This window comes from Crocuta crocuta, unplaced genomic scaffold, assembly GCF_008692635.1.
Source record: "Crocuta crocuta isolate KB4526 unplaced genomic scaffold, BGI_CrCroc_1.0 scaffold562, whole genome shotgun sequence".
In the NCBI taxonomy this organism is placed as follows: domain Eukaryota; kingdom Metazoa; phylum Chordata; class Mammalia; order Carnivora; family Hyaenidae; genus Crocuta; species Crocuta crocuta.
The window spans coordinates 1,005,013-1,149,191 of NW_027531012.1; the positions used below are offsets into that span (position 1 = coordinate 1,005,013).

Below are 144,179 nucleotides of genomic sequence, written 5' to 3' on the forward strand. Positions count from 1 at the left end.
CACGGGGAGAAAAGGAATGTTTCTCTAGAGATATCTATCACCACTGGACCCAAAGCTACGAAAGTTATGGACACTTGGAAAAAAAAAATTCAGAAAGGCAGCAGTGGTGTAGCAGGAGCAGACCACAAGGGATGAGAAATTTTCTTCCAATACAAGGATCAGGTCCCTTTATATCCTTGTTTAAATTTTCAGCTTAAGAAACAAATTATGTTATTTTTTAGGAAAGATGAAAGAGTGATGAACAAGTTGAAATAAAGGCAAGTGAGGCAGCCAGTAATCCCAAGCTGGCCACCAACACAGAGAGATGTATTATATGATTACCAGTGTGTCTGCAGAATCTGATGGTGGCAGCGTCCCCCAGACTGACAGCACTGCTTCCACTCAGCCAGCCTTACTACCAGAAACCCAGATGATGCATGAGCAGGCAAAAATCCATGAGCAAAAGAGAGGAGTTAGAATATGTAACTCAAGACTATTCTCCTCCTTATAGCTGTCGATACCAAATACACGTGCTTAGATAAAACTTCACAGGAAATGAGCAAGGCTTGCATAAAGACCATGTATCTTTATGAAACGACCCAAGGGAAAACACAAAGCAATAGTAAGTGTACAGTATCTCTAAATAGAAAGACTCGATTAGAGGTGATGTCAGTTTTTAAATGACTCTAAGTGGGGCTCCTGAGTGGCTCAGTCTGTTAAGCGTACAGCTTGGCTCAGGTCATGGCTTCACAGTTTGTGAACTGGAGCCCCGCATCAGACTCTCTGCTACCAGCACAGACCCAGCATCCTCTCCTCTGTCTGCCTCTCTGCCTCTCTCTCTCTGCCCCTCCTCCTGCTTGCTTCTCTCTTGCTCCCATAAATAAATAAATAAATATTAATAAATAAACCAATGACTCTTTAAAAGTAAAGTCAAACTTAGCAGAAATCCAACACAATTCAAGACAGTTTATTAACTTACATAAGCTATTATGGCATGGATATGGTTATGAAAAAGAAAAGTTTATGAACAGAAAAATGTCTTTTACATAAGTCAATTATATGCACATATGTACATATATTTATTTGAAACAAGATAATGTCTATTTTAATCTGTAGGAAAATTGATGGCTATTTAATAAAGGATCTTGGGCCAATTGGATATCTGTTAGAAAAAAAATAGGTCTCACACAGCATATGATGGACATTCAGATTAAATAAAGATAGGAGTTAGGAATACATGAAAATACTTGTGATAGCAACACTCTAAGTTCGGTGCAAGACTTATAAGCCATGAAGTGAAAAGTTGACTCATTTGATTACCTTCAGTATGATGAAAGACTACATGTAGTTTTTTATGTATGACTAGGCTTCTGTTTTAAGAGGCCAAATTGATCACATGTTAAGACCTCTTTTGTTGCTCAAGAACTTTGGATTTTATGAATGTAAAATAACATCTATTTCATAATTCTATGCTGAAACAAAGAGCAGAATGATCTCCTAATCAGAAACTGAGGAATGCCAGCAAATGGAAAACAGGCCTTAGACCACAAATGATGTACAGGCACATATTCATATTTATTAATCACTGAGGTTTTTCAATAATGAGCCAATGACAGTCAAAAATGAATGTGTACAATTCAAAGTATTTCCTTCTGAAAGTTCTTTCTTAAAGTAGTTGTGCGTTGCTTAGAATTCTATTCATCATTCATATCCCAGATGAACTTCAAGGGGAAATCTTTCATCTCCCTTTGGAAAATCTTGTCAAACCTTTCATTCTGCTCAACAGTCATGTGATTTTTCCAGTCTCCAATGGTACCTGGGAAGAAAAGCAACAAAATTGCCTCAAAATTGCTGGGATGAGGGGGCACGATGCCTTGGTGTTGGGAGAAACACTGTTGTTTGCATTTCCACCATCCTCCCCACTCAGGCCCCAGTTACTCCTGCACATGACCATGTCCTTGCTCTCCCACCTTATGGCAAGGGGATATACAAACTCATCATGGCAATTATGTTGTAGTTCAAGAAGAGTAGCCCAACTCCTGCACCATCAGCCACCTGGAAAAAGAGAAATTCCTCCAACTTGTTTCCTATTTTGTTCCAAGCTCGCAGGGCTCTTTTAGTTTACAGAAGTCCTTCAAAAATCCAAAAATCACAGGCGCCCAGGTGGCTCAGTCATTTAAACGGCCTACTTGGGCTCAGGTCACGGTCTTTTGGTTTGTGAGTTGGAGCCATGTGCTATGTGAGTTTGGCTATGTGCTGACAGCTCAGAGCCTGAAGCCTGCTTTGCATTTTGTATCTCACTCTCTTGCCCCACCCTTGCTCATACTCTGTCTCACTCTCTTTCAAATAAGTAAATAATCGTTGAAAATTTTTTAACTAAAAAAATCATATTTCCTTGTGCAAATATCTACTGATGAGGATATAGATGATCAGAGAGGTTTTTAAAATATAACCCAAGCTTCTGCAGTTTGGAATGGCTCACCTGTAATCCATTTTTACTCAGTGTAGGATTACAGCAGTTTTACATTAAACTTATTATAGACACAGAGTTGTGTCTATAAATAGTGGTGATTGAAGGAGAGGGAAGAGAAGAAACAGTGATTGTAAAAACACTCTAAACTATAAACAACTGAAAAAAAAAAAAAGAAACACTAACACAACTGAACCACAAACAAAACACTGCAGGAGTGATNTATTCCATTTGTTCTCAGTGTAGGATTACAGCAGTTTTACATTAAACTTATTATAGACACAGAGTTGTGTCTATAAATAGTGGTGATTGAAGGAGAGGGAAGAGAAGAAACAGTGATTGTAAAAACACTCTAAACTATAAACAACTGAAAAAAAAAAAAAGAAACACTAACACAACTGAACCACAAACAAAACACTGCAGGAGTGATAAAGCCAGCATCAATGATGTTCCTTTAATTAGCATAAGAAACAAATATGTGTCTGTGCATAAGAAACACATGGAGTCTCCTTCGTATCCAAAGGAAATACGTCCCCTCCTACTTGTTTTCTTAGCCATTTCTGTCTCTCATTTTCAGGTAGGTTAAAGATGTACAACACAGAAAATTTTCTTTTTTCAAGAGAAGACAAATTTCAAGCGCAATGATAATTATGGTGGTGGACAAGGACTGTGGCTTCTACTGCATCACAGAGTGTGTTGAACATAATGGAAAGGAAATTCTCCACTTCTGGTTGGCTCTGAGTTACCAGTGTTTCACATTGTTTTTTAACTGACTAGGTAAAGACAAATGAAGAGATCAAGTGAAGGAAATACTAAGAGAAATCAAGCCAATATTTATTACTACTTGACCAAAATGCATAGAACCTGATGATTAACTACAAAATTCTGTATTATATACCTCTGTTTTATTGATATTACTGTACTACGGTAGGAAATCAAAAATATAATTAGAATTATTTTTTATAGTAATAAAAATATTTCACATGTTGATATTTATCAGTTATATGAAGGAGTCATCCACTCACCAGAGGTAAGAGATACTTTAATTAATGAGAGAAAACTAAACATAATTATGAGGTTTATTAGTGGACATGTGATAGTCCTGCACAATAACTATAGTTCAGTGTATGTGTGTTGTTCATTAAGCCCTGGGGGTGTTCAGACATAAATCACAGAGATGGAAGAGCAGCCAGTGATTTTCCAGAGCCCCACCCTTGCCTTATCACGTGCTGAGCCAATGCTAATGGGGTGAAACAGTCTAACAGGACATGAACAACCATTTTGTGGCAGACATGGTACTGGCACTGGTAGATTTCCTGAGGCCATGGTGAAGGCCTCCTGGTTTTACAGTATTCCTCAGATACATTCAGACACAAAATTATATAGTCTTGAAAAACACCAAGAAGAAATCATGGGAAATGATCTGTCTAGAGAAGGGAAGTAGGCTGTAAGGGCCTCTGTTAGGAAAGTCAGTCAGGAAGCTTAGAAGCTACAATTCGGTTCATTTGAACCATTGTGCAAGACAGACATTCACTTTTCAACCTCACCTTTGCGAAGGAAATGACCTTTTTTTGGTACCCCATCACTCTGCATTATAATGTCATAATTTGCTCGTGGGTCAGACTTCATGTTCTCAAACATGGCCTGTGCAACCACAGAATCTATGTCCTCGTCACTTAATTCCTTCCCCAGAAATTTGCACACTTTTAGTATAGAACCTCTGAGATCCTGAAATAAATCACAGTATGATAATTTACGCAGGTTATCACTGAGAAGACTTATACAAGTGTCGCAGATTAAATATCATCATGGGAGAGAAAATTGTAGATGCTCAGGTTGCTGAGAAAGTGATGTTGTTCCTTGAGATGTAACTTCCTTATTCTTTTTTGATAAGTTAATCCATCACTTGTGCAATGTTGTGGAGTATATCTGGGTTCATTTTGGAAACAATCATATTTCATTCTATCTGTGTTATCTCAGCAGGTATTTGGGAAGTAGCTACTATACGTCAGACACTGCCCTGTATGATGGTACAAGTGATCAGAGGCACAACTGGGAGTCAGGGCTGGGAATTCAGGACAAGGACCTTTGAGAGAGAGTAATTCTGTAACAGAATCCAAAGACTGTTTCAACGAAGATGAGAAATTTGTTCTAGGAATTAATGCAAAACATGAATTTTCTAGATAGACAAACTATAGATATGGAGTCTAGGGAAATGAAAGAACCTCTGCAATAGTGTGGTTGCAAAGAAGGTGTGAGATATCAGGTCAAAGGACAGAAGTTCAGTTTCCCTAGGGCCAGTGGAACAGGCTTTGGATGAGACTATGGGAGATGAAGGTGGAGACAACAGTGGGGCCATACTGTGAGGAAGGTTTCAAGGCCAGCCGGAGATTGAATCTCTCCTTGTATGTGAAAATGTACTCAACAAGAGAGTCTAGGCTTGGTATCATGGCTTGGGGCAAGTGTAACAGATTAGTGACAGATCCTCAGGATGGAGAAGCCCTTAGGACAGCTGCCTCTCAGCTCTTTCTCATCTTTCCTGCTAAGAGCTCACTTGGTGGTGTTCTGGAGGTGTGTCCACCCCTATTCCAGACATCATCCTGATTGATCCAACATCCCCCAGGCAATTCTACTTTCTCTCTAAGAGATTATCTTACGCTGGTCACATGACCCAACTTTGGCATGGAAACAGAAAGAGGAAGTCAAGGGGCTTCTGGTTGGTTCACCTAGTTAAGTGCCTGACTCTTGATTTCAGCTCAGTCAGGATCTAATGGGTCATGGGCTGTGCAGTGACTGCGTTGAGCCTGCCAGGGATTCTCTCTCTTCCTCTCTCTGTGTCCCTCTCCAGTTTATGTGCTCTGTCTCACTCTCTTTCTCAAATAAATAAATAAATGAAATAACTTTAACCAAAAAGAATGAGAAAGTCAAACAGAAGTTTCTAAGAGTGACTTTCCCCCTCGAGAATATGCAGAAAGAAAGCAAGGCAAGAAGGACACTTTATCCTAGTTCCATGTCTTTCTGCCTAACATGCTATCATCAGAGGACACAACTTTGGAGCTACAAGTGTCTTCTTACCTGGTGGGGAGACATCTTTGCCACACAAATGTGATACAAAACAAAGACAGAAAACGCTGGGACATGCTTGACTGCTTAGCAGTACACTCAGCATAAGGATAGCCTGCTTCCGGTATTCAGTCTTAAGTAATAGAAGTTTCTTCATTTTATACCAATTGGAGTTGACTGTACAGAGCCCTGTATTATCCCTAATCATACAGAGGCATTTTGATTTAATTTTTCTTGCAATGCTTAATCATCCAGAATGCAGATAAGATTAAACTTTCCCAAGAGGTACAACCAAGAGGGATGCACATAACATTTCCAATGTGATTAGAATGAATAGTACAGATAGTAGATTTGAAAATCCATGAAATGAGACCAACAGCCTGACTCAAAGTAACGAAACACATTAATACTAACACACATAAACACATATTTCTTCACACACACACAAATTCTAAAAAAAAATCTCCAGGAATAGTTTTAAATGAAAACCTGGCAAAGAAGCATAGAAATGATACAGAGAAATGATACAGGAATAATGTCTCCTGGTACACAATCTGGGTTCTCAAACTTGATATCATTCTTTGGGTGTTCTAGGCATGAACAATCAATTCATTCGGCCAGGTTGGCTTACACCTTCAGCGTAGTTACTCATGTCATGTTCCTCACCTTCTTTATCTCCTCATACATCATGAACTGAATGTTGAAGTGGCTTTTTTGCTCATACCAACCTTTGATGTGGTCAAACCAAAGGCTTCCTACCACTGTGGGAAGAACAGAACATCATTTGGTAAATATGTTGAACACATTGAAAAGAAGCTACAGTCTTAGTAGATGCAGGAACCTTTAGTAACAAAGAAGAAAAGGGAGTGTGCTGCTAGATTCCAGATTTCTCCTAGCACCTGGTTATGGGAGAATTCATCCAGGACACAATTACCTGAATACAAGGAGGAATTAGTCTCTTAAAATGCGTGTCAAATAGACACAGAATCAATTTACCGTGTGCTTTGGAAAACCAAAAGGAAAATGGAGGAAAGAATCATGTTCTTCTGGCTTCTCCTGGTCTTCCCAAGCACATAGAGCTATTTCCTGGCTGCATGGAACATGCGGGTTCCCTGAAGACTCACTTCAGCTCAGCACAATGCATTTGGTGCTAAACTTAGCTCTCTTATTCCACATCATCATCTCTGTTTCAGTAGGCCTGGTTCTTGCTCTAACCAGCTACAGTGGTTCCTTAGGTGAGAATGTGGTTTTGGCTGGCTTGCTCAGTTCATAGAATATACAACCCTAATCTCAGGGTTGTGAAATGGGGCCCCATGCTGGGTGTATAGATTACTTTGAAAAATAAAACTCAGGAAAAAAAAGAAGGAAAGAAGAAAGAAAGAGAGAGAGAGAGAAGAAAGAAAGAAAGAAAGAAAGAAAGAAAGAAAGAAAGAAAGAAAGAAAGAAAGAAAGGATAAAACGAATGTGGACTAGAACTTTATCAGATAGAAGCTCCTGGGAGGAGCCACTTGTAACGTGCAGGGCAAAGCTACAAACCTGTGATCTGAACTGAGATGCTTTCACTGAGGTAGAACAAAAACCCCATTTTTAATGAAATATTCTTTTCATGGCTAAATGTAAATATTCCTTGGTGATATAACTTTGTAACCTTGACAGTCTCCTGAGAGGAAGCCCATGGAAAGATAATCTGTAACAATGGCAGTCCATGGCCATCTAGGACAACCCTACCAATGGCTTAATATATTCACTACTCACCTGCATTCAACTCTACTTCAGCTTCTTTTTTCCCGCTCCCAAACTCACTAAGTTTAAACCCCACCACACCAAAGCTATTACTTATTTTATAAAACTGTAGTTACCTTTTCCTTCTAGAAATTGTTCAAAAAATTCCTCAAAGGAACCTGTAATTTTTAAGATCACATTCTTGAAAAAGTAATAATATGAGCACACAACATCCTTAGGGTTTCTGTATACATAAATAATCTGCAAAGAAAGGAAGTATTCATTATTTGTGTTGCTTTCATTGTGTCATATTTTAACCTAATACCTTCTACTTGGATGAAGCCTATTTTTTTAACTTTTTAGTTTCCTAACCATGTCATGTATACATTCAGCCTTCTTTGTATTTGGGGTTTCCCCTTCTCTGCAGTGCCTCTTCCTCTATGATTGGCCTAGTAACTATCAATGACTCCTCAAGACACACCCCTATGCAGGTACCCAACCAAAATAAGTGGGAGTATGAAAAGGAAGCCATGAGGACTCTCAGAGAAATGAAGGTATAGCTAGGATTATAAATATACCCACAAATGTAGCTAATTTTATAAAATGAAAGGATATATAAAATAAATTGTGTATTATAATTCACATTAGAAAGTGAATTAAATATACACATATATACCCTTTTGTTTGTAATGGCTATATTCCATATGTGATCAGAAAAAAAAGGTACAAGATAAAAATCCAATACTCTGAGGATACAATGGCTATTGAAATTAAAGTATGTCAGATGCCACATTTGCTAACAGTTGGATGACTGCAGAGTGAACATAATGAAAAGAAATGACATAATGAAAAAGAGCAGTTATCTTTCAAGAGCCATAGTCCATTTCCTACTTTTGGTTTTTTGTTCTTCGCCCCACTTGGAAACAAGTAATATGGGAGGTGGGTACTAAAGAGACGAGGAGATGGTCTTTCAGCAAAATCTATTTTTTTACTGTAGTACTCCAAGAAGGGGACTTGATCAACTGTGTTCAGATTCGCAGTCCTTTTGCGATGTTCTTCAAAATAAATCAAGCTTAATATCTGCTGAAACCAGATGGTCCCTGTAAAATAAATAATTCTGTTTTCAATGGTCCACAAATTTGTCCCAAATGCAGAAGATGTGCCATCAGTGTTTTAATCAGAGTTTGTTCTTCTAACGTGTATAATGGTACTTTAATCAGAATGGAACTTTCAATATATCACAAATGCTGTATGGTAAAACAAACAAACATTTCTTTTATTCTTATTTTTTTTTAAATATTTTATTTATTTCTGAGAGAGAGAGAGAGAAGGAGAGAGAGAGCGCATGAGCAGGGAAGGGTCAGAGAGAGAGAGTGAGATACAGAATCTGACATAGGCTCCTGGCTCTGAACTGTCAATACAGAGCACGATGCGGGGCTCGAACCTATGAACCGTGAGATCATGAGCTGAGCCGAAGTCGGACTCTCAACCGACAGAGCCACCCAGGTTCCCCTCCTTTATTCTTACTTTTAAGGAGATGCTCCATTTGAAACTCTGTGGGCATTTGTCCTGCTGATTGATTCTATGACTCTTCTGTTCTTTCTTCTGCTTCATATATAGGACTTTTAAATGATCTTCAATGCTATTTCTAGATTTCCTTCCCACACCACACTCATATGACTTCAGATAATATAAGACAAGAAATAGGAATTCCACTGACAGAGTCCCTTTCCATCTTTCTCTCCTACCTTCTGAGCTGTCAGCACAGAGCCCAATGCAGGGCTCAAACTCATGAGTGTGGGATCATGACCAGAGCTGAAGTCAGACACTCAACTGACTGAGCCTCCTGGGGCCCCTAATTTGTTGTATACTTTTATCTTTAATCTTACTCTCTTAGTACACTTGGGGTTCATTCTTTTACGTGGTGTTAGGGATCCAGCTATATTTTCTGCATATAGTGATCTAGATTTCCCAACATTATATATAATATTCTTTCCCCAGTAATAGATGGACCATGCTTAAGTACATATTGAATCCTCCTATACACATGGAATTGCATTGAGGCCTTTCCTTTAGCCTACTTTACATTTTCTTATGCAAATAATGAAATATTTTTCCTAACTATGGCCTTGTAATAAAGAAGCAAGGTAATGAGCAGATATGTGGCATATTTTAATGTGGTAAGTATCATATTGTGATGAGAAATTAGAGTAGCAAAGAAGATTGTTGAGGTTTCAGTGGGACTGAATATTTATATACAATCATCCAAAATTATATCAAGATTATAATTTTTAACAAGGACCCAATGAAGGAAGAAAGTAATCCATCCACCTTATCTGGGGGAAGAACATTGCAGGATAGGGAGCAGGGAGCTTAAGGCACGAACAAGTCTTTTATATGGATGTTGAGCAAGAAAACCACTCTTACTTTGATAAAAATAAGAAAACTATTTTTTTCTAGGGGCGCCTGGGTGGCTCAGTTGGTTATGTTGTGAATCTTGATTTCTGATCAGGTCATGATCTCAGATTCAGGAGTCTAGGCCCCTCCTCAGGCTCTGCAATGATGGCATGGAGCCTGCTTAGTTTTATCTCTTTCTGCCTCTTGACCCACTTCTGTTACTCTCAAAATAAAGAAATAAATTTAACAAAAACTAGTTTTTCTAAGAAACTTAGAAAGACTTCATATAAATCCTTCACTATCTCTTCCGAAAATAGACAAGAAGAAAGACTTTTAAATTCATTTTATAAGGTCCAGAATACTTGATAAAAACTAGACAAGGACACTACAATAAAAGAAAATTAAGGGCCATTATCTTCATGAACATAGGTGCAACAATCCCCCTCAACTTATTAGCCCAAGGTTGAATTCAATAATACTTTCATAGGATCATCCACCATCATCAAGTACAATTTAGTCAGGGATACTAGTAGGCTTCAAAATCTCCAAATCAGAGTGATAACTGCAATAACAAAATGAACTATAAAACCCATATTCTCATCGCAGTCGATGCAGAAAAAGCATTTGACAAAACTGAACATCCATTCATGGTAACAAGTCTCAACAAAATGACTATTGGGGGAACATATCTCAACTTACAGAATGCAATCCATGATAACCTCACAGCCACCATCATACCCAACGGTAAACAACTGAAATGTTTTCATCCAAGATCACAACCAGGATAAGGGTGTCCATTCTCACTCATTTTTTGGGAAATCCTAGACAGAGTGATTAGGCAAGAAAAAGCAAAGTCCTCTGAGCAGGAAAGGAAGAATAAAACTATCTCTATTGTCAGATGATAATGAAAGTATACACTGAAAGTCCCAAAGACTGTACCAAAAATAATGGTAGAAGTAATAAGTGAGGTCAGTTAAGTCGTTAAGTTGTAGAATGTGAAATCAGTATACAAACGAAATTGCATTTCTATACACTAACAAAAAACCCTCAGAAAGAAATTAAGAAACATCCCATTTGTAATAGCATCAAAAATAATAAAGATATATAGGAATATATTTATCCAAGGAAGTAAAAGACTTATACATTGAAAACTGAGGGAAACTAAAAAAAAATAAATAAATAAAATTAAAAAAAAAAAAGAAAACTGAGAGAAACTGCTAGAAGAAATTGAAGAAACCACAAATAAATGAAGAGACATTCAATGATCATGGATCAGAAGAAACAACATTTTTAAAATGCCTATGCTACACAAAGGAATCTGCAGTTTCAATGCAATTCTTATCAACATTACAATAGCACTGGTCATGGAAATAGAACATAATAATCCTTGAATGTAAGCCCACAAGACCCAAAATGGCTAAACAATTTGGAGACAATAGAACAAAACCTGAGGCATCAGACTTCTTGGTTCCAGATAATATTACCAAGTTATACAAATCACAACGGTATGCTATTGGAATAAAAAAAGACATTGATGATAGGAAGAAAATACAGAGCCCAAAAGTAAGACAACACAGGTAGGCTCAATTAAATTACACAAAGGAGCCAAATACATACAATGAGGGCAGGAAAGACTCTTCAGTAAATGGTGTTGGGAAAATGGATAGCCACATACAAAGGAATGAAACTGTATCACTCTGTCACAAGATATACAAAAGTTACTCAAAACAGATTAAGAATGTGAATATAAGACCTGAAGGCATTGAACTCCTAAAAGAAAACATTGGCTGCAAACATTGGTCTTAGCAATGGTTTTGATGGAGTAGGGATGTCCCTCCATCAACAAATGCAACAAGAGCAAAATAAGCAAGTAAGAGAACATTGCACTCAAAGCCTTCTGTAACCCCAAAAAAACTAATGACAAAATGAAAAGACAACCCATTAAATGGGGAACTATTTGTAAATTATTTATCAAATGAGGAATTAATGTCCAAAATATATCAAGAACTCATAAAACACAACGAAAAAAATAACAAAAATCTGACTAAAACGTGAGCAAATGATTTGAATAGACGTACATGTATATATGTTTTAGTCTGAAATGACTGCGAAAGTAAAGTGTGACCCAAATAATTTGTGACTATTACACATTATGGTACTTAATATAAGTTAATTTCCATCCTTTTCATGCAATTAATTATTAAATACACCTTCAACAATATGCCTGAAATAGCTGCCTAAATGGTAAATAGTCCTGCATCCTTTCCCAGATCATTTCAGCAATTTAGTGTTTGATAGGCCATCTTCAATCTACCTACTTCAATATTTTCTCCATTTCCTTGACCAAATCAAAAATAACTTATAGGTACAGTGAGGAAGACATTATCTAATAGGATATTAAATTCCGTTAACTCTATAATATCCCATGGATAATTTGCATATGCTAAATAAAATACTGGTAAAAAGACTGAGTTACGTGTTATAAAAGTTTATCATCTTATTTATTAAGTTAGTTACTAGAATACAGAACTAGGGACTCCTGCATTGCTCCTTTGTTTAATCATAGAAATTCAGCTGAGGTCATGATCTCAGAGCTCATGGGTGGCCCCCGGGTTGGGCTCCAAGCTGACAGCTTGATTCCTGAAGCCTTATTTGAATTCTGTCTCCCTCTCTCTTTGCATTTCCCCTACTTGCACTCTGACTGTCTCTCTCTCTTAAAAATAAATAAACAATTGAACAATTAAAAAAAAGAAACAAATACAGAACTCACCAGATTTGGGGTATGTGATTATGAAGACATCATCTTCTCTGATTTCAAAATCTTCTAAATTTTCTAAGAAGTCAATATTAAGTCTTAGCTTATAAAAATAATATCCCTTAAATTTGAATAAAATTGACTCTGGGTCTTCCATATTTCAGTTACCTGCTAAAGACAGAAAAAATTATTTGAAAAAATTTAGTAAAATTATCTGAAGTCTTCCTTTCTGTATCTTCAGTTGTTGGTCACATACTGAGAGAAGAAATTGATTTTTTGTTTTTTCCACAAACCCAGATAATCAGCAGACTCTGATAGTTACTATTGTGGAATTGAGACATGTGAAGTTTGGTCCAACGCCCAGGAGCCCTTTGTTCATGGCTGGGTCTTAGTTTTGTGTGTGTGTGTGCTCTATTTAGGTAGCTATAGGGAAAATAGCGTAAAAAATATGTAAGTTTAAAAAATACTTTTAATCAGAAATCATACTTTATATATATGCATACGTATATCTCTATAAACAGTAAATATGAATATATAAATTTGAATTGAATGAGCATTAGAAACATTTATCTCCTGTCATAACTTCAGTAGCTGAGCTTTTTGTCCCTTGTAACAGCTAAGCTTTTTTTCCCATAACGTTTAGTATATTTGTATGTTTTATGTAGATACTTTCTGGATGTGAGATATCTATTTATAAGGTTTCTGGGGACTTGTGATTTGAATTTTGTTTTATTTCCTACCTTTTAACTTGTTTACAGTAATTGGGAAGGTACGACCATGAACTAACAGACATGAATGTGTTCCAGGATACCTGAGAAATTGCATGTGAGCAATTAAATCATCCATAATGACCAAATCTTTTCGTAAAGTAAACATAATTCTATCTTATATTCTATTTGCATTAGATCTTAGTATAATTAGTGCTCTCATGGTGATGACATCTTTCTTTTAGTATGTGTTCCTAAATCTCTAAATAGACATTTAAAGTAATATAATGGTTCACTTATTGAAAATCGAGCAAAGAGTTACAGTATACATTTTTTGATACATAAGAGCTGATAGCTTACATATTTTTAGCCTAGAGTTTAGAATGTCACCATAACATCTGAAACTGCATAACTCGTAAAGTTCACACAAGAGAAAGGAAGCAGACTACAAGTCATCCTTAAAACTACCAATTTTGCATGTGGATTTTTTTTTAGGTGAAAACAAGTAAGAATGAACCAACACAGAAACCTTTTTATTTTTTCCTTAAGTTCCTAAAAGCATCTAGACAGATGCCTGTACCATGAAGAGAGCTACTCCCACATATAACTTTTTATTTCACAAAGACTCCAACCACATGGCAGCACACACATCTGTCAGCAAAAAGTAAGCTCTTCTCAACTTCCTGTGATTTGTCTTCCTCCTTTTGGAATTCCCTCCCCTTTGACCCTTTTGTTAGCCTAGGGTGGTAGATAAGCCTCAATTGTCACATTGTTTTGAATTCTTTATACCTTTGAGGAGCTCCTACACATATGTAATTAAATTTTCTCATGTTAATCAGCATTATGCTAATTTAATTATCATACTACCCAAAGAATTTAGAATGGAGAAGGGAAAAGATTTTCATCCCCAATAAAAAATGAATAAACTCACTCTACTAGTTTTTTGAAATGAAGAGTTAACTTTGAAATAAATATCAGTAAGAAGAATAATTGTGTTGCCGGCGATGGAGAAAGACACAGATAAAGATTAAATTTTCCACAAGGAGATTAATGATTCACCAATTAGCAGAGCTCCCAGAATCAAAAACTAAGGAGGAGGGATTAGACTGATGCTGACCTGCAAACATCCAAGAATCTAGTGAAAAGCCTCTACACATTTATCACTAATAAAGGATGGTAATGGTTCAAGCAGCTTGGTGCTACTCAGAGCTGCTGGGCAGGGATCAAAGTTTCTGCTTTTGAAATATACCAGGAAAAAATGATGTATTTGCTTGCTGTTCCACTTATGATTCTCTAATGTCCACAGGTCAAGAATGCAATTATTGAGTTGCTTCTACTTTAAAAGTACTAGTATTGGTGTCTTCATATCTTTGTGTTGTTTCTTGTGAAAAAGAATTGAGAATGCATGGCATGTGAACAACTGAGAAGTTGAGAGAAAGAAATCCATATGCAAGAAGTAAATACAATGCTTTGACAGATTAGGCATTTTCCCAAGTTCCACAATGTGCTTGACACATGTGTAATCCACAACTAACTACCAATCACCATTTACTTTCCACTATGCACCTCAGTTCCATCACTGTTGGCAAGGTTTTATCACAGACAGAATGATAGGTGCCAGGGTTCACTCTTTGAGTATAGTGTTGCGTCCTGTTTTTCATGGGTTCCACATTCTATCCAGTCACTTTGTGGTCTAAACAGAATGGCCAGAAAGGATAAACATCTAAAGTTTATTCAAATTCCCTCTATGTGCACTTGGATTATTAACCTTACTTGCTGCTTCTCTTCTATCATTAGTGTTTCTTCAACAACAAATATTTCTCCCACATAGTAAGATAAATCACCACTGCTTGGCCTCTGTGATGTCATAGTGGGCACACTATCTTATTGGGACCTGGACTCAAGTCCTTCCTAACACATCTCCTCTCACCCCTATTCAGTGAACTTGTCACCAGGCAAAGGCAGCTTGTGTTTCTTATTTAAAACTACTCTCAATAGCTTTGAAGTTCCTGCTTTCATCTTTTCTGTTGTTTGTTTTCATAAATAAAATTTCCATCCAAAGTAAGGCTTTAATCCCTTTAACTGAAGAAGTCTTTATGTTAAGGAAATAAACATGTACTAGGACAGAAAGTGGACTTTACAGTTATTCACAAAACCTCTTCTGAGAAGGTTTCCTAAATTAAAACATAACACATTTCATGAAGCAAGAGTTGTTTGTTGCAATAAAGAAATAATTCTTATTCTTTAAAGAAAAGAACTTGAGACATCTAAACTGAAACTGTTTGTTATTACAAATTTTCATTATTTTCTAAATTCATAAGGGCAAAAAGAGGAAAATTTACGTACTTCAGGGGTTTAAACACAATCTGAGACCTATTATTGAAAGACCACTAAGCACTAGTGGCCTCATCTTAAATATAAGGAAGGAATTTTTTTTTTAAAAATCTGAGGAGTGACATCAAAGTGTGCATAATTCTGGGAATAGACTCCACAGAATTTGCTCTAGTAACACGCTATGCAAAACCAATAAATGAATGAATGTATGAATGAATAGATAAATAAACAAATAAATAAATAAATACAAAGCAATGTAAAAAGCAGAACAAACACTCCTTGGAGAAGATCAGAATCCAAAGAAAGTATTACCAAAATATTTCCATTTTTGCACTAAAAGTACAGATTCCCAGGAACAAAAAAATTGTAACACATGCTTATGGGGGGGGGGGAAGGATCAGTCAATAAAAACTGTCTCTTAATGGCCCCACAGTGCTGGATTAGCAAACAAAACAGCTATAAAATAATATGTGCATTTGTTGAGTCCCAAATCAACAGCTTGATCTAGATTAAAAGTTTGATATGACAGAAGAAAGTATACTGGGACATGAAGACAGATCAATAGAGAAAAGAATTACAAGGAATGAAAATAAAAGAAAAAGAAAGAATGAAGAAAACTGAACATAGCCTCAGGGACTGTGGAACATGTGAAGCATACCAACGTATGTGCAAGGAGAGGAAAGAGCAGAAAAAAATCTATGGAGAAATATGGCCAAAGACTCACCAAATTTGATGAAAAATATTAACTTACACATCCATGAAGCTCAACTAATAGGTAGGAGTAACATGAATAGGTCAAATGCTACCCAGATCACAGTTCAACATTAAAACATAAATTTTGGGATTATTTGTTTTCTTTCTGTGAGCATACTTTTGGTATTTTGAAAACTTTTGCACTGAAACTGTAAATGACTTTGGGTAATATGGTCATTTAATGAAATTAATTTTAATCCCCAACCTGAGATGTCTTTCCATTTGCTTGTGTCTTTGATTTTTTTTTCAGCAACGTCTTGTACTTTTCATTCACTTCCCTGGTTAAATTTCATAAGATTTTATTGTTTTTGATGACAGTGTGAATGACATACTTCTCTTTATTTCTTTTTCAGATGCTGTATTATTATTGTAAAGGAATGAACCTGATTTCTGTATATCGATTTTGTATCTTGCAACTTTACTCTGATTGTTGATTCATCTCAACAGTTTCATGAGTGACTCTCTGGCATGTTCTCTATATAAAATCATATCTTCTCAAAGAGTGACTATGCTGCTTCTTCCTTTCTGATTTGGATGGCTGTATTTCTGTCTTACCTAATGACTCTAGTTAAGACTTCTAGTATCACAGAACAGGTGAGAGTGGGTATCCACTTCTTGCTTTTGATCTTAGAGGAAACAGACTGCGATTTGCAAGCAGACTGGGAAATACCCACAGGAAAAACACCTGTGATGGAGTGAAATCAGGTTCTCTGGTCAGAGAGAGAAGTTGAACGGCCTTGCAATAGCTTTGAGTAGTATGGACATGTAATGAAATTAATTCTAATCCACAAACACGAGATGTCTTTCCATTTGCTTATGCCTTCTTTGATTTATTTCAGCAAAGTCTGATACACAATAAGAGAAAGGAAGCTAAAAATATATAAAAAACAGAGAGGGAAACAAACCATAAGTGACTCTTAAATACAGAGAACGAACAGCTTTGCTGGCAGAGAGTTAGGTAGGCACATGAGCTAAATGTGCAAGGGGCATAAAGGAGGACACTTTATTTGTTGGGATGAACATTGGATTATCTTTAAGTAATGAGACCCTAAATTCTATTCCTGAAATCGTTATTACAATATATGTTAACTAACTTGGATTTAAATTTAAAAAAATAAACAAATGTTTGTTGGGACACACACACAACTAGTAAATAGAAGTACAAAATAACGTCCTTTAAAGTGGACGAAAACTAAACCATGCTTCCCATATTTCAGTTACCCACAAAATACAGATAAATTGTTTGAGGGAAATTTAGTACAACGGTATGTAATCTTCCCTTCTATATCTTTGCTGGTTAGCACATACAACCACTGATCACCTGATGGCTCTGAAAACTACTATCAGGATTCTGGTCATGTTGAGTTTGGACCAATATGGGAGCCTCTGTTTATCAGCTAGGTCTTGCTTTTATGTTTAAATGTTTATGTTTTTACAACATAGTTAATTGCTTTATCTTTAAATTTTATGTTTTTACAACAGCAACAAAAAGAAATAAATTGGCTTTATGTGGGCTTCAAAAACACTTGAATATCAGACCAGCCATTCAGTGTTTCCTCAGGTGAGTTTTTTCCCCCTGTAAATAAACTACAGTGGCTTAAGTTTTAGTAGGTTATCTGAGTAGGAGTTATCTGTTTATAATAATTTTGGTAATGTTTAATTTAAAATTTTTAACTTGTGACATCATTAGAGTAATTGGAGTTACATAAGCATGAGGTAACGAACATGAATCTATTCCAGGATGCCCGAGAAATTGCATATGAGCAATAAATTGATCATATGACAATAAGGATATGGTACAAAATAAGAGTATGAAGGAAAACAGATAAAGAATGGGTCATATATAGAAAGTCCAAACCAAGGCTTGTGAGTCATCATTTATGTATATACTTAGTGTTTCTTCAATATCTGTCACAAGACATATGGAAAAGTGCAGTTTGGTGCTGAGAACTCAGGGCTTTAGTGACTTGGGGGTTCTTCCACAACTTTCAAGTGAGCTTTTTCTATTTTGCAAAGAGTTGGTCATAGCAAAAGTTGACAAAATAAGAGCTTCAGAATTGCACAATTTTAAAAACAATTCCAGGAAGCTGGGGCCTAGGGTCATTATTGAAAAAGGGATGAGGCACCAGGTTGGTTCAGTCAATTAGTGTCCCATTATAAAGTTGGCTCAGGTGATGATCACCCAGTTCCTAAGACAGCCTGGATAGGACTCTGAGCTCACAGCATGGTTCCTACTCTCTCTCTCTCTGTCTCACTGCCCCTACTCTGCTCATCCTCTCTATCTCAAATTAATTAATTAATTATTAAACATATATAATTAATTAAATTATATATGTAAAAGTAAAACTAGCCAAAAAAAGAGAAAGGGAAATAATTACTATTTAAAATATATTTCAACAGTCACACCGTTACTGGAAAATCTAGGACTGTTAGCCTCTCTTTACAAGGTGATTTATGAAAGTTACAAACTAGTTGGAATCATCAACATGAATTCACAGGCACAGAAGGAAGTTGGGGACCACACAGTGAAGGGTGGAGGAACAGAGATGAGTTATGCTGTCATTAGAGTTATTTAAGGAGCCTCCTCTGTGCCATCCTCAGTGTTTATGAGAGACAACCTAATTTACCCCTTGGTACCCATATTGGGCTGTAATGTTAACTTGCATATAAAGAAGCTGGCTTCTTAGTGCAACCAATTCCATGTTTTGGATTAAAAAGGCAACAACAAGCCTGTAACATTCTGATCTTTTCATAAAGTAAACAAGATTATCTCGTTATCAGAGGAGGTACTCATGGGTCAAAAAGATCAAAATGAGGACGGCTAGTGACCATGGAGTGTTGTCTGCAATAGCAGAGGGCAAAGAGTGATTACAGTCAGTTAGAACAAGTAAACATGTTTTTGCAAGCATGACTTCATCATGGTGCTATGAAAATGTAACCACAGACATGATGTGATGTGCAACAAATGTTTTAAATGCGTAAGTGAATTTATATGATTACCATATGGAAATATAATCAACAGCCAGGTGACCAGTTATCAACAGTAGGTAAAGGTAGGGCACATTTTAGAATTTAGAATACATTTTAAAAATACATTAACCTGGGGTTGTCAGGGTGGCTCAGCCGGTTAAGCACGGGACTCTAGGTTTCAGCTCAGATCATGGTCTCACTGTTCGTGAGATCCAGCGTCAAGTTGGGCTGTACACTGACAGTGCTGAGTCAGTTTGGGATTCTCTCTCCCTCTCTCCATCTGCCCCTCCACTGCCTGCACTCCCTCTGTAAATATAAATAACATTTAAAAATTAAAACAAATTAGGGGCGCCTGGGTGGCTTAGTCGGTTAAGCGTCCGACTTTCGCTTGGGTCATGATCCCGCGGTTCGTGGGTTCGAGCCCCGCATCGGGCTCTGTGCTCACTGCCAGCTCAGAGCCTGGAGCCTGTTTCAGAGTCTGTGAATCCCTCTCTCTGACCCTCCCCTGCTCGCGCTGTCTCTCTCTCTCTCTCCTAGAAATAAATAAAACATTAAAAATTTTAAAAAAAAATTAAAACAAATTAAAAATACATGTTTGGATCTAAAGTTTAGATGGAGGAAAGATAATTACTAATAAAATATGGAAAATACAGAATGACTTCTAAAATGTGATCAAAAGTTAATAAAGACCTATGTGAAGGATACATAAGTGAATGTTGGTCCCTTGTCATATTTTCACAAAGGTAGACAAACAGTATCTTCTATTTTGTGTTCCTGGAGAGAAATATTGTGAAAACTATATCTGGGTCAGAGATTCATCATGGTCTGTCTGTCCAGCGGGTCCCTTGAATAAAATGGCATACATGTTCCTTGGTGTAGACAAATGGGTAGAGAAGGCTTCAGGGGGATGCATATGCTCTGATCTGAGCCATATCTCATTGCAAATAGTATGGGAAGGAACTGTGGCATGTGACATATGTCACATTACCCAGTGTTGAATGTTGAAGCTATTGCAGAAGAGATGGGGAATTAGAATGAAGGTGACATGCACTGAGCTGAAGTTGATTCAGCTCAATTCTTGATATTCAAGAATATCAGAAAATGCACTGAAAACAAAGGAATTGGCCTTTACTACCACGTGGCCAAGGAACAAGGATTCTCATGTCTACAGGGAGTGACATTGCAGTTTACAATCCTTTGGGAAATGGGAGGGAGGATGTGAATATACTTTAAAGTGGGGAAAATACATCAAAATAATTTTGTGGCCAAAAGATTTTGCTTATGAGGGAGACGAGGGAAGGAGGAGATGTGATGAAGAAGAGATTCAGGCTGCTGGACCTTGGGAGAGATGTGTGAACATAATAATAATAGGACACATGCTTTTTCCTCTCATTTGTTGTGTTAAATAGAAAAAAGTAACAAAACAAGAAGAAACAAGGGAAATGTCACCAATGATATCTTTTTGGGCATATCAAGTGTTTAGCACTTATGGAAACACTCAGTGTGATCTGAAAAGTTTGTAAAAGGGAAGACAAACTGAAGTAATCTGTCATTCAGATAGTATAATACTATAAATTCTAAGTTCTTACATTCTCCTTATATTAGAACCTAGTGTAATCACTAGAGTCAGGGTCCATTACATGTCATATGTTCTTAAATCTCTAAATTAATATTTTGGAACCATATAATGGTTAAGGTGATTGACAATCATATCAAAAAGAGATACAGATGATTTTTGCTTCATGTATATGAACTGATGTCTTTGTATATGTAGCCTAGTGTATAGAAAAATCACCAAACAGCTGAGACTGCATAACGAATACAGTTCAGACAAGTGAGGGGGAACAGAGGACATACCCCTAAATGTATTGCTCTAGCAGGTAGATGTTTTGAGCTGGAAGCAATACAGACATAGGAGACTCAGAAAGCTTTTTACCTTTTCCTTAACAGCTAACAACAATTTTCATAGGGGGTCTGTACCAGGAAAATGTTATTACCAGAGATGCATTTTTATGTTGGTAAAGCTCAAGTGGATGGCAGAGACACATCTTTTTACCTGGTATGTGATCCTCACGTGTTCCTGTGAATTATCTTCCTCCTCTTTGAATTCTTAACTCTTTTGTCCGTTCTCTTTAGGGGTAGACAAGCCTCATTGTATACCCCTTGTTTGACTGTCTCTGACTTTACCTGTCTTGTGGTGCTGTCATACACAGGTAATTAAACTTGTTTCCACCTATTAATCTGCTTTTTGCCAATTTAATTACTATATCAGCCAAGGAGCCTAGAAAGAGAATCCAAAAGACTTCACCCCAAATCAAGATTAAAACTACTCACAAGGGGCACCTGGGTGGCTCAGTCCGTTAAGCGGCTTAGGTTATGATCTTGCAGTCTGTGAGTTGGAGCCCCACATCCGGCTCTGTGCTGACAGCTCAGAGGCTGGAGCCTGCTTCAGATTCTCTGTCTCTCTCACTCTCTGCCCCTCCCATTCTCAGGCTCTGTCTCTCTCTCTCTTTCTCTCAAAATTAATTAAGCATTAAAAAAATTAAAACTACTCACCAATAAGAGTTTGTTAAAAAGAAGAGTTAACTTCTGATATCAATGCTAGTGAGAACAATTGTTGCTGCTGATGGAGAGAGAAACAGTTCGAGACTAAGTTTCCATGAAGAGATCTAATGTTTTACCAATTAGCAGAGTTGCCATCATTAATCATTCACTCAGAATCAATAACTGACCAGTATATCATATGGCAAACTGGTGATAAGCAGTGAGGCTTTTATCACAAAAATTGCATTCAATAACATTTAAAAATTAAAACAAATTAAAAATACATATGTTTGGTTCTAAAGTTTAGATGAAGGAAAGAATTACTAATAAAATACGGAAAATACAGAATGACTTCTAAAATGTGATCAAAAGTTAAGAAAGACCTATGTGAAGGATACATAAGTGAATGCTGTTCCCTTGTCATATTTTCACAAAGGTAGACAAATAGTATCTTCTATTTTGTGTTTAACCAGCTCAGTGCTACTCAATGCTGCTGAGTAGAGTTCAGTCTCTACTTTAGAGTAACATCAGAAAAGAAGGATGGATTTGATTGCTGTCCAATCATGATACTCTTGGGGCCATATATCACTAGCACAATGGCTTCAGCTGCTTCTACTTCACCAGTACTACTCTCGGGGGTCTTAAAATATTTGTGCTGTGTTATGAAATGCCATTGAGTATACCATTTAGTGTGAACCACTGAGAAGTGGAGGAAAGAAACCCACATCTGTAAGTAGTACATAGATTTATTTTGAAGCATTAGGCACTCTCCCAAATTCTACTATCACAGGCTTGACATAAATCTGAGACACAACCAAATATCATTCAACAATTCCTGTCATTATTCCCTTCAATTGCACCACCATTTGCAAACTAAATCACATACCACTAAATCACAGAGGGAGAGAGAAGTCGTGGGGTTGGCTTTTCAGATACTGCTTTGTGTTCTCTTTTTCAGGGGTCCACACTCTATCCAGTCAGTTTGTGGTTAAATAGAATGGCTATGAAGGATAAGTGTCTAAGTTCTACTCAAATTCCCTCTATATACACTTGAGTTATTGGACCTAAATATTGTTATTCTTCCACTGTTAATGCTTCCTCAATAACAGGCATGGTTGCTGAAAGTCCATAGTATCCTAGAGTCTAAACACTCATGTGTCACCAGATGATGTATGGAAGTATCAAATTATTGTATTGTATACCTGAAACTAATATAGCATTGTATGCTGTCTAACTGGAATTAAAATAAAAACTTAAAAAATAAGTAAAAATGGAAAAGATAGAAAACTAAACTCTCATTAAGTTCTGGTTCCAGTTTGGTGGCATTAAACACTTTCAATCTATATTGCAAGCATCTAAAACACACTGGACAAAAAACCAAACACATCACAACTAGCTGAAGATACCAAGGAGTAAGAGGAGTCAGGCATTCTGGGGAGGGAAGACAAAAGTGGAAGAAAGGGTCGGGAAGAGGGGGAATAAATTTTGGGGGGTTGTTTCTTTTTTGTGTTCACCTCGTTTGTCCCTAGAGGAGGCCACAATTGCATAATAGTAATGGTGGCTAAAAATGAAGTAGATTTTTCATTTCCAAAAGGAACTGGTAAGCACAGAATTTTCAGCATATATTACTCAATTTGGCTGAAAGAGGACCATAGTATTCTTTCATGAGCAAAAGAAATATTTAAATTTAACATGATACATAGTCACTAGAACAGGCAGTGTGAGGAATACACCGTGTGCTTAGTTAAAGGGACTCATTAAAAAAATGGTTATAATATATTTGTATCATATGATAATTCAGAATGATACTCGTATCAATGTCACTCTCCCTTTCACAACCCTTTCAGATAAGTCTAGAAAGGTGTGTCTCTTCCTTTTTTTTTTCATCATAAAATATATGGACCAATTTAAAGAAAAGAAATTCCCCTCAATGTGGGGAAGCTGAAGGGATTCCATAAAGAAAGGTGCAATCTTGAAGAAGGATGCAAACGTGTTTCCAGCATGGTAGCCCATCACTGCAGCTGGATCCCTGGGGTTAGCCTAACAGCTAGGTTAGGTCCCTTTATAAAGACATGCAGGGGAACAATTTGCATCCATTAGAATGAGGTTATACTTGACACCAAGCCTTCAAAGACATCAGAGAAAAATTCGGTAGAGCTCTTGTTGTAGAACTTTGTTTTTTCCAAGGTTTATATAAATTCCAGTTGTTTTGTGTACAGTATACATGAGTTTTGGATGTAGACTTTAGTGTTTTAGCACTTAGGTACAAAACCCTGTGCTCTCATTACGAGTGCACTACTTAATACCCATCACCCATTTAACACACTCCCCTGCACACCTCTCCCCCAGAAATCCTCAGCTTGTTCTCTGTAGTTAAGGACCTGTCCTAGCTGCCCTCTCTCTTTCTATCCCTCTCTTTTTACCTACTTTGTTTCTTAAATTCCACATATACAGGGTGCCTGGTGGCTCAGTCAGGTGTCCAACTCTTGCTTTCAGCTCAGGTCATGATCTCACTATTTGTGAGTTCAAGCCCCATGTCTGGCTCTCCATTGAGAGTGCAGAAAAATAACTAAACAAAAAATTAAGCTCTACATCTGTGTGAAAGCCTATGTTATTTGTCTTTCTCTAATTGACTTAGGTGACTAGCATTAGGCTCTCTAGCTCTATTTACATGGTTGCAAATGGCAAAATTTCTTCCTTTTTGTGCTTGAGTAGTATTCTATTCTATGTTTATTCCACATCTTCATTAACCTTTCATCAGTCAATCTCACTGACTCCAGCACACACACCGCTGTCCTTTGGATATCGCTAACACTGGACATTTCTAAAGTTTGATTGTAGGACAAGTCATTAATCACATTATCTGATTTTGTTCTCCTTCCACTCAGTAAAAGGTTTCCACTCCATGACCAGGCAGTTTGTGCCAAAAGAAAAAAAGGTTATTTTCTGTTTTCTACAACCAATCTCTTCTTATCCTCCAAGCCTCTTTTTCACGATCAGAATACATAAATAAATAAACATATGGATTAAAATTCTCTTGTCTCCTCTTGTGTGAAATCACTAACTTGAGTGAAAATAATTTAAACTCCCTGTTGGAGCTATTACTTTCCTCCCACAGATCTTCCCTCTTATTCCTCCTTCTCAAAGGGCATGTGACACAGAAGCAGCCAAGTGCCCACGTGCTGGTGGAGAGCAGTTGTAGTCTGGCCTATGATGGACTTTTTGGGCCTTACAGGCCTCCACTAACATGTCTCTCATAACATGATGGTGTCCAGCACAGGTGTCTGTTGTAAGACACTGGCCACTCCTCCTTGTGACCCCGGATCTCCCTCTGCCTCAGGTCTCAGGTTTGTTAACCAGGGGCCTCCCTATTGTTACCCCAGGTCTCTTCTTGTCAGTAGATTCTGTTAGTGCTTCTTCATCCCTTACAGGATGTCATGGAGTTTCTTTTGTCCTAGGAAAACAGTTCCCGGGTCCATAACATCCTACACCTGTTTGGGTGTTTATTTCTCCTCTTTTTTCACAGTACTCCGTCTTTAAATTGGGGAGTATTTTGCATACTAAACATCCATGCATGGTAAGTATACAGGTGATCAATTATTTTTGGTGATATATATTTTCCTCAATCCAAAATGTTTACAAGTTACCTTTCAAGTAAATCGATCTGTGGGAGGCAAGCATTGCTTTGATTTTCTTACTCAGTATAAATGCGATTCTCTGTTATAAAGCGACATACTGGTACATAAGTGCATTATCTATAGTTAAACATAGTAGGTTGAGATTCCTTCATGTTTCTGTGTACCAATAGTTCATTCTTCTTTATTACTGAGTAGTACTTTTTTCTCTAAGTAGAATACAATTTGTCCACTTACCAGTTGATGGACATTTAGGTGGTTTCCAAATTGGGAAAATTACAAATAAAGATACTATGAATATTCTTGTACAAGCTTTTTTTGGATATACTTTTTTTAAATCTCTTGCATAAAACCTAGGAATTAAAGAACTAGGTTTAGAGTAAATGTATCATTCACTCTATTGTTTACATTTCTTGAATCTTACTTTATAAGAAATTTGAGTTCTGCAGAGTGCTCATACTCTTTACACTCCCAGAAGCAGTGTGAAGGATTCCCATTGCTCCACATGCTTACTAACATTGAGACATGTTATGCATATTAAAAAAATTTTAGACAGTCTAGCTTCTGTACAGCCAAGGAAACAACCCAGAAAATTAATAGGCAACNTAGACATTCTAATGCATTTAATTTAGTGACTTGTAATTTCTTTTTTACTTAAGATAATTGTAATACTTTACATTTCTAAGATAAAATTCTCAGACATCATGAAAACACTACATCGATTAAAAATCTAATATATTGTCCTAATGATAAAGAATTACATGTAACAAAATAAAATAATATATATGTAAATATGAAACAAACAAGTATTATACTACTACAACGCATAATAAAGTAGTCAAATCTTGCTTCTATGAGCCAAATAATCACAAATGCAACTACTATCTATGCATACAGGAGACACATTGCTCTTGTAATTCATGTATACGAAGTATTGTTTTCAGCAATAGTATTTTTTTAAATTGAAAGCGTCTTGATAAATTTTGGAGCACAACATATAGGATAGAATTATTTTTCAAGTACATGGCAAATGCACGTAAGCAGTTATTAAAATGATGCTAACAATTGTTGAGTTGTTACAAGACATGCAAACAAGGAAGCAGTAAGATAGTTGTACCAAATTTGGAGTTTGTGGCAGTACAATCGGTGAACTCATCCTTTGCATCCATAAGAAATGTTACTAGTCATTCTTCCTGGTTTCACCTTGACTACCAAATATTCATATAATCTTTTAGTTGAATTTGCCTTTGGTCAGTTTTATCCACTTTTTTCCTAAGACATCCCTGCTGGAACAAAAATCGGAAGTAATGCAGAATGGAGAGGTATCATTCCAAGCTGTAGATGGCAAATCTATAATGCTACCACAAGCATAAATGTCCAGAGGAGACAAATGAATGGAAACAGAACATAGCTTATTGTGTGCCTGGGTCTGGAGCACAGAAACAGAAATTAACTGCTCAAGGGCACAAAGGATTTTGGGAAGTTGACAGCCTTGTCCTAAAAGTGAATTGTGGTGATGCCTGCACAAGACTAAATTACTAAGCATTATTACATCTTACACTTAAAATGGGTAATTATATGGTATATAAATAGACCCTCCTCAAAGCTGTTAGAAAAGGAATGTAGACTTATCTGATATACAACTCAGAACATAAAACTGTTGGTTACTGTTCCTATGGTCCTTATATCAAGTCAAGGTTTGGAAGTAAATTACTTCCCCTCTTGACTTTTACCCCCAAATGCAGGTAGAGAGCCTACTTCAGCTCCGGATTCTCACTAACGGAAAAATGTGCATGATAGCCTGCAGTTCTCTTCCAAACCTTTGACTTCTTGATAGACTTTCCTTTCCTTATATTTCCCCACCAAAGGCTTCAAAAGAAGTTAGAAAGAATTTAACTGGCTACAGTGCTGAAGAATAAGTATCAATCTCCTAAAAAGAAGAAGGAACTTTAATTGGCTCTATTCTCAAGGGTGATGGGCACTTCCATCTGAAAGTCATCACCAAATGTCAATAAAGAGATCAAAGCATTGGATTCTTAAACACAAAGACATTAAAACTGTTCTATTTACTAGAAGAGTTTAATTTCCATCATGAAAATACCTCTGAATCAACTTTTCATTACACAGTCTACTGGATTCAGTTGATGACAATCTACTGAAGAATGCTTTACAAAATTTCAGACTTTACAATTCATGGGAAAACTTAATGTAAAAGATGAGAATCTTCTTGACCATATCACAGTGGAGTGATGAATTTAGAGACAAGAAGAAGTATAGACCATGTAGGAAGAAGTACTATTTGAGTCTGGCACATAATGAATATGTAGATGGAAACAGCTAGCTCATATATAACTAATATGTTTATAGAAGTAAATATTAGGGAGCCTGGGTAGCTTAGTCGGTTAAGTGTATGACTGTTGATTTCGGTTTAGGTCATGGTAATTTTTGCAGTTTGTGAGTTTCTAGGAATTTGACCATTTCCTCCAGATTGCCCAGTTTACTGGCATATAATATTTCATAGTATTCTTTTATAATTGTTTGTATTTCAGTGGTGTTGGTTGTGATCTCTCCCCTTTCATTCATGATTTTATTTATTTGGGTCCTTTTGGTTTTCTTTTTGATGACCCCAGCTGGGAGGTTTATTACTTTGTTTAATATTTCAAAGAACTAGCTCTTAGTTTTGTTGATCTGTTATGCCAGTTTTCTTTTGTTGTTGTTGTTGTTCATATCTATATCATTTATTTGTGTTCTAATCTTTGTGATTTCCTTTCTTCTGCTGGCTTTGGACTTTATTTACTGTTCCTTTACACTTTTAGATGTGTATTAGATTGTGTATTTGGGACCTTTTGTGCTTCTTGATATAGGCCTGAATTACAATATACTTACCTCTTTAGACTGCCTTTGCTGCATCCCAAAGGGTTTGGACTGTGGTGTTTTCATTTTCATTGGCTTCCATATATATATATATTTTTAAATTTCTTCTTTAATTTCATGTATAACCTAATCATTATGTAGTGGGATGCTTTTAACCTCCATGTATTTCAGGGCTCCAAAATTTTTTCTTGTGATATCATAGCATTATGATGCTAATCTTTTCGTACATGTTAAAGGCTGATTTGTGACCCAGTATGTGATCTATTCTGGAGAATGTTCCATATGCACTTGAGGACAATGTGTATTCACGGCTTTAGAATGAGACATTCTGAATATATCTGTTAAGTCCATCCAATCCATGTGTCACTCAAAGCTGTTGTTTCCTTGTTGATTTTCTGTTTAAATGATCTGTCCATTTTTAAAGTCCCCTACTATTATTGTATTATTATCAATGAATCTCTTTATGTTTGTGATTAATTTTTTTAAATATTTGGGTGTTTACAAGTTGGAGGCATAATATGGATGGATCACTTAATTATGATATAATGCCCTTCTTCATCTCTTATTACAATCTTTGTTTTAAATTTTAATATATCTGATATAAGTATGCTACTCTGACTTTCTTATGACATCCATTAGCATGATGGATAGTTCTCCATTCCCTCACTTTCAATCTGGAGGTGTCTTTAGGTCTAAAATGAGTCTCTTATAGAGAGCATATAGATGGCTCTTGTTGTTTATTTTTTTTAATTCATTCGGATACCATATGTCCTTTGATAGGAGAATTTATTCCATTTACTTTCAGAATGATTATTGAAGATATGAATTCAGTGCTATTGTGTTACCTGAATAGTTGGGCTTTCTGGTGACATTCTCTGTTCCTTTGTAGGCTTTATTACGTTGGTCTCGTGTGTGTGTGTGTGTGTGTGTGTGTGTGTGCGCGTGTGTGTGTATTCAAAGAGTTCCCTTTAAAATTTCTTGCAGGGCTACTTTAGTAGTCCTGAACTCCCTTAGTTTTTATTTGTCTGAAAAACTCTTTATGTCTCCTTCTTTTCTGAATGACATCCTTGCTGAATAAAGAATTCTTGTCTGTATATTTTTCCTATTAAGCACTTTGAATATTTCCTGCCAGTCCTTTCTGTCCTGCCAAGCTTCAGTGACAGGTCTGATGCTAACCTTATGTGTTTACCCTCCTAGGTTAGAACGTTTAGTCCCTAGCTGCTTTCAGAATTCTCTATTTATCTTTGTGTTTTGCAAGTTTCACTATGATATGTTGTGGCATTGACTTATTTTTGTCATTTTGGAGTGGAGATCTTGGTTGAGAAAGAAGATATAGAACTTCAAATATTAAGAGAGTTAATCAATTCTTGGTAAATAGTGAATAAAATTTGTGCAGAACACAAATATGGGAGCAATCAGTCATTGGCCAGTCACCACAATATCCTCTGATGATCTGATCTTTTTGGAAGGTGACAACTGAATCTTTTGTTTATTTATTATTCCCAACAGGTAGGAACAATCTAGGTAGTGGTACATTCTCTGGTGGATCTTAAGTAAACCACTGTGGACCTAAGTGATGCTTGTCTCACTTAGAGTCATTAGTGGAGACAGTGGAGAATGCACTTGCAAGGTTTCCTGAAAGATAGGCAGGAAACCCTGGTGCATATGCCACAGACCCTGGCACCATACATGCATAGAATATCTTCAGGATCTTATAGCTGAATTTCATATATATGAATAAATAGGCCTTTTTCGCTTCTCATGTTCTAAAATTAATTTGTTTATCATCAAGTAAAATAAATTGGCAGTGTTCACAAACTATATATGTACATCACAACGAATCTATAAAGTGAACACCAATGCAACCATCAATCAAAGAAAACAAATAACAATAATCTTGGCATTCTGGGTCCACAATGTTGATTTATTTCACCGAGATAGTCACACCAAAGTCAGATTTATCTTTTCAAATTGAATGCATCTAGCTGCTGGTTGGATACTATTTCATCACAAATATTTTTTGTGGTCAGAAATGTAATCATATTCAGGAAATCAGTATCAATATATAGAACACATATGCCATAAGACAACTTATTCTCCTTTTTTAAATGTTTTTATTTATTTTTTAGAGAGAGAGAGACAGTATGAGCAGGGAAGGGACAGAGAAAGAGAGAGACACAGAATCTGAAGCAGGCTCCAGGCTCTGAGCTGTCAGCACAGAACCCAACACGGGGCTTGAACTCGCGAACCATGAGATCATGACCTGAGCCAAAGTCAGATGCTTAACTGACTGAGCCACCCATGTGCCCCCAACCTATTCTTAAACTAAACCTAATAACTGTCCTCCATTGTCTGGGGGTATCAAAACATATTGCAGAGTATCCAAAAAAAGATGAGAAAAATATAAGGAAATTAATTTAAGAAGATGTCACCATATCACTGGTTAAATTTTAAATAATTAACTGCGTGTAATAATTTCATAGAAAGATAGGACATAGTGGCACAAACACACACACACACGCGCACGCACACACACACACACACACCAGATTTCCATGCAGATAAATACATGCAAACTATAGATATATAAGTGTCACTTGAAATGTGCTTCTAGGTTACCAACAAAGCTAAAACTTTTGGGCCTTTCTGAAACCTTGCTAAGTCTGAAGCTCTATGGGGTAAGTCCTTGAAATCTATATTTTCACACACAAACCAGGCATTTCCATATGCTGACTGTCCAAAAAATGGCAATATAGTGTTGCATATCTGATTTGAAATAAAACTTTTGCCTGAACTCAGGGATGATCATTCAGGAAAAGTAAATTTGCAGATGGATATGAGAAAGGCAGTAGAAATATGTTCTTCATGTAGACAGATCAAGAATCATCTGAAGAAGCATCAGTGAAATAACTGAGACCATTGATCAACTGAGCTCAAATGAAAATTGTCCAGTGATTACCTAGAGAAACCTCAGTTTGCCCACTGATGAATTGAAGTTGGTAAGTTTATCTCTTTTCCCATGAACCCATGAGAGTTCAAAAATATAATGTTTGAAAGAGCTTTTATGGTAATAAGAGAGATGGAGCACAGCAGGATGAAGTGGTTCAGCATAATGGTTTATAACACACAGTATGTCCTGGAATCATGAATCATCAGTACAAAACCTGTGGCATCAACAATGTCTTGTACCAAGACTGCTTAGTATTCTTCAGACCCATCTTGCTCTGTGGATGTATTTGAGAGTGAAAGTGCCAAGTGTAAGTTGACATTTGTGCTACAACTGAAAGACTAAACTACAACTTGTCGGTATTGGGCAAGACACAACCAAAACTGGTCAAATCATTGTGAAGACCCTGGATGAGACATTCTCTCCTGAGTAAGTAGGATGGAGTAGATCATAAAGGTCAAAGCTCCTCTGGCTAAAAATAGCTTATAAACAACTAAAGTACAAGAATTATATATATATTTTTATTTTTATTTATTTCTAGGAGAGAGAGGGAGAGACAGCGTAAGCAGGGGAGGGTCAGAGAGAGAGGGAGATACAGNCATGAACCCATGAGAGTTCAAAAATATAATGTTTGAAAGAGCTTTTATGGTAATAAGAGAGATGGAGCACAGCAGGATGAAGTGGTTCAGCATAATGGTTTATAACACACAGTATGTCCTGGAATCATGAATCATCAGTACAAAACCTGTGGCATCAACAATGTCTTGTACCAAGACTGCTTAGTATTCTTCAGACCCATCTTGCTCTGTGGATGTATTTGAGAGTGAAAGTGCCAAGTGTAAGTTGACATTTGTGCTACAACTGAAAGACTAAACTACAACTTGTCGGTATTGGGCAAGACACAACCAAAACTGGTCAAATCATTGTGAAGACCCTGGATGAGACATTCTCTCCTGAGTAAGTAGGATGGAGTAGATCATAAAGGTCAAAGCTCCTCTGGCTAAAAATAGCTTATAAACAACTAAAGTACAAGAATTATATATATATTTTTATTTTTATTTATTTCTAGGAGAGAGAGGGAGAGACAGCGTAAGCAGGGGAGGGTCAGAGAGAGAGGGAGATACAGACTCTGAAACAGGTTCCAGGCTCTGAGCTGGCAGTCAGCACAGAGCCCCACGCGGGGCTTGAACCCACGAACCGGGAGATCATGACCTAAGGGAAAGTCGGACGCTTAACCAACTAAGCCACCCAGGTGCCCCCCCCCCTTTTTTTTTTATTTCTGGGAGAGAGAGAGAGACAGTGTGAGCAGGGGAGGGTCAGAGAGAGAGGGAGATACAGACTCTGAAAAAGAATTATATTTTAAACACTTTAGATCTCTGGAAACAGTAAGAACCAGGGCAACTATAATTCCAGACTTGGAAGAGCCCTTTTTTGGTGAATATCCAGGTTTCCTTCTCTGGGCACATTTGCTACTTAAGGGCTTTGTAACTTTAGGGCAGGAGAATAAAGAACTAAAATCCACACCACTGAAGAGAAGGGCTAAATACTTCCATTTCCAAGGACTAAGGAGAAACACAATTCCCAGTCTCTCACTGGAAGACAAACGAGACAAACTGGAGTCATGTTAAATTGAAAACTCAGTTTCAATCAAATTCAATCCCTAATTGGAAACTAAGACCTAAGAGGAAGGAATTAAAGCTCTTTCATTCCTAGAGTCAGATAGAGCAGGTTTGAATAAGAGTGGTAACACTACCTGTTTGCCCAAGGGAAATTTCATTTACTCTCAACATCTCATTTTCTCAGTTATGAAACACTACCAACCTTATAAGGATTTTGTTAATAATAAGTGAGATAATGCGTATGTAATTCTAAAGTCAATATCTTGTATGAAGAAGGTGTCATATAAATATAAATTTTTAAGCACACCATTTCCTTCCCTCTATCACACACAATCCCTTGTTTGAGGATTCATAAGGAGCAAGGCGGACAAAAGGAAATTTTCTCTAAAGATATACATTACACCTAGTCCCACGGCTATGGAATTATGAAGCCTTGGAAGAAAGGAGTTCATAAAGGCAAGGGTGGCGGAGCAGGAACAGGTCATGGGGGTGGAAAACCCTCTCTCAATGCAAGAATCAGGGCTTTTTATATTTTTGTTTAAAGCAGTATGTAGGGAAGAAACTGTGTACATTTCTTAGGAACGAAGATAAGAGCAATGAGCATTTGAAACAAAGGCATTGAGGTAGCCAGCAACCCCAAGCATCCAAAACCTACAGGCTCAGACTGAATGCACTGCTTTCACTCAGTCAGACTTATAAGCCAAAACCCAGATGATGTTTAAGCAGTCAAAAATCATGAGCAGCAGTCAGCAGTTAGAAAATGTAACTAAAAAATATCTTCTCAGAGCTACAGATACCATCTATGTCTGCATCGGATAAAGTTCACAGGAAATGAGCAAAGCTTATAAAAGGACCATATAGCTTTTCCAAAGACCTGAAAGAAAACACAAATAAATGGTGAATGTACAATATATCTGAATGGGAAGACTCAGTTAGTGGTGATGTCAGTTTTTAAATGATGTTTTAAGAGTAAATAATTCTTATTAAAAGTCCAACACAACTCCTCATGACAGTTTATTAATTTATATTAGAAATTATGATATGGTAATGAAAAAGAAAAATATACCAACAGAAAAATATGTCATTTATAGAAGTCCACTCGTGTATACAGCTGTTTAGAACAAGATAATTTTTTAAGCTATTCTTCTTTTTTTTTTTTTTACAAATAGTTTATTGTCAAATTAGTTTCCACATAACACTCAGTGCTCATCCCCACAAGTGCCCCCCTCCATGCCCATCCTCCCCCCCCCACATCCATCAGTCCTCAGTTTTTGTCAGCATTCAAGAGTCTCTCATGGTTTGCCTCTCTCCCTTTCCCCCACCATTTCCCCCCTTAGAACAAGATAATTTTAATCAGAAGGAAAATGATGGCTATTCAAGAAAAACTCTTGGCCTATTTGTTTGTTACGTATAAAAAAATATCAGTAGTTGTTTTACAGAATAAGACAAACATTTAGATTAAATACAGATATGGTTAATGAATACATGAAAATACTTGTGATAACAACACTCTCACTGAAGTTAGACACAAATCCTAAAAGCCACAAAATGAAAGTTTGACTAATTAGATACCTAAAATTTAAAATCTAAAGTATGTAGAAAGAAGTAGTTTTTTTTTTATAAATGAAAAAGATTCTATTTTAAGAATCCAAATCAATAAAATGTTAGGATTTTTGTTGCTCAACTGTTTCGGTAAAGCCAGTACAAATAATATTCCATTACATGCAAGAGAAAAGTACATGTCTGTGCAGAAGAAACATGGGGATATGCATCACTTCCACAAGGAAATTTGGCTTCTCCATTTGTCTTCTTAGACATTTGTGTCTCAATTTCAGGTAGCTGAAAGATGTAGAAGCACAGAACATTTTCTTTTTTCAAAGAAAACAAATTGCTTGTGCAATAAAAGTGGCACTGGACAAGGGTCATAGCATCTACAACATGATAGGATGTGCTGAGTGTAAGGGAAGGGCATATCCCCACTTCAGTTTGGCTCCAACTTACCAGCGATTCGTATTGTTGAATCGAATGGGTAAAGACATGTGAAGAGAGTAAGTGAAGGAAATACTAATGTAGAGAAATCAAAACCAATATTATTGCTACTTGACATAGAGGCATAGAACCCTGTGATTAAAAACAAAATTTATGACTATAATTCTATATAATAGAATTTCCAGCTACTAAGTTAGAATATCATAAAATACAATTTAGAAAGATTGCATAAAAATAAAAATATTCTAGCATGCTCAAATTTGTCAGTAATATGGAGGATTTGTTCAAAGACTCACTCACCAGAGGTATGACATATTGAGAGAAATATGATATTCCTATACATTTTGTGATGTAGGATTCTGGTTTACTAGTGGACACATGACATTCCTGCCCAATCATGACCGAATAGTGAGTATGAGTTGTTAAATCACCCCTGGGGGATGTTTAGGATAAATCACTGAGATGGAAGAGCAGGCAGTGATGGCCAACAGCCCCAACATTACCTCATCATCCCGTGCTGAGCCCACGCTAAGGGGGGAAAACAGTCTTAACAGTAAATAGATACCTATTTGTAGAAAACATTTTACTAAGCACTGTAAAATTTCCAGGAGCCATGGAGAAGGCCTTGTTATTTTAGGTTATTCATCAAATTCATTCAGGGACCAAACATTATAGTCTCTTGAATAGCACCACGATGAAATCATGGAAAATCATCTGTCTAGAGAATGGCACTAGGCCATGAGGGCTCCATGTTAGGAACATCAGCCAGGAAACTTAGAAGCTACCCTTTGGGTCATTTGTACCACATTGCAGGACAGCCATTTACTGTTCAACCTCCTTTGAGAAAGAAATGGCCTTTACTTTATCCTAAATTTAGTGTTTAGTATCATGTCATAATTTCCTGGGGGTCATACTTCATGTTCTCACATGTGGCCTGTCTCACTACAGTATCCATGTCTCTTCATTCAGTTCTTACACCAGAAATTTGGCAGACTTTTAACATAAAACTATGAGATCCTGTAATAAATCAGGGTGTGATAAATTATATGTGTTATAAGATGGAAGATTCACACAGAAGGTGCAGCTAAATATTATTATGGGAGTGAAAATTGTAAGTGCTTAGGCTACTTAGAAAATGGAGTTGGGCCATGAGAAGTGATTTATTGATTCCATCTTGGTAAATTAATCCTTCACTTGTCCGCTATTTTAGAGGACATTTGGGTTTATTTTAGGAACACCATATATCATTTTATCTTTCCTAACAGCAAGTATTTGGGGAGTAGCTACTGTATGTCAGACATTGCCCTGTGTGATGGTGCAAGTGAACTGAGGCACGATAGAGGATCACTGGTGGGAATTCAGTGCAAGGATCCATTATGGGCCGAGAGTGATTGTGTAACAGAATTGAGAGAAAATTTCAACAAAGATGATAAATTATTTTGGGAATTAAAGCAAAAACAAGAATTTTCTAGAAAGACAAACTGAACATATAGGGTGTAGACAGAAGAACAAGTATGGTGGTTCCATGGAAGGTGTGAGATATCAGGTCACAGGAGTATTAGAAGTTGAGTTTCCCCAGAGCTATTTGGGAACAGGTCTCTGATGAGAAAGATGGAAAATGAGGCTGGAGGCTTGGAGGGACCACACTGTGAAGAAGGTGCAAGCGTAGCTAGATACTTGACTCTCTCATTGGTAAGTGATGTGGACTCAGCAAGAGAGTTAGGCTTTTATTGTGGCCTTGAGCAGATGTAACAGAAACGACTGACAAAACCTCAGTAGGTGGCAGCCCTTAGTCTTGCCTTTCTTACAGCTCTTTCTCTTCTTTTGCACTAAGAGATTCCGGGGGTGTTCTAACAAGAGTGCCCAGCCCCTTTTTGGTAATGATTCTGATTGATTCAAGATCTTGATGGCAATTCCATTGCCCACTACTAGGGATTATTCTGGGGTTGTCATGTGACCCAATTTTGGCTCTGAAACACAAAGAGGAATTCAAACTGACACTTCCAAGAGAATTTTTCTTGGAGAAAATTGTGGGAGCAAGGTAGTAAAACATAATAAGACAAAACTTTTGTTTCACTTCTTGCTCTTTCTGATATATATATGCTATCATCTGAGGACATGACTTTGAAGCTACAACGATCATCCTACTACTATCAGGGGAGATGCCGTTGGCTCACCAAATGTGATACAAAGGAAAGACAAAATTCTAAGACATTCTGGACATGCTTGACTGCCACACCCAACATCAGGATAGCCTGCCTCTGGGATTCAGTCAATCAGCAATAGAAGTTCTTTTGTTTTAAGCAAAAACAAAAGTGTTACTTTCCTGTTACTGGGAACTGAATTCTTTCTAATCATACACAGTCATTTTCTTTTAATTTTCTTGCAATGCTTAACTGTACACAGTGTAGACAAGATTAAAGTGTCTTAAGAGATGTATCTCTGTTGGGAGCCATTGTGAGCCCACTCGTCCAGAAAGCTCCTAGTGAGGTTAAAGCAAGTTTGCACAGTCTCTAGCCAATCAGATGACGACCGATATCCACCCCACTCAATTATTTCTGCTTGAGCACTGACCCCCAAGCAACCTTGTTGATCCACATCGGGAGTGACTTGTGCTCTTGTTTCTGACCCTGGTATGATGATTGCAACTTGTAAAGGAATTAATTGTGGGAACTTCTTCTTTTCATTATGAAAACAGACATCGTGTCTCCAGCAGGTCCTGTTTTCCTCCACACTTTCCCTTGAGCTATGAACAGGTTATCATCTTTACTCATAAAAGACTGACCTTTACGTGTACAATTCTGTTTCTACCGTTGCATTAGTCCAAGAGGTTCATACAGCTCAACATGTAAATCAGCTAACCAAAAGTGTCTCTCATGCCTTAGCTATTCAAGAAATCATAAAACTAGACACAAAGGTAAATACAGTCAAATAGGCTATTCTATATATTGGAAATGAGCTAAACTCTTTAAAGGTATCGTTGGCTCTCTGGTGCCATAAACAATATAACCGGACAATTAAGTCTTGCCACACAAAGAGCCTAACTTAGAGAGGAGGAACAGAAAAGGGCAGAACATAAGTTACCACGTATACTTTTGCTAACTGATGATGTATAGCAGTCCCTTCCCTAAGGCCTACATTCCACAAACACCTTCCCTTACACTGGCAGCTGTGATGAGGATGGATAAGAGTATCTAGAAACCTATGACTTGATCTTAGCGTTATTAAAATTTGTATGTTATCCTGTTTTTCACGATGAACACCCTGTTATTTTCTTAGTTACTCAACTTCACTATAATTGGAGTAGTTCTGCAAGAATACTTCTGTAAAACTTGTTTCTGTACATTTTCCAAAACATCTTATCATAGAGAACTATCCATTGTAAAAATTCCATTTTCTGATGCCATGTTAATGTTTGATCTATAAATAAAGACACAAAAACCGACTGGGCAGACTGCTTGCACACTCTCTCGCTCTCACAAATAAATAAATAAATATTAATAAATAAATCATGAGTCTTTAAGAGTACAATCAAACTTACCAGAAATCCAACACAATTCAAGACATTTTATTAAGTTACATAAGATATTATGGCATGGATATGGTTATGAAAAAGAAAAGTTTATGAACAGAAAAATGTGTCTTTTACATAAGTCTATTACATGCAAATATGTACATATATTTTTTGAAACACGATAATGTCTATTTTAATCTGTAGGAAAATGATGGCTATTTAATAAAAGATCTTGGGCCAATTGGATATCTGTCACAAAAAAATAGTTCTCACACAGCAAATGATGGATATTCAGATTAAATAAAGATAGGATTTAGTAACACTTGAAAATACTTGTGATAGCAACACTCTAAGTTTGGTGCAAGACCTAGAAGCCATAAAGTGAAAGGTTGATTCATTTGATTACTTAAGAAGTAAGACCTTCAATATGATGAAAGACTACATGTAGCTTTTTATATATGAGAAGGCTTCTATTTAAGAGGTCAAATTGATCACATGTTATGACTTCTTTTGTTCCTCAAGAACTTTGTGCTTTCTGAACGTAAAATGCTATCTATTTCATAATTCTATGCCAAAACAAAGAGCAGAATGATCTCCTGATCAGAAACTGAGGAATCCCAGCAAATGGGAAATAGCCCTTAGATCTCAAATGATGTACAGGCACATATTTATATTTATTAATCACTGAGGTTTTTTAATAATTAGCCAATGACTGTCAAAAATGAAAATGTTCGATTCAGTGTATTTCCTTCTGAAAGTGCTTTCTTAAAATAGTTAGGCGTTGCTTAGAATTCTATTCTTCATTCATATCCCAGATGAACTTCAAAGGAACATCTTTCATCTCTCTTTGGAAAATCTTGTCAAACCTTTCATTCTGCTCAACAGTCATGTGATTTTTCCAGTCTCCAATGGCACCTGGAAGGAAAAGCAACGAAATTGCCTCAACGGAGATTCTGGGATGAGGGGACACGATGCCTTAGTGTTGGGAGAAACACTGTGGTTTGCACTTCCACCATCCTCCCCACTCAGGCCCCAGTTACTCCTGCACATGACCATGTCCTTGCTCTCCCACCTTATGGCAAGGGGATATACAAACTCATCATGGCAATTATGTTGTAGTTCAAGAAGAGTAGCCCAACTCCTGCACTATCAGCCACCTGGAAAAGGAGAACTTCCTACAATTGTTTACTATTTTGTTCCAAGCTCACAAGGGCTCTTTTAGTTTACAGAAGTCCTTCAAAAATTCCAAAAATCACAGGCACTCAGGTGGCTCAGTCATTTAAGCAGCCAACTTGGGCTCTGGTCATGGTCTTTTCATTTGTGAGTCGAGCCCTGCATTGGGCTCTTTGCTGATAGCTCAGAGCCTGAAGCCTGCTCTGCATTTTGTGTCTCACTCTCTTGCCCCACCCCTGCTCATACTCTGTCTCTCTCTCTCTCTCTTTTTCATATAAGTAAATAACCATTACAATTTTAGTTCAAAAATCATATTTCCTTGTGCAAATATCTACTGAAGAGGATGTAGATGGTCAAAGAGGTTTTTAAAATATAAACCAACTTCTGCAGTTGGAATGGATCCCCTGTAATTATTCCATTTGTATTCAGTGTAGGATTACAGCAGTTTTACATTAAACTTACTATAGACACAGAGTCGTGTCTATAAATAGTGGTGATAGGAGAGGGAAGAAAAGAAACAGTGATTGTAAAAACACTCTAAACTATAAACAACTGGAAAAAAAATGAACATGAACAATACAGAACCACAAACAAAACAGTGCAGGAGTGATAAAACCAGTATCAATGATGTTCCTTTAGCTAGCATAAGAAACAAATATGTGTCTGTGCAGAAGAAACACATGGGAGTGTGGCTTCACATCCAAAGGAAATATGTCCTCTCCTACTTGTCTTCTTAGCCATTTCTATCTCTCATTTGCAGGTAGGTTAATGACGTACAACACAAAAAATTTTCTTTTTTCAAGGGAAGACAAATTTCAAGTGAAATGATAATAATGGCAGTCGACAAGGGTTGTGGCATCAACTACATCACAGGGTGTGTTGAACATAATGGGAAGGAAATGTCTCCACTTCAGGTTGGCTCTGAATTACCAGTGTTTCACATTGTTTTTTAACTGACTAGGTAAAGACAAATGAAGAGATCAAGTGAAGGAAATACTAAGAGAAATCAAGCCAATATTTATTACTACTTGACCAAAATGCATACAACCTGATGATTAATTACAAAATTCTGTATTATATACCTCTGTTTTATCGATATTCCATGTACTAAGATAGGAGATAAAAATATAATTAGAATTATTTTTTACAGCAATAAAAATATTTCACATGTTGACATTTATGAGTTATATGAAGGAGTCATCCACTCACCAGAGGTAAGAGATACTTTAGTAAATGAGAGAAAACCAAACATGATTATGAGGTTTATTAGTGGACATGTGATAGTCCTGCACAATAACTATAGTTCAGTGTATGTGTGTTGTTCATTAAGCCCTGGGGGTGTTCAGACATAAATCACAGAGATGGAAGAGCAGCCAGTGATTTTCCAGAGCCCCACCCTTGCCTCATCATCACGTGCTGAGCCAATGCTAATGGGGTGAAACAGTCTAACAGGACATGAACAACCATTTTGTGGCAGACATGGTACTGGCACTGGTAGATTTCCTGGGTACATGGTGAAGGCCTTCTGATTTTACAGTATTCCTCAGATACATTCAGACACAAAATTATATAGTCTTGAAGAACACCAAGAAGAAATCATGGGAAATGATCTGTCTAGAGAAGGGAAGTAGGCTGTAAGGGCCTCTGTTAGGAAAGTCAGTCAGGAAGCTTAGAAGCTACAATTCGGTTCATTTGAACCATTGTGCAAGACAGACATTCACTTTTCAACCTCACCTTTGCGAAGGAAATGACCTTTTGGTACACCATAACTCTTTATTATAATGTCATAATTTGCTCGTGGGTCAGACTTCATGTTCTCAAACATGGCCTGTGTCACCACAGAATCCATGTCCTCGTCACTTAATTCCTTCCCCAGAAATTTGCACACTTTTAGTATAGAACCTCTGAGATCCTGAAATAAATCACAGTATGATACATTATGCAGGTTATCACAGAGAAGACTTATACAAGTGTCACAGATTAAATGTCATCATGGGAGAGAAAATTGTAGCTGCACAGGTTGCCGAGAAACTGGAGTTGTTCCTTGAGATGTAACTTGCTTATTGTTTTTTGATAAGTTAATCTACCACTTGAGCACTGTTGTGGAGCACATTTCTGTTCATCTTGGGAACAATCATATCTCATTCTATCTGTGTTGACTCAGCAGGTATTTGGGAAGTAGCTACTATATGTCAGACACTGCCCTGCATGATGATACAAGTGACCAGAGGCACAACTGGGAGTCAATGCTGGGAATTCAGGACAAGGACCTTTGAGAGAGAGAGTAATTCTGTAACAGAATCCAAAGACTGTTTCAACGAAGATGAGAAATTTGTTCTAGGAATTAATGCAAAACATGAATTTTCTAGATAGACAAACTATAGATATGGAGTCTAGGGAAATGAAAGAACCTCTGTAACAGTGTGGTTGCAAAGAAGGTGTGAGATATCAGGTCACAGGACAGAAGTTCAGTTTCCCTAGGGCCAGTGGAACAGGCTTTGGATGAGACTATGGGAGATGAAGGTGGAGACAACAGTGGGGCCATACTGTGAGGAAGGTTTCAAGGCCAGCCGGAGATTGAATCTCTCCTTGTATGTGATATGGACACAGCAAGAGAGAGTTTAGGCTTGGTGTCATGGTTTCGGGCAAGTGAAACAGACTAGTGACAAATCCTCAGGATGGGGAAGCCTTTAGGACAGCCTGCCTCTCAGCTCTGTCTCATCTTTCCTGCTAAGAGCTCACTTGGTATTGTTTTGGCAGGTGTGCCCAGCCCTATTCAGGCATGATCCTGATTTATCCAAGGTCCTCAAGGCAATTCTACTTCCTCTCTCGAGAATATGCAGAAAGAAAGCAAGGCAAGAAGGCCACTTTATCCTAGTTCTATGTCTTTCTGCCTAGCATGCTATCATCAGAGGACACAACTTTGGAGCTACAAGTGTCTTCTTACCATGAGGGGAGACATCCTAGCCACACCAAATGTGATACAAAACAAAGACAAACAATGCTGGGACATGCCTGACTGCTTAGCAACAACACTCAGCATAAGGATAGCCTGTTTCTGGTATTCAGTCTTAAGTATTAGAAGTTCCTCCATTTTACATCAGTTTGAGTTGACCATACTGGGCCCTAAATTATCCCTAATCATACAGAGGTATTTTCACTTAATTTTTCTTGCAATGCTTAATCATCCAGAATGCAGATAAGATTAAACTTTCCCAAGAGGTACAACCAAGAGTGATGAACATAACATTTCCAATGTGATTAGAATGAATAGTGCAGATAATAGATTTAAAAATCCATGAAATGAGGCCAACAACCTGACTCAAAGTAATGAAACACATTCACACTAACACACATAAGCAGATATTTCATCACACACACACAAATTCTGACAAGAAATCTCCAGGAATAGTTTTAAATGAAAACCTGGTAAAGAAAGTACAGAAATGATACAGGAAAAATGTCTCCTGGTACACAATCTGAGCTCTCAAATTTGATATCATCCTTGGGTGTCCTAGGCATGAACAATCAATTCACTCGGCAAGGCTGGCTTACACCTTCAGCACAGTCACTCATGTCATGTTCCTCACCTTCCTCATCTCCTCGTACATCACGAAATGAATGTTGAAGAGGCTTTTGTGCTCATACCAACCTTTGATGTGGTCAAACCAAAGGCTTCCTATTACTGTGGGAAGAACAGACACATCATTTGGTAAAATTGTTAAACACATTGAAAAGAAGCTACAGTCTTAGGAGATACAGGAACCTTTAGTAACAAAGGAATAGGAAGTGAGCTGCTAGATTCCAGATTTCTCCTACCACCTGATATGGGAGAATCATCCAGATTCCACCAGGAAACAATTACATGAATGCAAGGAGATATTAGTGTCTTAAAATGTGTCTCAAATAGACACAGAATCAAATTACCGTGTGCTTTGGAAAACCAAAAGGAAAATGGAGGCAAGATCATGTCCTTCTGGCTTCTCCTGGCCTTCCCAAGCACATAGAGCTATTTTCTGGCTGCATGGAACATGTGGGTTCTCTGAAGACTCACTTCAGCTCAGGACAATGCATTTGATGTTAAACTTAGCTTTCTTAATCCAGATCATCGTCTCTGTTTCAGCAGGCCTGGCTCTTGCTCTACCAGCTACAGTGGTTTCTTGGGTGAGAATGTGGGTGTGGCCTGGTTAGCTCAGTTCATAGAGTATACAACCCTTGATCTCAGGGTTGTGAATCGGAGCCCCATGCTGGGTGTATAGATTACTTTAAAAAATAAAAATGAAAAAAAAAATAATGAAAAAAGAAGGAGAGACAGAGACAGAGAGAGAGAGAGAGAGAGAGAAACGAATGTGGACTACAACTTTATCAAATAGAAGCTCCTGGGAGGAGCCACTTGCAATATGCAGGGCAAAGCTCCAAACCTGTGATCTGAACTGAGATGCTTCTCACTGAGCTAGAACAAAAACCCCATTTTTTATGAAATATTCTTTTCATGATTAAATGTAAACATTCCTTGTTGATATGACTTTGTAATCTTGACAGTCTCCTGAGGGGAAACCCATGGAAAGATAATCTGTAACAATGGCAGTCCATGGCCATCTAGGACAACCCTACCAATGGCTTAATATATTCACTACTCACCTGCATTCAACTCTACTTCAGCTTCTTTTTTCCCGCTCCCAAACTCACTAAGTTTAAACCCCACCACACCAAAGCTATTACTTATTTTATAAAACTGTAGTTACCTTTTCCTTCTAGAAATTGTTCAAAAAATTCCTCAAAGGAACCTGTAATTTTTAAGATCACATTCTTGAAAAAGTAATAATATGAGCACACAACATCCTTAGGGTTTCTGTATACATAAATAATCTGCAAAGAAAGGAAGTATTCATTATTTGTGTTGCTTTCATTGTGTCATATTTTTAACCCAATACCTTCCACTTGGATGAAGGCTATTTTTTTTAACTTTTTAGTTTCCTAACCATGTCATGTATACATTCATCCTTCTTTGTATTTGGGGTTTCTCCTTCTCTGCAATGTCTCTTCCTCCATGATTGGCCTAGTAACTATCAATTACTCCTCAAAACACACCCCTATGCAGGTACCCAACCAAAATAAGTGGGAGTATGAAAAGGAAGCCATGAGGACCCTCAGAGCAGTGAAGAAATAGCTAGGATTATAAGTATACCCATGAATGTAGCTAGTTTAAAAAAAATGAAAGGATACATAAAATAAATTGTGTATATATTATAATTTACATTAGAAAGTGAATTAAATATACACATATATACCCTTTTGTTTGTAATGGGTATATTCCATAGGTGATCAGAAAACAAAGGTACAAGATAAAAATCCAATACTCTGAGGATACAATGGCTATTGAAATTAAAGTATGTCAGATGCCACATTTGCTAACAGTTGGATGACTGCAGAGTCAATATAATGAAAGGAAATGACATAATGAAAAAGAGCAGTTATCTTTCAAGAGCCATAGTCCATTTCCTACTTTTGGTTTTTTGTTCTTCGCCCCACTTGGAAACAAGTAATATGGGAGGTGGGTACTAAAGAGACGAGGAGATGGTCTTTCAGCAAAATCTATTTTTTGAAAGTTGTATTCGAAGAAGGGGACTTGATCAACTGTGTTCAGATTCCCAGTCCTTTTGCGATGTTCTTCAAAATAAATCAAGCTTAATATCTGCTGAAACCAGATGGTTCCTGTAAATAAATAAATAATTTTGTTTTCAATGGTGCACTAATTTGTCCAAAATGCAGATAGATGTACCATCAGTATTTTAATCAGAGTTTGTTCTTATAATGTGTATAATGGTACTTCCATCATCAGAATGGAATTTTCAATATATCACAAATGCAGTATGGTAAAGACAAAAACAACAACAACAACAACAACCAAGCCTTTCCTTTTTTGTTACTTTTAAGGAGATGCTCCATTTGAAACTCTGTGGGCATTTGTCCCACTAATGGATTCTATGACTCTTCTGTTCTTTCTTTTGCTTCATACATAGAACTTTTAAATGATCTTCTATGCTATTTCTAGATTTCCTTCCCACACCACATTCATATGACTTCAGGTAATATAAGACAAGAAATAGGAATTCCACTGACGTAGTCCCTCTCCATCTTTCCTTCCTACCCCATGTTTCCTACTGTGCCCATGATGTCCACCCAAGGAAATAGTGCTCATTAGAAATCCCTAAAGGAGCATCTGTGACCCACATGGAGACAGGAAGGGAGAGAGAAGCCTCAAGTTGAACCTCTTGCTGTCTGTAGGATGTGACAAATTATTCTGATGACTATTTGTCTTAATTCCAATGATGGTGGACATTCGTCACAGGATATGTGTATGTAATTGTTTACTTTAGATTTCTTACACTTTATGTTCATGCTTTATTTTTGGGACTCTTAAGATTAAAACGTACCCTCTATGAAGGTCATGGTTCTGATATATCCAGGTAGTGCTTTAAAAAAAAAAAAAAACTTACCCCAACTAAAAGTCACAAGTACCAGCAAGGCTCAAATCAACTTCTGGAATAAGAAAACCCACTGGCCCCTCATCAAGTCCCATCCAAGTCTTCCTTCCTAAGACCATCCAAATACTCACGCTAAGCAGCAGTCCCTGGTGAGCAAGATCATTGCTGTACATACACGGCCTTGCTGACACATACAGGTGGTGTGTACCTGGTTCTCCTGGTACCTTCATATCAGTGGTTGTAGTCCTCCAGTGTTGCCCAGGGAAGACCGTGACCACATGTGCTACTAGTTTCCTCAGCAGGAACTCAAACTCAATGAAAACTCTTTGTTACAAAGCACTTGAAGCTTTATTACAACCTTTCATCATTCCCAGAAAACTGATAGTGCTTCTGCAGGATGTATCACAGCTTAAGGGGGGCTGAGGGGTTATCAATCATGCCATAGTTCTGCAGAGATTCAGCCATGTGATTGACAAATCTCTGCAGAGATTCCAATATGCAAATATTTTTTCACTTCTCCTCTCCCCTCCCCCTTTCACACTTTGCCCAATCTTTCTCTCCTTTCCTTCCTTCCTTCCTTCCTTGCTTGCTTTCTTCCTTCCTTCCTTTTTTTAATTTTTCTCACCCAATTTGATAGTTAGGTGTGAGTGTAATGGGCTACAAATCATTCACTTCAATTCCTGCTATATTAACATCACTGAATCACTGCAGGGCTTTCCCTGGCCTGTCTTTCCCTTTGTTTTCATTTGCTGTTTCCATTCCTACCACTACCCCCTCTAAAGACAAGTAGGCTTTGGGGTTTAAAGTACATTCCTCATGGAAAGTATTCTGATGAAATATGTATTGTAGTACTTGTTTCTACTTTGTATTGTGGGAGCCCGACAGTGACCACAAGAAAGCGTGGTTAGGGACGTGAGGATGTGCCTGCACACGGGGCTCCCTGCCTGGGCAAAGCATCCCTGCAAACAGGATGCTCTGCCAGGAGGCCTGCACACAGTATCCAAGTTTAGTGGTCCGCTCGCACACGAGGGAACATGCCCTCCTTAGAAATAAGGAGAAGGCTGGAATTGTGAGCAGGCCTCTTAGTAAACATGTTGTGGTCGCTTCCTCCCTTTGCTCCCGCCTGTCCTTGAAAGGTGTTTGGCTACTTGCCCTTAATTGGTAAAGGAATGCATCTTGTAGATTTCAGTTTGTATCCAGTTACCGGGGTATAAAATAAACCGCAAGAGGGGCTTGCGTAGAATTGTTCCTCCGGCCGGAGTTGTGTCTCTGTCTGTCTTTTGTGTGTGTCTTGTCCTTTGTGTCATTTCGTCCGCAACATGTATCCATGTGCATCATTTCTTTCCATTTGCCATTGGGCACCCTGGGTTAACACTCATTTATATGCTACATCTGATCCACTGGGCCTAACAGGTAATGTCTATGTTTCCGGGTGTGCGTTCCAGCACTGACCTGTCCACTTTCCTTAAATGGACACCCAATCCAAACAACACTGCCATGTATATCCTCACTCATGTGTGCTATGTGCCTGTATGAGATTTTCTTGGGCCAAATATTTAGGAGAGGAATTGCCTGGTATGTCTGCATTTCAGTTGTCCAGGTAGTGCCACACTGGTCCCTGGAGTATGGCTGCCCAAACTCTTCTCCCCGGGGTACAGTGCTTATGCATATAGATCTCTGTGTGCTCCTGCCATGGTCAGATTGACTCATCCTGTCATTTTTGTCAGCAGAGTAGATGTAAAGTACTATATCATTGTCTACCAATTTAGGGGGTTTTGGTTGGTATCGGTAGAGGGTGATTTTTTTTCTTAAATTTTCACATCACTTCTTTGTCTCTTTCAATCTCAGATTGCTGTCCCATACTTGATTCATAGTCCTAATAAATGTCAATAAACATTGTTTTTTCATTGTAGACATAGCATATATATTCTCCTTCTGTTCCCTATTAACTTTGCTCAAATGATTCTTAGTGAAGCAAATCCAAACTGCTTATCTTTGATGTAATTGAATTTATTAAAGTTTGGCCTGTAGTATATTTCTTGTTTGTTTCAAGTTTTGTATTTCAATTCTAATCTTTGAACATAGAGTCATATTGGTTCTGGGTGTACCATTCATTGATTCATCAATTATAAATAGCAGCCAGTGATCATCACAAGTGTCCTCTTTAATGTCCATCACCCATCTACTCCATTACCCACCCACCTCCCTCTATCAATCCTAAGTTTGTTCTCTATCATTAAGTGTGTCTTCTGATTTGTTTCTCTCTATTCTCTACCTCGAACCTTTTCCCATGTGCTTATCTGGTTTTTTTTTTTTTCTTTTTTTCTTACTGAATTCCATGGATGAGTGAAATCATGTGGTATTTGTCTCTCTATGGTGGCTTATTTCACTTACACTGTAGGTGCAACCATGTTGTTTCAGATGGCAAGATTTCATTCTTTTTGATGGCTGGTAATACTCAATTGTGTATGTGTGTATATATCTTCTTTATCCGTTCATCAGCCTATAGACATTTGGTTGTTTTCATAATTTGACTATTGTTGAAAATGTGAGTATAAACATTGGCATGCATATGCCCCTTCGAATCAGTATTTTTGCATCCTATGGGTAATTCACTAGCAGTACAATTGCTGGGTCATAGGGTAGTTCTATTTTTAACTTTTTTAGGAACCTCCATATTGTTTCCACAGTGACTACACCAACTGGCATTCCCACTGACAATGAAGAGGGCTCCTCATTTTCTTCATCCTTGCCAACATCTGTTGTTGCCTGCACTGTGAATTTTAGCCATTCTAGCATGTGTGAGGTGGAATCTCCTCATCGTTTTGATATATATTACCCTGAAGATGAGTGATATTGATATGTTTTCATGCATCTGTTAGCCATCTGAATGTTTCAGGGAAAAGGTCTATTCCTCTTTTCTTCCCATTTCTTCACTGGATTATTTGTTTTATGGGTGTTTAGTTTGATAAATTCTTTACAGATTTTGGATACTAAGCCTTCATCAGATATGTCATCTGCAAATGTCTTCTCTCATTCCATAGGCTGACATTTAGTTTTGCTGATTGTTTCCTTCACTGTGCAGACACTTTTTATTTTGGTGAAGTCCTAATAACTCATGTTTGCTTTTGTTTTCCTTGTCTCTACCAATGTGTCTGGAAGGACATTTCTACTGCTGAGGTCAAAGAGGTTGTTGCCCATGTTGTCCTCTAGAATTTTGAGGGATTCTCGTCCCACATTTAGGTCTTTCATGCATTGTGAATTCATCTTTGTGTATGGTTTAAGAAAGTGGTCCAGGTTCATTCTTCTGCTTGTTGCTTTCCAGTTTTTTCAACACCATTCGTTGAGGAGTCAGTATTTTTTTCCAATAGGTATTCTTTCCTGCCTTGTTGAGATTAATGGACCATATAGTTGTGGGTCCATTTCTGCATTTTTTGTTCTGTTTCATTGATTTTTGTTCTATGTGTTCTTTTGCCAGTAGCATATTGTCTGATCATTACAGCTTTGTAATATATCTTGAAGTACAGAATTATGATGCTTCTAGCTTTTATTTTCTTTCTCAATGTTACATTGTCTATTTGGGGATTTTTTCTGATTTTTATTGAATTTTACAATTGCTAATTCTAACCCTGTGAAGAATGCTGGTGTTATTTTGATAGAGATTGCATTAAATTTGTAGGTTGCTTTGGGTCGTATCAATATCTTAACAATATTTGTTCTTCCAATTCATGAGAATCCTTCTCTAAGTTTGGGAAGTTTTCAGCTATAATTTGCTCAAATAAAACTTGTACCTCCTCTTTCCTCTTTCTCTTCTGAGACTCCTATGATATGAATATTATTACTCTTTTTTTAGAGTGTTGGGTTTCCTATGCCTACATTCATGATCCAATATTTTCATTTTCCTCTTCTTTTCAGCTTAATTATTTTCCATAATTTTCTCTTCTATATCACATATTCATTCCTCTGCTTCTTCCATCCTGTGGTCCTTACCTTCAATCAGCTTCACATCTCAGTTATAGCAGTTCATATTTCAGCTTGACTAGTTTGTATGTCTTTTATCTCTGTAGTAGGGACTCCTTGGTGCCTTTTATCCTTTTTTAAAGCCCAGCTAGTATTTTTATGATTATTGTTTTAAATTCTTGATCAGGCATATTACTTCTATCTGTTTAAATTAGGTCCTTGGTCACCTTGATGTTCACTAGTTCTTTCTTTTGGCATGAATTCCTCTGTGTTGGCATTTTGTCTAGATGACTTTATTCTGTGACTTAGAAAAGCCTTTTATGGTTCCTGCTCCTGAGTGTAATTCCTTTATAAGGAAGATCAAGGACTGACATTTAAAGAAATGTTTCTGGTGTATGCAGTGTGTATTCTGCTATTGTGTTTTGATTGCTCTTTCCCTTAGGCCAGTCTTCCTTAGGAATTAAACTTAGCTTAAGTGTGAGTACTTTGACCTTTTCCAGTGTGTGGAGAGTTTTAACTAGATATTTTTTGGTCTGCTTGTTAAAAGAGGCTAGATCCAATTTCCACTAGATCTGATTCTTTGCAGCATTCTAAAGGTCAGCAGACTTGGTGCATATGGAGGTTTCTGTTGGGCTCCTTTGGGAGGAACCTGCTGCCCCTCTGCCTCTCAGGCACACTTGCCCTAGTACAGAAGCCCCTGCAGACTGCAGGGCAGTGGGATTTGGTGTAGCTGCTGAAGCCTCCACTATAGGGGCTGTGCTGTAATCTGTGTGTACTGATGGTTGGGGGTAAAAATGGTATCAGCCAGCTCCTTTTTCCCTGGAGAGGGAAATTCATGCCCACACCTGTTCTGGAAGCACTCACAGAAGAGCAAACAATCTCTCTTCATTGTTGAAGGCATCCCTCAGATTCCTGCCTTCATCCAGTCTATGTCTGAGCCATCTGCCCACCTAGCGGTGCAGTGCTCCGTGTTTTATCTCATGCATGCTGGTTGCATTTTAAAACTCTAAACTTTAGGAACAGGTATAGCATGGATCCATGCTGATACTCTGGGGGAGGGTCTCTCACAATGGCTGGTACCAGTTTGTTCCAGGGCAGTATCACAAATGCACAGAGACTTGGTGTGGATGGTAAAGCACAGCAAAAAGCCAGGCCGAGGGGCTGCCTTTGCTTGTATGCTGATGAATTGGCAATGAAATGGTGCCTGCAGGCTCTTTTGTCCCTTAGGTCAGTGCCACCAGCCAAACTGTCTTTCCCAGTGCAACCCAGGGGATGCTCAGGCCACACTCTCCACTTCTGGGCCTCAGCCCTCCTTCTCCACAGGAGCACCTTGCACCCACCAGACTCCACCCTGGTGATGGTGGGTCATTTGTAACCTTTAGATTTCAACTTCTGCTCTTGTAAAATCCTGTGATAATCAGTCCATCTCGTTTTTCTGGCCAATGGCTTTGGGGAAGTGTTTTCTTGTGTGATGCGCTGCACCCTGCCCTCTCTGTCTTTCTCTATCTATTTTTCTCTCCTCTTTCCCGGATAAGGGCTCCCTCCCCCCTGAAGTACCAGCAATACTTTTATTGCCTAAATTACATTTCCACACCGCCTACCTTAGAGGATGTGGCCTCTTTTCGACAAATGCAAGAAGAGCAAAATAAGCAAGTAAGAGAACATCGCATTCAAAGCCCTCTGTAACCCAAACAAAACTAACGACAAAATGAAAAGGCAACCCATTAAATGGGAAATTGTTTGTAAATTATTTATCAAATGAGGAATTAATGTCCAAAATATATCAAGAACTCATAAAACACAATAGAAAAAAATAACAAAAATATGACTAAAATATGAGCAAATGATTTAAATAGATGACATGTATATATGGTTTAGTCTGAAATGACTGCTAAAATAAAGTGTGACCCAAATAATTTGTGACTACTACACATTATGGTTCTTAATATAAGTTAATTTCCCTTCCTCTCATTCACTTAATTATTAAATACAGCTTCAACAATATGTCTGAACTAGTTGCCTAAATGGTAAATATTCCTGCATCCTTTCCCAGCTCATATCAGCAATTTAGTGTTTGACAGGGCATCTTCAATGTACGGTACCTACTTCAATATTTTCTCCTTTCCTTGACCACATCAAAAATAACTTATAGATACACTTAGAAAGACATTATTTAATAGGATATTAAATTCAGTTAATTCTATAACATCCAATAGGTTAAGTGCATATGTTAAATATAATACTGGTTAAAAGACTGAGTTACCTGTTATAAGAAGTTATTATTTTATTTGTTAGGTTATCTACTAGACTACAGAACTAACAGGGCCTGCATGGCTCTTTCGGTTAATCACAGAACTTCAGCTCAGGTCATGATCTCACAGCTCATGGGTTGGGCCCCGTGTTAGGCTCCATGCTGACAGCTTGGAGCCTGGAACCTGATTTGAATTCTTTGTCTCCCTCTTCTCTGCCTCTCACCACTTGCACTCTGTCTCTCTCTCTCTCTCTCTCTCTTTTAAAAATAAGTAAACAATTAAAAAATTTTTTTAAAAAGTAGAATACAGAACTCACCAGATTTGGGGTATGTGATTATAAAGACATCATCTTCTCTGATTTCAAAATCTTCTAAATTTTCTATGAGGTCAATATCAAGTCCTCTCTGACCAAAATTATATCCCTTAAATTTGAATAAAATTGACTCTAGGTCTTCCATATTTTAGTTACCTGCTAAAGACAGAAAAAAATATTTGAAAGAAATTTAGTAAAATTTTATGAAGTCTTCCCTACTGTATCTTCAATTGTTGGCCACATACTTAGAGAAGAAATTGATTTTTTGTTTTCTCCACAAACACTGATAAACAGCAGACTCTGAAAGCTACTATCGTGGCTTTGAGACATGTGGAGTTTGATCCAAAGCCCAGGAACCAGTTGTTCATGGCCGGGTCTTAGATTTATGTGTGTGTGTGTGTGTGTGTTCCATTTACATAATTAGTTAAAAAATTAATAAGTAATTAGATAAAAATAGTTAAAAATTAATATATAATTTTTAAAAATACTTTTAATCAGAAATCATACATAATATATATGCATATGTATATCTATATAAACAGTAAACATGAATATACAGATTTGATTGGAAAGGGCTTTAGAAACAGTTGTTTCCTGTCACACCTTCAGTAGCTAGGATGTTTCCCCTCAAAACTGAAGTACATGGTTTAGCGTTTAACATGTTTATATAAGTTTTATTTACATACTCTCTGGGTGTGAGTTATCTACTTAGAAGGTCTCTGATAACTTGTGATTTGAATTTTGTCTTACTTCCTATCTTTTAACTAGTTTAGAGTAATTGGGAAGGTACAAGCATGAACTAACAGACATGAATGTATTCCAGGATGCCTGAGAAATTGCATGTGAGCAATTAAATCATCCATAATGACCAAATGGACAATGGCACAAAGTATGAAAGAAAGCATTCAAATTATGGATCATATATAGAAAGTGCAAACTAAACTTTGTGATTCATCATTGATGGATATATTTTCCTTCTCATTATTATCAGTGAGCAACCTTATGATAAATCTATTTTGACACTATGAACTCTGAGGTTTTAGTTAACATGTATTACTCTGAAGTGTCCTTTTTTTCTATTTCCAAAAATGGTTGGTCATAGGAAGAACTGACAGTGGAAGACATTCAGAATCACACAATTTGAAAGCAATTCCAGCAAGTCTGAGTCAAGGGTCATTAAAAGAAAAAGAAAGTAAGTGATTTTAAAAATATATATTTTGACAGTCACACAGTTACTGGAACACGTAAGATTGATAACATTTGTTTACCAAGGAGACTTACAAAAGCTGGAAATTATTTGGAATCATCAACATGAACTCACTTGTAGGGAAGGAAGTCAGAGACCAGACAGGGAAAGAGGAGGTTAAGTTAGCCTGTCACTAGAGCTTTTTAAGGCATCTCTTCTTTGCCATCTTGGGTTCAAAGAAACACCCTAACTTCCACCTCCATACCCATTGGGCTCTGCTAATAACTCAGTATAAAGAAGCAGTGGCTCCCTATGAGTAGCTAATTCCATGTCTTGGGTTCAAAACAATAATTATGAGCCTATAACATCTTGATCTTTTTGTAAAGTAAACATAATTCCTTCTTATATTCTACTTATATTAGATCCTAGTATATTTAATGCTCTCATGGTGAATTACATCCTTCTTTTAGTATGTGATCCTAAATCTCTAAATAAACATTTAAAATAATATACTGGTTCACTTTATTGAAAATCGAGCAAAGAGTTACAGTATACATTTTTTGATACATAAGAGCTGATAGCTTACATATTTTTAGCCTAGTGTTTAGAATGTCACCATAACATCTGAAACTGCATAACTCGTACAGTTCACACAAGAGAAAGGAAGCAGACTACAAAGTCATCCTTAAAACTACCAATTTTGCACGTGGATTTTTTAGGTGAAAACAAGTAAGAATGAACCAACACAGAAACCTTTTTATTTTTTCCTTAAGTTCCTAAAAGCATCTAGACGGATGCCTGTACCATGAAGACAGCTACTCCCACATTTAACTTTTTATTTCACAAAGACTCCAACCACATGGCAGCACACACATCTGTCAGCAAAAAGTAAGCTCTTCTCAACTTCCTGTGATTTGTCTTCCTCCTTTTGGAATTCCCTCCCCTTTGACCCTTTTGTTAGCCTAGGGTGGTAGATAAGCCTCAATTGTCACATTGTTTTGAATTCTTTTTGCCTTTGTGGGGCTCCTATGCATATGTAATTAAATTTTCTCCTGTTAATCTGCATTATGTCAATTTAATTATTATACCACCCAAAGAATTATAGAATGAAGAAGGGGAAAGATTTTCATCCCCAATAAAGAATGAATAAACTACTGTACTAGTTTTTTGAAATGAAGAGTAAACTTTGAAATAAATATCAATAAGAAGATTGTGTTGCCGCCAATGGAGACACAGGTAAAGATTAAATTTTCCACAAGGAGATTTAATGATTCACCAATTAGCAGAGCTCCCAGAATCAAAAACTAAGGAGGAGGGATTAGACTGATATAGACTGATGCTGACCTGCAGAGCATGCAAGAATCTAGTGAAAAGCCACTATACATTTATCACTAATAAAGGATGGTAATGGTTCAAGCAGTTTAGTGCTACTCAGAGCTGCTGAGCAGAGATCAAAGTTTCTGATTTTGAAATATACCAGAAAAAAAAAAAAGATATATTTGCTTGCTGTTCCATTTATGGTTCTCTAATGCCCATAGGTCAAGAGTGCAATTATCGAGTTGCTTCTGCTTCAATAGTACTAGTATTGGTGTCTTCATATCTTTGTGTTATTTCTTGTGAAAGAGAATTGAGAATACATGGAATGTGAACAACTGAGAAGTTGAGAGAAAGAAATCCATATGCAAGAAGTAAATACAATGTTTTGAAAGTATAGGCATTTTCCCACAATCTACAATGTATTTGACACATGTGTAATCCACACTGAACTACCAGTCACCATTTACTTTCCACTCTGCACCTCAGTTTTGTCACTGTTGGCAAGGTCTTTGTACCACTGTATCACAGACAGAATGATAGGTGTCAGGGTTCACTCTTTGAGTGCACTGTTGTGTCCTGTCTTTCATGGGTTCCACACTCTATCCGGTCAGTTTGTGGTCTAAATAGAATGGCCAAAAAGGATAAACATCTAAGATTTATTCAAATTCCCCCTATATGTACTTGGGTTATTAACCTTACTTGCTGCTTCTCTTCTATCATTAGTGTTTCTTCAACAACAAATATTTCTCCCACATAGTAAGATAAACCACCACTGTTTGGCCTCTGTGATGTCATAGTGGGCACAGTATCTTATTGGGACCTGGACTCAAGTCCTTCCTAACACATCTCCTCTCACCCCTATTCAGTGAACTTGTCACCAGGCAAAGGCAGCTTGTGTTTCTTATTTAAAACTACTCTCAGTAGATTTGGGGTTCCTGGTTTCATCTTTTCTGTTGTTTCCTTTCATTAAATAAAAATTTCATTTAAAGTAAGGCTTAAATCCTTTTTAGGGAGAAATCATTATGTTAAGAAAATAAGCATTTAATGGGACAGAAAGTGGACCTTGCAGTTATTCAGAAAACCTCATCTCACAAGGTTTCCTAAATTAAAACACATCACATTTCATGAAGTAAAAGTTGTTTGTTACAATAAAGAAATAATTGCGATTCAGTAAAGGAAGAACTTGAGGGATCTAAACTGAAACTAATGGTTATTGCAAATTGTAGTTATTTGGTAAACTTACAAGAATGAAAAGAGGAAAATTTACCTATTTAAACACAATCTCAGACCTATTATTGACTGACCAGCAAGCAATGTAGGTCTTATATTGAATATAATGAAAGACGCCGGGAACCGCACCGGCCTCTGGATGGCAGTCACAGAGCAACAGTATTTGCGCAGCTCCTGACATAGGGAATAAAGGCTGGTGTCTCTTTCTGCCGCTGCTGACTCATGTTGCAAATATCTATATACAACTTAAACTATATGTTATCCTGTTTCTCAGTAAGAGCAAAAAGCTGACATCTCTTTCTGCCACTGCTGGCTCATGTTGGAAATATCTATATACAACTTAAACTATATGTTATCCTGTTTCTCGGTAAAAGCGGCAGCTGATATCTCTTTCTGCCACTGCTGGCTCATATTGGAAATATCTATATACAACTTATATATTAATCTGTTTCTCAGTAAGAGCACCCTGTTATTTTCTTGGCTGTGGTTTATCTGTATGCAACTTAAACTATATCTTGTTTCTCAATGAGGGCATCCTGTTAGCCTATCTATATACAACTTAGCACATGTGTTATCCAGAGAGCATTCTATTATAAGTTCACTATGACTGGAATAATTCGGCAATTGTTTATCGCAAAAGACTGTTGTAAAGAAACTTCTTTTGTTGACTTCATATTGTGGTTGAACCTTTAAATAAACACACCAAAACTGACAGGTCAGAGATGCCTGCCTGGTGATCAGAAAGAATCGCGGGGCTCTCCCACTTTCTCTCGCCGACACCGTCCATCCTTCAGGGACCCCTGGACCTGCCTGAGCCGGCTCGGCCTCCAGCAGAAAGAATTATTTTTTTAAATCTGAGGAGTGTCATCAAAGTGTGCATAATTCTGGGAATAGACTCCAGAGAACTCGCTCTAGTAACACACTATGCAAAAATAATAAATGAATAAATAAATAAACAAGTAAAGCAATGCAAAAAAGCAGAACAAACACTTCTTGGACAAGATAGAATCCAAACAAAATATTACCAAAAAAATTTCCATTTTTGAACTAAAAGTACGTATTCCCCAAAACAGGAAAAGGTAACACATACTTGGGAGAAAAAAAGATCAGTCAGTAAAAACTGTCTCTGAATGGACCCACAGTGCTGGGTTAGCAAACAAAACAGCTATAAAACAATATGTGCAATTGTTGAATTCGAAATCAACAAGTTGCTCTAGATTACAAGTTTGATATGACAGAAGAAAGTATACTGGGATATGAAGACAGATCAATAAAGAAAATAATTACAAAGAATGAAAATAACAGAAAAAGAAAGAAGGAAGAAAACTGAACATAGCCTCAGGAAGCTGTGGAACATGTCCAGCATACCAACATATGCGCAAGGAGAGGAAAGAGCAGAAAAAAATCTATGGAGAAATGTGGCCAAGACTTACCAAATTTGATAAAAATATTAACTTACACATCCATGAAGCCCAACTAATAAGTAGGATTAACATGAATAGGTCAAAAGCTACCCAGATCACAGTTCAACATTGAAACATAAATTTTAGAATTGTTTGTTTTATTTCTGTGAAGCATGCTCCTCCCTTTTAATGCTTTTGATGTCATAAATTGCCTCTTATGAATTAATTAAATTGCTATGAATTCATTAACCAACTGTAGTGCCTATTGCTATTTTGAATGTTCTCTCCCTTTAACTTTTATTCTATACTTGTTTTACAAACTATTCTTAAATAAAGTTAAGCTAATTTTGACTGTCTATATCACTTTTATCAGAGTTATGTGTGATTTCATTTTTTGTGTGTCACTAGTGCCTTTGCCTTTCATCTGGAAGAGCTTTCTCTGGTTTTCCTGCAAGGCAGGTCTACAGGTGGTGAACCCCCCAGCTTCTGTTTGTCTGGGAAAGCTCTTATTTTCCTTAATATCTGAGCACCTTTGGTAGATAAGAGTATTCTGTGCACTTGTATGTTACTCCTTTCCAAGAATTTGGAAGCCCTCAGCAAATTATTTCTTTAAATAAACTCCTCCCTTTCCTCTCTTCTCCTTCAGATACATGCATTATTCTTATATGGGTCGTTCTAATAGTTTGATTACTCACATAGGGTTCGACTCTTATCAGAAATCTCACTTTTCTCTACTCTTCCAGTTTAACCATTTCTAAATTCCATGCTCCAGATAAGCTATTTTCTCTTTTATCTCACCTGTTGTGCTTCCTAATGAATTTTCATCTGATGTGTTGTTGAGTCCTTCAACTCTGGAAATTATTTGGTTCTTTTTTTCAGTTTCAGTCTCTCTGGTAAAGTACTTCTTCTGTTCATTAATGTTATGCCTTAGATCACAGAGCTAAGTTTTGCTGTAGCTCACTGAATTTTCTTCATAAAAGCAGCTTTAAATTATATATCAATAAGATCACAATATTCTGTCTTTATTTTTTTAATGTTTTTTATGTATTTGTGAGAGAGAGAGCGAGAGCGAGAGAGAGAGAGAGAGAGAGAGAGAGCAAGCACATGAGCAGGGGAGGGTCAGAGAGAGAGGGAGATATAGAATCTGAAGCAGGCTCCAGGCTCTGAGCTGGCTGTCAGCACAGAGGCCGTTTGGCTCGAACCAACGACAATGAGATCACGACCTGAGACAAAGTCGTTGCTCAACCTACTGAGCCACCCAGGCGCCCCTCTTTGTCTTTGAATTTCTTTCCTGGAGAATTGTCCTTTTTCTGTGTGATACCATCTTAATATATTTTTCATAGTGCATGAAATATGCCTTTGTCATCTCACTTGAAGGTTCGAACAGCTTCAGTATATAGGAAAGGCTTTGTTTACATTGATTCTAACATTTAAACAAATTGACAATCCAAGACTTCCTTTTGTTTCCCAGCAGGTCATAATATAGCAAATATTTTCTTTCTCCTAAGGAGTGGATTTTCCACTAAAGTTAGGAGGACACCAGATAAACCTGGCATTAAAAAAAAATTCTGGTAGCACAGCGGCAAGGGAGTTGTGGGCATAGCACTTGGATCTGTGGGTGTGCTTAAGGACACTAGGGTGGGTGGAAGGTATCTCAGTGGTCCCAAACATCTTCCTGAATTACCAAGGCAGACAGCAGAATTTCTTCAATTCTCTTTCTTTTCCTTCTTCCCTTTCTGACCTCTCTCACAGTCACAGAGATCTCTTCTGGGAAACCCAGGTGCTGCTGAAGAGTGACTTGTCCCTCGAGCAACACCTGAGCAGCCTGAAGGACCTCATTTACCACCTTTGCTTTCCACCTCCTCTGCCAGTAGCAGCACTGCCGCTGTGGCTGCTGCACCTCCCGTGGCCCCAGAGCCTCTCTGGTTCTCAATCCACCGGCTTCTGGAGGCACATGCATGGATCTCTCAGTGTCCTTGTACGCTGGGTAGGGACACATTCATTCAGTCATGGAGGTCCAATTAGACATAAATTGAAGGGGAGAGGAAAACAATAACTCACACTGCCAAGATGCTGCTGCCACCCTTGTTACTCTCATTTCAGTAGGGCTGAATGACAGATGGTATATCAGGACTCTTTTCTTCCTGGAATTTTACCTAAATGGGGACTGAGATGAAGTTTGTGTCTTTGCTTATTTAAAAAATTTTATTATTTTGAAGAAGAAATCACACCTAAGGAAGCAGCAGTGAGAGAGAGATATTTCTCAAGCAGGCTCCACCCTGTCAGCTCAGAGCCCCATGCAGGGCTCAGACTATGAACAGTGAGAACATGCCTTGAGCCAAACTCCACTGCTGAACCAACTGAGCCACCCAGGCACCCCTTAGTTGAGGTTTAAATGCAGTTCAGTTGTTACCTGGAAAAAGGAAATGGTAGGCAAGGAACCTAAGAATAGCTAGATTCCAAGGAACAATTATAGGTGCTGGTTTATAGCTACAAAAATATTACCCATATTAGAACAGTGAACCTTACAGGGAAGGCCATGATTTATCTGAGATCGATCCATTCTAGAGGAGCTTGAAACACATCACAGTTGCTGAAACCCCAATAAATATCCTAGGATCCAAACTCTTAGCGCTCTAGTTCTGGTTCCAGGATGATGGCATAACCCCCTTCAGCCCGTCTCTCAGACATGTATAAATTTGGGACAAAACAAAAGACCCCACAGCTAGCTGAAGATCCCCGAGAGTGCTTGAGTGACAAAACTTGGACAAGCGGCTAGTATAGGGAATAAGGTTTATAGTTGTTAAGTTATCTTTGCATTGTTGTTTTTGCAACAGTTTTTCCTCTTGTGGGACTGTCTCCACATCAGAAAATGTTGAGGATTCCTGGTTTTGTCCCACCCCGATGTATTGTGATAACAAAAAAAATCTTCTCATATAATTCCTGACCCCACTCATAACCAGTTTTGTGGCAGCACTTGGTTTCTTTGGGTAGCCAGGGGCCCTAACTCAACACCTTTCCCACCAAACTCTACCCTCACCCAGTTCTGCTCTAGTTCTGTTCTGTCATCAAGCCACCAGACTGCTTTATTTTTTTTATTTTAATTTTTAATTCATAATTTATTTTTTAAATTCATGTCAGTTAACATATACTGTAACAATGATTTTAGGAATGGGGTGCTTGTGTGGCTCAGTCGGTTAAGTGTCTGACTTTAGCTCAGGTCATGATCTCACAGTTCATGAGCTCGAGCCCTGTGTTGGGCTCTATACTGACAGCTCACACACTGGAGCCTGCTTCAGATTCTGTGTCTCCCTTTCTCTCTGCCCCTCCCCTGCTCATGCTCTCTCTCTCTCTCTAAAAAATACATGAACATTAAATAAAATATTAAATAAAGATTTTAGGAACACAATTTAGTGATTCATTACATGCATATAACATCCAGTGCTCATCGCAACACGTGCCCTCCTTAACGCCCATCACCCATTTAGCCTATACCCCCACCCAACATGTGCCCTCCAGCAACCTTCACTTTGTTCTCTGTAATTAAAAGTCTTTTACAGTTTGTCTCCCCCCTTGTTTTTATCTTATTTTTCTTCCCTTTCTTATGTTAATCTGTTCTGTGTCATAAATTCCACATATGTATGAAATCATATGATATTTGTCTTTCTCTGACTGACTTAACTTCACTTAGCATAATACACTCTAGTTCCAGCACGTTGTTGCAAGATTTCATTCCTTTTTATCACTGACTAATTTTCTATTGTATACATATACCACATCTGATTTATCCATTCATCAGTTGATGGCCATTTGGACTCTTTCCATAATTTGACTATTGTCGAGAGTGCTGCTATAAACATTGGAGTGCATGTGCCCCTTCATTTCAGCATACTTGTATTCTTTGGGTTAATATCTTGCAGGGCAATTGCTGGTCATAGGGTAGTTCTATTTTTAACTGTTTGAGGAACCTCCATACTGTTTTCTGGAGTGGCTACAACAGTTTTCATTCCCACCAGCAGTGCCAGAGGCTTCCTTTTTGTCCAAGTCCTCGCCAACAGTTTTTGTTGCCTGGGTTGTTTATTTTAGCCATTCTGACTGGTGTAAGGTGGTATCTCATTGTGGTTTTGATTTGTATTTCCCTTATGATAAGTGACGTTGAGCATATTTTCGTGTGTCTATTAGCCACCTGAATGTCTTCTTTGGAAAAGTTCTTTGGCCCATTTCTTCTCTTTTGCCTATTTCTTCACTGGATTATTTGTTTTTTTGGATGTTGAGTTTGAAAAGTTCTTTATTGATTTTAGATTCTAACCTTTTATCTGATATGTCATTTGCAAATATCTTTTTCCATTTTATTCATCACCTTTTGCTTTCCTGATTATTCTCTTTGCTGTGCAGCAGTTTTTATTTTTATGAGGTGCCAATAGTTCATTTTAGTTTTTGTTTCCCATGCCTCTGGAGACATGTCAATTAAGAAGTTGTTGTGGCTGAGGTCAAAAAGGTAGTTGTCTGTTTTCTCCTCTAGGATTTTGATGACTTCCTATCTTACATTTAGGTCTTTCATCCATTTAGAGGGTGTGTGTGTGTGTGTGTGTGTGTGTGTGTGTGTGTATGGTAAAGTAAGTGGTCTAGGATCATTCTTCTCCATGTCACTATAAAGTTTTCCCAACACCATTTGCTGGAAAGGCTGTCTTTTTCCACTGTATTCCTTTCCTGCTTTGCCAAAGATTAGTGGCCTTAAAATTGTAAGTCCATTTCTGGGTTCTCTATCCTTTTCTATTGATCTATGTGTCTGTTATATGTGCCAGTACCATACTGTCTTGATGATTACAATGATGTAATACCAGTTGAAGCCTGGAATTGTGGTGCCTTTGGGTTTGGTTTTCTTTTTCAACGTAATTTTGACTATTTTGGGTCTTGTCTGGTTACATACAAATTTTAGCATTCTTAGTTCTATGTCTGTGAAGAATTCTGGTGTTATTTTGATAGAGATTGCATTGAAAATGTAGATTGCTTTGGGTAGTATCGACATTTCAACAATATTTGTTCTTGTAATCCACTAGTATGGATTGTTTTTCCATTTTTTGATGTCTTCCTCAATTTGTTCCATAAACTTTCTATAGATCTCAGTGAGTAGATCTTTTACCTCTTTGGTTAAGTTTATTCCTAGATATTTTAGTAATTTGGTGCCTTTGTAAAAGGGATGGATTCTTTGATTTCTCTTTCTGCTGCTTCGTTATTGGTATATAGAAACGCAACCTATTTCTGTACATAGACTTTATATCTTTCGATTTTTTTGAATTCATGCATCAGTTCTAGGAGTGTTTTGGTAGAGTCTTTGGAGTTTTCCATGTAGAGTATCATGTTGTCTGCAAAGAGTGAAAGTTGGACTTCCCCCTTGTCGATTTGGATGCCTTTGATTTCTCTTTGTTAGCCGAATGCTGAGAGTTGGACTTCCAACACTATGTAGAATAACAGTGGTAATAGTGAACATCTCTGTCATGTTTCTGACAAAAGGGGGAAGGCTCTCAGTTTTTCCTCATTCACGATGCTAATAGTTGTGGGTCTGTCATAGATGGTCTTTATGATGTTGAGGAATGTTCCTTCTATCTCTACTTTCCTGTGCATTTTTATCAAGAAAAGAGCTGTATTTTGTCAAATGCTTTTTCTGCATCTATTGAAAGGATCCTGTGGTTCTTCTACTTTTTAAATTAATGTGTTGTATCAGGTAAAATGATTTGAGGATATTGAACCACGATTGCAGCCCTAGAATAAATCCCACTTAACCATTATGAATACTATTTTTATGTATTGTTGGATCCAATTTGCTAGTACCTTGCTGAGAACTTTTGCATCCATGTTCATCAAGAAACTGGTCTGTAATTCTCCTTTTCAGTGGGGTCTCTTTTTGGTTTCGGAATCAAAGTAATACTGGTCTCATGGAATGAGTTTGAAAGTTTTCCTTCCATTTCTATTTTTTATACCTCTTTACAATGAACAGGTAGTAACTCTTCTTAAAATGTGTGGTAAAATTTCCCTGGAAAACCATCAATCCCTGGTCTTTTGATTGTTGGGAGATTTTTGTTTACTGTTTCAATTTCTTTGCAGGTTATGGGTCTGTACTATTCCTTTTTTTATCTCTTAGTTTTGATAGTTTATGTGTTTCTAGGGATTTACCATTTCTTCCAGATTGCCCAATTTGTTGCATATAATTTCTTACAATATTCTCTTATTATTGTTCCTATTTCTTCAATGATGGTTGTGATCTCTTGTCTTTTTCCACATTTTATTAATTTTGGTCTTATCTTTTCTCCTTAATACATCTGGTGGGGGTTTATCTATTTAGTTAAATCTTTCAAAGAGCCAGCTCTTAGTTTGTTAATCTGTTGTAGTGTGTGGTTTTTTTTTAATTTCAATATCATTGATTTCTATTGTAATCATTATTTCCCTTCTTCTGCTGGTTTTGTACTACATTATTGCTCTTTTCCCAGCTTCTTTAGTGTAAGATTAGGTTGTGTATTTGAGATGTCTTCCTTCCTTAGGAAGGCCTGGAATACTATATATTTTCTTCTTATGACTGCCTTTGCTGCACCCCAGAGGTTTCAGACTGTCGTGTTGTTATTTTCACTGGCTTCTATGTACTGTTTAATTTCTTCTTTAATTCCTTGGTTAAACCATTCATTATTTACTAGGATCACAATCATATTAAATTTAGTAGGATGTAGTAGGATCACAAATCTGGACTTCAAGTTGTATTACAATCGGTCACCAACAAGACGGTATGGTACTGACACAAAAATAGACACAGAGATCAATGGAACATAATAGAGATCAAGAAATGGAACCACAAATTAATCCACAAACATATGGCCAACGAATCTTTGACAAACCAGGAAAGGATATCCAATAGATAAAAGAGTCTCTTCAGCAAATTGTGTTGAGAAAACTGGACAGTAACATGCAGAAGAATAAATCTGGACAACTTTCTTACACCATACACAAAAATAAACTCAAAATGGATGAAAATCCTAAGTGTAGGGTAGGAGCTATGAAAATCCTAGAGGAGAAAACAGGCAACAACCACGTTGTCCTCAGCCACAGCTACTTCTTATTTGACATATCTCCTGAGGCAAGGGAAATAAAAGAAAATGAACTATTGGGACCTCATCAAGATAAAAAGCTTCTGTACAGAGACAGAAACCAGCAGCAAAACCAAAAGGCCACCAGCAAGTGGGAGATTATATGCAAATGATTTATTAGATAAAAGTTTAGTATTCAAATCTATAAAGAACTTTCCAAAATCAACACCCCAACATACAAAAATTCAGTGAACAAATGGGCCAAAGACATGAATAGACACTTTTCTAAAGAAGACATCCAGGTGGCATGTACCCATGTTTGGATTAAAAAGGCAACAACAAGCCTGTAACATTCTGATCTTTTCATAAAGTAAACAAGACTATCTCGTTACCAGAGGAGGTACTCATGGGTCAAAAAGATCAAAATGAGGACGGCTAGTGACCATGGAGTGTTGTCTGCAATAGCAGAGGGCAAACAATGATTAGTCAGTTAGAACAAGTAAACATGTTTTGTACAAGCATGATTTCTTGATGATGCTATGAAAATGTAACTACAAACATCATGTGAGGTACAACAAATTTTTTAAATGCTGAACAGAATGCATATGATTACCACACAGAAATTTAATCAACAACCAGGTAGTTAATTATCAACTGTTAGTAAAGGTAGGGAGGTCAACTTAGAATACTTTTAAAAATAGACATGCCTGGGGTTGCCTGGGTGGCTCAGCCGGTTAAGTATGGGACTCTAGGTTTCAGCTCAGATCATGGTCTCACTGTTCATGAGATCCAGCATGAAGTTGGGCTGTGCACTGACAGTGCTGAGTCAGTTTGGGATTCTCTCTCTCCCTTTCTCTCACTGCCCCTTCACTACCTGCACTACCTCTGTCTAAATACAAATAAATAAACTTTAAAAATAAAATAAATAAAAAGTAAAAATACATATGTTTGTTTCTTAAGTTTAGATAGAATAATTATAATTACTAATAAAAATATGGAAACTACAGAATGACTTTGAGCGGTGATATAAAAGTTATGAAAGGCTTTTGTAAAATATACAGCAATGTTGAGGAGTGAATGTTGGTCTATTGCCATCTTTTCACAAAGGTGGACAAACAGTATCTTCTATTTTGTGTTCCTGGGAGAAATATTGTAAAAAATGCATGTGCGTCAGAGAGTCATCATGGTCTGACTGTCCAGTGGGTCCCCTGGATCAAATGGCATACATGTTCCTTGGAGTAGACAAATGGGTAGAGAAGGCTTCAAGGGACGCATATGCCTCCATTGGAACCCTACCTGATTGCAAATTGGGCAAGAAGGAACTATGGCATGTGACAATTGTAACATGACCCAGTGGAGAAAGCTATGGCTATTACACAGCAGGTGTGGAATTAGAATGAACGTGATGCACATCCAGTTGAGGTTGGTTGAGACACATGTCAGTATCTAATTCTTGATGTTCAGGAGTACCAAGAAATACACTGAAAGTAAGAAAATTTGCCTCTGTAACCAGGTGGGCAAGGATCAAGGACACTCTTATCTAAAGGAAGTGACATTGCAATTATAATCCTTGGGAAGTGGGAGAGAGGGCTTAAATATACTTTAAAAGGGGAGAATACATCAACATAATTTTGTGGCCATAAGATATTGCTTTCAAGGGAGCCCAGGAAAGAAGGATATATGATGAAGAAGAGATTCGAGATACTGGGACCTTGTGTAGAGATGTGTAAACGTAATAATAATAGGAAACTTGTTTTCTCCTCTAATTTGCTGTGTTAACAGGAAATGAAGTAACAAAACAAAAAGAAACAAGGACATACCATCAATGGTCTCTTCCTAGGGAAATACAATGGCTTAGAGCTTATGGAAAAATTTAGTGTGATCCGAAAGGTGGTAAAAGGGAACACTTAACTAGTCTGTCATTCAGGTATTATACTACTATAAAGTCTATCCTCTCACATTCTCCTTATATTAGAATCCAATATAAACACTACAGTCATGGTCCATTTCATGTCATATGTTCTTAAATCTCTAAGTAAATATTTTAGAACTAATGGCTATGTTGATTGACCATCATAACAAAAGAGGTGCAGAATATTTTTGCTTCATAGACATGAGCTGATACATTTAATATCTAGCCTGGTGTTTACAAAAATCAGCAAACACTTGAGACTGTGCAATGTATACAGTTCAGACAAGTGAAAGTGATCACAATATATCATGTCTATGTTTTGAGCTGGGAGCAATACAGACCTAGCCGACTCAGAAAGCTCTTTACTTTTTCCTTAAGAGCCTAAAACAATTTACATAGGGGCCCTGTGCTAGGAAGAACGTTATTACCAGAGATACATTTTTAGGTCGGTATGACTCAACAGCATGGCAGGATACACATCTGTTCACCCAGTATGTGCTCTGTACATGTTCCTGTGAATTGTCTTCCTCCTGTGAAACCGGTTTCACCCTTCCCAAATTTTCACCATTTCTCTTTAGCTCAGGAAAGTATACAAGCCTCAATTTCAGTACTGTCTTTGACTTCTCCTGCCTTGGGGGATCCCATACATAAGTCATTAAATTTGTTTTTCACTGGTTAATTTGTCTTATGTCAATTTAATTAGTATATCAGCCAAAAAAAAAACACCCAACTATAAAGATAAACAAAAGCACATTCACCCTCATTCAAGATTAAAACTACTCACCAATAGGAGTTCTTGAAATGAAGACTTAACTTCTGATATCAATGCCAATGAAAAGAATAATTGTGCTGCTGTTAAGGGAAAAAGACACAGTTCAAGACTGTTTCCATGAAGAGATTTAATGATTTACCAATTAGCAGAGTTGCCAGAACCCATAATTCATTAAGGGGAAGGGATTAGGCTGATATTGACCATTATATCATTCAACTGGCTGGTGAAAAGCCCTGATGCTTTTACCACACACACACAAAATTGAATGTTAAATGCTTCAACCAGCTCAGTGCTATTCAATGCTGCTGAGAAGAGTTCGAAGTCTCTAAAGTAACACCAGGAAATAAGGAAGGATTTACTTACTGTCCCACTCATGATATTCTTAAGGCCAGAGATCACAATACAATGGCTTCACTAGTACTAGTGAAGTACTACTTCACTAGTACTACTCTTAGGGTCTTTAAATCTTTGTGTTGTGTGTTATGAAATAGAATTGAGCATAGGTGTAGAGTGAACAACTGAGAAGTGGAGGGAAAAATTCCACCTCCCGAAGTAGTAAATAGGTTTACTTTGAAGCAATAGGCACTTTCCCAAATTTCCAAAACATGCTCGACACAAATCTGAGACACATCCAAATACCATTCAACATATCCCATCATTATTCCTCTCAAATGGGCCACCATTTGGAAACTTTTCACACCACTACATCTCAGAGGGAAGGAGATGTCCTGGGGTTGGCTCAGGACTGTTTTGTGTCCTCTTTTTCAGTAGTCCACACTCTATCCAGTCAGTTTGTGGTTAAATAGAATGGCCATGAAGGATAAATATCTAAGTTCTATTCAAATTCCCTCTATATACACTTGGGTTATTGATCTTAAATGCTACTACTCTTAATGGTTCCTCAGTAACAATCATGATTGCTGAAAATTCTATAACATCTTAAAGCCTGAACTCTCATTTAGCACCAGGTGATGTATGGAAGTGTTGAATTATTATATTGTACACCTGAAAATATCATAGCACTGAATGCTTACTAACTGGAATTAAAATAACAACTCCAAAAAAATATGGGGTGTCTAGGTGGCTCAGTCAGTTAAGTGTCTGACTTCAGTTCAGATCATGATCTCACAGTTGGTGAGTTCGAGCCCCGTGTTGGGCCTTGTGCTGATTGCTCAGAATGGAGCTGGCTGCCAATTCTGTGCCTTTCTCTCTCTCTCTCTGCCCTTCCATCACTAGCATTCTGTCTCTCTCACAACATTAAAAATAGCATTACAAGGAGGCAAGATGGTGGAGAAGTAGGGCGCTCAATACATTTCACTCTCCCCCATCTCTCAAACAGACAAGGCCTGAATCCATAGTACACTGAATCACAGGAGTCTGGGACAAAAAGAGACAAGTCTACTAAGAAGACAGCCTCATAGTTGCGTGATTGCAAACTGGGAAAGATAAAAATGAGCCAGGACTTGGAGACATGGAGCAGAGGGAGCCCCCTTCGCAGGGAGCCGCAGAGGAGTGAGGGGGAGAGAAAGAGCAGCTGCAACTGCTCATAAAACTGTCTCTGGAGAAGAGAAAAACCTCATCCCGGGACGGAGAGGATCCTAATATCCCATCCCTAACCGCAGGGCATTCAGAGAGTGATCCTCTTTCTAGCTGTGGCGCTGGCTTTGGGCTGGGTACCCAGACCCAGGCGGCACCAGGAAAACTGCTCCTCTGCTTTCTCCGATCGATCCCTGGGCTGGGAAGTGGCCTGGCCTGTGGGAGTACATTTTGGGCGGTATCATTAAAGCGTGTGGACTAAGATCTGAAAAGGAGGAGGGGCTTGGGACATACATAGAAAATGTGCCACCTTAGCTACACCCGTGGCACAGGGATATCAGACCCAAAAGAATGATTTGCAACACTTGGTTCAAGAAGGGACTGAGGCACCAACATTTTTCTCCCTCAACCAAGATGGGACTTCAGGGAGTGGCTCGCTGGACCACTATTGAGGTTAGACTTGGCTACACCAAACCACTCCCATCTCTGCTCAAGAGTTCCTTTTTTTTTTTTTTTTTTTTTTTTTTTACCAGAGCCCAGGGCAAGACCAACATGGAAGCACTGCCATGATTAATTCTAGATCAATTCTTTCTACTCAGATATATTTTTCTTTGTCTCATTTGTATCCCTACCCTCTGCTGGAGTGGGCACTCTGGTCATTGGTTTGCTTAAACAGTCACATTTAATCCATTCTCTAGATGTATATTCTACACCTCCACCGTTACCATTCTATCTCTCCCTCTGGAGAGGGAGAGACTATATAGTTTCTTTGGGTAACATTATCTTCGTTTTTTTCTCCTCTACCATATTCTCGTCTTTCTCTCTCTGAATTAAGCCTCTTTGTCTGCCTGGTCATTTCCAATTTCGCTTTCTCCCTGCCCCTGTAATTTCTCTCATTGTATATGCTCTTCCATCAGCACTACATACACCCTGCTCTTTATTTGTCGGTGGGAATTGTGCTCGCTTCGGCAGCACATATACTATTTGTCAGTGGGAATTCTGGTTTTATGCTTTTAGATTGTCCTTTGTCTCTTGAGTTTTGTCCTTTTCTTTTTCCCTTTCAATTTGCTTCTTTGTTGGATTTGTCTGTGCATTTATGTATCTTTGTTCCTTTTGTGTTTGTCTGTTTTCTTTTCCAGGGCTACCTCAAGAAACAAGCCAAAGTACACACGGTGGAGAGTTCCAAATACCACTAAAAGTTGGTAAATAAAATAACCAAAGTCTCAACAAGAGAGACCAAGAGACAACATTAAAAGAACACTTCCTGAATGGACATGCCCTGGACAGTCAATGAGCCTTCTTTAATATGGCAGTACTCACAGGTGCAGAGTACATAACAAGCTTTTAAAACTGAGAAGAGGCAGAAAACTAGCCAAAATGATGAAACATAAGAACTCTCCTCTAAAGAAATTCCAGGAAAAAGTGACAGCTAAAGAATTGGTCAAAAGAGATATAAGTAACGTATCTGACCAAGAATTTAGAACAATAGTCATAAAATTAATCGCTGCACTTGAGAAAGGCATGGAAGACATCAGAGGAACTATTACTACAAAAGCTATGGAGCTTAAAAATAATTGTGATGAATTAAAAAATGCTATAAATGAGATGCATAACAAAATGGAGGAGTCCAATGCAAGCATTGAAGAGGCAAAGGGGAGAATAGGTGAATTAAAAGACACAATTATAGAAAAAGAGGAAGCCGAGAAAAAGAGATAAACTGATCCAGGAGCATAAAAGGAGAATTCAAGAACAGAGTGATACAATCAAATAGAACAATATCCATATCATAGGAATCCCAGAAGAGGAAGAGAGAGGGAAAGGCACTGAAGGAGTCCTTGAACAAGTTATAACTGAGAACTTCCCCAGTCTGGGGAAGGAAGCAGACATTGAAATCCAAGAGGCACAGAGAACACCCCTCAGATGTAACTTGAATCGATCTGCATGACATATCATAGTGAAACTGGCAAAATATAAGGACAAAGCGAGAATTCTGAAAGCAGCTAGGCATACAGGGCCCTAACATACAAAGGGAAACCGATCAGAGTGGTTGCAGGCCTATCTACTGAAACTTGGCAGGTCAGAAAGGAATGGCAGGAGATCTTCAATGTGATGAACAGTAAAAATATGCAGCCAAGAATCCTCTATCCAGTAAGCCTGTCATTCAGAATAGAAAAAGAGATAAAGGTCTTCCCAAATAAACCAAAATGGCGGAATTTATCACCACTAATCCAGACTACAAGATCCTGAGGGGCACTCTATGAGAGAAATGTTGTAAGGAATACAAGGCACCAGAAACACCACAACAAGGATGAATCCTACAAAGAACACAATGACTCTAACCCCATATTTTTCAATAATAGCACTGAATGTAAATGGACTAAACGCTCCAATCAAAAGACATAGGGTAGCAGAATGGATAAAAAACCAAAATCTATCTATTTACTATATACAAGAGNTATGTGAAAAATAATTTTAAAATAAACTATTTGTAAAAAAAAAAAAAAAAGAAAGTAAGGGGATGGAGAAATATCTATCATGCTATTGGAAGTCAAAAGAAAGATGGAATACCCAAACTTATATCAGATAAACTGGACTTTAAAGTAAAGGCAGTAACAAGGAAAGAAGGACATTCTATAATAATTACAGGATCTACCCATTAGGAAGTGCTAACAATGAAAAATGTCTACACACCGAGTTCAGAAGTACCTAAATACATAAAACAATCACAAACAGAAACAATGTTATGGATAAGAATGTGCTCATAGCATGGGACTTTATTGCTCCACTTACAGCAATGGATAGATCAACTAGACAGAAAATCACTAAAGAAACAATGGACATGAATGACACATTGGACCAGAATGATCTGACAGATATATTTAGAACTCTACATCCTGAGGCCATGGAATTCACTTTCATCTCAAGTGCACATGGTACCTTCTCCAAGACAGATCACATACTGGGACATAAATCAGCCCTCAGTAAATATAAAAGAATTGAGATCATACCATGCACACTTTCAGGTGACAATGCTATGAAACTTGAAATCAACCACAGGAAGAAGTCTGGAAAATACCCAAAAACATAGAAGTTAAAGAACACCCTACTGAAGAACAAATGGGCCAATTAGACAATTAGAGAGACATTTAAAAATATACGGAAAGAAATGAAAATGAAAATACAGTAATCCAAATTCTTTGGGATGTGGCAAAGGCAATCCTATCAGAAAAGTATATTGCACTCCAGGCCTATTTCAAGAAATTAGAAAAAGCACAAGTTCAAAATCTAACAGTGCACCTAAAGGAACTAGAGGGAGAACAACAAGAGCACTCCAAACCCAGTAGGAGAAGAGGAATAATAAAAATCAGGGCAGAAACAAACAATATAGAAACCAAAGAAACAGTTGAACAGATCGATGAAACCAAGAGTTGGTTTTTTGAAAAAATAAACAAAATTGAGAAACCTCTAGCCAGGCTTCTCAAAAAGAAAAGAGAGAGCACTCAGACAAAATCATGAATGAAAATGGATTTATTACAATCAACCCCTGAGAAATACAATCAATTATCAGGGAATACTATAAAAAATTATATGCCAACAAACTAGATAACTTAGAGGAAAGAGAAAAATTCCTAAACATACACTCACTACCAAAATTCACATGGGAAGAGATAAAAAATCTGAACAGACCCATAACTAGTGAGGAAATCAAATCAGTTATCAACAATCTTTCAACAAATAAGAGCCCTGGACCATATAGCTTCCCTGAAGAATTCTATCAGACATTTAAATCAGATTTAATACCCATTCTTTTCAAGTTTATTCCAAAAAATAGAAATCGAAGGAAAACATCCGGACTCATTCTAAGAAGNAGGCTAGTTCAATATTCTCAACTCAATCAATGTGATACATCACATTAACAAAAGAAAAGATAAAAACCATATGATTCTGTCAATAGATGTAGAAAAAGCATTTGGCAAAATACAGCATCCCGTCTTAATAAAGTCCCTAAAGTCAGAATAGAAGGAACTTACTTAAACATCATAAAAGCCATTTATGAGAAGCCCTCAGCTAATATCATCCTCAATGGGGAAAAACTGAGAACTTTCCCACTGAAATCAGTAACACGACAGGGATGTCCACTCTCACCACTGTTGTTTAACATAGTGCTTGAAATCCTAGCATCAGCAGACAACAAAAGGGAAGAAAAGGCATCAGAATTGGCAAAGAAGAAGTCAAACTTTCACTTTTCGCAGACCACAGGATACTCTACACAGAAAACCTGACAGACTCCATCCGAAGCCTACTAGCTTCCATGAATTCAGCACAGTTGCAGGGTACAAAATCAATGTGCAGTAATCAGTTGCATTTTTATACACAAATAGTGAAGCAACAGAAAGAGAAATCAAGAAACTGATTCCATTCACAATTGCACAAAAAAACATAAAATACCTAGGAATAAATGTAACCAAAGATGTAAAAGATCTGTATGATGAAAACTGTAGAAAACTTATGAGGGAAATTGAATAAGACACAAAGAAATGGAAAAGCATTCTTTGCTCATAGGTCAGAAGAATAAATATTGTTAAAATGTCAATACTACCCAAAGCAATCTACACATTCAATGCAATCCCAATCAAAATTGCACCAGCATTCTTCTCAAAGCTATAACAAACAATCCTAAAATTTGTGTGGGGCCAGAAAAGACCCTGAATAGCCTGAGCAATCTTGAAAAAGAAAACCAAAGCTGGAGACATCGCCATCCTCGACTTCAAGTTATATTGCAAAGCTGTAATCATCAAGACAATATGGTACTGGCACAAAAATAGACACTCAGATCAATGGAACATATAGAGAGCCCAGAAATGGACCCACAAACATAGGGCCAACTTATCTTTGACAAAGCAAGAAAGAATATCCAGTGGAATAAAGACAGTCCCTTCAGCAAATGGTGCTGAGAAAACTGGACAGTGACATGCAAAAAGTAAACCTGGACCACTTTCTTACACCACATAAAAATAAACTCTAAATGGATAAAAGACCTAAATGTATGACAGGAAGCCATCAACATCCTAGAAGAGAAATCAGGCAACAACCTCTTTGACCTTGGCTGCAGCAGCTGCTTACTCAACATGTCTCCAGAGCCAAGGGAACCAAAACAGAAATGAACTATTGGGGTCTCATCAAAATAAAAATCTTCTTCACAGTGAATGAAACAATCAGCAAAACTAAAGGCAAACAACGAAATGGGAGAAGATATTTTCAAATGACCTATTAGTTAAAGGGTTAGTATCCAAAATCTATAAAGAACTTATCAAACTTAACACCCAAAAAACAAATAATGCAGTGAAGAAATGGGCAAAAGACATGAATAGACACTTCTCCAAGGAAGACATCCAGATAGCCAACTGACACATGAAAAAATGCTCAACATTACTCATTATTAGGGAAATACAAATCAAAACCACAATGAGATATCACCTCACACCTGTCAGAATGGCTAAAATTAACAACTCAGGCAATAACAGATGTTGGTGAGGATGTGGAGAAAAAGAATCTCTTTTGCACTGCTGGTAGGAATGCAAAGTGGTACAGCCACTCTGGAAAACAGTATGGAGGTTCCTCAAAAAAGTAAAAATTTCACTACTACTAAAAATTTATCCAAGAGATACAGGTGTGCTGTTTTGAAGGGGCTCATGCACCCCAATGTTTATAGCAGCACTATTGGCAATAGCCAAAGTATGGAAAGAGCTCAAATGTCTATTGACAGATGAATGGATAAAGATGTGGTATATATATATATATATACATACACATACATACGTATATATAAGTATATATATACGTATGTGTATGTATATATATATAAATATATATAATATATATACACACACACAATGGAGTATTAGTTGGTAATCAAAAAGAATGAAATCTTGCCTTTTGCAACTACGTGGATGGAACTAGAGAATATTATGCTAAACGAAGTTAGTCAGTCAGAGAAAGACTGACTTCACTCTTGTGAGGACTTTAAGATACAAAACAGATTAACATAAGAGAAGAGAAGCAAAAATAATATAAAAACAGGGAGGGGGACAAAACATAAAAGACTTAAATATAGAGAATAAACAGAGTGTTGCTGGAGGGGTTGTGGGAGGAGGGATGGACTAAATGGGCAAGGAGCATTAAGGAATTTAATCCTGAAATTATTATTGAACTATATGCTAACTAACTTGTATGTAAATTAAAAAATTAATTAAATGTGTAATAAAAAAATGAAAACTTGACTCATTTGATTACCTAAATATTAAAATCTCAAATGTGAAGAAAGAACACATGTACTTTTTTATAAAGACAGGCTTCTAATTTTTTTTTTCCTTGAGAGAGAAAGAGAAAGAGAGAGAGAGAGAGACACAGTGCGAGTTGGGGAGGGGCAGAGAGAGAAAGGGAAACACAGAATCTGAAGCAGGCTTCAGGCTCTGAACTGTCAACACAGAGCCTGATGAGGGGCTCAAATCCAGGATTTGTGAGATCAGGACCTGAGCCTATGTCGGCCGTGGCCGCTTAACCACTGAGCCACCCAGGCACCCCTTCTAACTTTTTAAATGTTCATTTATTTTTGAGAGGGGGGAGGAGCAGGGAGAGAGGGGACAGAGGTTCCAAAGCAGGTTCTATGCTGACAGCAGGAGCCTCACGCAGGGTTCAAACACACAATCATGACCTGAGCCAAAGTCAGACGCTTAACCAACTGAGCCACACATGTGCCCCAAGGTTTCTAGTTGAAGACGGAAAATCAGTCACATCTTAAGACCTTTGCTGCTCAAGACTGTCAAATTTCTGAAAGTAAAATATATAAAAACTATTCCATTATATTGCAAAACAAAAAAGGAATCCTCTCCTGGTCAGAAACTGAGGTATCCCAGCAAATGGAAAACAGGCGACATGGCAAATGATGTAAAAGGGGCATATTAATATTTATTAATCACTGAGGCTTTCCGACAATAAGCCAATGACAATGAAACATGAATATATTTTCTTCTGAAAGTGCTTTCGTAAAATAGTTTGCATTACTGAGAATTCTATTCCTCATTCTTATCCCACATGAACTTCAAGAGAAAAATCTTTCATCTCCCTTTGGAAAATCTTGTCAAACTTTTCATTCTGCTCAACAGTCATGTGATTTTTTCCAATCTCCAATAGTACCTGTGAAGAACTGCAAAGAAATCGCTTCAATGAATAGTCCAGAAAGAGGGATTGTAAAGCTCTAGTGTTGGGAGAAGCACTAGTCTTTGGACTTTCATTTTCCTCCCCACTAAGACCTGGTTGTTCCTGTGCATAGCCATGAATCTTCACTCTCCCACCTTATGGCAAATAGATAAACAAATTCATCATGGCAATTATGATGTAATTTAAGTAATTAGCCCTACAACTCAGCTGTCAGCCACCTGGAAAAGAAGAAAACTCCTGCAACTTGTGTACTATTCTGTTCCAGGCTAGCATAGACTATTTTAGTTTACAGATGTCCTTTAAAAATGTCAAAACTCATATATCATTAAGCAATATTTACTCATGAGGACATGGACGCTCAGAGAGATTTTTAAAATATAGCATGTGTTCATACAGTTTGTACTGGCTCACTTGTAATTGTTCAATCTTTACCCTCTTTAGGTTTACAACAGTCTTATTTTAAAATTACAGACACAGAGCTGGGAAAACAAATAGATGTTGCTAGAAGGAGAAGCAAAAAACACTGATTGTAAAATCACTCTGAAGTATAAAGGAATAACTGAACCAAACTGAAATACTAATTAAACTGAAAACACAAATCCAAACTGTGCAGGAATGGCAAAGCCAGTGCAAATTATGTTCCACTTCATAACATCTAGGAGAAAAGTGTGTTTATGTGCATAAGAAATATTGGAATGTGGTTCACCTCCACAAGGAAATTTCACTCCTCCTATAAGTCTCCTTAGCCATTTCAGTCTCTTATTTTCAGGTGTGTAAAATATGCATAAACACAGAAAATTTTTTTTCAAAGAAATACAAATTGAAGTGCCATAGTTATGGCATTTGGAAGGGTCATAGCGTCTACACCATGATAGGATGTACTGAGGTTAAAGAAAAGGCTGTTGCCAGTTCAGGTTGGCTCCAAGTTACCAGTGTTTCACAACTTTGAATTAAATGGTTAAAGATATACAAAGAGATTAAGTGAAAAATATACTAACATAGAGAAATCAAAGTCACTATTTATTGCTACTTGACATAGAGGCATAGGACCCTATGGTTAAGTGTAAAAGTTATCTCTATAATTCTGTACTATAGATTTTCCATGTAGTAAGATTTAGAATGATTTTATAAAATAATAAAAATATTCTAACATGTTCAAATTTGTTAGTTATATGAAGGAGTCATTAATTTAAAAACTCACTCACCAGAGGTATGAGATATTGACATAAAGGAAATATTCCTATACATTTTAAATTTCTAACATTCTGGATATTCTTACTAGAGGACACATGAGATCCCTGTCCAAAAACAATAGAAAGGCAAATGTATATTGTTAATTCAGCCTTGGGGAGGTTTAGGATAAACCACAGAGATGGAAGAACAGCCAGTGATGGCCTACAGCCCCACTATTACCTCATCATCACCTGCTTAGCCCATGCTACTGTGGGGGAACAGTCTAACACTAAATGAACATCCATTATGTGAGAGACATTGTGTTAGGCATTGGTAGATTCCTAGCAGCCCTGGAGAAGGCCTTGTGACTTTAGGTTATTCATCAGATACATTCAGGAACCAAATATTATAGACTCTGGAGAGCACCAAGAAAAAAATCATGAAAAATTATTTGTCTGGAGAGGAAACAAAACCATGAGGTCTCCATGTTAGGAAAGTCAGACTTGCTTAGAAGTTACACTTAGATCCATTTGTACCACAGTGCAAGATAGTCATTTACCATTCAAACTAGCCTTTGCGAAGGAAATGACCTTTATCTTGTATCCCAAATTTGACTTTGAGTATATTGTCATCATTGGCCTGTGGCTATTCTTCATGTTTTCAAACGGCCTATCTCACAATGGCATCCATGTTCTCCTCGCTCAATTCTTTCCCCAAAAGTTTGCACACATTTAACACAGAACCTCTGAGATCCTGAAATAAATCATAGTATGATAAATGATGCACATTATAAGAAAGAAGACTTACACAAAAGTCACAGCTAAATATCATTATTTGAGGGAAAAAATTAGGTTTTTAGTTTGCTTAGAATATTGGAATCAGCCATGAAATGAAAAGTAACTTGCTTATTCTTTCTTGGTAAATTAATCCTTCACTTGTCCACTGTTTTAGAGGACATTCAGGTTCATTTTAGAAACATTCATACTTCTTTCTGTGTGTGTGTGTGAACTCAGCAAGTATTTGGGGAGTAGCTATGATATATCAGACACTGTCCTGCATGATGGTGCAAGTGATCAGAGGCACAATGAGGAGTCAGTACTGGGAATTCAGTAGTAGGAACTATGGTCAGAGAGTAATTGTGTAACATTGTTCAGAGAAAATTTCAACAAAGATGAGAAATTTGTTCTAAGAATAAAACCAAAAACAGAAATTTTTTAGATAGACAAACTGAAGATATGGTGTCTAGACAAATGAAAGGACATCTTCAAAATTGTGGTTGTGCAGAAGGAGTGAAACCTCCTTAGTCACAAGAGTATTAGAAGTTGAGTTTCCCTGGAACTATATGGGAACAGGTCCTTGATGAGAAAGACATAAGATAAAGCTGGAGCCAATAGAAGGGCCAAACTGTGAGGAAGTTTGCAAGACCATCCAGATACTTAACTCTCTATTTCATAGGTGATATGGACTCAATCAGAGAATCTAGACTTGGTGTCATGAGCTGGGTAGGTGTAACAGAAGCTAGTGACAAATGCTCAGGAGGTTGCAGCTTTAGGGTCGCCTGCCCTTCATCTCTTTCTCTTCTTCCCTGCTAAGAGATCCCTGGTGGTATTCTTACAGCGGTGCCCAGCCCAGTTCCAGTATGATCCTAATTGATCCCAGATCCTCATGGCATCCCGTTGTCCTCTACAAGTGTTTAGTCTAGGCTGGTCACATGACCCAGTTTTGGCATAGAAACAGAAAGAGGAACTCAAACAGGAGTTTCTGAAAGTAGTTTTCCTCATGGAGAAAATGGGAACAAAGCAAGGCAGGAACACCCCTTTTCTTCCAGCTCCCTCTAGGTCTGCCATACAAGCTATTACGTGAGCACATGATGTTGGAGCTACAGCAATCATCCTCCTTCCATGAGGGGAACATCATGGACACACCATATATGATACAAAGGAAACACAGAAAATCCTGTGACAATCTCCACATGTTGAGTTGCACACCAAACATCAGGATAGCCTGCCTCTGGGATTCAGTCAACAAGCAGTAGAAGTTCTATTTTAAGCCACTTACACTTGACTGTACTGGGAGCTGAATTCTTTCTAATCATACACAGATATTCTCATCTATTTTTTTCTTGCAATGCTTAACCCTACACAATAAGGACATGATTAATGTTCCCATGAACTTCACCTCAGAGTGAGGAACACAACATCTAAAATATTACTGGAATTAAAAAATGTAGAAAATGATTTAACAAACTATAAAAGAGAAATAAATAATCTGAATCAAAATCAAACATATTCACACTACATACATACACAGGCAATTCTTAACACAGAGACAAGTTTTAAAAAGAAAGCTCCAGTAAGAATTATGAATGAAAACCTGGTAAACAAAGAGAAGTGATACATGAAAAACATGTGATACACTAAATCTGATATCTCAAATTTGATATCATTCTTTGGGTGCTCTGGGCATGAATAATCAATTCATTCAGCCAGGCTGGCTTATAGCTTCTGTGGAGTCACTAATGCCACGTTTCTTACCTTCTTCATCTCTTCATACATCACAAACTGAATATTTAAAGAGGCTTTTATGCTCATACCAATCTTTGATGTTGTCAAACCAAAGGCTTTCTAACACCGTGGGAAGAACAGATACATCATTAAATAAATATGATGAACACACTGAAAAACTGCTACACTCTTAGGTGATGCAGGAAACTTTAGTACCAAAGACATTAAAGGAAGTGTGCCACTAGATTCCAGATTTCCCCCTAGCACTTAGTTATGGGAGAGCCATTCAGCTTCCACCAGAAAACAATTACATGAATTCAAGGCAAAATTAGTCTCTTAAAAATGCATTTCATAGAGACAGAAAGTCACCATTCTGTGGAGTTAGAAAGTCTGAAAAAGAAAAAAGGAGGAAATGATCCTCTCCTTCTCAATTCTCCCACTACCTCCAAAGGCAAGTAAAGGTATTTACACTGTATGGAATATGAGGGCTCTTTGATGAGTCACATAAGCTCTGCACAGTGAATTAGAGACTAATAGTAGCTCTCCTTTTCCAGATCATCATGTCTACCTCTTCAGGCCTTGCTGCTGCTCAGTAGGCTACATTGGCTCCTCAGATAATGTGAGGGGCACCAGGTTGGCTCAATGGATAGAGCACATAACTCTTGACCCCAGGGTTGTTAGTTTGAGCCTCATGTTGGTGTAGAGATTACTTAAAATGAATAAAAATATATTAAAATGAAAAGTTTGTGGAACAGAACTTTGTCAAATAGAAGCTCCTGGGTGGTACTCTCTGCAATGTACAGTGCAAAGCTCCAAATGGTGATCTAAACTGAGATGCTTCTCACTGAGCTAGAACAGAAATCTGTGTGCTACTGAAACAATCTTTCCACATTTAGATGTAAGAATTCTATGTATAGTATGGTATGGCTGTAATCTTGACACTCCTGAGAGGAGAGAAAGTAAGCAATATTTGTAACAGTGGCTGAACTTGGTTATCCAAGACAATACTACCATCTGGCTTGATACATTGATAACTGATCTCCATTCTATTCTCTTTCAGCATCCTCTTTTCCTCTGCCAAATTCACCACAGGACACCAAACTTATTGCTTACTTAATAAATTTTAGTTGCCTTTTCCTCCTAGAAATTGTTTAATGAATCCCTCAAAGGTACTTGTAATAGGGAACATCAGAGTCTTTGAAAAGTGAAAACATGAGCAAATGACATCCTTAGGGTTTCTATATATGTAAATAATCTGCAAAGAAAGCAAGTATATATTATTTCTGATGCTTTCATGCTGTCATATTTTTATCCTAATGCCTTTCAATTGGATGAGGTCTGTTAGTTTAACTTTACAGTTTCCTAACATTTCTCACAAAACAACAAGGCCAAGATATGAGTGGAGCACATTAGGATAACTCATCATCATGTTATCATGAACTTAGAGTCTCTCACTTTTCTACTCTGGCATGTTAACCCTTAAAAATAATTTTAAGTAATAAAAGAAAATAAAATAGAAAAAAATAAGAATACACTTTTTCTGTATCCAAGAAATAGAAAGAAAGAAAGAAAGAAAGAAAGAAAGAAAGAAAGAAAGAAAGAAAGAAAGAAAGAAAGAAAGAAAAAATAATATATGTATAAACAGAAACAAAGAAAATGAACAAAAAGATGATCCAGCAAACAGAAAGAAACCCTGGCCATCTGGTCACTCAATCTTCTAAGAATGTGACTCAGTTCAGATCATGTTCTAGCTGTTCTTGAGACTGAGTCCTGCATCAGGCTCTGCACTGATAGTTTAGAGGTTGCTTGGGTTTCTCTGTCTCCCTCTCTCTCTCTCACTTCCTCTCCCCTGTTTACTCACACACTCTCTCTCTTTCTCAAAATAATTAAATAAACATTTTTTTTAATTTTGAAAGTTAATCAGCTGTAAACAAATGAGGAAAAATTGGGCAGAACACAAATATGGGAGTAGTGACTAATTGGCCAGTTACCGCAATATCTTTAGATGATCTGATGTTGTCAGCAGAGAATTGAATCTTCTGTTCACTTATTTTTCCCAATGTGTAAGAACAACCTGGGCACTGGTACATTCTCTGGATCTTATTTAACCCACTGTGATGCTTGGTTCCCCATCAGAATGTCTGAGAATCCAAGTACAGTTTGTCTCACTTAGGAACTCATGAAAGCGAACATTGGAAATGGACTTGCTTGGTTTCCTGAAAGGCAGGCAGCAAACCCTGGTGCATAAATGCCACAGACTCCAGACGCATAGATGAACAGTTTCAGGATTTTACTGCTGAACCTTGAGTATATGAGAAAAATCCACCTTTGTCACTCTACATGTTCTCTCTGGTCTTTAAAATTAAATTTATTATTTTCTGGGGCGCCTGTGCGGCTCAGTTGGTTGAGCGTCCGACTTCTGCTCAGGTCATGATCTCACAGTTCGTGGGTTCGAGCCCCGCGTCAGGCTCTGTGCTGACAGCTAGCTCAGAGCCTGGAGCCTGCTTCAGATTCTGTGTCTCTCTCTCTCTTTCTCTCTGACCCTCCCCCGCTCACAGCTGCCTCTCTCTCTCTCTCTCAGAAATAAAACATTAAAAATTTTTAAATAAAATTAATTTTATTATTTTCAAGAGAAATAGATTATCAATATTCATGAACAATATATGTACATCACAATGAATCTATAAAGTGAACACACTTGCTACCATTAATCTGTAAAAGAAATAATTTTGGCATTCTGGAGTTTCAATGTTGATTTCTTTCACTTAGAGAGTCACACAGATTTTCTGTGAAAACTGTATATACTTAGCTACTGTTCAGATACTAAAATGCACATCATACTTAAACACAAATATTTTTTATGGCCAGAAATCTTATCATTTTCTGGAAATCAGTATAAATATACGCAACACATCTGCCATAAAAACAACACATTTTTAAGTTCAACCTAGTAACAGTCTTCCATTATTGGAGCTATCAAAAACTATTTCAGATTATCCTAGATAAGAAGATCAGAGTATTGTAGTGATTCATTTGAGAAATTGTTGACAGATCATTGGTTAAATTTTTAAAAGCTAACTGTGAGAGTGATTTAATAGAAAGATAGAGACAAGTCACACACACACACACACACCACATTACTCCTGGAATCAATACATGGAATCCATCGATGGACATCACTTAAAGTTTGGTTTCAGACTACCCACAAATCTTAGACTTCTGGACCTTCCTGAAAATCTGCAAAATCTGAATTTCAATAGAGTGGGGACTTGAAATTTTTNTTAATTTTGAAAGTTAATCAGCTGTAAACAAATGAGGAAAAATTGGGCAGAACACAAATATGGGAGTAGTGACTAATTGGCCAGTTACCGCAATATCTTTAGATGATCTGATGTTGTCAGCAGAGAATTGAATCTTCTGTTCACTTATTTTTCCCAATGTGTAAGAACAACCTGGGCACTGGTACATTCTCTGGATCTTATTTAACCCACTGTGATGCTTGGTTCCCCATCAGAATGTCTGAGAATCCAAGTACAGTTTGTCTCACTTAGGAACTCATGAAAGCGAACATTGGAAATGGACTTGCTTGGTTTCCTGAAAGGCAGGCAGCAAACCCTGGTGCATAAATGCCACAGACTCCAGACGCATAGATGAACAGTTTCAGGATTTTACTGCTGAACCTTGAGTGTATGAGAAAAATCCACCTTTGTCACTCTACATGTTCTCTCTGGTCTTTAAAATTAAATTTATTATTTTCTGGGGCGCCTGTGCGGCTCAGTTGGTTGAGCGTCCGACTTCTGCTCAGGTCATGATCTCACAGTTCGTGGGTTCGAGCCCCGCGTCAGGCTCTGTGCTGACAGCTAGCTCAGAGCCTGGAGCCTGCTTCAGATTCTGTGTCTGTCTCTCTCTTTCTCTCTGACCCTCCCCCGCTCACAGCTGCCTCTCTCTCTCTCTCTCAGAAATAAANNNATCATTAAAAATTTATATATAAAATTAATTTTATTATTTTCAAGAGAAATAGATTATCAATATTCATGAACAATATATGTACATCACAATGAATCTATAAAGTGAACACACTTGCTACCATTAATCTGTAAAAGAAATAATTTTGGCATTCTGGAGTTTCAATGTTGATTTCTTTCACTTAGAGAGTCACACAGATTTTCTGTGAAAACTGTATATACTTAGCTACTGTTCAGATACTAAAATGCACATCATACTTAAACACAAATATTTTTTATGGCCAGAAATCTTATCATTTTCTGGAAATCAGTATAAATATACGCAACACATCTGCCATAAAAACAACACATTTTTAAGTTCAACCTAGTAACAGTCTTCCATTATTGGAGCTATCAAAAACTATTTCAGATTATCCTAGATAAGAAGATCAGAGTATTGTAGTGATTCATTTGAGAAATTGTTGACAGATCATTGGTTAAATTTTTAAAAGCTAACTGTGAGAGTGATTTAATAGAAAGATAGAGACAAGTCACACACACACACACACACCACATTACTCCTGGAATCAATACATGGAATCCATCGATGGACATCACTTAAAGTTTGGTTTCAGACTACCCACAAATCTTAGACTTCTGGACCTTCCTGAAAATCTGCAAAATCTGAATTTCAATAGAGTGGGGACTTGAAATTTTTATTTTCACACACGAACCAGAATATTTATATATAGTGATGATCGTAAACTACTGTCACAGGGAATGTGTATTCTGTTTCAAATAACTCCTTTGCTACAATTCAGGGATAATCATTTGGGAAAGATAAAATGAGACGAATCTATGTAAAAAGGAGTAGAAATGTGTTATTCATGTATGCAGAAGCATTTATGTATATTGTGAAATAATTAAACTTGTTAATTCACTGCGATATAATGATATTTGTTTGCAGATTACCTATCAGTTTTCCCACTGATGAATTGAGGTTGGCACGTTCATCTCTCTTCCTTGTACATGACGGTTCAATAACAAAATGAGTAAGGAGGTTTCATGTTAAGAGAAATGGAACGTATCCAGGAGAAGTGGTTCAGAGGAACGGTTTATAGGCCATAGTATGTCCTGACATCAGGAATCACTGGAACAAAATCTGTGCCATGAATGAGGACTTAGAGTAGGACAACTTAATTTACTTCAGATCCTGGTTTACTCTCAGATGCATGTGAGGGTAAAAGTACAAACAGTGAAATTCCTACCACAAAGTGTCACTTGACTTTTCTGCTAACACTGAAAGACTAAAAAACCCAAACTCCTCATAATTGGCAGAAAGCTGCCAAAAACTGGTCAAATCCTTGTGAATTCTTCTCCTGAATAAGAATTCTTCTCCTGAGTAGGTATGATGGAGTAGGTTAGAAAAGGCCAATGCACAACGGCTAAAATTAGTTTAAAAGCACAACTAAAATACAAAAGTTTTATTGTTAAAGACCTCAGATCTCTGGAAACAGAAAGAACTAGCTCAATTAAAGTTCCAGGATGGGAGGAACCTTTTTTAGGTGGAGTATCCTGGTGGACTTTCCTCAGAGCATTTGCCACGTATGAGCTCAGGTCAGATTTTGAAACTTTAGAGCAGGAGAAGAAGGAACTAAAATTCATACCACTAAAGAGAAGAGGTAAAGAGAAGGGCTAAATACTTCCATTTCTAAGGGCTAAGAAGAAACATACCTTCTGGTCTCTCAGTGGAAAGGGAATGAATCAGAAAGACTTGAGTCTTGTTACACTGAAAACTCATTTCACCCAACTCAATCCATAATTGGACACTAAATGCTTAAAAAAGATTAAATGAATAATAATATTTATTTCTAGTGTCAGACAGAGCAAGTTTGAATGAAAATGCTAACACTATATATTTGCCCAAGGTAAATTTCATTTCCTCTCTTCACCTCTTATTTTCTCAGTTATGAAACACGACCTGCCGTATAAGCATTTTCTTAAAAACAAAGGAAATAATGCATATGTGATTCTAAAGTTGGTATCGTGTTCACAGAAGGTGCCTATATACAAATATATATTTTTAAGCACAATAGTTCCTTCCTGCTACCACACATAAACCTTTTTTGAGAAGTTATAAGGAGAAAGGAGCAGAAAAGAAATGTTTCTCTACAGGCATACATCACCTAAGCCCATAGCTGTGGAATTTACAAGCTCTTGGAAGAAAGGAGCTCAGAAAAGTAGGAAACAATGCAGCAGTAGTGGACTACTGGGGGTGTGAAATCCTCTCTTAATAGAAGGATCAGGGCCCTTTATAACCTTTCTTAAAGCTGCAGCATAGGAAAGAATTTATATATGTTACTTAAGAAAGATGAACAGAGCAATGAGCAAATGGAAATAAAGACACTGATGCAGCCAGCAGCCTCGAGTTAGGCACAGACACACAGACACACAAAGATACCCAAGAGGGTCTACAGAATCTGATGGATGTCAGCATCCACACCCCTAAAGACTTCCAATCAGTCAGCCTTACTACAAGAAACCCAGTGGATGCCTGAGGAGGCAAAAATCCATGAGAAACGGAGAGCAGTTAGAAAATTTAACTCAAAAATATTCTCCTTCTAGTATCTACAGATACCATCTATGCTGGCTTAGGATAATCTTCACAGGAAATAAGCAAAGTTGATATAAGGACCATGTATCTTTACCAAATGACTGGAAAGAAAACACAAATAAGTGGTGAGTATAGATATCTCTGAATGGGAACCCTCAACTAGTGGTGTTGTCAGTTTGTATGTGACATTTTAAGAATAAAGCAACACTGAGCAGAATTCCAACACAAGACATCATGAAAGTTTATTAATCTATGGTAGAAATTATGGCCTTGTTATAAAAAAGAAAATTATATCAACAGAAAATATGTCATTTTATGTAAGAAAATTTATGTACATACAATGTTGTAGAACAAGATAATGTCTACTTTAACCAGTAGGAAATGATGGAAATTTAATAAATGATCTTGGGCCACTTGGTTATCTGTTAGGGAAAAAAACTTACAGGTATCTAACAACACAAGATAAATATTAAGATTAAATAAAGAAATTATTTATGAATACATGAAAATACTTGTGATAGCAACACTCTTAGTTGGACACAAACCCTAGAACCCATAAAATGAAAAGTTGACTCATTCGGTTACCTAAGAATTAAAATCTTAAATATGAAAAAGACCATAAGTAGTTTTTTATAAATGACAAGGCTTCTATTTTAAGATGCCAAATCAATCACATGTTAAGGTCTCCTTTGTGGCTCAAGGCTTTGGAATTTCTGAACTTAAGGTAAAACTGTTGCATAATTATATTGCAACACAAAGAGAGGAATCCTCCCCTGATCAGAAAGTGAGGCGTCCTAGCAAATTGAAACAGGTCACAGATGGCTAAGTCAGAAGATCATACATTTTAACTTAGTATAATTTTATAAAATAATAAAAATATTCTAACATGCTCACATTTATTATTTATATGAAGGAATCATTGTTTTAAAAACACACTCACCAGAGGTATGATATTGAGATAAAAGAGATATTGCTATAGATTTTTATGATGGAACATTCTGGCTTACTAGAGTACACATGCTAGTCCTTCCCAATAACAAAAGAATAGTGACTATATGTTGCTAATTCAGCCCTGGATGAGGTTTAGAATAAATCACAGAGATGGAAGAACAGCCAGTGAGGGTCAACAGCCCCACCATTAACTCGTGATCACATGCTGAGCCCATTGTACTGGGGGAAAACAGCCTAACACTAAATGAACATCCCTTTTGTGGTAGAAATGGTGCTAGGCATTGGTAGATTTCCAGGGGCCAAGGAAAAGGCCTTGTAACTTTAGGTTATTCATCAGACACATTCTGGGACCAAATGATATAGTCTCTTGAAGAGCACCAAGAAGAAATCATGGAAAATCAACTGTGTAGGGAAAGGAACAGGGCCACGGCACCTCCATATCAGGAAAGTCAGCCAAGAAGCTTAGAAGCTACACTTTGGTACATTTGTATCACAGTGTAAAATAGCCAGTCATTTATTGTTCAACATCACCTTTGTGAAGGAGATGACCTTTTTCTTGCACACCAAATTTGACTTTGAGTATATTGTCATAATTGGCCCGTGGATCATTCTTCATGTTTTCAAACGTGGTCTGACTCACAATGATATCCATGTCCTCTTCACTCAATCCTTTCCCAAAAATTTGCACACATCTAACAGAACCTCTGAGATCCTGAAATAAATCATAGTATGATAAATGATGCACATTATAAAGAAGAAGAAATACACAAAAGCCACAGCTAAATATCATTATGGGAGTTATTATTAGGATACTTAGAATAATGGAGTGGGACCATGAGAAGCTACTTGCTTATTCCTCTTGATAAATTAATTCCTCAATTGTCCGCTGTTTTAGAGTACATCTGGGTCAATTTTAGGAACACTCATATTTCATTTTATTTGTGTTAAGTGGGCAAGTATTTGTTGAATAGCTACTTTATGTCAGATACTGCCCTAGATGGTGCCCGTGAACAGAGGCACCACAGGGGATCAGTTCTGGGAATTCAGTACAAGGACTTGCTGGCAAAAAGTAATTGTGTTACAGAATTCAGAGAAAGATTCAACAAAGATTAGAAATTTATTCTGGAAATTAAACTAAAAATGGGACTTTTTTTGATAGACAAACTGAAATTATGCTATTTAAATTTTTTTACAGTTTATTTTTGAGACAGAGAGAGACAGAGCATGAGCAGGGGAGGGGCAGAGAGAGAGGGAGACACAGAAGCTAGCTGTCAGCACAGCAACCGACGCGGGGTTGAAACCCACGAACTGCAAGATCATGACCAGAGCCGAAGCCGATGCCCAACCGACTGAGCCACCCAGGCCCCCTGAAAGTATGCTATTTAAACCAGAAAAAAAATATCTGCAAAATTGTGGTTGCATGGAAGATGTGATATCTCAGGTCACAGGAGTATTAGAATTTGATTTTCCCTAGAGCTGTACAGGAACAGGTCTGGGATGGGATAGAAGGGCCATACTGTGTAGGAAGTTGGCAAGGCTGGCCAGATACTTGAATCTCTATTTCGTAGGTGATATGCACTCAACCGAAGAGTCTAGATTTGGTATATGCCCTGGGGCAGGGGTAAGATTTGGTATATGCCCTGGGGCAGGGATAACCAGAAGCTAGTGACAAGTACTCAGCAGGTGGTAGCCTTTAGGGTTGCTTTTAGCTCCTTTTCCTCTTTCATGCTAAAAGAAGTCTGGTGGTGTTCTGGCAGTAGGTCCCAGCCTCATTCCATAGTGATCCTTATTAATCCAAGTTCCTTATAACAATCCCATTGCCCTCTACAAGAGATTAGTTTAAGGTGGTCACATGGCCCAATTTTCGTATTGCAACTGAAAGAGAAAGTCAAATAGAAGTTTCTGAGAGTGATTTTCCTCATGAGCAAAGGTAGGAACAAGGCAAGGCAAGAACGCCACTTTTCTCCCAGTTCACACTCTGTCTGCCATGTAATCTATCATGTGAGGACATGACTTTGGAGCTACAAAAACTGCTCTGTTACTAGGAGGGAAACATCATTGCCACACCAAATATTGTACAAAGGAAACACAGAAAATCCTGGGATATTCTCAACATGCATGAGCTATACACCCAGCATCAGGGTAGCCTAGTTCTGGGTTTTAGTCAATAAACAATAAAAGTTCTCTTTTCAGGCACATATAGTTGACTGTACTGGGAGCTCAATTCCTTCTGGTCATAGACAGGTATTTTCATCTAATTTTTCCTGCATGCCTTCATTATACACAATGCAGACAAGATTAAAGTTTCCAAGAAATGCACCCCCGAGTGAGGAACATGCATCTACAATGTTAGTGTAATTTAAAAATTAAAGAAAATAGCTATAACAATCCATAAAAGAGATACCAATAATCCGACTCCAAATAATCAAATCACTCACACCAACACACATAAACAGATATTTCTTAACACACAGAAATTTTGAAAAGAAACCCCCAGTGTTAGTTCTAAATGAAAACCTGGTAAAGAAAGCACAGAAGTGATACAGGAAAAATGTCTCCTGGTCACAATCCTTTGAGATCCCACATTTGATATCATCATTTGGGTGTTCTAGGCATGAATAATCAATTCATTTGGGCAGACTGGCTTACACCTTTGGTGAAGTCACTAATGTCACGTTTCTCACCTTCTTCATCTCCTCCTATATCACGAAATGAATGTTGAAGAGGCTTTTGTGCTCATACTAACCTTTGATGTGGTCAAACCAAAGGCTTCCTACCACTGTGGGGAGAATAAAGATGTCATTAGGTAAATATGTTGAACATACTGAAAAGAAGCTACAGTCCTAGTTGATGCAGAAACCTTTAGTAACAAGGATGAAAAGAAAGTGTGCTGCTAGATTTCAGATTTTGCCTAGCACCTGGTTATGGGAGAATCATCCAGATTCCACCAGGAAACAATTACAAGAATGCAAGGAGAAATTAGTCACTTAAATATGCATTTCATATAAACAGAAAATAATCTTGCCATGAGGTTAGAAAAACTGAAAAGAAAAAGGAGGAATGAATCCTCTCCTTCTCATTTTTCCCACTATCCCCAAAGGCACATAAAAGTATTTCCACACTGCAAGGAAAATGAGATCTCTCAGGAGTCACTTCAGCTCTGAAACAGTGCATTGGAGAATAATTGTAGGTCTGTTCCAGATCATCATGTTTACTTCTGCAAGCCTTGCTCCTGATCAAATAGCTACACTGGCTTCTCAGATAAGAATGTGGTGAGCATGTTTTACTTGATCGATAGAACATACAACCTTTGAGTTCAGAGTTGTGAGTTCAAGCCCCATGTTGAGTGCTGAAATTACTTAAATAATGAATAAAAATATACTAAAATATCTTTAAAAGAATTCCTTTTTTAAAGGGCCCACTGAAATATGATGTGCAATGCTCCAAACCTATGATCTAAACTAAGCTACTTCTCACTAAGCTAGAAAAGAAATCTGTGTCCTAGTGAAATAATCTTTCCCTGGTTAAATGTAATTATTCTCTGTTGATATGACTGTAATCTTGACACTCTGCTGAGAGGTAGAGAGAGTTAGTGATATTTGTACAATGGCTGGACACTGTCACCTAAGACAATACTACCAATTGGCTTGATACGTTGATTACTGATTCCCATTCTACTCTATTTCATCATCCTCTTTCTCTCTGCCAGAGCTTAAAAACTCACCACATGACACAAAACTTAGTAATTATTTTATGAAAGTTTAGTTACCTTCTCCTTCTAGAAATCGTTTCATGAATTCCTCAAAGGTAGTTGTAACTGATAATCTCACATTCTTTGAAAAGTGAAAATATGAGCACATAACATCCTTAGGGTTTCTGTAGATGTAAATAATCTGCAAAAAAGGAAGTATTTATTATTTCTGATGCTTTCATAATGTCATATTTGTACCCTAATACCTTCCAATTGGAGGAAGCCTGTTAGTTTACAGTTTCCTAACCATGTCTTGTATATATTCAGCCCTTTTTGTATTCTGTATGTCTCTTCTGCAATGCCTCTCCCTTCACGATTGGCTTAGTGACTATCAATTACTCCTTAAGACACACATCACATGGTACCTCTTCTTACTCTCTCAGGCAGAAACCAACAATATTCTCCTGTCCCTACCTCAACAAGCTAATATATGTGAAGATGTCTCAATTATAACAATAGAAAAACCTTACTAAGATATTTTCAAATCATCTGTGAAAATTTAGGTTCTATTTCTCTCATCCTTTAGTGTATGGTTCACATAATTCTTATTTATACATCTCCACAGCATAAAGCACAAGTACTTGGCCCATAGAAGTTATTTCTTCAATACTTTTTGCATTGAAGGAATATGAGATTTAACTTTAAAAATGGATATTATAACCAATCAGAAGTCATAATTTCATAAAAACAGTTAAGCAACCCAAAGACATTAAAAACACAAAGTATCAGGGTGCTTGGGTGGCTCAGTCTATTAAGCGTCCAACTTTGGTTTAGGTCATGATCTCATGGTTTGTGAGTTCGAGCCCTGCGTCAGGCTCTGTGCTGACAGCTTAAAGCCTGGAGCCTGCTTCAGATTCTGTGACTCCTTCTCTCCCTGCCCTTCCCCCTCTCACGCTCTGCCTTTGTCTCTCAAAAATGAATAAACATTAAAAACGTTTTTAAAAGAAATACAAAGTATCATCAATATCTGTCCACCCCACATTTAAGTGGCTTATCCAGTGTATGTACGGAATATTCAGGGGCTCCAGATAAAACCCAAAGCTTCTACCTCCATGGTGAAATGGCATGTATATCTTTTGCTACTCCTCTTGCGAAGCATCCAGGCTTATTGTAGTAAGGCTTTCAGTCATCTACTGACTCTGCACACTACTCAGAGCCAACCCCCTGCTAGCAAATGAGCTGATAGATGCTGGATGTGATAGATGCAGATAGATGTCTGAGGCTGTGCTTAGCACTCTGTAACCCTATACTCACAGGAATTACTTGATATCAACAAAGTGGTAGAATATCAAACAAATATCAATAGTGATTGATGTTTCTGTAAATCAAAGATACTCCTCAACATGAAAGAGTTCTTTTCACTTCCTTGCAATGATTCTTCATGGCTCCTGCTTTGTATTTATTAATGCCTTCTGGTCATTAATCCATTTTCTCATGTAAAATTGACATAGGTACAATGATACAACCAAGCACCTTAAGTCATATATCCTGATCATAATCCTCTTAATAGATAATGGTACAAGTTATTAATATAAGGAAAGTGGGGTGGGGCACCTGGGTGGCTCAGTCAGTTGAGCTTCCAACTTCAGCTCAGGTCATGATCTCACAGTTCATGAGTTTGAGCCCCACATCGGCCTCACTACTGTCAGCATGAAGCCTGCCTTGGATCCTCTATCCCCTTCTCTCTCTGCTCCTCCCTTGACCATGCTCTCTCTATACATAATAAATAGACAAAATATATATAAGGAAACTGGGAAGAGGAGTGTTTGAGATAAAAATCAAAACTCCTTTTGGAATTGGGGTCCATATTTGGATAATCTCTATATATATTTGATATCTATATAGGTATAATATAGAATTATTAAATATACAATTTATATAAGTCTAGAATTAAAGGGAGAAATAAACTACACATACATTGTGTTTAACTTATGTGATTAGATAATATAATCAAAGGATTAAATACAGAGGGAGAATAGGAGAAGGTCAGGCCAAAAATCTGGAAATCCTAGCTCTCAGAGGTTAGACAGAGAAGGAGAAGCCAGTAAAGAGGAAGGAGCAGTGTCTCAGAATGCCATTGTACAAGTTATAAAAGACCTCAAATAACATTTCTTAAATAGTAAAGGTATCAACTTTTTTCACAAAAAAACAAGGCCTAAGATTAGAGTGCAACAGTTTAGGTTAACTCATCATCTCAATATTTTCATGGACCATGAGCTCCTACTTTCCTACTGTGACATACTAACTCTCCTCTATGTCCCAGATGGCTCCCACTTTTCATCCCCATGGTCACATAAAAGAATGAAGAAACCTTTTCTGAGAGGACATGAAAGAAACTTCTTCTTCACCTGTATCATTGTTCATACACTGTTCATACACATTGTTCATTCACTTACCTGTGCCTTAAAAATTAACAGCAAGATGCTTAGTACCAAGCCCTGGTTTTGCACCAACCAAACTTTACCACTCTAACCATCAGGCCAGAGGCATATAGAGCATACAAGTCAAACAAAATGAGAGCTTTGCTGAAATGAAATATGAAAAGAGGGAAAGGTGGTTGGGTAGAATCTACTCTAAGTGTCTACTGAGACAATCTGATACCAGGAATGTGGTGTCTGGAACAGCAGGAAAAGAAAATGTTTAGAGGAGGAGAAAGTGATCAACTATGTCAGATGCCAGTGATAGGCCGTGTAAAATGATCAAGAAATGATCCCTCCTTTTCAAAAACTATAAAAATAAGGGACATTGGCATTCAGGATTCAATGAAAGAGCAGAGAGTGAGGCTAAATACTTTCAAAAAGTTTTCACAAAGTTTATCTCAAACAGAAAATGAAAGGCATAAAATGAAAATTGAAATGGAGCAAGACAAATTTTATTTTACTGTTAAAAAAATGCCACATGAAAACTTAATTATAGGTCAAACAGAATGATCCAGTAAATACAAGGAAATTCGTAATGAATGTGGAGGGAAAAAAGGATATATTCCTTAAGGAAAATCTCTGTGAATAGAACAAATTTCTCAACAGTAGCACCATGGGTATTTCCCCCAGATAACTGCTTGCTGTTGGGACTGTCTTAAACATCATAGGGCATTTAACAGCATCCCAGGCCTCAACCCACTATAACTTGCAGCACCACCACAATAACCAAACGCACTTCAAATATTCTAAATAGCCTATGGGGAACAAAATGACTCCCATTTGTGAAACGGTGCAGATTAAAGGGATCCAAAAAGGGATCCCAACTGTGAGGGGAGGGGCAGATATGTAATAAGAACAAAACTGTGTACACATCCCACCTTTTCCTCTTAAGAACAGACAGCAGTGAGGGGAGGTTTTGCATGTGGAGGGTGTCTACTGGAAATGCTTTACTGGGAGCCTTTTACTGGGATACGTGAAGCAGAATGCTGTTGAGGTTTGAAAAGATAAAGAAACTATCAAAAGTCACTATGGAAAGGGTAGAAGCAAAACATTTTTAAAAGGTAAAATGTGAGAATTGTGGCCGTTAATGTATAGAAAGAAACAATTTTTAAGTGTTTTGGATTTTTCTGACCACTCTACCATATTCATGAACATAGGCACCACTATAAAACAACTGTGTTTCACCAAAATTTAGGGTTGGCAACAAATCATAATGCAGTTGAATTAGCAAAGGAATTTAGACAAAAGGGATTTGAATTTAAAATATAGAGTCATTGATGGGTAAGGAGTAATTGAGGACATGCATACATGTGAGACAGAGTGCTGAGTGAGTGTGGGGAATAGAGGGGGGAGGGGCTGGAGAAATGAATGTGCTGACACATCACTGCAGAAACACCTGAAAAGAGCAGGAGGAAAGGAGACAGCACTCAGATAATAAGATGCGTGAAGTGAAGATTCACGTTTGGGCTATTACCGGTGATCCCTTCTTTCATTCATCTAACTCTAATGCTTGCTGGACTGGGTTCTATGCACTGCAAACTCCATCTTTCTCAAGGGTTTTACATTGTGGTCAGAAACATAGACAACAAATAAACAGGTAAGTATGTATTACATCAGACAGCAAAAACTGTCATAAATAAAGGCAAGTTTTTAACACATTGGTTGCAGAAGAGAGTTCCTGAGGTTGGTGGAGGGAAATGTGGCTGGAGTTGAAATCCACCCAGAGATGAGGCACGTGGGTGGCTCAGTTGGTTAAGCATCCGACTTCAGCTCAGGTCATGATCACAGGGTTCGTAAGTTCGAGCCCCGCATCAGGCTCTGTGCTGACAGGTAGCTCAGAGCCTGGAGCCTGTTTCAGATTCTGCATCTCCCTTTCTCTCTGACCCTCCCCTGTTCACGCTCTCTCTCTCTCTCTCTCTCTCTCAGAAATTAAAAAAATTTTTAAATTAAAAAACAAAACAAAACAGAAATCAACCGAGAGAGGTAGAGAGGAAGAAAATGAGCCAAAAGTTGAAATTATCAATGGGTGGAGGTGACTGATACTGGGAGAGACAGAAAAGTCACTCAGTAGATACAAATGATTTGCCCTGAGCTTCCCTTGGATTTCCAATCAACTAGGTACATTTACAGAGAAAGTGGGGAAGATAGGTTGGAAGTGTCAAAAGGAAGTGAGGAGGGCATAAAGAGAAAAGAAAAATGAATTGTTGACAGTTTATATACACCATATATACATGGTAACATAGTGAATAAGTGAGAGCATATGTAACATATAATGTATATGATATTAGAATATACTGTATAAAGTAAATTAAATATACTCATATATAGTCTCATTTTTCAATGGCTATATTCCGTATGTGATCAGAAAACAAAGGGTGAAAGACAAAATCAGATATTGTAAGATAAGAACACAGAAGACTATTGAAAATTAATGCATGTCAAATACCACATTTGCTAATGCCTAGATGAGTAGAAATTTAATAATGAAAAAGAGCAGTTATCTTTTAGCAGCCATAGTCTATTTCCTACTTTGGCTTTTTTGTTCTTCAGCCCCCTTGGAACCAAGTAGTATGAGAGGTGGGTAGTAAAGATATGAGGAGATGGTCTTGCAACCAAATCCATTTTTTGAGGGTCATACTCGACAAAGGGGATGAGTATAGCTGTTGTCAGATTCCCAGTGCTTTTGCGATATTCTTCAAAATAAGTCAAGCATAATATCTGCTGAAACCAGACAGTACCTGTAAAAGAAATAATTTTGTTTTAGTGATGCACAAATTTATCCAAAAAGTATATAGATGTGCCATCAGTTTTAAAATCAGAGGTTGTTATTATAATACGTACAAGAGTAATTTTGTCTCAGTGGAATTTTTAATATACAAAGGTTGCAGTGTGGGTAAAGACAAACATACATTACCTTTATTTTTCCTTATAAGGAAATTTTACATGTGAAACTCTGTGGGCATTTGTCCCACAAATTTTTCCTGAGTCTTCCTTGTTTTCTTCTGCTTCATATATGGGACTTTTAAATTATCTTGTATGCCTGCCTCTAGGCAGTGAGGCAACCTCACTCCTAGGACTTTAGCTAATATAATTTTTAAAAAATGGAATTTTACTGATAGAGTCACTTTTCATATCCCTCCCCCTCCTTTCCATGTTTCCTACTGTGCTCATGATGTCCACTTAAGGAAATAATGTTCATTATAAATCCCTAAAGGAGGCCCTGTGACACATATGGACACAGGAAAGGAAAGATTATGCCTAAAGTTGGGCCTTTCGCTGTAACTGGGATGTGACAAATTCTACAGATGACTATTTCTCCTAATTCCAATTAGGAGAATACATGGGTCGGAGAATACATGGGTGTTATTGACTATTGTAGATTCTTTATATTTCATTGTGCATGCTTCGTATATGGGAATATTAAGAGTTAAAACACACCTTCTATGAGGTCATGCTTCTGACATGTCCATGCAATGCTTTAAAAACCTACCCCAACAAGAAGTCACATGTCCCAGAAAGGTTCAAATCAACACTGGAAATGAGAAAATCCACTGGCCTGTCATCAATTCCCATCCTATAATTCCTTCCTAAGACCATTCAATCACCCTGCATGTTAAGCAGCAGCACTTGGTAAGCAAGATCATTGTTATGAATAGGTGCCTTGCTGTCAGGTGGTATGCACCTTTTCTGGTCCTCACAGTACCTTAAAATTGATGGGTATCATCCTCCAGTGTTGCCAGGGAAGACCAAGATCACATGTGGCTACATGTTACCACAGCTGATGTCCAAACACAATAAAAACTCATTGTTATGAAGCTCTAGAAGGGTTTCTTACATTCTCCAACCTTTCCCAGATAAGAGGTACTGCTTCTGCATCAGGTATCATAGCTTCAGGGGTGCTGAGGAGTTACCAAACGTGACCTTAATGGGCCACAAGTCTGCAGAAATTTAAGAATATGAAGACTGGAAGAATGTGTCTCCCAAGCGAAATAGGCTAGATTTCTTCTCTCCATGTCCTCTTTATCTTCTGTTTCTGCTTCCATATCCATTACCCTTACACAACTTGTCTTTCTCTTTTTTTCTTTTTTTTCTTTTCTTCTTCCTTCCTTCTTCCCTTCCCTTACATTTTTCTTTCTCTTCCTTCCTTCCTTCCTTCCTTCCTTCCTTCCTTCCTTCCTTCCTTCCTTCCTTCCTTTCTTCCTTCCTTCCTTCCTTTCTTCCTTCCTTCTTTTCTTTCTTTCTTTCTTTCTTTCTTTCTTTCTTTCTTTTTCTTTCTTTCTTTCTTGCCTTTTTGGAGGTCAGAGGTTACTGTGAGCTGATATTTATCATTTTCTGCAGTCATGCTATACCTAACATCACTGATTCACTGCAGGCCCTCCACAATCTGTAAATTTCTTGTATTCACATTTCCTGCTTCCATTCCTACCCCTACTTCCACAACAGACAAGGAGGCTTTAGGGTTTAAAGTATACTCTTTCTTGGAATGTGTTCTCTTGAAATATGTATTGTTGTATTGCTTGATTTTCAATCCATGTGCATCATTTCGTACTGTCACTGTGAGCTGTGGTTTAACATTCCTTTACATGCTACTGCTGATCCATTCCTCCTAACAGATGCTGTATGTGTTTTAGGGTGTGCATTCATGCACTGACCTGTCCAGTTTCCCCCAATGGACAGCACACCCCAAACAACACTGCCACGCACACCTTCACTCATGTTGCCTATGCACCAATGTGAGATATTCTTGGGGACATATAGTCAGGAGAGAAATTCCCTGGTATGTCTGTATTTCAGTTGTTCAGGTAATGCCAGGCTACTCCCCAGAGAATGGCTGCTTCAATCTACTCTCCCAGGAGTATTATGCTAAAGCATGCAGATCTCTCCTTGTCAGGATTCAGAGTTTTTCACCTTTCTAATTTTTGTTGGAGTACTAGATATAAAGCAAATGACTATTGTGTACTAGCTTTGTGGTTTTTTTGTTGGTACTGGTTGAGAGTGGTTGTCCTCAGTAAATTTTAAGCCCATTTCTTTGACTCTTTTTATAAGTAGATCACAATTCTCTCCTGGTTGATCTGTATATATGCCTAATATATTCTAGGTATTAATTATTTTTAATTATAGTATTTGCCAGTATCTCCTTTCTTTCAGACACCTATTAACTTTGCTTAGGGAACTCACTGTTAAGCAAGCCCAAAAATCTTAATTTTGATGTAACTGAATTTATCAAACTTATACCTGCATATTTTTCTTTGGACATTTGTTTAGGAGATCTTGACCACTCCTAAGTTAAAATGATTTTTCTCCAATATTTTTAATAGAAATAGTTGTATAGTTTTACCTTTTATATTGGTGTCTTAAATACACTTAGAGTTTACTCTTTTATGCAGTATTTGGTTCCAGTTGTACTTCCTGCATATAGTGATACAGGACTATCTATACTGTCTTTTCCCTATTAGTAGATACACCTTGCTTAAAGTTATATTGAGTTTTCTTTCACACATGGAGTTGGTTTTTAGGTCTTTTCTATTCTTCTGGGCTATTTGTTCTTGTCTAAATACTATGATGTATTTCCTAATAATGACTTTGTAAAGAACGAACAAACTAAATATGCAGAGATATGGTAGAGTATAAAGTAATATGTGTTATATTATGGAGGGTAAATAAAACAGCAAAGAAGATTGTGAGAATTTTGAGTGAGGCTGCATTTTTAAATATGACCATCCAGAATGCTTTCATAATATGAGTTTTATATAAGGACCCAAAGGGAGGGAGTAAACCATACACATATTCAATTGAAGAGCATCAGGGAAAAAAGATTCTATGACTGTAACAACCCAGAGATCGGAACATGTCTGTTAAATTGAGGTAGAGAAGAAAATCAGTGTTTTCTGGAAGAAAATATATTAAAAACATTTTTTTCTAACATTTAAAAAATTAGTAACAATTCTTCACAGACTCTTCCTAAAATAAGAAAGGTGGTAACACTTCCCAATTCATTTTACAAGGCTAGCATTATCCATATAAGTACCAGAAAAGGATACTACAAGAAAAGAACGTTATAAGCCATTACTTCTGATTAATATAGATGCAAAAATCCTCTATAAAATATTAGCAAACTGAATTCAATAACACATTAAAAGAATCATACACCATGATCAAATACAATTCATTCCAGGATGCAAGGATGATTCAACATCCACAAATCAAATAGTTTGATAATTCATTAATGAAATGAAGCATAAAAACTATATTATTATTTCAATAAATACAGAAAAATGGACAGAATTGAATTTTGTTCATTATAAAAATTCTCAACACAATATAGAAGGAACATAACTCAATATATCATATGCCATCTATGACAAGATTATAGGTAACATTATTCCCAATAGTAGACATTTCAGTTTTCCAAGATCATGATCAGAACATCTAAAGTCATGACCAAGATCAGACACTTCTCACTAGTTTTATTGGAAATCCTAGCCAGAGCATTTAGACAAGAAAGAGAAATAAAAGATATCTAGGTTGCAAAGGAAGAAGTAAAACTGTCCTTACTTGTAGATGATATTATATATCAAAAGCCCTAAACATCCCACCAGAAATTCTATTAGAACTAATAATTTGAATTCAGTGAACTTGCAAGATATGAAATCAGTATGCAAATTTAACTTGTATTTCTATATGCTAACAATAAACTATCAGAAAGAAAAATTAAGAAAACAATCCCATTTATGATAGCATCAAAAAGGATAAAATATATAGGAATAAATTTACTGATGGAGGTAGAAGACTTTCACATTGAATATTATAAGGTATTGATAGAAGAAACTGAAAAAAAATACAAATATATAGAAAGATATTTCCTGTTCATGTGCTGGAAGAACTAATATTGTTAACACCCCATAGTACACAAAGCAGTCAGCAGATTCAATGGAATCTTTATCAAAAATTTTATACATTTTTCACAGAAATAAAACAAATAACCTTAAAATTTGTTTGCACCATACAGGACCCTGCATAGCCAAAGCAATCTTTAGAAATAGAGCAAAGTTGGGGCATGTGGGTGGCTCAGTCTATTAAGCATCCGACTTCAGCTCAAGTCATGATCTCATGGTTCGTGGGTTCGAGCCCCATGTCAGGCTCTGTGCTGACAGCCAGCTCAGAGCTTGGAGCCTGTTTCAGGTTCTGTGTCTCCTTCTCTCTCTGACCCTCCCCTGCTTGCTCTCTCTCTCTCTCTCTCTCAAATAAATAAAAAACATTTAAAAAATTAATGAGTGGTACAACCTTAAAAAAATAGAAATAGAGCAAAGCTAAAGGCATCCATTTATTAGTGTCAAATAATATTACAAATTTATAGTAATCAAAACATTATGGTATTGGCATAAAAACAGATGCATAGATCAGTGGAGCCAAGGAGTGAGCCCCAAATTAAATACATATAATCAACTAATTTCTGATCAAGGAGCAAAAAATATAGGATAGGCTCTTCAATAAATAATGTTGGGAAAACTGGATTGCCATAGGCAAAAGAAGAAAGTGAAGCACTCTCTTAAATCATACACAAAGTTAACTCAAAATGGATTAAACATTGAATGTAAGACCTAAACCAACAAAACTCCTATAAGAAAACAAAAGGAGTAGCTCCCCCAAAATCCATGTTGGCAATGACATTTTGGGACATGACACCAAAAGCAAATGCAGCAAAAACAAAATAAGCAAGTGGGAGTATATCGAACTGGAAAGTTTCTGTACAGAAGAAGAATCCATCAACAAAATGAAAAGGGAACATATTGAATGGAATAAATTGTTTGGAAATAATATTTCTCATGATAGATAATATCAAACCATATAGAGAACCCATACAACACAGCAGCAAAAACATTCCCCAATTCCATTAAAACACAGGTAAAGAATTTAAATAGATGTGTGTGTAGACACACACACACACGTATGTATATATTTCACACATACATATGAATGGTGTAAAAAATAGGACCCAAAATATTTGGGGAATGATCATAATTAGGATAAGTTCAATTTCCTCCTTCTCAGGTGCTTGGTCATTAAAAACAGCTTCAAATATGGCTCAAGAAGCTGCCTAAATGGCAAATATTCATGTGCCCTTTCCCAGCCCATTTCAGCAACTCAGTGTTTGATAGAGTGTCATCAGTCTCTCTCCTTCCTCATTATGCCCATTTCCCTTACCACCATGAGAAATTACTTATAACTACATTGTAAAACACCTTATTTCATAATATACTTAATTCAGTTAACTTCATAATATTCAGTAGATTAACTAACTATATATACATATAGAATATGCTCCTAAAAAAATAGTGCTCCCATATTATAGAAGTGTCATTTCATTAATTACATTAGCTATTGGAATACAAGACTCACCAGATTTGGGGTATGTGATTATGCAGACATCATCATCTCTGATTTCAAAATCATTTAAATGTTCTATAAAGCCAACATCAAATTCATAAACTCCAAAATAATATCCTTTAAATTTGACTAAAAATGTGTCTGTGTCTTCCATATTTCTGTTGCCTGAAAAATACAGATGAATTATTGGAGAGAAATTCAGTAGAATGTTATATAGTCTTCCCTTCTGCATCTTTCCTTTTTAACAAGTACAAGCACTGAAACCCTGTTGGCTCCTGCAGGACTTCTCCTGCATTCTGGATTTGTGGAATTTGGGGCAATACCCAGGGGACTTCTATTTATGGGCTAGCTTTTGGTTTTATGTGTGTGTGCTCCATTTATGGAGCTACAGGGGAAATAGCTTAAGAGTACTTATTGTAATATTTCCAAAACCTGATGCTCTTAATAAAAAATCTTATATATATTTGGACACAAAATGTATATACAAATAGGATTTAAGTGGACTTCAAAAAAGCTTGGCTATCAGACCAGCCAGACAGTCCTTTATCAGCTGATCTTTTTTTCCTCCTGTAAATGAACTACATTCACTTAGGTCTTAGTCGGTTCATAGATTTCTTTTATATACTTTCTGGGTAGGAGTTATCTGTTTATAGTAATCTTGGTAACTTTGAATTTAACTTATTTTTAACTTGTGACATTTGTAAAGTTATTTGGATAGCACAAGCATGAGGTCACTTACATGAATCTATTCCAGGAAGCCTGAGACATTGCATGTGAGCAATTAAATTGTCCATAATGACAATATGGACAATGGCACAAAGTATGAAAGAAAACATTTAAATAATAGGTCATATGTAGAAAGTACAAACCAAAACTTGCAAGTCATCATTTATATAAATATTTTTGCTTTTCATTATTATCTGTCACTAGCCATACGGAAAAATGCATTTCGATTTGAGAACTCTGAGTTTCACATACTTGGGTGTTCTTCCAGATGACTCTGAAGTGTCCTATTCCTATTTCCCAAAATAGTTGATTATAGAAGGAGCTGACAAAATAACAGTTTCAGAATCGCACAACTTGAAAATAATTGCAGGAAGCCAGAGAAAAAGAACATTATAGAAAAAGGGAAATAAGCATTTAGAAACATTTTTTAATGTTTATTTATTTTTGAGAGAGAGAGAAGTAGAGACAGACTGCAATCAGAGAAGGGGCAGAGAGAGATGGAAACACAGAATCTGAAGCAGGCTCCAGGCTCTGATATGTCAGCACAGACTGTTGCAGGGCTTGACTCACGAACCGTGAGATCATGACCTGAGCTGAAGTCTGAGGCTTAACCAACCGAGCTACAAAGGCGCTCCAAAATATACAGTTTTTAAATATATTTTCATGGAGCAAGATTCTCGCACAGAGAGTCTTGACACTGAGGCTTTTCTTTCCAGGAAGCAACTTTATTATTCCAGCCAGCGACTCTCAGTTGGGTTAGTACCAAAAACACTGGTGTGGTTTTTATATGGTTTGTCTCCCGTATATGGTAACACACAAACACACAGTCTAATTAATGTGGTCTCATGTGACAAGGTCGTGAGGGTTGTCATCACATACAGGAATAGCAAGGTTGCCTTGAAATGTTCTTTTTTTCCCCCTTTCTTAGGGAGGGGACCCTACCACATTCACAGTCACACTGTTACTAGAAACCTAGGATTGGTAGCCTTTCTTTACAATTACATTATAAAGAAGTTGTGGCTCCTTAGTGCAGCCAGCTCCATGTCTTAATTTAAAACGATAACAACAAGCCTGTAATATTTTGATCTTTTCCTAAAGTATACAAGATTTTGGTGCTATCAGAGGGGGTACTCAGAGGTCAAAGAGACCAAAATGAGGACTGCTAATAACCCAGGGGTGATATTTGCAATACCAAAGGGCTAAGATTTCAATTAGAACAAGTAAACATGTTTTATACAAGTGTGTCATCATGATGATGCTATTAAAAGCTAACCACGCATCCATTTTCTTCACAAAGTGCACATGAAACATTCTTCAAGATAGATCACATACTGGGACATAAAGCAGCCCTCCAATAAATATAAAAGAATTAAGATCATACCATGCACACTTTCAGATCACAATGCTATGAAACTTGAAATCAACCACAGGAAGAAGTCTGGAAAACCTACAAAAACATGGAGGTTAAAGAACACCCTACTAAAGAACAAATGGGCCAATCAGGCAAGTAGAGAAAACATTACAAAATATGTGGAAACAAATGAAAATGAAAATACAACAATCCAAACTCTATAGGATACAGCAAAGGCAGTCCTAAGAGGAAAGTACATTGGCCTCCTGGCCTATTTCAAGAAATTGAAAAAGCGCAAGTACAAAATCTAACAGCGCACCTAAAGAAACTAGAAGGAGAGCAAACCCAAACCCAGTAGGAGAAGAGAAATAATAAAAATCAGGACAGAAATACACAATATAGAATTCAAAAAAAACAGTTGAACAGATCAATGAAACCAAGAGTTGGTTTCTTGAAAAAATAAACAAAATTGATAAACCTCTAGCCGGGCTTCTCAAAAAGAAAAGAAAGAGCACCCAAATGGACAAAACCATGAATGAAAATGGACTTATTACAAACAAACCCTCAGAAATACAAGCAATTATCAGGGAATATGATGAAAAATTATATGCCGACGAACTGGATAACTTAGAGGAAAGGGACAAATTCCTAAATATACACTCACTACCAAATTCACACAGGAAGAGATAGAAAATCTGAATAGACCCATAGCTAGTGAAGAAATCGAGTAGTTATCAAAAAATAAGAATATCCCAACAAATAAGAGCACCGGGCCAGATGGCTTCCCTGGGGAATTCTACCAGACGTTTAAAACAAAATTAATACCCATTCTTCTCAAGCTATTCAAAAAAATAGAAATCGAAGGAAAACTTCCAGACTCATTCTATGAAGCCAGCATTGCTTTGATTCTGAAACCAGACAGATATCCAGCAGAAAAAGAGAACTACAGGCTAATATCCTTCATGAATACGGATGCAAAAATCCTAAAGAAGATACTTGCAAATCGAATTCAGCAGCACATGAAAAGAATTCTCCACCATGGTCAAGTGGGATTCATTCCTGGGTTATAGGGCTGTTTCAATATTCTCAAATCACTCAATGTGATACATCACATTAACAAAAGAAAAGATAAAAATGATATGATCCTCTTGATAGTTCAGAAAAAGCATTTGACAAAATACAGCATCTCTTCTAAATAAAGATCCTCAAGAAAGTCGGGATCGAAGGAACTTACTCTAACATCATAGGAGCCATCTATGAGAAGCCCTCAGCTAACATCATCCTCAATGGGGAAAAACTGAGAGCTTTCCCACTGAGATCAGGAAGACGATAGAGGTGTCCACTTTCACACTGTTGTTTAACATAGTGCAGGAAGTCCTACCATCAGCCATCAGACAACAAAAGGAAAGAAAAGGCATCAGCATTGGCAAAGAAGAGGTCAAACTTTCACTTTTCGCAGACTACATGATACTCTACATAAAAAAAACCCGACAGACTCTACCCGAAGCCTACTAGAACTGACCCATGAATTCAGCAAAGTTGCAGGGTACAAAATAAACAAACAGAAATCAGTTGCATTTTTATACACCAACAATGAAGCAACAGGAAGGGAAATCAAGAAACTGATCCCATTCACAATGGCACAAAAAAACATAAAATACCTAGGAATAAACCTAACCAAGGATACAAGAGATCTGTATGATGAAAACTATAGAAAACTTATGAAGGAAATTGAAGAAGACACAAAGAAATGGAAAAACATTCCATGCTCATGGATNAACATCATAGAAGCCATCTATGAGAAGCCCTCAGCTAACATCATCCTCAATGGGGAAAAACTGAGAGCTTTCCCACTGAGATCAGGAAGACGATAGAGGTGTCCACTTTCACACTGTTGTTTAACATAGTGCAGGAAGTCCTACCATCAGCCATCAGACAACAAAAGGAAAGAAAAGGCATCAGCATTGGCAAAGAAGAGGNGAAAAGAAAGCCTCTTTAACAGATGGTGCTAGGAGAACTGGACAACAACATGCAGAAGAATGAAACTAGATCATTTTCTCACACCATGCACAAAAATAAACTCAAAATGGATNGGTGGGAATGTAAGCTGGTGCAACCCCTCTGGAAAACAGTGTGGAGGTTCCTCAAAAAATTAACAGTAGAACATCCCTATGACCCCGCAATAGCACTGCTGGGAATTTATCCAAGGGATACAGGAGTGCTGATGCATAGGGGCACATGGACCCCAATGTTCATAGCAGCACTCTCAACAATAACCAAAACATGGAAAGAGCCTAAGTGTCCATCAACTGACGGATGGGTCAAGAAGATGTGGTTTATCTATACAATGGAATACTACATGGCAATGAGAAAGAATGAAATGTGACCATGTGTAGCAACACTGATGGAACTTGATGGTGTTATGCTGAGCGAAATAAGTCAGGAAGAGGAGGATACATACCATATGTTTTCATCTATAGGTGGATGAGGAGGAACTTAATGAGGGCCATGGGGGAGAATAAGGGGGAATAGTTGGGAGAGGGAGAGAGGCAAACTATGAGAGACTCTTGAATGCTGAGAACAAACTGAGAACTGATGGGGGTGATGGGAAGGGAAGGAGGGCACTGATTGGGATGAGCACTGGGTGTTATATGGAAACCAACTTGACAATAAACTATTGAAAAAAATGTTTTAAAAGCTAACCACACAAACCTGATATGAAACAGAACACATTTTTAAAACCTTAACAGAATTCACATGATTATATCCTGAAAATCTAATCAACAACCAAGTAAACAATTAACCATTGTTAGTTAAAGGTAGAGAGCTCATGCTTAGAATACATATGCCTGGTTTAAAAATTTATATGCCTGGTTTGTAAATTAACATGGAGGAATAATGAGAATTGCTAATAGCAATATGGAAAACAGAGTGACTTCTAACAATAAGATAAAAAGTTATGAAAGACTTATGTAAAAGATACAGGACTGTTGGGGGTTGAAAATTGGTCCCTTTAATCTTTTCACAAAAGTAGAATAATGGTAATTTATAATAGATGGAGCCTGGGCAGGAACGTTGTAACAATGCATCTAGGTCAGAGATTGGTCATGGTCTGGCTGTCAAATGGGTCTCCTGGATCAACTGGCTTATATGTTCCTCAATGTAGACAAATGTGTATAGCAGATTCCAGGGGAAGGCATATGCCCCCATCTGAGCCCAAACTGATTGAAAATCATATGGGAAGAAAACCTGGCATGTCATGTGACATATGTTACATTACCCAGTGTAGAATGTTGAAGCTATTATACAACAGGTGTGGAATTATAATTAGAATGAAGGTGACTCACAATCAGTTGAGGTTAGTTGGAACATCTGTCAGTATCTAATTTTTGGTGTTCAGGAGTACCAGGCAGTGCACTGAAAGTAAGGGGTTTGCCTTTGGCCCTAGGTAGGCCAAAGAGCAAAAAGATTCATATCTAAAGGAAGTGGTGTAGCAATTAAAATTATTGGGGAGTGGCAGGGAGGAAGTGAGTATACTTTTAAAAGTGAGGAAAGCAGATCAAAAATATCTTTTGTGACCAAAATATATTGCTTCTGAGGGAGCTCAAGAGAGAGAGGGATGTGATGAAGAAGAGATTGGGGCTGCTGGGACCTTGTGTAGAGATGTGGGAACATAATAATAATAATAATAATAATAAGACACATGCTTTCTCCTCTAATTTGACTGTTAATGGGAAATAAAGTAACAAAATAAGAAGACAAAAAGGGATATATCATCAATAGTCTCTTATTCTCGGAAAGTAAACTGTTTGGAAACATGAAAAAATTAGTGACATCAGAAAACAGGGTAAAAAAGAAGATGAACTAGAATGAATCTGGTATTCTGCTATCATACATACTATACATTCTACTATCTTATATTCTTACGTTAGAATCTAGTATAAACACTACTGTTATGGTCCATTATATCTTTAAGAACATAACATCCATTATATGTTCTTATATCCTCATATAAATATTTTGGAACTGTAACAGCTAAGTTGATTGAAAATCATTGCAAAACAATTACATAATAATTCTGCTTCAAATGTACGAGCTGATGTCTTATTTTTATCTAGCCTAGTGTGTAGAAAGATCACCTTAGGGATTCCTGAGTGGCTCAGTCGGTTAAGCGTCTGACTCTCGGTTTTGGCTCAGGTCATGATCTCATGGTTCATGGTTTCGAGCCTGGATTGGCTCTGCACTGAAAGCACAAAGCCTGCCTGGGATTCTCTCTCTCCCTCTCTCTCTGCCCCTCTTCTGCTCTCTCTGTCTCTCAAAATAAAGAAACTTAAAAAAAAATTTTTTTAAAGAAAGGTCACCTGAGACTGTAAAATTAGTACAATTCAGACAAGTTAGAGGGAGCAGAGTATGTGCCCAGAAATAAACTGCATTAGCAGGTGGATTTTTTTTTTTTGCAATAGAACCAATGCAGATCCAGCAGACCCAAAAGCTTTTTACTTTTCCTGAACTGCCTACGAGAATTTCCACAGGTGGCCTGTATCAGGAAGAAAGCTTTTACCAGAGATAACTTTGTGCATTATAAAGACTCAGTCGCATGGCAGGACACTCATAGGTTGGGTAAACACAAAGAGTATGTGCTCCTCACATGTTCCTGTCAATTGTTTTCCTCTTTTAATTCCCAACCCTTTCACCCCCTTCTCTTTAGTTCAGGATAATATATAAACCTCTATTGTGGGACTGTATTTGACTCTTCCTGTCATGTGGGGCTGCCATTTATAGGTAATTAAATTTGTTTTTATCCTATTTATCTGTCTTATTTCATCTTAATTACTATATCAGCCAAAGAACATAAAAAGAAAAGGGAAATTTTTTTTCAGCCCCAATCAAGAATGCAACTACTCACCAATAGGAGCTAGTTGAAATGAAGGGTTAGCTTCTGATATCAATGCCAGTGAGAAGAATAATTGTATTGCTGCTGATGGAGAAAGGCACAGTTCAAGACTAAGTTTTTCATGAAGAGATTTAATGGTTCATCAGTTGACAGAGCTCTCAAAATCAATAGCTCAATCAGGAGGTGGGATTAGGCTGATGGTGACTGTAGATGATCTAACATAGTGGCAAACAGCCCTGATGATTTTACTACAAAAACAATGGGATCAAATGTTCCAACTGGCACTCACTTCAAAGTATGCTTTGAGGAACATCAGAAAACAAGGATGGACTCGCTTGTTGTCCTACTCACGATACTCTTAAAGCGGTAGATCACTAATATAATGGCCTCAGTTGTTTCTATTTTGCTAGCACTACTCTTGAGGTCTTTAAATCTTTGTGTTGTTTCTAATGAAATGTATTGAGAAAAGCTGTAGTGTGAATAATTAAGAAGTGGAGGAAAGAAATTCACACCTGTAAGTAGTAAATAGATTTACTTTGAAGGATTAAGTGCCTTCCCAAATTTGACTATCATATGCTTGACACAAATCTAATACACATCCAACTACCAATCAACATTTCCTGTCATTATTACCTTCAAAGGGTCACCATTTGCAAACTAGTGGCACCACAGGAGAGATAAATTATAGAGTTAGGTCTTCAGGTAGTGTTTTGTGTCTTCTTTCTCACACTGTATGTAATCGGTTTGCGAGTTATGGACCTTAAATGCTGTTCTCTCTATTGATAATGTTTCCTCAATAACAGACATGGTTGTTCCAAGTTCCACAAAACCGTAGAGTCTACACTGTCATTCAGCACTGAGACATGTATGGAAGTGTTGAATCACTAAATTGTAAATTTGAAACTAATATAACACTGTATGCTAACAGGAATTAAAATAAAAACTTAAAAATGTAAATATAACTAAAAATTGAAAAATTAAATAAATCAACTCTCATTAGAGTTCCAGTTCCAGTATGGTGGTATTAACCACCTTCAGCCCATCTTTGAAGCATCTATAAACACTGAACGAAAAAAAAAAAGCCTCAAAACTAGCTGAGGATATGAGAGAGTAAGCAAAGGCAAGAGTTTTGTGGAGGAGAGACAAAATTTAAAGAAGTGGTCAGGCAGAGCGGGGGAAAATTGGAGGTTGGGGGGTATTTATTGTTTTTGCCCACTTTGTCGTGGATATGGCCACAATTGCAGAACAGCACTGGTGGCTAAAAGTGGATTCTTTCATCATCAGATGGTACTTGTAAACACAGCATTTTCAGTATAATTTACTCAGTTTGGTTGGAAGATGGCCATCGTGTCCTTTCATGATCAAAAGAGGTATTTAAATTTAACAAAATTTACATATTCGCTAGAATTTACCATGTGCTTCGCAAAAGGGACTCTATTATAAACAAAAAATTCTCATGGAATGGTAATAATATATTTGTATCATATGATAACTCAGAATGAAATTCACATCAATCTCACTCCTTTTCACAATCCTTTCAGATAAGCCTGGGTATCTGCTTCTATTCTCCTATTTTTCATCGTGAAAAATATGCAACAATTTAAAGAAAAGGAATTTCTCTTGAAGTAGGGAGGCTGAAGAGACTCTAGTTTAGAAAGGCTCCTTCATGAACAAGGAACCATACCCACTTGGGGCATGGTAGGCTATCACTGCATTTGGATCCCTGGCTTTAGCCTCACATCCAGACCTCTTTCTGGAGCCATGCAGAGGAACAATTTGGACAGATTGGAATGGGGTGACTGTTACCACCAAGACATTTAAAGAACTAAAAGAAAAATTAAGTAATCCCCCTGCTCTAGAAATTCCTTTTCCCCTTTCTCCACCTCTTCTTCAACATGTGCTGTTTCCTGTGATGCTAATTTTCGCCATTCGGAAGGGTGTGAGGTGATACCTCATTGTAGTTTTGATTTGTAGTCCCTGATGATGAGTGATATTGAGCATCTTTTCATGTGTCCTATAGTCATTAATAGGGTTGGAAAAAAAGTCTATTCATGTATTCTGTCTATTTTTTAACTAGATTATTTGTTTTTTTGTATGTTTCATTTCATAAATTTTTACTTATTTTGGATATAACCCTTTATCCGATATGTCATTTCCAAATATCTTCTCCCATTCTAAAGGTTACCTTTAAATTTTGTTGATCGTTTCCTTAGCTGTTCAAGCTTTTTATCTTGATGAAGTCCCAATACTTTATCTTTGCTTTTCTTTTTTGCCTCAGATATGTTTGCTTCAGACAATATATCTAGTAAGAAGTTGCTACAGTTAATATCATTTACAAAAGCCTTTTATCCTATATGTCATGGAAAGAAGAGGAATCACTTTGGGTGTCCTAATCCAAAAGCTGGGGGCTGTTCCCACACAGGCAGTCTCCTTCTCCAAACAGCTAGACCCAGTAGCAAAGGGTGGCCAGGATGTTTGCAAGTAATAGCTGCAACTGCCTTGTTAGTTGAAGAAGCTAATAAACTGACTCTGGGACAGCATCTGGATGTTATGACCCCACATCAAGTTCAACGAGGTTTTTTTTTAAAGTTTTTTAAATGTTTATTTATTTTTGAGAGAGACAGTATGAGTGAAGAGGGGCCGAGAGAGAGAGAGAGAGAGAGAGAGATGCAAAATCCAAAGCAGGCAGCAGGCTCTGAGCTGTCAGCACAGAGCCCAATGCGGGCCTCTAACCCACAAACTGTGAGATCATGACCTGAGCTGAAGTCAGATCCTTAACCGACCGAGCCACCCAGGCACCCCAAGTTCTAGGAGTTTTAGAGGCCTAAGGACATCAGTGGCTAACTGAAAGGAGATTAATAAAATAACAAGCCCTCCTTTTTCACACCCCTGATGTACCCTCAAGGTGTGTCAAGGCTTCAACCAAGATACTCTACTGCCTGATTAAATACTTTCTAACCCACTCTTGTAAGAACACTATACAAGTATATCCAAGTAGGCCTGTCTTAAAGAATAAATCTCTGTCTAATCCAAAGGCTGAATGGTTTACAGATAGAAGCATTTGTATGCATACAGGAATAAGGAAAGCTTGATATAAAATTTGTCATAATGCAGGATGTAATCAAGGGCAAACTGCCTCCCCATATTTTGGCACAAGAGGCTGCACTAACTGCTTTAATTTAAACACTACAATTAGGCAGTTAACATTCAATATATATACAGATTCTAAATATGGTTTCTTAATACTCCATGCCCACACAGCCTTCTGTAAATATTGTTCTGTTCCTACTTCACACTGGTATTTTTTGCAAATAATAATGACTACAACAGGAATCTTCCTTTTCTGGGGATACTATTGTTGCTGCATAGCTCCCAAATCTCAATATCCTATTTGTGTGATAAGGGCTCATATACTCCTCCAAGCCAGACAGCTTATAATTAGGAGCCCTTCATTTAATCAGATGGGTTGGGATCTTTATGCCTCCAAATAGACAGAGTCTACAATCCGTTTCAGCTTGAAGAAGTTACAGAAGATGAAGCCTTCATCTTCCAACACCTCCTTAAGAATGAGGAGGATAAAAGTCCCATAGCAGGGAGATGAAGTAGGGAAACTGAAGAGACTTCAGTTTATAAAGGCTCCATCTCTGCTGTTTTTCTGTTAGGTTTCATTTACTTATGTTCTGTATTTTACCTCTGAATAAGCCAAACAAGCTATGTTCCCAATTCCATGGGGACACAAGAAAGTTATCATTCTTTGAGGTTTGTACTAGGCCCCAAACACCTAATAACACCCAAGGGCCAGATCTTGAACATGTTCCAGCACATCAACTTCAAACAAACCTCAGCTGACGCTCGCTGGCATCACCACCCTGACTTTGGCAGAATACCTACAGCTCACCTGACACTCACCTTTGATTGGAGCCTACCCTGGATTCCTGAGGGAACGCAGACTCTACACCCATTTCCAATATAAACTCCTAACCCCCTTCCAGGTCTCCCAGGCACTCCATCCACTATTCTCTGTCTGTAAGTCACACTATTTCAGTAGTAAACTGTTTCCACAGTCTCCAGCTCACACTGAAATTCAATCCTGCATGAAGGACCCTCTTCACTGGTCCTGTGGAATCCTCTTCTGAGCTCTCTGACCTTGCCTGCGTCAATCTCACTGACTGCAGCACATGCACTGCTGTTCTTTGGATATCACTAACACTTAATATTCTTAAAACTTAATTGCAGAATAAGCCCTCAACTACATCATTTCATTTAATTCTCCTACAACCCAGTAAATGAGTTATACTTCATGACCTGGCAGTATGTACCCAAAAAGGGGGGGGGTGTTATTTTTTGTTTTTCATAACCAATCTCTTCTTATCCTCTTTCTCAGTATCAAAATATATAAATAAATAAACATATGGATTAAAATTCACTTGTCTCCTCCTGTGTGAAATCACTAACTTGAGGTAAATTTAAACTCCCTGTTACAGCTGTTTCTTCACTCCCAAGAGATCTTCTCTTTTACTCCTCCTTCCCAAAAGGACATGTGACACAGAAGCAGCTATGTGTCTGCAGGTTGGTGGAGGGAGGCTTTCCCAGTTTGGCCTATTTTCTGCCTTCTTGTGCATTGCAGGCCTCCACTAACACGTCTCTCATTCTGTGCTGGTGTCCAGCACATGTGTCTGTTGTATGACACTGGCCACTCCTGCTCATGACCATGGATCTCCCTCTGCCTCAGGTCTCAGGTTCCTGTTACCCAGGAGCCTCCTTATCATTCGCCCAGGTCTCTTCTTGTCAGTAGAGTCTCTTAGTGCGTCTTCATCCTTTACAGGACATCATGGAGGTTCTTTTATCCTAGGAAAGCAGTTCTAGTTCTGTTATATCCCACCCCTGCTGTGTGCTTTGTTTCTCCATTTTTTCCCACAATACTCCTTGTTTAAATTGGGGAGAAATTTGCATTCTGAATATTAAAAATATACATGAATGGGAGTGCATGGATGGCTTGGTCGGTTAAGCGTCTGACACTTGATCTCGGCTCAGGTCATGATCTCATAGTTTGTAGGGTCACACCCCGAGCCTGCTTGGAGTTCTCTCTCCCTCTTTCTCTACCCCTACCCCACTTGTGCTCACTCACTCTGTCTCTCTCTCTCAAAATTAATTTTAAAACTTAAAAATTTTTTAAATCATGGATGTTAAGTGTGCAGTTGGTGGATTTTGAAAAAATAAACATTTCTCTCAACCTAGTTTGCATGTACCCTTTCCAGTAAATCTCCCATACTTCAGAGGCAATTATTGTTTTGATTTTCTTACTCAACATATATTAGATTATCTGTTCTAAAATGGCATGTGAATGCATCAATTATCTGTTGCTAAACATATGTCGTTGAGATTCATTCCTGTTTTCTGTGTACCGGCAGTTCATTATTTTGCTGAGTAGCATTCTGTTGTATAAGTATAATACAATAGGTCCATTTACTAGCTGGTGGACATTTAGGTAGTCTCCAGTTAGGGGCAATTACAAGATGCTATGAATAAAGATGCTATGAATTCTCGTACAAAATTTTTTGGACATACATTTTTATATTTCTTGTGTAACACCTAGGAATAAAAGAACTAGATTGTAGAGTAAATGTATCATTCACTTGATTGTTTCCATTTCTTGTATTTTATAAGAAACTTCCAGTTCTCCAAGCTGCTCATATCATTTTACACTCCCAGAAGCAGTGTGAGAGATTTCCAGATGCTTCACATACTTACCAAGGTTGAGAAAGTCTTTTTAATTTTAGACATTCTAGTGCATTTAAAGTATTTTCTTGTGATTACCTATTTTGTCATTTAAAAAAAAATTTTTTAGAGAGAGAGACAGAGAGAGAGAGACAGAGAGAGCGAGAGAGAGCGCATGCAAACAAGGGAGAGAGGAGAAGGGAGAGAAAGAGGGAAACTATTAAGCAGACTCCATGCCAGGACAAGGGCTTGAACCATGCCTCTGGGATCATGACCTGAGCTAAAATCAAGACTCAGTTATTCAACCGACTGAGACACCCAGGAAACCCAAGAAAAATGGTATTTTATTTATTTGTTTGTTTATTTGGCTTACACAACAGAAATTTTATTTCCTCAGTCTGGAGGCTAGAAGTCATGATTAAGGTGTTCAAGATTGGTTTCATTCTTTTTTTTTGTTTTTGTTTATTTTATTTTATTTTATTTTATTTTTTAAAATAGTTTATTGTCCAGTTAGTTTCCATACAACACCCAATGCTCATCCCCACAAGTGCCCTCCTCCATGCCCATCACTATCCCTNCACTACTCTGACTGGCGTGATGTGGTATCTAGTGTGGTTTCAGTTTGTATTTCCCTGATGAGGAGGGATGCTGAGCATCTTTCATATGTCTGTTGGCCATCTGGATGTCCTCTTTGGAGAAGTGTCTGTTCATGTCTTCTGTCCATTGCTTCACTGGATTATTTGTTTTTCAGGTGTGGAGTTTGGTGAGTTCCTTATAGATTTTGGNTTGTCTGATGGCTGACGGTAGGACTTCCAGCACTAAGTTAAACAACAGTGGTGAGAATGGACATCCCTGTCGTGTTCCTGATCTCAGTGGGAAAGCTCTCAGTTTTTCCCCATTGAGGATGATATTAGCTGAGGGCTTCTCATAGATGGCTTTTATGATGTTTAAATAAGCTCCTATCCCGACTTTCTCGAGGGTCTTTATTAAGACGGGATGCTGTATTTTGTCAAATGCTTTTTCTGCATCTATCGACAGGATCGTACGAATTTTATGTTTTCTTTTGTTGATGTGATGTATCATATTTATTGATTTGCGAATATTGAGCCACCCCTGTAACCCAGGAATGAATCCCACTTGATCTTTCTGGAGAATTCTTTTTATGTGCTGCTGGATTTAATTTGCACATGTCTTGTTGAGGATTTGTGCATCTATATTCATTAAGGATATTGGCCTGTAGTTCTCCTTTTTTGCTGGGTCTCTGTCTGGCTTGGAAATCAAAGTGATGCTGGCTTCATAAAATGAGTCCGGAAGTTTTCCTTCAATTTCTATTTTTTTGAATAGTTTGAGAAGAATGGGTATTAATTCTGTTTTAAATGTCTGGTAGAATTCCCCAGGGAAGCCATCTGGCCCAGGGCTCTTATTTGTTGGGAGAGTTTTGATAACTGATTCGATTTCCTCATTTGTTGTGGGTCTGTTCAGGTTTTCTATCTCTTCCGGTGTGAATTTTGGTAGTGAGTGTGTGTTCAGGAATTTGTCCATTTCTTCAAAGTTGTTCAGTTTGATGCCATGTAGTTTTTCATAGTATTCCCTGATAATTGCTCATATTTCTGAGGGATTGTTTGTAATCAGTCCATTTTCATTCATGATTTTGTCTATTTGAGTGCTCTCTCTTATCTTTTTGAGTAGCCTGGCTAGAGGTTTATCAATTTTGTTCATTTTTTCAAAAAACCAACTCTTGGTTTCATTGATCTGTTCAACTGTTTCTTTGGTTTCTATATTGTTTATTTCTGTCCTGATTTTATTATTTCTTTTCTTCTACTGGGTTTGGGGTGCTCTTGTTGCTCTCCCTTTAGTTGCTTTACGTGCGCTATTAGATTTTGCACTTGCGCTTTTTCTAATTTCTTGAAATAGGCCTGGAGTGCAATATACTTTCCTCTTAGGACTGCCTTTGCCACATCCCATAGAGTTTGGATTGTTGTATTCTCATTTTCATTTGTTTCCATATATTTTTAATTTTTTTTCTAATTGCCTGATTGGCCCATTCATTCTTTAGTAAGGTGTTCTTTAGCCTCCATGTTTTTGGTGGTTTTCCAGACTTCTTCCTGTGGTTGATTTCAAGTTTCATAGCATTGTGATCTGAAAGTGTGCATGGTATGATCTCAATTCTTTTATATTTATTGAGGGCTGCTTTCTGTCCCAGTATGTGATCTATCTTGGAGAATGGGCCATGTACACTTGAAAAAAATGTGAATTTCATAGCCTCAGGATGTAGAGTTCTAAATATATCTGTCAAATCCAGCTTGTCCAATGTGTCATTTAAGTCTATTGTGTCTTTATTGATTTTATGTCTAGTTGAAATGTCCATTACTGTAAGTGGAGTATTAAAGTCCCCTGCTATTAGCACATTCTTATCTGTAAGATTGTTTCTGTTTGTGATTAATTGTTTTATGTATTTAAGTACTCCCATATTTGGTGTGTAGACATGTATAATTGTTAGCTCTTCTTGGTGGATAGACCCTTTAAATATATGATGCCCTTCTTCATCCCTTGTTACCGTCTTTACTTTAAAGTCCAGTTTGTCTGATATAAGTATAGCTGCTCCAGCTTTTTTTTTAACTTCCTGTAGATTGATAGATATTTCTCCATCCTCTTACTTTCAATCTGAGGGTGTCCTCCTGTCCTAAATGAGTTTCTTGTAGACAGAAAATAGGTGGATTTTGTTTTTTTATCCATTCTGCTACCCTATGTCTTTTGATTGGAGCATTCAGCCCATTTACATTCAGTGTTATTATTGCAATATCTGGGTTTAGAGTCATTGTGTCATTTGTAGCATTCATGCTTGTGGTATGTCTCTAGCATCTTGCGTTCCTTGCAACTTTTCCCTCATAGGGTTCCCTTCAGGATTTCTTGTAGGGCTGGTTTAGTGGTGACGAATTCTTTCAATTTTTGTTTATTTTGAAAGACTTTTATCTCTCCTATTCTGAAGGACAGGCTTCTTCTGCTGGATAAAAGATTCTTTGCTACATATTTTTTCTGTTCATCACATTGAAGATCTCCTGCCATTCCTTTCTGGCCTGCCAAGTTTCATTAGATAGGTCTATCATCACTCTGATAGGTTTTTCCTTTGTATGTTAGGGCCCTTTTCTCCCTAGCTGCTTTCAAAATTCTCTCTTTGTCCTTATATTTTGCCACCTTCACTATGATGTCATGCAGAAGATCGATTCAAGTTATGTCTGAGGGGAATTCTCTGTGCCTCTCGAATTTCAACATCTATTTCCCTCCCCACGTTGGGGAAGTTCTCTGCTATAATTTGTTCCAGGACCTCTTCAGTACCTTTCCCTCTCTTCCTCTTCTGGGATTCCTACGATACGGATATTGTTCCGTTTGATTGTATCGCTGAGCTCTCAAACTCTTCTTTCATGTTCCTGGATCAGTTTATCTTTTTTTTTTTTCTCAGTTTCTTCTTTTTATATGGTTGTGTCTTCTAACTCACTTATTCTCCTTTCTGCCTCTTCAGTCCATGCATTGGACACCTCCAGTTTATTATGTATCTCATTTATCGTATTTTTAATTCATCATAATTATTTTTAAGCTCCATAGTGTTTGTAGCCATAGTTTCTCTGATGTCCTCCATGCTTTTTCAAGCCCAGCAATTAATTTTATGATTATTATCATAAAATCTTGTTCAGTTATGCTGCTTATATCTGTTTTGAGCAGTTCTTTAGCTGTCAGTTCTTCCTGGAATTTCTTTGGAGGAGAGCTCTTTTGTTTCGTCATTATGGTTAGCTTTCTATCTATTGTTAGTTTTAAAAGCTTGTTATGCACTCTGCACCTGTGAGTGATGCTGTACCAAAGAAGGCTCTTTGATTCTCCAGGGCCTATCCGTTCAGAAAGTGTTCTTTGAATGGTCTCTCTTGGTCTCTCTTGTTGAGACCTTGGTTATTTTATTTTCCTACTCGTAGTGGTATTTGGGACTCTCCACCATGTTCACTTTGGCTTGTTTCTTGAGGTAGCCCTGGAAAAGAAAACAGACAGACAAACACACAGGGAACAAAGGCACACAAATGCACAGACAAATCCAACAAACATGCAAACCAAAAGGGAAAACGAAAAAGAAAAGAAAAAAGAGGGAGGAGGGAAGGCGATAAGTAAGAAACAAAAATACATAAAAAAGAAAAAAATAAGAAAAGAAAAAGAAAAAAGAAGAAACCCAATAGACAAAGAACAGTTTAAAGCATATAACCAGATTTTCCAGTTACAAGTAAGTAGCTGGGTATATGCAGTGCTGGTTGAAGAGCATAGAGAAAGAGAGAAATGACAGGGCAGGGATGAGGCAAAATTGGAAATGAAGTGAGCAGGCAAAAGGAAAAAAAAGGTTTTTTCAAAGAGCGAAAGAGTGGAATATGGTTGGAGAAGGCAAAAGAAATGACGATGGTGTTATCCAGAGAAACTATAGAGTCTGATTACCCCAGAAAGAGAGAGATGAAAAGGTAGGTAGGTGTAGAATTTACATCTAGAGAATGGATTAAATGTGACTGTTTAAGCAAGCCAGTGACCAGGATTAATCAGGGCAGTGCACCCATGTTGGTCTTGCCCCAGATCTGGTAAAAAAAACAATAATAATAATAATAAAATAAAAATAAACAAATAAATAAAAGATATAAAAATAAATTTAAAAAAAGGAAGAGGGCAGCTCTCTAGCAGGGATGGGTGTGGTTCAATCCAGTGAGTCCCGCGGGATTCCTACCTTAGCGGTTGTGGGGAGAAGAGTGGCAGCACTCCAGTTCCTTCTTGAACCAAGCCCTGCAACTCATTATTTGGGTGTGTAAACTCCCTGTGCCAGGGGTGTGGCCAAGGAGGGCCCTGCTCTATATCCCAAGCCAGGCCTTGTTTCCAGATCCCAGTCCGCGCGCGCCCCACTGAAATTGCCAGAAACACAAACTTGCAGGCGAGTCCCGCAGGGCAGTCTCAAGCCTCTTGCCTACCCCCTGGGTATTGAGCCAGAAGCCTCTGCTCCCATCTCCTCCAGATCAGGTTGGTGAGCAAGGAGCAGTTTCATCTGGGGGTCGCCTGGGACAAGTGCGTCTTGCCCTGGGTCAGCTGGAGAGCAGGAAACTGGGTCCCTCTGTGTCCCGTTGCCTGAAACAAACTCGCAGGCAAACCTCCCAGTTTTAAGCCTTACACCTCCCCTCTGGGGATCCAGCCGAGCCAGAAGCACAAAGGCATGGCTGCCGAGCGTCCCCTCCAGTTCGAGCTCGCGAGAGGGGAGCAGTTTCCCATGGGATCGCCTGGAACGAGTGCATCCTGCCTAGGGTCAGCTGGAGAGCAGGAAACTGGATCTCTCTGTGTCCTGAGCGGAGGTTTTTCTCTTCTCCAGCGACAGGGACAGTGTGTTGAGAAGTTTTGGCCACTCTCTTTCCCTTCTAGACTCCCCGCAGAGGGGGATGCCCCCCATCCCTCTGTGTCTCTGGTCCCGGCCTGATTTTATCTTCCCCAGTTTGCACTCACGCTAGAAGGTTTTCTCAGTGGACTCTGTCTCCTTTTCCTCCCAAACTCCTGGATTCTGTAAGGGTTCCTATGGCTTCAGGCCTTCTCTGTGTGAGATATGGGGGTGAGTGCAATGTATGGAGTTCCCTACTTCTCCGCCATCTTGCCCCCTCCCCCAGAAAAATGTTATTTTAAATCAATAGTTAAAAAAACCAAAAATGAATGTAAATAAAATCCATGGTAAGCAAAATATCCAAATTTTAAACAATCACTAATATTCCTTTTGACTCTGGTGACAATACGCATCTACACATCACTATTATTTGAAATTCTGCTTTGGTATCCCTCTCCAATATTCTTGGACTTTCTCCAGCAAAATGACATATCACTTCATACTCTCTTTAATGTTTTTTTTTTTAAATTTATTTCTAGGAGAGAGAGAGAGAGAGACAGCATGAACAGGGGAGGGTCAGAGAGAGAGGGAGTCACAGATTGAAACAGGCTCCAGGCTCTGAGCTAGCAGTCAGCACAGAGCCTGACGCGGGGCTCAGACCCACAAACCACGAGATCATGACCTAAGCGAAAGTCGGACACTTAACCGACTAAGCCACCCAGGCGCCCCTCACTTCATACTCTCCTGAATGGCTGTATCAAACAGACTGAATATAACCAGCATTAAGGAGGACAAGCAGAAATGGGAAACCTTACAAGTGGTGCTGATGTAAAGGTACAGTCCTTGAAAAGCAGTGTGGCATTTCAACCTCTAGATGTCTACAAAAGGAAAACAAAATCTATGTGCCTTCAAAGACTTGTCCATGAATGTTCATAGCAGTATTATTCATAGTAGCCAAAAGTGGAAACCATTCAAATGTGTATCAACTGGTGAATAAACAAAATGTGGTCTAACCTCACAAGGGAATACTATTTAGGAATAAAAATGAACCACAGATAATGCCTGCTAAAACAGGAATGAGTCTCAATGTCTGGATAAAACATGAATACAGCAGAAGGTAGCTTAACGTATGCCTGGGTGTGAAGTATGGGAACATAAATTAACTGCAAAAATATACAGGAACTTTGGGTCGCCTGGGTGACTCAGTCGGTTAAGCATCCGACTTCAGTTCAGGTCATGATTTCGCACTTCCGTGACTTCAAGCCCTGCATCGGGCTCTGTGCTGACAGTTCAGAGCCTGGAGCCTACTTCAGATTCTATGTCTCCCTCTCTCTTCACCCTTCCCCTGCTCAAGTTCTGTGTCTCTCTGTCTCTCAATAATGAATAAGTGTTTAGAAAAAATTTTTTTTAAGATACAGGGATTTTGGAAAGTTGAGGACTTGTCCTAAAACCAAAATATGTTGATGATTTCACAGTTCTAAATTACTAAACATTAGTAGGTCATACACCTATGATGGGTTGGTTTTATGGTAAATAATCCCTCCACAAAGCTGTCAAAAAAAGAGCTTAGAGAAAGCTTATCTGATATGCAACTCACAACATTACAATTATTGATTACTGTTCCTATGGTCCCTATATCAGGTCGAGGTTTGGAAGTAAATTACCTGCCCTCTTGATTTTTACCTGAAAATGTAGGTAGAGAAGAATGATAAAAGAGTCTACTTCAGCACAGGATTCTCATTAACTGAAAAACGCGCATGTAGGCAACAGTTCTATTACTAACATTTGACTTCTTGCTAGATGCTCCTTTTCTTATATCTCCCTCTCATAGACTTCAAAGGAAGGTAAAAATGATTAATTGCATACAGTGATAAAGAATAAGTAACAATTTCATAAAAAGAAGAAAAAATCTTAATTGACTCTATCCTCAAGTGTAATGGCCACTTCCATTTAAAAGTACTTACCAAATATCAATAGAGAGACCAGAGCATTGCTTTATTAAAACACAAAGACAAGCACAATCACACCAGTCCTATTTACTAAACTGAGATGAAGGTTTTAAATTTCATTGGGGAAATACTTATGAATAAACTTGTTTTTTTCATTATACAGTCTATGGGATTCAGTTGATGATAATCTGTTGAAGAAATCTTTAAAAGAATTTTGGACTTTACAATTCATGAGAAAGCTTAATGTAAAAGTTGAGAATCCCCATTGATCATATTGCAGGAAATTTTGGATTTAGAAAAAAGAAAGGCAGAGCACAAGGGAAGTAGTGCTTGAGCCCAGGACATATTGACTATGTAGCTGGAAACAGCTAGCTCTTTATATAATTAATATGTCTAAAGAAGTAAATCTCAAAGTGATTTAGTATCACTGTAATTTTTTAATGATGTGCAGAAGGAATTGTTGAGAGAGAGGATGTAGCACTGCAAATATTGAAAGAGTTAATCAACTCTTGGTGAATTTTGAGGAAAATTGGGCAGAACACAAATAAGAGAGTAATGACTAATTGGCCAGTTACCATACTATCCTCAGAAGATCTGATCACCTTGGGTGGTAAGAATGGAATCTTTTGTTTATTTATTATTCCCAATGTGTAGGAACAATAAGGGCACTGGTACATTCTCTGGATCTATTGTGACCCAATGAGGTGCTTGGTTCCCTTTCAAATTGTGTCTGGACCCACATAATGGTTGTTTTAATTATGAACTCATTAATTAAGACAGTGGAAAATGGGCTTCCTCTGTTTTGTGAAAGGCAGGCAAGAAGCCCTGGTGATTTATGCCACAGACTCTGGTAGCATAGATGTAGAGTGACAGTTTAGGATTTTATAACTGAATCTCATATATATCAATAAACCAGTCTCTCTCACTGCTTTTGTACTCTCTTATCTTTAAAATTAATTTGTTTATTATCAAGTGAAATAAATTATCAGTGTTCATGTATATCACAATGATTCTATAAACTGAACACCCATACAACCATCAATCAAAGCAAACAAATAATAATTGGCATTCTGGATCCACAATGCTGATTTTTTTCACCTAGATGGTCACACTTAACCTATCTTTTAAAACTGTATACATTTAGCTACTGCTGAGATACTAAAATGCATATTATATTCCAGCATAACTGTTTTTTATGGTCAGAAATCTAATCACATTATGGGAATTCATATCAATATAAAGAACACATAGGTCATAAAAAAAACAACCCATTCTTTTTTTTTTTTTTAAATAGTTTATTGTCAAGTTGGTTTCCATATAACACCCAGTGCTCATCCCCACAAGTGCCTCCTCCATACCCATTCTTAAATTAACCTACTAGCAGTCTTCCTTTATCTGGAACCATCTAAACCTATTCCAGTATATCTAAGGTAAAAAGATCTGAAAATTCTAATGAACTTATTTTGAAAGGAAATCATTGATTAAATTTTTTAAGTTTATTTATTTATGGAGAGAGAGGGAGAATGAGTTGGGTAGAGGCCAAAAGAGAAAGAGAATCCAAATTAGACTCAGATCTCTGCACTAAGCCCATCTCAGGGCTCTATCTCAAGACCATGAGATCATGACCTGAACTAAAATCAAGAGTAAAGGGTTTAATGAACTGAGCCACCCAGGCCCTGCTTATTGGTTAAAATTTTTAAAATTAATTGTGTGGAATGATTTCATAGAGATTTGGAGACATAGTCTCTCTCTCTCTCTCTCTCTCTCTCTCTCTCTCTCAGACACACAGACACACACACATACACACACACACACACACACACACACACACAATTACCACTCAGATAGATACATGGAAGCCATTGATGAACATCACTGAAGAACGACTGAGGGCTCTCTGATCAGTCCCTTCAGCTCTGCACAGTGCATTAGAGACTAATCTTAGCTCTCCTGTTCCAGATCATCATGTCTACCTCTGCAGAGCTTACTCCTACTCAATAGCTACAGTGGCTCCTCAGAAAAGAATGTGAGGAGCAGCTGGTTGTCTCAGGAGATAGTGCATGTAAGTCTCCATCTCAGTGTAAGTTCAAACCCCATGTTGGGTGCAGAGAGTACTTAAAAAATAAGTAAAACTTAAGTAAATTTTTAAAAAATTAAAAAATAAAGAAGAAAAGATTATGTAACAGAACTTTGTCAAATAGAAGTTCCTAGGTGGTGTCACTTGAAATATACAGTGCAAAGCTCTAAACCTCTGACCTAAACTGAGATGCTTCTGGGGCGCCTGGGTGGTTCAGTCCGTTGAACTTCCACCTCTTGATTTTGGCTCAGATTATGATCCCAGAGACATGAAATCACGCCCAGGTAGGGCTCTGCTCTGAGTGTGGAGCTTGCTTGGGATTCTTTCTCTCTCCCTCTGCCTCTCTCTCTCACTCTCTTTCTCTCTCTCAAAAACAAATGAATAAATAAATACAATTTAAAAATTGAAGGGCACCTGGGTGCCTCAGTCAATTAAGTGTCCAGCTCTTGATCTCACAAGACATGTGAGATCTCTGACATGTGAGATCATGTCAGGTCATGATCTCACAATTTGTGAAACTGAGCCCACGTCAGGCTATGTTCTGACAGCACGGGGCCTGCTTGGGACTCTCTCTCTCTCTCTGCCCTTCCCCCTCTCTCACTCTCTCAAAATAAATAAACTTAAAAAAATACAAGTTATAAAATTTTTTTAAAAAATAAAATTAAAAATAAAATAACTAAGATGCTTCTCACTTAGCTAAACAGAAATCTGACTACTAGTGAGACAATCTTTTCATGAGTGGATGTAAATATTTTTGACACTCTCCTGAGAGGGAGAGAGACAAAGTGATATTTGTAACAATGGCTAGACACAATCATCCAAGACAATCCTACCAACTGGCTTGATACCTTGATTACTGAGCCCCATTCAATTCTCTTTTAGCATGCTCTTTCACTCTGCTAAATTCACTAAGCTTGAAAACTCACCACAGGACACAAAACTTATTACTTACTTTATACAAATTTAGTTACCTTTTCCTTCTAAAAATTGTTTCATGAATCTCTCAAAGGTATTTGCAACTGGGAATGTCAGAATCTTTGAAAAGTGAAAATATGAGCGCATAACACCCTTAGAGTTTCTCTATATGTAAACAATCTGTAAAGAAAGGAAGTATTCATTTTTTTCTGGTGCTTTCATTCTGTTGTATTTTTACCCTAAGACCTTCCAATTGGATGAAGACTGTTAGTTGAACTTTACAGTTTCCTAACCATGTCATGTATATTTTCAACCGTCTTTGTATTTTGGGATACAACCGTCTTTGTATCCTTCTCTGCAATGCCTCTCCCTTCATGATTGGCCTAGTGACTATCATTTACTCCTCAAGACACACCTCACATAGTACCTCTTCTTATCCCCCCAGAGAGAGAGCAACAATATTCCCTTGTCCCTATGTCAACAATACAGTATATGTGAAAATGCTTCAGAGCCATAACATCATAAGACAATAGGAAAAGCTTACTAAGATATTTTAAAATCATTCTAGAAAATTGACTGTGTTTCTCATCCTTCACTATACGGTTTACATACTTCTGATTTATATAACTTCATAGTGTAAAGCACAAGTACTTACACATGGAAGTGACTTCTTCAATAGTTTTTTTGAGGAATACAAGATTCATTTTAAAAATTGTTTATTATAGGGTTGCCTGGGTAGCTCAGTCAGTTAAGCTAAGTTCATCTTAGGTCACGGGCTCATGGTTCGTGGGTTCGAGCCCGCATCAGACCCCACATTGATGGCCAGGAACCTGCTTGGGATTCTCTTACCCTCTCTCTCTGCCCCTCCCCCATCATGCTTTCTCCCTCTCTCTCTCAAAAACAAACAAATAAATAAAACTTTAATTAAAAAATATGTTTATCATAACAAATCAGAAGACATAATTTCATAAAACAGTTAGGCAACCCAATGGCATTAGAATAGAAAATATTATCAATATCTCTCCATTCCACATTTAAGTGGCTTATTTAGCATATACATCCAAGTGCTTTTGTGATGTTTTTCAAAATAAATCAAGCTTAATATCTGCTAAAACCAGGTGGTTCCTGTAGAATAATTGTTTCTTTTAATGATGCAGAAATTTCTCCAAAATGTAGACAGATGTGCCATCAATTTTTAAATCAGTTTATTGGAAGTAGGAGGTGACATGGCAGAGAAGTAGGGAGCTCCATACATTTCACTCACCTCCATCTCTCAAACTGAGAAGGCCTAAAGCCATAGGAACCCTTACAGCATCCAGGAGTTTGGGAGGAAAAGGAGACAGAGTCTGCTGAGAAAACAACCCTATAGCATGAGTGCGAACTGGGGAAGATTAAAATGGGCGGGGACCAGAGACATGGAGGGAGGGGAGGGAGCCACCTTGCGGGGAGCCGAGGTGAGACAAGGGGAAAAGAAAAAGCAGCTGAAACTGCTCAAGGAACTGTCCCTGTTCCTGGAGAAGAGAAAAACCTCGGCTCTGGACACAGAGGGATCCGGTTTCCAGCTGTGCAGCTGACCATGAGCTAGCCACCCCAGTCCCAGGCGACGCCAGGAGAAACTGCTCCTCTGCTCACCAGCTCTACCTGGAGGGGAAGTGGCATGCCTGAAGCCAGTCCTCTGCACTTCTAGCTCGGCTGGATCCCAGTGGGGAGGCGACTGGCTTGAAACTGGATGGAGAGACTCAGCCTGCGGGTTTATTTCAGGCGGTATCAATGGGGCACTAGGACTAAGATCTGGAAATGAGGCGTGGCTTGGGACGTGGAACACAGCCTACCTTGGCTACGCCTTTGGCACAAGGAGATCAGACCCAAAAGAGTGAGGTGCAACACTTGGTTCAAAAAGGGACCAGGGCGATGCCATTTTTCTCCCCACAACCAGCAAGGCAGGACCTCAGGGAGCAGCCCCCAGGGTGCAGTGGAGGCTAAGACCTGCCTACACCAAACCAGGTCCATTCCCACTAGACAGCTGCTTTTATTTTTACCGGAGCCTGGTCTTGCTCGGAGCAAGACCAACATAGATGCAGTGATGTGATTAATTCTAGATCAATTCTATCTATTCAGATATATTTTCCCCTGTCTCATTGGTATCTCTCACCTCTGCTGGACTGGGCATCTGGTCATTGGTTTGCTTAAACAGTCACATTTAATCCATTCTCTAGATGTATACTCTACACTCCCACTGCTACCTTTCCATCTCTCTCTCTCTGGAATAATCAGACTGTATAGTTTCTCTGAGTAACATTATATTCATTTCCTTCTCCTTGCCTCTTACCATATTCTCCTCTTTCTCTGTCTGAATTAAGCCTGTAGGTCTCTCTGTCTGCTTATCGTCCAATTTCACTTCCTCCCTGCCGTGTCATTTCTCTCTTTGTATATGCTCTTCCATCAGCATTGCATACATCCTGCTCTTTATTGGTAGCTGAGAATTCTGCTCTTATGCTTTTAGACTGTCCTTTGTCTTTTGGGTTTTCTCTTTCCTCTTTTCTTTTCTTCTTTTTTCCTTTTTTCTTTTCCTTTTTATTATTTCTTTTTCCTCCTTCCTCTTTTTTCTTTTCTTTCCTTCTTTTCTTTCTTTCTTTTTCTTCTTCCCTTTCAGTGGAGTGTTTGTTGGATTTGTGTGTACATTTGTGTGCCTTTGTTCCCTGTGTGTTTGTCTGTCTGTTTTCATTTCCAAGGCTACCTCAAGGAACAAGCCAAAGTACACATGGTGGAGAGTCACAGATACCACTATAAGTAGGGAAATAAAATAACCAAAGTCTCAACAAGAGAAACCAGGAGACACCATTCAAAGAATACTTCCTGAACAGACATGCCCTTGACAGTCAAAGAGCCTTCTTTAATACAGCAGTACCCACAGGTGCAGATTGCATAACAAGCTTTTAAAACTAACAAGAGACAGAAAGCTAGCCAAAATGACAAAACAGATGAACACTCCTTTAAAGGAATTCCAGGAAGAAATGACAGCTAAAGAACTGCTCAAAACAGATATAAGCAACATAACTGAACAAGAATTTAGAACAATAGTCATAAAATTAATTGCTTGGTTCGAAAAAGACATGAAAGATATCAGAGAAACGATTGCTACAAAGACTATGGAGCTTAAAAATAGTTGTGATGAATTAAAAAATGCTATAAATGAGATGCACAATAAAATGGAGGCGACCAATGTGGGGACTGAAGAGGAATAAAGGAGAATAAGTGATTTAGAAGACACAATTATAGAAAAAGAGGAAGCTGAGAAAAAGAGAGATAAACTCATCCAGGAACACAAAAGAAGAGTTCAAGAGCTCAGTGATACTATCAAACAGAACAATATTCGTATCATAGGAATTCCAGAACAGGAAGAGAGAGGGAAAAGTGCTGAAGGAGTCCTGGAACAAATTACAGCAGAGAACTTCCCCAATCTTGGGAAGGAAACAGACATTGAAATCCAAGAGGCATAGAGAACTCCCCTCAGACAAAACTTGAATTGATCCTCTGAAAGACATATCACAGTGAAACTGGCAAAATATAAGGACAAAGAGAGATTTTTGAAACAGCTAGGGAGAAAAGGGCCCTAACATACAAAGGTAAACTTATCAGAGTGGTGACAGACCTATCTACTGAAACTTGGCAGGCCAGAAAGGAGTTGCAGGAAGTCTTCAATGTGATGAACAGAAAAAATATGTAGCAAAGAATCCTCTATCCAGCAAGCCTGTCATTCAGAATAGAGGAGAGATTAAAGTCTTTCCAAATAAACAAAAATTGAAAGAATTTGTCACCACTAAACCAGCCCTACAAGAAAACCTGATGGGGACTCTATGAGGGAAATGTTTCAAGGAATTCAAGGTACCAGAGACACCACCACAAGCATGAATCCCACAAAGGACACGATGACTCTAAACCCATATTTTTCAATAATAACANTTTTTGAAACAGCTAGGGAGAAAAGGGCCCTAACATACAAAGGTAAACTTATCAGAGTGGTGACAGACCTATCTACTGAAACTTGGCAGGCCAGAAAGGAGTTGCAGGAAGTCTTCAATGTGATGAACAGAAAAAATATGTAGCAAAGAATCCTCTATCCAGCAAGCCTGTCATTCAGAATAGAGGAGAGATAAAAGTCTTTCCAAATAAACAAAAATTGAAAGAATTTGTCACCACTAAACCAGCCCTACAAGAAAACCTGATGGGGACTCTATGAGGGAAATGTTTCAAGGAATTCAAGGTACCAGAGACACCACCACAAGCATGAATCCCACAAAGGACACGATGACTCTAAACCCATATTTTTCAATAATAACACTGAATGTAAATAGGCTGAATGCTCCAATTAAAAGACATAGGGTAGCAGAATGGATGAAAAAACAAAATCCATCTATTTGCTGTCTACAAGAAACTCATTTTAGACTGGAAGATACCTTCAGATTAAAAGTAAGGGGATGGAGAAATATATATAATGCTACTGGAAGTCAAAAGAAAGCTGGAGTAGTTATATTTTTTTTAAAAAAAAATTTTTTTTGTACTGTATTCATTTTTGAGACAGAGACACAGAGCACAAGTGGCAGAGGGACAGAGAGAGAGGGAGACACAGAATCTGAAACAGGCATCAGGTGATGAGCTGTCAGCATAGAGCCTGATGAGGGGCTTGAACCCACGAACCATGAGATCATGAACTGAGCCGAAGTGGGACTATTAACCGACTGAGCCACCCAGTTGCCCCTAAAGTAGCTATACTTATATCAGACAAACTGTACTTTGAAGTAAAGACATAACATCCCTTAACAAGGGATGAATAAGGGCATTACATAATAATTACAGCATCTATCCATCAGGAAGAGCTAACAATTCTAAATGTCTACGCACTAAATATGGAAGCTCCTAAATATATAAAACAATTAATCACAAACAGAAACAATCTTATGGATAAGAATGTGCTAATAGCAGGGGACTTTAATACTCCACTTACAGCAATTGATAGATCAACTACACAGAAAATCACTAAAGAATAATGGACTTGAATGATACATTGGACTAGATGGATTTGACAGATATATTTAGAACTCTACATCCTGAGGCCATGGAATTCACTTTCTTCTCAAGTACTCATGGCACATTCTCCAAAATAGATCACATACTGGGACATAAAGCAGCCCTCAATAAATATAAAAGAATTGAGAACATACCAAGCAGACTTTCAGATCACAATGCTATGAAACTTGAAATCAATCACAGGAAGAAGTCTGGAAAACCACCAAAAACATGGAGGTTAAAGAACACCCTACTAAAGAACGAATGGGTCAATTAGGAATTAGAGAAGAAATTTAAAAATATATGGAAACAAATGAAAACAAAAATACAACAATCCAAACTCTATGGGATGTGGTAAAGGCAGTCCTAAGAGGGAAATACATTGCACTCCAGGCCTATTTCAAGATATTAGAAAAAGCACAAGTGCAAACATCTAACAGTGCACCTAAAGGAACTAGAGGTAGAGCAACAAGAGCACCCCTAACCAAGTAGGAGAAGAGAAATAATAAAAATCAGGGCAGAAATAAACAATATAGAAACAAACAAACAAAAAACCCAAACAAACCAGTTGAACAGATCAATGAAACCAAGAGTTGGTTTTTTGAAAAAATAAACAAAACTGACAAACCTCTAGCCAGGCTTCACAAAAAGAAAAGACAGAGCACTCAAATAGATAAAATCATGAATGAAAATGGACTTATTACAAACAATCCCTCAGAAATACAAGCAATTATCAGGGAATACTATGAAAAACTATATGCCAACAAACTAGACAACTTAGAAGAAAGTGACAAATTCCTAAACACACACTCACAACCAAAATTCACACAGGAAGAGATAGAAAACCTGAACAGACCCATAACAAATGAGGAAATCGAATCAGTTATCAAAAGTTTCCCAACAAATAAGTTCCCTGGGCCAGATGGCTTTCCTGGAGAATTCTATCAGACATTTAAAACAGAATTAATACCCATTCTTCTCAAGCTATTTCAAAAAATACAAATCAAAGAAAAACTTCCGGACTCATTTTATGAGTCCAGCATCATTCTGATTCCCAAGCCAGACAGAGACCCAGCAAAAAACGAGAACTACATGCCAATATTCTGGATGAATACAGATGGAAAAATCCTCAACAAGATACTAGCAAATTGAATTCAACAGCATATAAAAAGAATTATCCACCATGATCAAGTGGGATTCATTCCTGGGTTACAGAGCTGGTTCAATATTTGCAAATTAATCCATGTGATACATCACATTAAAAAAAAAGATATAAAAACCATATGATCCTGTCGACAGATGCAGAAAAAGCATTTGACAAAATACAGCATCCCTTCTTAATAAAGACCCTTGAGAAAGTCAGGATAGAAGGAACTTACTTAGGCATCATAAAAGCCATCTATGAGAAACCCTCAGTTAACATCATCCTCACTGGGGAAAAACTGAGAATTTTCCCCTGAGATCAGGAACACGACAGGGATGTCCACTCTCACCACTGTTGTTTAACATAGTGCTGGAAGTCCTAGCATCAGCCATCAGACAACAAAAGGAAAGAAAAGGCATCAGAATTGGTAAAGAAGAAGTCAAACTTTCACTTTTCGCAGACAACATGGTATTCTACATAGAAAACCTGACATCCTCCACCCGAAGCCTACTAGAACTGATCTATGAATTCAGCAAAGTTGCAGGTACAAAATCAACATACATAAATCGGTTGCATTTTTATACACCAATAATGAAGCAAGAGGAAGAGAAATCAAGAAACTGATCCCATCCACAATTGCACACACAAAAAAACAAAACATAAGATACCTAGGAATAAACCTAACCAAAGATATAAGAGATCTGTATGATGAAAACTATAGAAAACTTATGAAGGAAATTGAAGAAGACACAAAGAAATGGAAAAACATTCCATCCTCATGGGTCAGAAGAATAAATATTGTTAAAATGTCATCACTACCCAAAGAAATCTACACATTCAACGCAATCCCAATCAAAATTGTACCAGCATTCTTCTCAAACTAGAACAAACTATCCTAAAATTTGTGTGGAACCACAAAAGACCCCGAATAGCCAAAGTAATACTGAAGAAGAAAACCAAAATGGGAGGCATCACCATCCCAGACTTCAGCCTCTACTACAAAGCTGTAATCAAGACAGTATGGTATTGGCACATAAACAGACACATAGACCAGTGGAACAGAATTGAGAACTCAGAATTGGACCCACAAACGTATGGCCAACTAATCTTTGGCAAAGCAGGAAAGAGTATCCAATGGAAAAAAGACAGCCTCTTTAACTGATGGTGCTGGGAGAAGTGGACAACAACATGCAGAAGAATGAAACTAGATCACTTTTTCAGACCATACACAAAAATAAACTCAAAATGGATAACGGACCTGAATGTGAGACAGGAAAAAATCAAAACCCTAGAAGAGAAAGCAGGAAACAACCTCCTTGACCTCAACCGCAGCAATTTCTTATTTGACACATCCCCAAAGGCAAGGGAATCACGAGCAAAAATGAACTACTGGGACCTCATCAAGATAAAAGCTTCTGCACGGCAGAGGAAACAATCCGTAAAACTGATGGAATGGGAAAAGGTAGTTGCAAATGACATATCAGATAAAGGGCTAGTATCCAAAATCTATAAGGAACTCACCAAACTCCACACCTGAAAAACAAACAATCCAGTGAAGAAATGGGCAGAAGATAAGAACAGACGCTTCCCCAAAGAGGACATCCAGATGGCCAATAGATACATGAAACGATGTTCAGAGTCACATGGCATATCATACAAATCAAAACCACACTGAGATACCACCTCACGCCAGTCAGAGTGGCTAAAACGAACAAATCAGGAGACTCTAGATGCTGGCGAGGATGTGGAGAAATGGGCACCCTCTTACACTGTTGGTGGGAATATAAACTGGTGCAACCCCTCTGGAAAACAGTGTGGAGGATTAACAGTGTAAATCCTCAAAAAATTAACAATAGATCTCCCCTAGGATCCAGCAGGAATTTACCCAAGGGATACAGGAGTGCTGATGCATAGGGGCACACGGACGCCAATGTTCATAGCAGCACTCTCAACAATAGCCAAGACATGGAAAGAATCTAAGTGTCCATCAACTGATGAATGGATCAAGAAGATGTGGTATATTTATATAATGGAATACTACATGGCAATGAGAAAGAATGAAATGTGGCCATGTGTAGCAACATGTATAGAAGTAAAGGGTGTTATATGAGTGAAATAAGTCAGGCAGAGAAGGACACATATCATATGTTTGCACATATAGGTGGATTAGAAGGAAGCTAATGGAGGACCATGAGGGAGAAGAAAGGGAAAAATAGTTGGGGAGAAGGAGGGACGCAAACCATGAGAGACTCTTGAATCCTAAGAACAAACTGAGAGCTGATGCAGGTCGGGGAGAGGGGTAGAAGGGTGATGGGCATAGTTAGGGCACTTGTTGGGATGAGCACTGGGTGTTATATTAAAACCAACTTGACAATAAACTATTTAAGAAAAAAAACCCCAAAAATGTAAATAAAGTCATGTCACTTTAATCGTCTCAACAACAACAACAACAACAACAACAACAAAATCAAGAGTTAGACACTTAACCAACTGAGCCACTGAGATGCCCCAAAGAAGGAAGTTTAAAAATGCATAGAAACAAATGAAAATGAAAACCTCATGGCCCAAAACCTTTATGATGCAGCACAAGCAGACATGTGGTGGAAGTGTACAGCACAGGCCTACTTCAAGAAGCAAGAAAAGTCTCAAATATGTAACCTAAATTTATATCTAAAGGAGTTAGAAAAAGAACAACAAATAAAACCTAAAGCAAGAAGAAAAAAGTAAATAAGAAAAATTAGAGCAGAAATAAATTATATAGAAACAAACAAACAAAATACAGTAGAACTGATAGTAAAACCTGGGTCTTTGAAAGAATTAATAAAATTGATAAACCCATGTAAGTCCAGCCAGACTTATCAGAAAGAAAAGACAAAGGAATCAAAAAAATAAAATCAGTAATGAGAAAGATCACAACACCACAGAAATACAAATAATTTTAAGAGAATATTATGAGGAATCATATGCCAACAAATTAGGCAATATGGAAGCAATGGATAAGTTCTGGAAGCAATGGATAGACACTCACAAACTACCTAAAACTAAAAACAGGAAGAAACAGAAACTTGAACAGGCCAATCAGCAAAGAATTGAATCAGTAACCAAAAATCTCCCAACAAACAAAAGTCCAAGGCGAGATGGCTTCCCAGGAGATTTCTACCAAACATCTGAAGAAGAGTTAATACCTGTTCTTCTTAAACTGTCTCCCAAAATAAAAATGGATGGAAAACTTCCAAACTCATTTTAAGATGCTAGATTTACCTTGATTCCAAAACCAGACAGTGCTCAATTCCAGCACATGTACAAAACCAGACAAAGACCCCACTAAAAAAGAGAATTAGAGGCCAATATCCCTAATGAAGGTGGATGCAAAAATTCTCTACAAGATACTAGCAAATTGAATCCAACAGTACATTAAAAGAATCATTCACCATGATCAAGTAGGATTTAATCAGGGCTGCAAAGGTGGTTCAGTATTTGCAAATCAATCAATGTGATATACTAATTAATAAAAGAAAGACAAGAGTCATATGATCCCAATAGATCCAGAAAAAATATTTGACTAAGTACAACATCCTTCATGAAAAAACTCCTCAACAAAGTAGGGATAGAGGGAACATACCTCAATATCATGAGGGCACATATGAAAGACCCAAAGCTAATATAACCCTCAATGGGGAAAAACTGGGAGCTTTTCCTGTAAAGTCAGGAACAGGAGAAAGATGTCCACTCTCACTGTTGTTTTTGAACATAAGAAGTCTTAGTCTCAGAAATGACAACAGAAAGAAATACATCCAAATTGGCAAGGAACAAGTCAAATTTTTATTATTTGCACATGACATGATACTCTATGAGAAAAACTCAAAAGACTCCACCGAACAACTGCTAGTGCTGATACTTGAATTCTACAAAGTTGCAGGTTATATAATCAATGTATAGAAATCTGTCACATCTCTATACCCCAATAATGCAGCAGCAGATAGAGAAATCAAAGAATTGATCGCTTGACAATGGCACCAAGACCTATAAGATACCAAGAAATAAACCTAACCAAAAAGGTAAAGGATCTCAAAACTTAGAACACTTAAGAAAGAAACTGAAGATGATATGAAGAAATGGAAAATCATTCTATGCTCATGGATTTGAAGAACAAATATTGATGAAATGTCTATACTACCCAAAGCAATCTACACATTAACTGCAATCCCTATCAAAATACTATAAGCACTTTCCACAGAGCTACAACAAACAAACCTAAAATTTGAATGGAATGACAAAGGTCCTTGAATAGACAAAGCAATAATGAAAAAGAAAACAAAGTTGGAGGCATTATGATTCCAGACTTCAAGTTGTATTACAAAGTTGTAGTGAGCAACAGAGTATCACACTGGCTCAAAAACAGATGCACATATCAACAGAACAGAAAACCCAGAAATGTTTCACAACTATATGATCAACTAATCTTCAAGAAATCAAGAAAGAATATATCTGCTGGTGGGGGGCGGGGGGGAGAGACAGTCTCTTCAACAATTAGTGTTCAGAAAACCGAAAATCAACAAGCAGAAGAATGAAATTGGACCTCTTTTGTACACCATACACAAAAATAAGCCTGAAATGGATAAAAGACCTAAGTCTGAGACAAAAATCATCAAAACCCGATAGAACACAATCAGCAATATCTTTGACTCAGCTGCGACAACTATTTACTAGATATATCTCCAAGAGTCAAGGGAAACAAAATTGAAATTGAACTATTGGAACTTCATCAAGATAAAACTTCTGCACAGCAGAGGATACAATCAACAAAAGTAAAAGGCAACCTTTGGAATAGGAGAAGATACGTGGAAATGACATATCTGATAAAGGATTAGTACCCAAAGTTTATAAAGAAATTTCTAAACTCAACATCCAAAAAATAAATAATCCAGTTAAGAAATAAGCAGAAACATGAATAGATCTTTTTCCAAAGAAGACATCCAGATGGCTAACAAACACATGAAAAGATGCTCAGCATCACTCAAATCAGGGAAATACAAACCAAAACCAGAATAAGGCACAACCTCATACCTGTCAGAATGGCAAAAATGCACAACACAGGAACAACAGATATTGGTAAGAATGCAGAGAAAACAGAATTCTCTGACACTCTTGGTGGGAATACAAACTGGTGAAGCCACTCTGGAAAACAGTATGAAGGTTACTCAAAAAGTTTAAAATAGAACGACCCTAAGTTCCAGGAATTGCACTACTAGGATACAAAAATACATATTTGAAGGTGTACAGGCATTCCAGTGTTTATGCCAGCATTATAAACAATAGCCAAATTACATAAAGAGTCCAAGCATCCATCGACCTATGAATGTATAAAGAAGATATGTATAGAATAGAATAGAATACATATGTATTATATATAGATATGTATTATATATAGATATATATACTGGAATTGTAGTACAATATTTTAGCTTTTGGCAGTCTTGTACAAGTTTCCTTTAAATATACTTTATATACTTTCTGGCTGGTAGTTATGTATTCATAAGGTTTTTGATAACTTTTTAAAAATAATTTTTAATTTGATTTTGTTTTCTTTCCTATATTGCAACTTGTTTAGAGTAATTGAGGGTGATACAAGCATGAAATAATAGATATGAATATACTCCAGAATGCCTGAGAAATTGCATGTGAGCAATTAAATTGTTCATAATGACCAATGGACAATGGCACAAAGTAAGTATGGAAGAAGCATTAAATTATGGGTCATATGCTGAAGGTGCAAACCAAACTTTGTGAGTCATCATTGATGGGTGTACTTTCCCTTTCATTATTATCTGTAGGTAGCCTTAGGAAAAATCTATTTGTTACTATGAACTCTTGAGGTTTTATTTGACTTGGAGATTCTTCCAGATGACTCTGAAGTGTCCTTTTTTTCTATTTCCCCAAAATAGTTGATCATAGGAAGAGTAGACAAAATAAGACCTTCAGAATCACACAATTTCCAAAGCAATTCCAGGAAGCCTGAGCCAAGGGCCATTATAAGAAAAAGGGAAATAAGTAATTAAAAAATATATTTTGACAGTTATACTATTACTAGAAAAACTAGGAATGACAGCCTCTCTTTACAAGATTCATGACCCTCAACAAGTACAAAAAGATCAAGATAATACTATGCATATTTTCAGACTACAACGTTATGAAACTCAAAATCAACTACAAGAAAAAATGTGGAAACATAACAAATACATGGAGACTAAAGAACATCCTACTAAAGAATGAATGGGCTAACCAAGAATTTAAAGAAGGAATTAAAAAGTACATGGAAGCCAATGAAAATGATAACAGCATAGCCCAAAACCTCTGAGACTCAGCAAAGTCAGTCATCAGAGGGAAGTATATAGCAATCCAGTCTTCCTAAAGAAGGAAGAAGGTTTTCAGATACACAAACTAAACTTACACCTTAAAGAGCTGGGAAAAGAACAGCAAATAAAACCCAAAACCTGCAGGGGGCGCCTGGGTGGCTTAGTCGGTTAAGCATCCGACTTTCGCTTAGGTCATGATCTCGTGGTTCGTGGGTTCGAGCCCCGCGTCAGGCTCTGTGCTGACTGCCAGCTCAGAGCCTGGAGCCTGTTTCAGAGACTGTATCTCCCTCTCTCTCTGACCCTCCCCTGCTCACGCTGTCTCTCTCTCTCCTAGAAATAAAAAAAGAAAACTTAAAAAAAAAAAACAACCTGCAGAAGACAGGAAATAATAAAGATTAGAACAAATCAATGCTATCAAAACAAAACAAAACAAAACAACAACAACAACAAAAACCCAGTAGAACAGATCAATGAAACCAGAAGCTGGTTCTTTGAAAGAATTAAAACGCTTAGGCAGTTTGAAAAAGGAAAGGCACCAAATAAATAAAATCAAGAATGAAAGAAGAGAGGTCACAACCAACACAGCAGAAATGCAAACAATAATAAGAGAAAATTATGAGCAATTATATATCAATAAAATGGGCAATATGGAAGAAATGGACAAATTCCTAGAAACATATAAACTACCAAAACTGAAACAGGAAGAAATAGAAAATTTGAACAGACCCATAACCAGTAAAGAAATAGAATTAGTAGTCAAAACTTTCCGGAAAAACAAGAGTCCAGGGCCAGGCGGCTTTCCAGGGAAATTCCACGAAGGAGATTCATGAAAGCTGCAAATAAAAATGTAAGCATCAATAAAAATTCACATCCAGGGAAGGAAGTGGGGGACCAGAGAGGGAAGGTGGAAGCAGAGAGAGGAGGTAAGTTATTCTGTCATTAGAGTTATTTAAGGTGTCTCTTCTTTGCAATCCTATGTTCAAAGAAACAACCTAATTTACACAACCATACCCATTGGGCTCTAATGTTAACTTCCATTCTAAAGAAGCAGTGACTCCCTAAGAACAGTCAATTCCATGTCTTGGGAACAAAACAATAACAATGAGCTTGTAACATCTTGATCTTTTCATGAAGTAAACATAATTCTACCATCATATTCTACTTATATTAGATCCTAGTGTATAATTACTACTATCATGGTGAATTGTACCATGGTATATGTTCTTAAATTTCTAAATAAGTATTTGGAAACATGTAATGGCTCCCTTAATTGAAAATCAGAGCAATGAATTATAGTACAGTTTTGTTTCACATATAAGAGCTGATAACTTATATGTATTTAGCCAACTGTTTGATATAATCACCAAACACCTGAAACAGCATAACTAGTACAGTTCAGAGAACTCTGGGGTGGGGGGGGGAGAGGAGGGCAGAGGATGTCACCCCTAAAAACGTCAATTTGGCAGGTGGAACTTTTTCTTTAGCTAAAAGCAATTAAGGCCCAGCAGACTCACAAAAGCTTTTTACATTTTCCTTAACTGGCTAAAAGGATTTAGATGTGGGCCTGTACCAGAAAGAGAGTTACTACCACATATAACTTTTTATTTCTGAAAGACTCCAACCGCATGGCAAGATGCATTTCTGTTTATCAAACATGCGCTCTTGGCATTTCTTGTGAATTGTCTTTCGCTACCCTTTTACCTGCTTCTCCTTAGCTCACGATGGCATATAAACTTCACTTGTGGTACTCTTTGGACTCTTCATGCCTTGTGGGTCTCCCATACACATGTAATTAAGTTTTTCTCCTGTTGATCTGTCTTATGTCAATTTGATTATTATACAAGCCAAAGAACCTAGAAAGGAAAAGTGAAAAGATTCTCACCCCCATCAAGAATGAAACTACTCACTTATAGTTTGTTCAATCAAATTAAGTGCTAAATTCTAATATAAATGCCAATGAGAAGAATAATTGTGTTGCTGCTGATACATAAAGACTAAATTTTCCACAGAGATTTAGGGATTCACCCATTAGCAGAGCTCCCAGAATCAATAACCCATTAAAGAGAAAGGATTAGGCTGATGCTGACCAACAGATCATCCAAAAGACTGGAGGAAAGCCCTGATGCATTTATCACAAATAATGGATGGTAAATGGTTCCAGCAGCTCAGTGCTACTCAGAGCTGCTGTGCATGGTCCAAAATCTTTGCTTTTGAATCATACCAGAAAATAAAGATGTATTTGCTTGCTCTCTCACTCATGATACTCTAATGGCCATAGGTCAGGAGCACAATGGATTAAGTTTCTTCTACTTCAACAGCACTACTGTTGGTGTCCTGAAATCTTTGTCTTGTTTCTTATGAAACAAAATAGAGAATATGTGTAGGGTGAACAATTGAGAAGTTGAGACAAGAAATTCATGTCCGCAAGAAATAAATACATTTATTTTGAAGGACTAGGGACTTTCCATAATTTTACAATTTGCTTGACACAAATATAATACTCATTTAACTACTAATCACCATTTACCTGCCATTATCCCCCTCAGTTTTGTGCTGAGCGAGTGGTGAGGTCTTCATACCACTATATCACAGAGGGAATGATAAGTCCTGGGGTTGACTCTTCAGGTACTGTTTTGTGTCCTCTTTGTCAGGGGTTCCACACTCTATCCAGTTTGTCTTCTAAACAGAATGGCCCTAAAGGATAAACATCTAAGGTTTATTCAAATTCCCTCTATATGTACTCGAGTTATTGACCTTAGATGCTGCTTCTCTTCTATTGTTAGTGCTTCCTGAACAACAAGCATTTCTTCACGTACACTAAGATAAATAGCCAATCTTTGGCATCTGTTGATGTTATGGCATGCACACTATCTGATTTGGAACTGGACTCAAGTCCTTCCTAACACATCTCCTCTCACCCCTATTGGTAAAGGTAACATTGTGTTTCTTACTTAGAGCTACTCTCAGTAACTTTGGAATTCATGGTTTCATCTGTCCTATTGTCACCTTTCATTAAATTAAAATTTGATCCAAAGGAAGGATTTAATCCCTTTTATTTGAGTAATCATTACTGTTAAGAAAGTGTTTAAACCACAGTGATTCAGCAATAGAGAACAAACTGAGGTTGATGGAGGGAGAAGGGTGGGAGATGGAATATATGGATAATGGGTGTTAAGGAGGGCACTTATGATGAGCACTGGGTGTTGTATGTAAGTGATGAATCTCTGAATTCTGTTCCTGAAACCAATATTGCCCTTTATGTGAACTAACTAAAATTTAAATTAGAAACAAAGAAGTGTTTAATTGACAGAAATTGGATCTTGTAATTATGAAGACAACCTTTTTCTCACAGTACTTTCTAAATTAAAACATAACACATTTCCTGAAGCCAGAGTTGTTAATTGCTGGAAAGGAATAATCGCGATTCACTAAAATAAAAAAATTAAGGAAAGTAAACTGATTCTTATGATTCTTTTTTTTTAAATTTTAAAATGTTTTTATTTTATTTTTGAGAGAGAGACAGAGTGCGAGTGGGGGAGAGGCACAGAGAGAGGGAGACACAGAATCTGAAACAGGCTCCAGGCTCTGAGCTGTCAGCACAGAGCCCGGCATAGGATTCAAACTCACAAACTGCAAGATCATGACCTGAGCTGAAGCCAGACACTTAACTATCTGAGACACCCCGGCACCCCAACACTGACACTTTTTAGAAACAATGCAATAAAAAATCTGAAAGTAATTATAGTCCAAGAGAAAAACAACACTCATTAGAAGCACTGACTCTGGGGGCACCTGGGTGGCTTAGTTGGTTAAGCGTCCGACTTTCGCTTAGGTCATGATCTCGCGGTTCGTGGGTTCGAGCCCCGCGTCGGGNAGAATGCCTTAAAGTGAATGAAAATTATATAGGCTTTAACATTATTAGAGGTAAAAAAAAAAACCCAAAAACCCCTTCTGAGTAACATTGGAGGTTGAGTTAGTTGGCTTCCCATCTCATTTCTGTCCTATACTGGCTGTGTGGTATCAGAAGAAATCCTCTTTACCTCCTTGTTTTGGAAAACATAAAAATAGCATAAAACCTGATAACTTGGAAGAATCGTTTATTCTCACTGGACTCAGCATTCTTGCTGTAAATGGAAGGNAAAGAAAACTCTGAGTAGTGATATGAAAATGTGTATATTGTTGGGGATAGACTCCATAATTAGTTCTAGTAAACCACTATACAGAAAATGAAAAGAAAAAAAAAAAAGCAGAACAACCACTTCCAGGACAAGTTAGAATCTAGAGAATGTGTATTACCTAAAATACCCAGTTTCTTAAAAAAGTACCATATGTCAAAAAACAAGAAAGTGTGACACATATTCAGGGGGGAAAAGGGCAATTAGTAAAAACTATCTCTGAATGGACCCAGATGCTGCACTTAGGGAGGGAGGGAGCTATAAAACAATGTCCATTTATTGAGTCCTTAGATCTCAAAAAGTTTGATCTGACAGAAGAAAGAATCATGGAACATGAGGATAGATCAGTAGTGAAGAGAATTACAAAGGATGAAAAGAACAGAAAAACAAAGAATGAAGAAAATTGAACATAACTTCAGAGACCTGTAGCACATAACAAACAGAGGAACAGATGCAAAAGAAGAAAAGAACAGAAAAAAATCTTTGAAGAAATTATGGCCAAGAATTTCCCACATTTAATGAAAAATATTTACACATCCAGAAAGCTTGACGAACAAATAGGATAAATGTGAATAGGTCAAGAACTACACATATCACCGTTAAACTACTGAAAGATACGTTTTGGGATTGTTGCCTTGTTTTTGTGAATGATTTCGGTATTTTGATGAGTACTGAGTTGAATCTCTTGATACCTTTGGGTAGTATGGACATTTTCTGATATTAATTCTTCTAATCCACAAACATGAGATGTCTTTCCATTTGTTTGTGTCTTCTTTGATTTCTTTCAGCAAAGTCTTGTACTTTTCATTGTACAGGTTTTTCATTTCCCTGGCTAAATTTACTAAGATTTTTTGTTTTTGTTTTGATGCTACTATGAACTATGAATGAGAAATTTTTTTTCAGATGTTTCATTATTACTATAAAATAATGAAACTGATTTCTGTACATAGATTTTGTATCCTGCAACTTTACTCTAGCTGATTAATTTGAACAGTTTTGTGACTGACTCTTTGGGATTTTCCATTTTTAAAATCATATCATTTGCACATAGTGACCATTTATTCTTGCCTTTCTGATTTGGGTGCCTTTTATTTCTTTGTCTTGCCTAATGGGTTTAGCCAGAACTTCTAGGACCACAGTAGTGGTGAGAGTGGGCATCCATGTCTTAATCCTGATCTTAGAGGAAGAGCTTTCACCTTTTCACTACTGAATATGATAATAGCTGTAGCTTGTCATATATAGTCCTTAGTACATTGAGGTACATTCCTTCTATACTCAATCTATTAAGGCTTTATAACATGAAATCAGTATGTTGTTAGTTGCATTTTTCTGTGTCTATTGAGATAGTTATGGTATTATCTTTTATTTTATTGATATATTACATTCATTGAGGTGTGTGTGTTGAAGGAAACTCGCATCCTAGAGATAAATCCTATTTGGTCCAGGTGTATAATGCATTAATGTGTTCTTGAATTTAATTTGCTATTTTATTGAGAATTTTTGCATCAGGGATATTGGTCTATAGTATTATTTTCTTGTGATATTTTATCTGGTTTTGGGATGAAAGTAACACTGACCCCATAGAATGAGTTTAGATGCATGCCTTTCACTTTGATATTATGGAAGAGTTTGTGGAGGAATGATGTCGTTTCTTTAAATGTTTGGTGGAATTCATCTATAAAGCCATCTGGTCCTTGGGGGTTGTGTTGGGCTAGTTACTGATAAATCTCCCAATTTAGCCATTTGTCTATTCATATTTTTCTCTTTCTTCTGGATTCAGTCTTGCTAAGGCGTGTTTCTAGAAATGCATCCTATTTTCTAGGTCATGTAATTTGTTGACATACAATTTTATGCTCCTATGTATTGCCATGTCTCCTTTTTCGTTTCCAATTTTATGAGTCTTCTCTCTTTTGTTCTTAGCTTATGTAGCAAAAATTTTCTAAATTTAGTTGATCTTTTCCCAGAACCAGACCTTAGCTTTGTTGTTTCTTTTTTCTTTTTGGTCTCCATTTCATTTATTTCTGTTCTGATCTTTTATCTCTGTCATTTCCTTGCTTCTGACAAGTTTGGGCTTAACTTGTTCTTCTCTAGTTCCTTATGCTGTAAAATTAGGTAGTTTATTTAATGTCTTCCTAATTCTCTGATATTTATGATTAAATTTATATTCAGAACAGTTTTTTCTGTCGCATAAAATTTGATATGTTGTATTTCCATTTCATTTGTTTTCAGATGATCGTTTATTTTACTTTTGATTTACTTTTGACCCATTAGTTATTGAGAAGTGTGTTGTTCAGTTTCACATATTTGTGGATCTGCTCACTTTCTTATTGTCAGCTCCATAAATAGTCTGAAATTTGCTAAGATTTGTTTTGTGTCCCATCATATAATCTATCCTGCAGAATAAAGAGTGTGTACGTTGCAGATATTAGATGGACTGTTCTATAGAAGTCTCTTAGGGGCACCTGGGTGGCTCAGTTGGTTAAGTGTCTGACTGACTCAGGTCATGATCTAAGTTTGTGAGTTCAAGCCCTGCATCAGGCTCTGTGCTTAGCTCAGAGCCTGGAGCCT

At 37.5% G+C, this 144,179-nt stretch overlaps 2 protein-coding genes and 1 pseudogene across 2 annotated transcripts; all 3 read right to left on the reverse strand.

The window, feature by feature from the left end:
• Nucleotides 1-1,545: 1,545 nt before the first annotated feature.
• LOC144237175 (amine sulfotransferase-like) lies at nt 1,546-19,309 on the reverse strand. The gene is made up of 7 exons (XM_077770856.1): nt 19,281-19,309; nt 12,402-12,554; nt 8,126-8,334; nt 7,372-7,495; nt 6,179-6,273; nt 3,997-4,177; nt 1,546-1,795 (listed from the first exon to the last, which is right to left on the reverse strand). Exons 2-7 carry the CDS (start codon nt 12,541-12,543, stop codon nt 1,674-1,676), a joined length of 873 nt encoding a protein of 290 aa, XP_077626982.1. The 5' UTR covers nt 12,544-12,554; nt 19,281-19,309; the 3' UTR covers nt 1,546-1,673.
• A 19,672-nt stretch (nt 19,310-38,981) lies between these two features.
• LOC144237172 (amine sulfotransferase-like) lies at nt 38,982-55,722 on the reverse strand. The gene is made up of 7 exons (XM_077770854.1): nt 55,661-55,722; nt 52,462-52,617; nt 44,952-45,160; nt 44,191-44,314; nt 43,036-43,130; nt 41,180-41,357; nt 38,982-39,187 (listed from the first exon to the last, which is right to left on the reverse strand). Exons 2-7 carry the CDS (start codon nt 52,601-52,603, stop codon nt 39,066-39,068), a joined length of 870 nt encoding a protein of 289 aa, XP_077626980.1. The 5' UTR covers nt 52,604-52,617; nt 55,661-55,722; the 3' UTR covers nt 38,982-39,065.
• A 20,241-nt stretch (nt 55,723-75,963) lies between these two features.
• Nucleotides 75,964-102,013, reverse strand: LOC144237159 (amine sulfotransferase-like; annotated as a pseudogene).
• Between the last annotated feature and the right edge of the window lie 42,166 nt (nt 102,014-144,179).

Excerpts from the sequence above, each read along its gene's own strand:
- LOC144237172 (XM_077770854.1), bottom strand. The coding sequence starts at position 52,603 with ATGGAAGACCTAGAGTCAATTTTATTCAAATTTAAGGGATATAATTTT. Across the intron at positions 44,315-44,951 it reads CGAAGAACAAAAAACCAAAA|ATTATTTATGTATACAGAAA; the intron begins GTAGGAAATGGA and ends CTTTCTTTGCAG. Across the intron at positions 41,358-43,035 it reads TGTACGAGGAGATGAGGAAG|GATCTCAGAGGTTCTATACT; the intron begins GTGAGGAACATG and ends GATTTATTTCAG.
- LOC144237175 (XM_077770856.1), bottom strand. The coding sequence starts at position 12,543 with ATGGAAGACCCAGAGTCAATTTTATTCAAATTTAAGGGATATTATTTT. Across the intron at positions 6,274-7,371 it reads ACAATTTCTAGAAGGAAAAG|TGGTAGGAAGCCTTTGGTTT; the intron begins GTAACTACAGTT and ends TTCTTCCCACAG. Across the intron at positions 4,178-6,178 it reads TGTATGAGGAGATAAAGAAG|GATCTCAGAGGTTCTATACT; the intron begins GTGAGGAACATG and ends GATTTATTTCAG.